The 108,945-nt window shown below is 43.0% G+C and overlaps 1 protein-coding gene across 4 annotated transcripts; it reads left to right on the forward strand.

The window, feature by feature from the left end:
* Window positions 1-23,218: 23,218 nt before the first annotated feature.
* Window positions 23,219-92,452, forward strand: TMC5 (transmembrane channel like 5). 4 transcript variants are annotated; one of them, XM_069983756.1, is made up of 22 exons: window positions 23,219-23,436; window positions 43,292-43,421; window positions 45,293-45,495; window positions 48,916-49,008; window positions 51,337-51,453; window positions 53,079-53,181; window positions 54,067-54,154; window positions 55,378-55,626; window positions 56,827-56,978; window positions 66,609-66,753; window positions 68,660-68,824; window positions 69,345-69,502; window positions 72,189-72,267; window positions 81,394-81,491; window positions 81,572-81,667; window positions 84,827-84,902; window positions 85,370-85,503; window positions 86,523-86,696; window positions 88,662-88,740; window positions 90,059-90,157; window positions 90,415-90,457; window positions 91,694-92,452. In XM_069983756.1, the coding sequence occupies exons 2-22, from the start codon at window positions 43,354-43,356 to the stop codon at window positions 92,134-92,136; spliced, it is 2,862 nt and encodes a 953-aa protein (XP_069839857.1). In that variant the 5' UTR covers window positions 23,219-23,436; window positions 43,292-43,353; the 3' UTR covers window positions 92,137-92,452. The 4 variants fall into 4 exon arrangements, with proteins under 4 accessions (XP_069839857.1, XP_069839858.1, XP_069839859.1 ...); XM_069983757.1 differs by lacking the exon at window positions 23,219-23,436 and adding an exon at window positions 34,421-34,441; XM_069983758.1 differs by lacking the exons at window positions 23,219-23,436; window positions 43,292-43,421 and adding an exon at window positions 44,172-44,206.
* The last annotated feature ends 16,493 nt before the right edge of the window (window positions 92,453-108,945 follow it).

The raw sequence follows: 108,945 nt of genomic DNA on the forward strand, positions 1-108,945 counted from the left end.
GTACATCAAGGATAACCTGCAAAAGGGCTTCTTCCGAAAGTCTTCCTCTTTAGCTGGAGCAGGGTTCTTATTTGTCCAGAAGGATGGATCTCTCTGCCCTTGCATCGACTATGTATCCTACTCATGCCAGGTGTACCTTGGACGGATAAGGTATTACCAATTGGTTTCTATTGTACAAACGCTCCTTGCTCTGTGCACTCCAGATATATGCTGTTCATTCCGGGTCTATCTTGCACGGGGAAAGAACTACACCTCTTTTTTTGATGGAATATTCCTTAATTTCACTACTTATCCTATTCATTCCAGGTGTACCTTGCACAGGTAGGGTATTACACATCAGTTTCTATGGTATATACACTCAGTCCACTGAGCACTACAGAAAAATGCTGTTCATTCCGGGTCTATCTTGCACGGGGAAAGAACTACACCTCTTTTTTTGATGGAATATGCCTTAATTTCACTACTTATCCTATTCATTCCAGGTGTACCTTGCACAGGTAAGGTAAAACACATCGGTTTCTACAGTACATACACTCAGTCCACTGAGCACTACAGAAAAATGCTGTTCATTCCTGGTCTATCTAACTAATTAAACCAATTAAAACCATATTTTAGATGTCTCCCTATAGGAAATAATGTTCATTCTTTTTCTTCATTCTTTTTGTTCATGGTTTTTAGTATGTCCCCCAATAAAGGGGTATTCCCATCTCAGCTAATATAATTGTAGGGTTCCTCAGGTTAAAGGGGGGGGGTCTATACTGATGCATTATGTTAAATGTAACATATTCCAAATGTACAAGCATTTCTTAAGGTGAATGTACCATCAGGCCTGGGCTGACCCACCCCCAGTGGGAGGAAACCCCCGCCCCTCTATGACACTGCTCCATTAGAATCAAAGGAGCCATATCATAGAGGCCTGCCTGGCCTGATGGTACATTCCCTTTAATGTAATGTTTGAGAGCTATAGACTTACTAACCCCCTATGTGCTGCTTAGTTTCATAACCTGTTGCCCTTGGCAGCGGCCCACCAGGCATCCACTTTCTTAGGACTCTTATGCTGTGTCCCAGCCCCATGATCTGTCTGTATAGTACTGGCAATTGGTTTTCACTTCGGCAATGGGGATTGTGGGAAAGTGTCTGCCACAGCAGGGTTAGGGTGCACAGGGAAAACCAGGAGCATAGGGAACAAAAATGGTACAGAGATGTACGCTTCTTTACTGAGAACAGCGCGGCGAACGCTGTAGTGTGGCCGCTCCTCGCCCTTTGTAGGAAAAAAGAGTCGGGCTCATAATGTAAGTCTATGGAGCTCAACTCTATTTTTCTTGTCTTTTTCTTCTTTTGCTCTCCTAGTCCAACCGTAAACCTAAGATGTCACATACAATGGATAATAGTGAATCATTGTCACAGTTTCCTCATATAGTATTGATCAATGTCTCTGTGTTCATAAATAGTTCACATGATCGTGATGACACGTTCTCTGCAACATATATTGTACATAGCAGAAACTGTGCCTGAAAACTGTTCACATTAGAACCTCCTGTTACATTTTGCTGAGTGTACCGCAATGGGGAAATAGATGACGGTAGTGCTGTGCGCCTCTGACCCAGTAGTGGATTATAACAGGGCCCTTTTCGGGCGGTAGCCGGGGGCCCTGAGCTCCTGGGGGGCCCATAGCCACCCAAACAGACTTTTCAGAGGAGTATTGTCCCTGGCTATAGTTCTGCCATGATTTGCAAAAAATAGATGCTTTTTACTGCAATTTTGCACAGAGCAGGGCAGCTTGACATCTATCCTGTACTACGAACACCACGCTAGTGCTACCATATATACAGTAGGGTGGAGGGGGGGCCCAGACTTGGTGAACAGCCCAGGGCCTATGGTAAAGTTAATCCGCCCCTGCTCTGACCAGTTTGGACGTTGCAGTCTCCCTAGGCTTGGTCCTGTGATATCATGGAATAAAAGTGCCAGTGGTATGTGATCGGCCTTAATGTCCGCAGCTGGTAGCCGGCAGCGCTGTCAGTGCATACAACTCTGTGGAAGTGGCCAGTTACCAGCTGCGGACATTAAGGCATTCTCATCGCTATCATGTGAACTATGTGAAAATGGAGACATTTATTGATGACAAAAAGGGTATGTTAGAAATGTGACTTTGCGCTCCTCGGTCTGTGTCGGGCAGTCGAGGAAGTGCTGAGTTTCTATGTGGTTTTTTCACTGTCTGAATTGTGTCTAATATTTCCAGCCACACCCGCCTTGCCTGTCAGACTTCTGGCAGTGCAGGGGTTACTGCACTGCTAGATTTGATCAGCTAATGGTACTTTTACACGGGACGATTGATCGTTCGTTTTTGCACGATAACGATCGAATTCGAACGATAATCGTATGTGTAAACGCATCGAACGATCCAACGACCAGCAAAAAAATCGTTCATTTTGATCTTTCAACATGTTCTTAAATCATCGTTGATCGTTTGCAAAAAATTCGCAGATCGTTCCGTGTAAACATTCTTTCAGCGATTTCACCTATGTGTGAGATAGGCTTAAACGATCGCAAAACGATCGCATAGCGAATTTTCAGTACGATGTATCGTTCCGTCTAAACGCTGATCGTTATAAAAGAAACATAGTTGATTCAAAATCTTTAATCGTGCGATCGGGCGAATTATCGCACCGTGTAAAAGTACCATAAGCTTTGTGCTGGGATCAGGGCTGCTCCAATCCGCTGCTGGACCCAGTCTCTGATTCTGGGTAAATAGCAGCAGACTCCTCATTTCCCTGCTATTAGAGTTTACTCGCCTTTCTATCACTTCTCTGTGTTTCTGACCTCTATCGCCTACCTCGACTTTGCTTATTGCTGACAGCCCTGACCTTTTATGATGTACCCCGACTATCCACCTGCTTATTGTTTTTGTACTGCGCCACCTGACTGTTGCTGACCTGGTTTGTCTAACTTCTTTTAATGCGTTTGTCTGTTTGTCTGTCTTGTGCTCCACAAATCAAGAGTTGGGAACTCCTTTGTCGTTGTCCGCGGCCGTTTAGGGCCGTTGAGCCAGGTAGGCAGGGACAGTTGGCGGGACTAGTCAGGGCTCACTGTCCTTGTTTGTGTATGCTATTTTGCCTCTCCTGACAGGGTAATAGTATATGAATAAATTGTGGCAACTATTCACCATTATTATATAAAAATATTTAACTTGACAGGAAGTTTAAAGTTATATTCTGCTCAAACATGACTTTTCATATGTTGTTGCCCATGGTAAGAATAACAATTCACCCCATACTTGTTATTATCTATTCACTCCCTATTCCCCAGTTCTGATCCTGCTGCTTTGTGCTGAAGACAAAGAAATCTCCTCCTCCCTTCTGAGACAGATCATGTAAACAGGTTCTTGGCAAGCTGTATCTGCAACTTTGTAATACTTAAAGAGGTTTTCCAGGATTTTTATGTTTTTTCAAAAATCATCTAGCATTATTGCCTAAGTCAAGACAAACCTCCCCATATACATTTTTCTTCTCTATCAGCTTCTCTTGAGATGAAAAAGCTCTTTTTATATCTTGTATTGTTTGTTTACAAGCTGCTCTGTCTGTTTACATATGCAGCACACCCAGTGGCCAGAGTTGGAATTGCAGTGTATAACAAGGTAATCAAATACTACATGTGCTGTAGCCTCAGGCCAGGTTCACACTATGTAAAAACAACGTCCGTATTTCATAACAATGGCTGTAGTTGTTATGAAATGCGAGCGTTGTTTTTACATAGTGTGAACCTGGCCTAGGCATAGAATTAGATCTATTTTTTTGGACTATTTTCCTCCTGCTTCCACAGCTTCTGCCTATGATGCAATGGTAAGTGTCAGGATTACTGTGCTCACTGAAGGGTTCGGGTCTGGTGACAGAGTTTGATTTTATTTTTTCCCCCCCGTCTTAGGGCCCGTTAACACAGAGTAAGAACGGCGGAATTGTCCTCCGCAGAATGCTGCCAGCCTCCGTGTCATAATGACGCTCTATGGGAGGCGCGCGCAGCTCCTCTCCCCGCGCTTAAGAATGAACATGTTCATTCTTCAGCCCCAAGAAATGCAGGGCGCACCTCCTATAGAGCGTCATTATGACACGGAGGCTGGCGGCATTCTGCGGAGGACAATTCCGCCGTTCTTACTCTGTGTTAACGGGCCCTTATTTTCCAGTGATGGCTTGTGCTAAGCATTATGGTGATTGTATTTTCTCTGCAAAGAAGCAACACTGAGGTATTATACAAACAAGATGAATTTTCAAAGAAAATAATGCTCCACTGACAATACCTATTGACTCTATACCTTCTAAAACTGCCCTGGATATACATGTATATATGTATTACCTAACCAAGTCTATAAATAAATAATAAAACCAAATCTATTTGTAATAATAATAATAATAATATTATTATTATTATTATTATTATTATTATAACAAATAGATTTGGTTTTATTATTTATTTATAGACTTGGTTAGGTAATACATGTATACAGATATCCAGGGCAGTTTGGTATAGAGTCAATAGGTATTGTCAGTAGAGCATTATTTTCTTTGAAAATTAATCTTGTTTGTATAACACCTCAGTGTTTGTTCTTTGCAGAGGAAATACAATCACCATAATGTTTAGCACAAGCCATCACTGGAAAATAAGATGGAAAAAAAAAATCAAACTGTAACAGGATGTGAACCCTGGTCAGTGAGCATGGTAATCCTGACACTTACCATTGCTCCACAGGCAGAGGCTGGAGAAGTAGGAGGAACATAGACCATAACAGTGTTCTGCCACACAGAGATCCTCTCCACCCCTGTCCCGACCTCTCCTCTCCACACAGACAAAGGAGGACACCAGCAGCAGCTCTATCTATAGGAAGGTTTACACTGACATCACATGAGTCCTGTGTGTGGAGGGGGAGGGGTGGCTTAGGACGGGGTGGAGATGAGCTCTGTGTTGTGACAGAGCTATCAGATCGGCAGCAGCACAGACACACAGCATCTCCCTCCCAGAGTGACTCTCACTGCTCCTGGTCAGGAAGGGATACAACCTGCTGCAGCATTGTGTGATTCACTCTGGGGACGGAGAGACTGTGGATGTCTGTGCTGCTGCTGAGAGCCAATCAGAAAGCATCAATACCCGAGTCCCTCCCCCTCTCCTCACACAGGACTCAGCAGCTTCCAGCTCTATCAGATGACACATGCAGAGACAGGAGTGACGTCACCGGACCGGAAACACTGTGTTTCTGGTCCGGGATGTGACAGGAACTCAGAAGCTCAGGAGCAGGCAACTCACGTGACCAGCTGGGGGATCTCCTAGAGCTGTCAAGTAATGTTAGGGAAGTATATTAGAAAAGGGTTAACCTTGGTTAAGCCTTTCCTAATACCAAAAATCTATTTTTCCTGGAAAACCCCTTTAAGGGTTAATCACACTGAGTTTAATAGCAACTTTACCTCAGGTGAAATAATACAGCCCTCCATGGACTTGTTTACATGAGCTACCTCAGAAGGGAGGAGGGGGTTCAGAGCAGAGACAACAACTCAGACACAGATTTCTTTGTCTTCAGCACAAAGCAGCAGGATTAGAACTGGGGGAAAGAGACTGAATAGATAATAACAAGTATAGAATGTATTGTTAGTCTCACCATTGACAGCAACATATGAAAAGTTATGTACAAGCGGAATACCCCTTTAGCTGAGATGAGAAGCGAACTTGTCATGCTGTGGATTGGGACAAAACCCTGTAATAAAGATTTGCATTTGCATACCTGCTCTCTTGGTCTCAGTGACGCTCTGGAAGCTGGTCATGTGGCCAAGAAATCTCTGCTTCTTTTCTTCATGTGCATTATGCTAATGCTTGAAGAAGGGGAGAAAGGATTTTTTGGAAACTTGACCAGTATTCAGAGCATCACCAGGAATGAGAAGGTAGTATTGCATCAACCATGGCAGTTGTTCACTGTGGCTGTACTAAATAATGATCATGTCTATTTTATATGGCCGTTGTTCGCACACAACCGCTGTAGAAAATAGACTGTTCACACACACGGCAGTCGGGTGAAAGTCAATGGTTAATTGATTTTCATTCACACCCGTGTGGGTGTAAAATAGTGTTCTTACGGCCAACACTGCATTATCAGCCGGAGGAACACATAATTTAGCGCCTGTTTGACGCTCAAACCAACGGTCGTTGTATTACAACGTGTGAACATAGCCTTAAAGTGTAGCAGTGTATCTCAACTCAAGTTCCCCCCAACAGGTTATGATTTGAGGATATCCTGTACAAAGAACATCTATAGTGATACCTGATGCACTGAACAGCAAAGAGGCAATGATCCTCAGCTCTGCTCACATCCAAAGCGGGCTACTCGAGGAGGGTTCAGCTAGTGAAAGTTGGATATACACTGTTCCCAGTGGTGCTCACCAGCCGTACTCACCAGCCGTACAAGTCCAGTAAAACAAAACGTCTTAATGAGAACGAATGAAGTTGCAGCACTCAGCAATGTCACCAATGTTCACATAATCGTATTAATATCAGTTTGGTCATTACGAATTAAAGGGGTTGTCCAGCCAAAATCTTTTTCTTTCAAATCAACTGATTTAAAAAAAAATGCTCTCTGCTGACATCTCTGACCGAGACAGGAACTCTGTCTCTGTTTTCTGTGAATCCCCATAGAAAACCTCTCCTGCTCTGGACAGTTCCTGTCTCGTCCAGAGATGTCAGCAGAGAGCACTGTGTCAGGCTGAAAATAAAACATTTTCTGCATGACATATAGTAGCTTATAAGTATGGGAAGGCTTGAGATTTTTTTAATAGAAGTAAATTACAAATCTATTTAACTTTCCGACACCAGTTGAAAGAAAGATTTTCGCTGGACAACCTCTTTAATGGGCCTGGTGGAGAGGATCACCTGCATTTCCCTATGTCTATCGCCTGTTGATACTGATCTATCGACATGCACAAGTCCCATAGATTTCACTTCCTTCACTTCTCTGCCATATTTCTGATTCATGTAATCAATCAACCAGGGACATCCTTTTCCACTTCTTATTGACTGTAGATGTTCTGCAAGCCTTTCGAACATAGGTCTAATTGTTTTACCTATGTAATAAAAGCCACAATAACAAATCACCCTGTATACTACGTATGATGTCCTGCAAATAATGAATTCATTCACAATTATTTCTTCATCACCTAACCTTATCCACCCCACATTTTTCAACCCCTGGTTATTCTTTTTGATTCAACCGTAGAGCAGGTCATCACAGAGATTCCATCTCTCAAAGGGAACCAATTACTTGTGACTCGGCCCATGTACTTTACAGCTTCAAGGCACAGCTCTTTGATGAGGTCTCTGGCAGGACTAGTGTTTCTAAATATCGATCCTTAAAGTGTACCTGTCGTTATAACTTAAAATCTAAATCAACAGTAGATGTTAAATAAAGCAAGTTTGCAATTTACATTCATTATTTTTTTGTTGCTGTTATCATGGTGTAAAACAAAGCTGAACTCACCAGAAATCCAGGTCCAGTCTCCTGAAGGCAGATTTTCTGATGGAAAAAACAGACTAAACACATGAATTCCAGCCAGTACAGAGAGTCACGGCTCAATGTGTCCGTCAGTCACATGACTGCCTTCTATCTGTGAGCGCTCAGATGACTTGGGAAACACGGGACTTCCTGTTTTCTGACTCTGAGAGAAAAAAAGAGTCAGAAAACAGGAAGTGCTGTGTTCTCCATGATAAGGAAAAAAAAAAACATGGAGGCAAAGCTGCAGCAGCATGTAGTCGCACTGCCTCCACCCTCTTCCCAGTCCATCACACTAGATTGGCATTGGGTTTTGTATTAGGCTCAAGTGGTGAGTGGTTAGGAAGAGGGCAGAGGCAGAGTGACTACATGCACTATGACTCCACCCCATGCCTAGTTACTGGGTGCGGAGATCAACATTTTTAAAATTGCCACCCGCTAAAAACTTCCTGGTACAGTGTCAGAGAGCTGTAACCGGCAGCTATAAGATAGTGGGGCCAAGGCACATTCTCTAAAGGAGGTGATTGGATCCCTTTAAATGCAATTAAAGGCGTTGTCTGGTAAGCAAAAGAAAGCTGAAGCCTTCTGCTCGCAAGCATTCACTTTCTCAGATCCCATGTCCCAGATATGGTAATATATTATATAGACACATTTATATAACTTTTCATATACTTTTAATAGAAAACAAGTTTTTCTTATCAGGAGTTCCCCTTTAACCCTTTCCTGCTAGACGAAGTAACTGTACTTCCTCGCGCGGGTGGGGGTGTTCGCGCAGCGACCCCGCTCTGAACCGCCGTGGTCCCGGGTGCCGCATGTAGCCCGGGGCCGCGGCTATTAGCGGGCACGGTCCGATCACTTTGCCCGCTAATTAAGTCTTCAGATGCAGCTGTCAAAGTTGACAGCTGCATCTGAAGACTTCAGAACAGCTCTTCCCTGGTGCCTAGTGGGGAGATCGCTCACCCGTGACGTTGTCACGGAGAAGCGATTTCCGTGACTGGTGCCGGCCAGGGTCTGCGCCATAATGGCGCTGATCCCGGCTCGGCATTCGGTTGCTTCCGGCTGCAGTAGCCGGAAGCAAACGAGTGCCGATCTCATCGATATATGCTGCATATCTATGCAGCATAGATCTAAATGAGAGATCAGTGCACTCATACTAGAAGTTCCCCAGGGGGGCTTCTAGTATAAGGGTAAAAGTTAAAAATAAAGTGTCATTATTAATAAAAAGCCCCCTTTCCTAATAAAAGTCAGAATCACCCCCCTTTTCCCATTTTATAAATAAAAATAAATAAATACACATGTTTAGTATTGCTGCGTGCCTAATCGCCCAAACTATTAATTTATCACATTCTTGATCTCGTACGGTAAATGGCGTAAGCGCAAAAAAATCCCAAAGTGCAAAATTGAGCACTTTTGGTTGCATCAAATCCAGAAAAATGGTAATAAAAAGCGATCAAAAAGTCGCATATGCGCATTCAAGGTACCGATAGAAAGAACACATCATGGAGCAAAAAAATGACACCTGACACAGCCCCATAGACCAGTGATCTCAACCAGTGTGACACATGGTCGGGTGTGCCGCGGGGAAAGTTCCCAAAACTATGGTGCCCCTGTGTTTTGTTCCCCGGCAATGCGCAGCGACCAGTGGCGGATTATAATGTGGGCGATTGCGTGATGCGCTGCGGCGGGCTGTGATGCACGCATCCAATCAACGTGTGCGCTACGGTCCGCCGCAGCGCACCACGCTCCCGATCTCCGCTGATTGGAGGAGCACGTCCGGGCCCTATGGGCTGCCAGCAGGTGAGGCGGACAGCAGTGGCGACCATCTCGGAGGAGGTGAGGAGGAAGGGGGGAGAGAAACCTGGGGATGGTTGGGGAGGGAAACAGCGGAGAGAAGTTTAGTGGAGAGAAGTATGGTGGAGAGAAGTATGGTGGAGAGAAGCATGGGGGAGAGAAGCACAGGAGAGAAGCATGGGGGAGAGAAGCACAGGAGAGAAGCAGGGGGGAGAAGTATGGTGGAGAGAAGCACGAGAGAAGCATGGGGGAGAGAAGCACAGGAGAGAAGCAGAGGGAGAAGTATGGTGGAGAGAAGCACAGGAGAGAAGCACAGGGGGGAGAAGTATAGTGGAGAGAAGCACAGGAGAGAAGCAGGGGGGAGAAGTATGGTGGAGAGAAACACAGGAGAGAAGCACAGGGGGGAAAAGAAAACAGGCCCAGGTTTCACACTGAGTGAGTATAAATACATTTAGAATCTATATTATTAACTATATGTATAATATGTACTGTTTTAGGGTATAAACCCACACACCGTATAAGCAGCGTATTTACTGCTGCGATACGCAGCAAACACGCAGCAAATACGCAGCAAAAACGCAGCAGATTATATCTAAATAACTGAACACAGTATCAAATCTGTACCAACAAATCTGCTGCGTATTTGTTGCGTATTTGTTGCGTATCTGCTGTGTATACGGTGTGTGGGTTTGTACCCTCAGTGTGATTTTGTGCCATTTTGGTTGGTGGTGTGCCCCAGGATTTTTTAAGTATAAAAATTGTGCCGCGGCTCAAAAAAGGTTGAAAATCACTGCCATAGACCAAAGAATAAAAGCGTTATAAGCCTGGGAATGGAGCGATTTTAAGGAACGTATATTTGTTAACAATGGTTTGAATTTTTTTTTTTTCAATTTCACCGCGCATATAATTTTTTTCTGATTTTGCAGCATATTTTATGCAAAAATTCAGCCTGTCATTGCAAATTACTATTAGTGACGCAAAAAATAAGGGCTCATATGGGTCTGTAGGTGTAAAAATGCAAGTGCTATGGCCTTTTAAGCACAAGGAGGATAAAACGAAAACGCAAAAAAAAAATTAGCCTGGTCCTGAAGGGGTTAAAGTATAAAGTGAAAAAAAAAGTGTTTTTATTAATAAAAAAAACCCTCCCCTAATAAAAATCTGAATCACCCCCCTTTTCCCATTTTATAAATAAAAATAAACAAATAAATAAATAAACAAACATGTTTGGTATCGTCGCGTGCGTACTGAGAAGCGAACTTGTCATGCTGTGGATTGGGACAAAACCCTGTAATAAAGATTTGCATTTGCATACCTGCTCTCTTGGTCTCAGTGACGCTCTGGAAGCTGGTCATGTGGCCAAGAAATCTCTGCTTCTTTTCTTCATGTGCATTATGCTATTGCTTGAAGAAGGGGAGAAAGGATTTTTTGGAAACTTGACCAGTATTCAGAGCATCACCAGGAATGAGAAGGTAGTATTGCATCAACCATGGCAGTTGTTCACTGTGGCTGTACTAAATAATGATCATGTCTATTTTATATGGCCGTTGTTCGCACACAACCGCTGTAGAAAATAGACTGTTCACACACACGGCAGTCGGGTGAAAGTCAATGGTTAATTGATTTTCATTCACACCCGTGTGGGTGTAAAATAATGTTCTTACGGCCAACACTGCATTATTAGCCGGAGGAACACATAATTTAGCGCCTGTTTGACGCTCAAACCAACGGTCGTTGTATTACAATGTGTGAACATAGCCTTAAAGTGTAGCAGTGTATCTCAACTCAAGTTCCCCCCAACAGGTTATGATTTGAGGATATCCTGTACAAAGAACATCTATAGTGATACCTGATGCACTGAACAGCAAAGAGGCAATGATCCTCAGCACTGCTCACATCCAAAGCGGCTACTCGAGGAGGGTTCAGCTAGTGAAAGTTGGATATACACTGTTCCCAGTGGTGCTCACCAGCCGTACAAGTCCAGTAAAACAAAACGTCTTAATGAGAACGAATGAAGTTGCAGCACTCAGCAATGTCACCAATGTTCATATAATTGTATTAACATCAGTTTGGTCATTACGAATTAAAGGGGTTGTCCAGCCAAAATCTTTTTCTTTCAAATCAACTGATTTAAAAAAAGTTATATAGATATGTAATTTACTTCTATTAAAAAATCTCAGTCTTCCCATACTTATCAGCTACTGTATGTCCTGCAGGAAATGTTTTATTTTCAGTCTGACATCTCTGCTGACATCTCTGTCCGAGACAGGAACTCTGTCTCTGTTTTCTATGAATCCCCATAGAAAACCTCTCCTGCTCTGGACAGTTCCTGTCTCGTCCAGAGATGTCAGCAGAGAGCACTGTGTCAGGCTGAAAATAAAGCATTTTCTGCATGACATATAGTAGCTTATAAGTATAGGAAGGCTTGAGATTTTTTTAATAGAAGTAAATTACAAATCTATTTAACTTTCCGACACCAGTTGAAAGAAAGATTTTCGCTGGACAACCTCTTTAATGGGCCTGGTGGAGAGGATCACCTGCATTTCCCTATGTCTATCGCCTGTTGATACTGATCTATCGACATGCACAAGTCCCATAGATTTCACGTCCTTCACTTCTCTGCCATATTTCTGATTCATGTAATCAATCAACCAGGGACATCCTTTTCCACTTCTTATTGACTGGAGATGTTCTGCAAGCCTTTTGAACATAGGTCTAATTGTTTTACCTATGTAATAAAAGCCACAATAACAAATCACCCTGTATACTACGTATGATGTCCTGCAAATAATGAATTCATTCACAATTATTTCTTCACCACCTAACCTTATCCACCCCACATTTTTCAAATAGCTATAATAATTGCAGTGTCCACATCTAAGGTTACCTTCGGGTACAACTCTCTCCAACCAATTTAACCCCTGGTTATTCTTTTTGATTCAACCGTAGAGCAGGTCACCACAGAGATTCCATCTCTCAAAGGGAACCAATTACTTGTGACTCGGCCCATGTACTTTACAGCTTCCAGGCACAGCTCTTTGATGAGGTCTCTGGCAGGACTAGTGTTTCTAAATATCGATCCTTAAAGTGTACCTGTCGTTATAACTTAAAGGAGAAGTCCGTCGAAAATTATTTTTTTATATGTTATTACTGATGGAAAGTTATACAATTTTCTAATGTACATTAATTATGGGAAATGCTCCTATACTGCTATTTCCCTTAATTTAGTGTACCAGGAAGTGTTAGAATTCTCTCAGAAGCAGTGACGTCACGACGAAAGGTGTAATTCCTATGGAGTGTCCAGCAGGGGGCGCACTATATATAGAAGTCAATGAGTACCATTGACTTCTATATATAGTGCGCCCCTGCTGGACACTCCATTGGAATTACAATGGATGTGTATGTAATGTAATATACAGTGTTTTTGATTGAATACATTTATGAAATACTTTGGGGAGCAAGTGTCCTTGCTCCCCAAAGTATTCCATAAATGTAAGCAATCAGTACATCACAGTAAGCCCGCCGCTGCCGCCACTGCCGCCGCTGTGGACTGCTCTCAACTACTACTCTCCCCACCTGCTCATAGCATGCACAGGTGATGGGAGAGTAGTAGCCGGGTTATATGGCTGACATCGCCGCTGTTGATGCTGCGCAGGGGGAGCCGCTCATCACTGCAGCTATCATCCCCCTCCGCTCCCCCCTCCTGCTGCTTCCTTACTCTATGTGATAGCTGACTTCCTGCCCAGCCGCCGCTCTCCGTTCACACGTGCCGGCGGCTGGGCGGGGAGTCAGCCATCAGATAGTGTAAGGAAGCAGCAGGAGGGGGGAGCGGAGGGGGATGATGGCTGCAGTGATGAGCGGCTCCCCCTGTGCGGCATCGCGGCAGCGATCTCAGCCATATAACCCGGCTACTACTCTCCCATCACCTGTGCATGCTATGAGCAGGTGGGGAGAGTAGTAGTTGAGAGCAGTCCACAGCGGTGGCAGCGGCGGGCGGCGGGCTTACTGTGATGTACTGATTGCTTACATTTATGGAATACTTTGGGGAGCAAGGACACTTGCTCCCCAAAGTATTTCATAAATGTATTCAATCAAAAACACTGTATATTACATTACATACACATCCATTGTAATTCCAATGGAGTGTCCAGCAGGGGCGCACTATATTTAGAAGTCAATGGTACTCATTGACTTCTATATGTAGTGCGCCCCCTGCTGGACACTCCATAGGAATTACACCTTTCGTCGTGACGTCACTGCTTCTGAGAGAATTCTAACACTTCCTGGTACACTAAATTAAGGGAAATAGCAGTATAGGAGCATTTCCCATAATTAATGTACATTAGAAAATTGTATAACTTTCCATCAGTAATAACATATAAAAAAATAATTTTCGCCGGACTTCTCCTTTAAAATCTAAATCAACAGTAGATGTTAAATAAAGCAAGTTTGCAATTTACATTCATTATTTTTTTGTTGCTGTTATCATGGTGTAAAACAAAGCTGAACTCACCAGAAATCCAGGTCCAGTCTCCTGAAGGCAGATTTTCTGATGGAAAAAACAGACTAAACACATGAATTCCAGCCAGTACAGAGAGTCACGGCTCAATGTGTCCGTCAGTCACATGACTGCCTTCTCTCTGTGAGCGCTCAGATGACTTGGGAAACACGGGACTTCCTGTTTTCTGACTATTTGAGAAAAAAAAAAGAGTCAGAAAACAGGAAGTGCTGTGTTCTCCATGATAAGGAAAAAAAAAGACATGGAGGCAAAGCTGCAGCAGCATGTAGTCGCACTGCCTCCGCCCTCTTCCCAGTCCATCACACTAGATTGGCATTGGGTTTTGTATTAGGCTCAAGTGGTGAGTGGTTAGGAAGAGGGCAGAGGCAGAGTGACTACATGCACTATGACTCCACCCCATGCCTAGTTACTGGGTGCGGAGATCAACATTTTTAAAATTGCCACCCGCTAAAAACTTCCTGGTACAGTGTCAGAGAGCTGTATCCGGCAGCTATAAGATAGTGGGGCCAAGGCACATTCTCTAAAGGAGGTGATTGGATCCCTTTAAATGCAATTAAAGGCGTTGTCTGGTAAGCAAAAGAAAGCTGAAGCCTTCTGCTCGCAAGCATTCACTTTCTCAGATCCCATGTCCCAGATATGGTAATATATTATATACTGTAGACACATTTATATAACTTTTCATGTACTTTTAATAGAAAACAATTTTTTCTTATCAGGAGTTCCCCTTTAACACTTTCCTGCTAGACGACGTAACTGTACTTCCTCGCGCGGGTGGGGGTGTTCGCGCGGCGACCCCGCTCTGAACCGCGTGGTCCCGGGTGCCGCATGTAGCCCGGGGCCGCGGCTATTAGCCGGCACGGTCCGATTGCTTTGCCCGCTAATTAAGTCTTCAGATGCAGCTGTCAAAATTGACAGCTGCATCTGAAGACTTCAGAACAGCTCTTCCCTGGTGCCTAGTGGGGAGATCGCTCACCCGTGACGTTGTCACGGAGAAGCGATTTCCGTGACTGGTGCCGGCCAGGGTCTTCGCCGTAATGGCGCTGATCCCGGCTCGGCATTCGGTTGCTTCCGGCTGCAGTAGCCGGAAGCAAACGAGTGCCGATCTCATCGATATATGCTGCATATCTATGCAGCATAGATCTAAATGAGAGATCAGTGCACTTATACTAGAAGTTCCCCAGGGGGGCTTCTAATATAAGGGTAAAAGTTAAAAATAAAGTGTCATTATTAATAAAAAGCCCCCTTTCCTAATAAAAGTCAGAATCACCCCCCTTTTCCCATTTTATAAATAAAAATAAATAAATACACATGTTTAGTATTGCTGCGTGCCTAATCGCCCAAACTATTAATTTATCGCATTCTTGATCTCGTACGGTAAATGGCATAAGCGCAAAAAAATCCCAACGTGCAAAATTGAGCATTTTTGGTCGCATCAAATCCAGAAAAATTGTAATAAAAAGCGATCAAAAAGTTGCATATGCGCATTCAAGGTACCGATAGAAAGAACACATCATGGAGCAAAAAAATGACACCTGACACAGCCCCATAGACCAGTGATCTCAACCAGTGTGACACATGGTTGGGTGTGCCGCGGGGAAAGTTCCCAAAACTATGGTGCCCCTGTGTTTTGTTCCCCGGCAATGCGCAGCGACCAGTGGCGGATTATAATGTGGGCGATTGCGTGATGCGCTGTGGCGGGCTGTGATGCACTCATCCAATCAACGTGTGCGCTACAGCCCGCCACAGAGCACCACGCTCCCGGTCTACGCTGATTGGAGGAGCACGTCCGGGCCCTACGGGCTGCCAGTAGGTGAGGCGGACAGCAGTGGCGACCATCTTGGGGGAGGTGAGGAGGAAGGGGGGGAGAGAAACCTGGGGATGGTTGGGGAGGGAAACAGTGGAGAGAAGCATGGGGGAGAGAAGTATGGTGGAGAGAAGCAAGGGGGAGATAAGTATGGTGGAGAGAAGCATGGGGGAGAGAAGCACAGGAGAGAAGCATGGGGGAGAGAAGCACAGGAGAGAAGCAGGGGGGAGAAGTATGGTGGAGAGAAGCACGAGAGAAGCATAGGGGAGAGAAGCACAGGAGAGAAGCAGAGGGAGAAGTATGGTGGAGAGAAGCACAGGAGAGAAGCAGGGGGGAGAAGTATGGTGGAGAGAAGCACAGGAGAGAAGCAGGGGGGAGAAGTATGGTGGAGAGAAGCAGGGGGGAGAAGTATGGTGGAGAGAAGCATGGGGGAGAAGTATGGTGGAGAGAAGCATGGGGGAGAGAAGCAGGGGGGAGAAGAAAACAGGCCCAGGTTTCACACTGAGTGAGTATAAATACATTTAGAATCTATATTATTAACTATATGTATAATATGTACTGTTTTAGTGTCATTTTGTGCCATTTTGGTTGGTGGTGTGCCCCGGGATTTTTTAAGTATAAAAAGTGTGCCGCGGCTCAAAAAAGGTTGAAAATCACTGCCATAGACCAAAGGATAAAAGCGCTATAAGCCTGGGAATGGAGCGATTTTAAGGAACGTATATTTGTTAACAATGGTTTGAATTTTTTACAGGCCATCAGATAAAAGAAAAGTTATACATGTTGTATATCGTTGTAATCGTAACGACTTGAGGATACATACATAACATGTCAGTTTTTCCATAGGACACACTGCGTAAAAACGAAGCCCCCCCCCAAAAAAAAGAATTGTGGTTTTTTTTTTCAATTTCACCGCGCATATAATTTTTTTCAGATTTTGCAGCATATTTTATGCAAAAATTCAGCCTGTCATTGCAAATTACAATTAGTGACGCAAAAAATAAGGGCTCATGTGGGTCTGTAGGTGTAAAAATGCAAGTGCTATGGCCTTTTAAGCACAAGGAGGATAAAACGAAAACGCAAAAAAAAAAATTAGCCCGGTCCTGAAGGGGTTAAAGTATAAAGTGAAAAAAAAAAAAGTGTTTTTATTAATAAAAAAAAAACCCTCCCCTAATAAAAATCTGAATCACCCCCCTTTTCCCATTTTATAAATAAAAATAAACAAATAAATAAATAAACAAACATGTTTGGTATCGTCGCGTGCGTACTTGCCCAAACTATTAAATTATCACATTCCTGATCTCGCACGGCAAATGGCGTAAGCGCAAAAACCCGCCAAAGTGCAAAATTGCACATTTTTTGTCACATCAAATCCATAAAAATTGAATGCATTTTCAGTTTCATCACACATTTAATTTTTGGGGGGGTTTTGCAGTATACTTTATGCAAAAATTAAGCCTGCCATTGCAAAGTACAATTAGTGGCTCAAAAAATTAGGGCTCATGTGGGTCTATAGGTGAAAAAATGGTGCTATGGCCTTTTAAACACGAGGAGGAAAATACTAAAATTTGCCCGGTCCTGAAGGGGTTAACCCCCTGCATGCCGCCGCCCGCAGCCCCTGGCCTGCAGCATACATTACCTGCTCAGCACTGCGGCTGTGTGTGAGGCTTCCGGCTCCTGTCAGCCCCATCAGCCAATCAGTGCACAGCAGCATGGAGGTTTGTTTGGGATTTCATAAAATGCTACTGACTTAGGGTACTATTACACGGAATGATAATCGAGCGATTATCCCTCCGTGTAATAAATACAACGATCAGCCGATGATCATTGTCATCGGCTGATCGTTTATATAGGTTAGAACCTATAATTGTCGGTGCGCGGACGGCGACTGACAATATACATTACCTATACACACTCAAGGGCTGCTCCTGTGGTCCGCTTCTCCTCGGGTCCCGCGCGCTCTAGCTTCAGAGCGGCCTGTCAGCTGACAGGGCGCTCAGCCAATCACAGGCCGGGACCGCCGCGGCCTGTGATTGGTTGAGTGGCCTGTCAGCTGACAGGCCGCTCTGAAGCTAGAGCTCGGGACTGGGGAGAAGCTGACCGCAGCAGCAGCCCTGGAGCGTGGATAGGTAATGTATACCGTTTAAGCAAGGGCTGCAAGGGCATCGGTAACGATTAAACGGTTATGTGTAATAGGCCGTGTAATAGGCCCAGTAAACGAGCGGTAATCTAGCAGATCGGCCCTCGTTTATAGTTGTTATCGGCCCCTATCCGCCCATCTAATAGTACCCTTACAGCTAACATCTGTTTGCGGGCATTTCCGCTCAAATAAACACCAATGGCTTTTTTTTAGCACTGTCCTTTTTACAAAACGCCACCCAGTTCCTGTGCTCATCGCTGTTCTTTTCCAGCACACCAGCCCGTCTCTTTGCACTGGTGGCAGGCTTGCGACCCCCAGTGTGACGAAATCCCCAGCCCTCTCTGACGTACCTCCATTAACCCCTTAACGACATAGGGCGTATATTTACGCCCTGATGCCGTTAGGGATGTTCAGAGCAGGGCCGCGCGGCGCCCCCGCTCTGAACCGCGGTGGTCCCAGGTGCCGCTTGTAGCCCGGGACCGTGCCCGCTAATACAGTAATCAGATGCAGCTGTCAAAGTTATTATCCCGGAAGAGCGATCTCCGTAACTGAAGCCAGCCGGGGAATGCTCCAAGATGGCGCCGTCCCCGACTCGGCACTCGTTTACTTCCGGCTGCAGCAGCCGGAAGTAAACGAGTGCCTATCTCATGGATCTCTGCAGCATATCTATGCTGCAGAGATCTCTATGAGAGATCAGAGCACTTATACTAGAAGTCCCCCAGGGGGGCTTCTAGTATAAGTGTAAAAGTAAAAAAAAAAGTGTTGGTAATAGTAAAAAGCCCCCTCCCCTAATAAAAGCCTGAATCACCCCCCTTTTCCCAGGTTATTAATAATAGTAAATAAATAAATAAATAAACATGTTTGCTATCGCCGCGTGCGTAATCGCCTGAACTATTAATTAATCACATTCCTGATCTCGCACGGTAAACTGCGTCAGCGCCAAAAAATCCCAAAGTGCAAAATTGCGCATTTTTGGTCGCATCAAATCCAGAAAAATTGTAATAAAAAGCGATCAAAAAGTCGTATATGCGCAATCAAGGTACCGATAGAAAGAACACATCATGGCGCAAACAATGACACCTGACACAGCCCCATAGACCAAAGGATAAAAGCGCTATAAGCCTGGGAATGGAGCGATTTTAAGTGACGTATATTTGTTGACAATGGTTTGAATTTTTTACAGGCCATCAGATACAATATAAGTTATACATGTTACATATCGTTGTAATCGTAACGACTTGAGGAACATGCATAACAAGTCAATTTTACCCCAGGGCGAATGGCGTAAAAACACATTTCCCCCAAATAAACAAAATGCGTTTTTTTTTTTCAATTTCACCACACTTTATGCAAAAACTCAGCCTGTCATTGCAAAGTACAATTAGTGACGCAAAAAATAAGGGCTCATGTGAGTTTCTAGGTGGAAAAATGCAAGTGCTATGGCCTTTTAAGCACAAGGAGGAAAAAACGAAAAACGCAAAAATCGAAATTGGCTCTGTCCTTAAGGGACCTCTAATGGAGGTGTATGGGAAAAGAACACAGCTAATCCATGAAATACAAAGGAGAAGAATGCTAGAAATTACAGATTAGGAATCAGCATCCTTTATCCTACTTACAGATGACTGTATATAAGGGTTTTGAGGAGGGTTGGTTGGAAGAGTCCATTTAAAGTGTACCCATCACTATGAATCTTCACCCGGGAAGTAGAACTTAAATTTTCAAACCATATACCTCTGTCCAAACAGGAGATTTGTGACCAATAACAGTGTATTTAATGACAGTCTTTCTGATCTCGCTGATCAGTGCTCATTTGCTGACATATTGCCCCCATAAAAAAGGAACCTAAAATGATCAGAAAATAAAACAAAGTGCTAAATACCATTTTCAAACTTTTATTTGGAAAGACAATTGGTCATAGAAAAGTACAAAAATACATTACAATTCAAAAGTTTTTTATGATTTCATTTTGGCCATGTGACCATTTCAATATAGATGCGCTTTTTTATGTTTACAGTTTTTATTTTGAATAATGGAAATTAAATGTTAAGAATAAGATGTAACAAAGTAAAACTTTTACTACAAACTTACTTTGGGCACCAAACCCAAAATGGTGGAGAACTTTGCAGTTTTTCTTATCAAAACTTTTGAACGTAGTTCAATGGCTTCAATGCTGCAAATAAAAAGATCACAAAGCTTAGCCGTCTACACTGATAGGCTAGGCTCACAGTGCGTTTTTGTTTAACATATATGTTAAAAAGGTAAAATACAGATGGTAGAACAGATGCAGCCATGTGCCATACTGCGGAATCCATTCCATTGAGTTACATAATAAAAAGAAAAAATGGATCCATTTTTTATGCGCACAAAACTGTGGTCAACCCCTTTTTTGATGTATGTTGAAATGAAAGCTACTGCAATGAAAACAGAAAAATGCAGTGCAAACTGTGCATGGATTTTCCTGTTAACTGTGAAGGGCTATGTTCCCATGCTGTATAAACAACGGCCGTTCTGCATAAACGGACATTGTTTAACAGTCACTATGGCTGGGATTAAGGAACATGATCATTAATTCTGGCTGTAGGTAGCGTTAAACAGGGAATGGCAATTGTTTGTACATTGTGTGAAAATAGGCTGCGGAATCTGTTGGCGCTATACAAATAAATATTATTATTATTATTATTATTATTATTAAACTTAATCTGCAACAAAATCTTATCTTTGTGGATTTTTCTGCATCTCATTAACCCCTTAAATGCTGCGATCTATAGCGATTGCGGCTTTTAAGGAACTCAGTGACAGAACAAGCTTCTGTCACTGAGTGATCGGGACCCCTGCAGCCATGCTGCGCGGGTGCCGATCGCTTGTGCCCACAGGCGGGGGTAAGCTTAACACCTCCGTCCTGTCTGATCGGCGATCCATGTATAGAGTCTGCTCTCAGGCAGGCTCTATACATAGATCGCCGATAACACTGATCTATGCTATGCTATGGCAGAAAGGGGGCTCTTGGCATCTGGACGTCGCGCTCAGCCAATTAGTGACTGAGGCGGGACAGTAAACTGATTCGTCAGGATGCTGGGAGCCCCCAAAGCAAACTGGAGGGTGGACTGGTATTGTATACACTGGGCCGCTGCAGGTTAAGGGGACCGGTGTTTCCATACTCTCAGCGGGATGAAAATTCTGCTACAAGTATGTAATCCTATTCAGAATGACAGTAAAGGCCCTATTCCACCAACAGATCTGACGACAGATTATCTGCCAAAGACTTGAAGCCAAACCCAGGAGTGGATTTGAAAAGAGGAGAAATCCAGTCTTTCCTTTATGACCTGTTCTCTGATTATAGTCTGTTCCTGGGTTTGGCTTCAAATTTTTGGCAGATAATCAGATAATCGTCAGATCTGTTGGTGGAATAGGGCCTTGGGATTTGCAGTGGATGTGGCTGCGAACTTGCAACATGAAATCCACCATTACGTGTGAACTTACCCTTAGTCAAATGGTTAGTCACCACTGGTGTTCATTGTGTGGCTTCTGATATCAGGATTATACCATCTGCTACTTTCACGCTGCAGTATTTTGGTCTGTATTTGTGAGTCAAAACACAATTGATACAAAATCCTTGTACTCTACTTTTCCCCCGTGTATTTGATCCACTTCTAGTTTTGGTTTGCAAATACTGATTCAGAATACGGTCATACTGAAGCACAGCCATATGAAAGCTGCGTTAGGTTGGTTTTACCTGTAGCTAGTGCCCCAAGTGGCCAAAAACTGCATTTACATATACACACACATACATGTATATGCATTTTAAATGTATATTTGTATAATACAGAGTAATGTGTGACAGACAAAATTTTTTAACCTGTCAAGGAGAAATGAGCATTTGCTTGATTCTAGTCTAATTGCTCATCCTATTACAAACAGTGTTTATCCAACATGTAATAGAAGTCTTAGGGCTTTATTCACATACAGTATTTTGCTCAGTATTTTTTTTAACCAAGACCATGAGTCGGTTGAAAATACAGAAACTGTGAAAATCTTTCCATTATAGTTTTTCTCTGTCGGTTCCACTCCTGATTTCCTCTGCTCAGTTCCTTTGAAGTGAATGAAGCTAAAATTAAATACCACACACAACCTGGGGAAAGAGGTAGTGCTGTTTTTGCAAGAAAGTAGGGGCATTTACAAATTCTGGTTAAGGCTGGGTTCACACAACATTTCCGTTTTCTTCATCTGTTTTTTGCAAAAAACGGATGCAATTGTGTGCATCCATATTGATCCGTTTTTCCAATGACTTCCATTATACAAATAGGGATCAAAATGCATCATATTTTTTAAGGCTGGGTTCACACTACGTTTTTGCAATCCGTTTTTTTTTCATCCTTTTTTTTTTTTTTTACAAAAAAACTGATGAAAAACGGATGGAAAAAACAGATGCATGCGTGCATCTGTTTTGATCCGTTTTTCCATTGAATTCAATTATAAAAAAAAACCCTATCAAAACGGATCGGTTTTTTAACATCTTATTTTTGTGCCCATTAAAAAAAACTGATCAGTTTTCATCCTTTTTTTAATAATTAAATTCAATGGAAAAACGAATCAAAACGGATGCCCACACATGAATCCGTTTTTTCCATCCGTTTTTTTTGCAAAAACATAGTGTGAACCCAGTCTGACATACTGTACACAAAAACATACTTGACCTTATTGTGTACGTTTAAAAAAAAGTGATGCATTTTGATCCCTTTTTTATATAATGGAAGTCAATGGAAAAACGGATGAAAAGAGATGCACACAATTGCATCCGTTTTTCTATCCATTTTTTTGCAAAAACAAATGGAAAAAATCGGATGCAAAAACTCAGTGTGAATCCAGCCTTATGCCTTTAGCTCACATCACGTTTACCTTTCCTGGTGTATACTCAAGCAAACTATTCCAAAATGAGACGCTGTAGTGTTTTGGATTGTGCCTCCACTCAGTTTAATGGGCTCAACATAACAAGTAACATAGTAACATAGTCAGCAAATTTTCCGGACATATACATTTATTTTGCAGGTGCAAAAAAAAAAAAACTGTGTTTCCTAATGCATTGGTGTGAATAGGATTTTTTTTTAACTTTTGGTAGCAAAACTGCAATTACATAACAAGTAATCTAGACTTACAAAAACATGTGAATTCTGCCCTCAGTCCCTACTACACCATTCTCCTACAGAGACACAGAAGAGTGGACTACTTACCTACAGGAGTCTGCTGTCCACCACCACCACCACTGTCTAGCAGGGAACTGCCAGCAGACAGAGATGGAGGGGCTGCACTGTGATGCCTGCTCAGGTTACTTCCCTGTCTGCTGGCAGTATTTGTGTACCTCCATGTGAGTGTGTGTGTGGCACTGAGCTGTTTTATTGGGTGTGATGACTGGGAGGTGAGTTTTGTGTCCAGGACATTCCTCCATAGGAGGCTGGGAGCTGCTGTCTCCCTGGACACGGCTTCCAGGGAAGATTTCCGGGACAAGCAGAGTGCAGGCAGCAGTGGGGACAGGAGGGAGCAGAGGGCTGCTGTCTGCACCTTGTGTGTGATCACACCTGCTGCTCCACCATAGGGAATTGGGGGGTGGATGTGCACTTGGAGACAGATCTGCAGGAACCTTGAAGGAGAAAGAGACCTGACTGTCATCACAGGTAATGTCACCTATCACAGGTGTAATACAGGGGGTCTGGCTCCTGTATACAGCTGTATACCTGTCTGCATAGAGAATATGTAATGTATGCCTTCTGTACTATATAAGGTTTGTGCTGAATTGTATGTGTGATCCATGCAGTATATGTGCAATATACTGTATACTATATGAGCATTACATGTCCATCATTTTTAAGATGTTTATTGATGTAGTATAATATGTACATACTGTATATTAGTGAGGTTGCTATACTAAACACTAGGTGGATCATACATTTGTAATGTACAAAGTAAGCTTATATATTGTACTATATAACAGTGTGTACTGCAGTATACAGTCTGTGTAAATAGTACTGTACAAGAGGAATATCATATTTACAGTCTGTCTAGTATATGTACCTAGAAACAGTGACTGTTTTATGGTTACTTGTACATGTGTGTATTAATATATACAGTGTATACTGTACTTGAGAGATATATATTAATGTATACAATATGGACTGAGTATACAGTAAAAAAAGAAATTGCCGCACTGTCCAGAGTTTGCTTCTGTCACCAAAGACTAATATCTAAAGAGTCCAGAAACAGCAGGGTGAGCAGATAAATAGCAGAGGACAGTGGCGGACTAGTTTAGGGGAGATAGGACTATGATAAGAACTGTCACACAACGCTGGCTGTACAAAGAGTGGTGCGACAGGTACAAACCATTGAGTCTTATGAAATGTGAATGTTAAACGACACGTATCAAGAAGAAATGTGTTATATAATAAAATGTAATGTAAGTCACATCTTCATATATGACTGCTACTGTCCTGTGGCAATGTCCCTATTGTTATAAAAAAAACAACAACAAACAAACTGATATGTCAAAAGTTTTGATCGGTCCAAACTATAAGTCTATAGAACTCAGTTATAAGTCTATAGAACTCATGCAGCTAGACAGAGATTGCAGTGAGAGAAGCGCTCAGTTCTATGCTTCCTCCACCTATTTCTAGACATTGGGGCATCTGAACACTCACTAAAGTTCCTAACTTTCACATGTCTTTGCAACATATCAAAGGTTTTTATAATGACAAAGACACTGACAAAGTCTGTGTGTGGCTTCATCTTTACAGGTAATGTAGACATATATAAATTTAAAAAATAATTCTAATAAAAATGATAATAAATGTGGGCCATTGCATAATCCCCTACCAAGTACCGTAGTATTATAGCCCCTTAATAACGCTACACTAAAAATTCTGCTAGTAACTGTTGGAAACAGCTCACTAATTTGATATCAGACAAATCACTAAAAGTTTAGCTGAGCTTAAAGGGGTACTCTGGCGATTGTTTTTTTTTTTCTTTTAAATCAACTAGTGTCAGAAAGTTATAAAGATTTGTAATTTACTTCTATTTAAAATCTCAAGTCTTCAAGTACTTATCAGCTGCTGTATGTCCTGCAGGAAGTGGTGTATTTATTCTAGGCTGACACAGTACCCTCTGCTGCCACCTCTGTCCATGACAGGAACTGTCCAATATCAGTAAAGTTTTCTATAGGGATTTGCTGCCAGTTCCTGCCATGGACAGAGGTGGCAGCAGAGAGCACTGTGTGAGATTGAAAAGAAAATACCAGTTCCTGCAGGACATACAGCAGCTGATAAGTACTGGAATACTTGAGATTTTTAAATAGATGTAGATTACAAAACTATATAACTTTTTGAAACCAGTTAATTCGGTAGAAAGCCATTTTCACCGGAGTACCACTTTAGTGCAAAAGGCAATAGGTTCTTCATGCATAAGATGTAGTACAGTGCCTGGTGTAAGGATTATACTTTACAAAACACAGATCACCAATACAAGTTTTAAGGTCCTATTACACGGGCTGTCAGGCAAATATCACAGTGTAATAGGGCCAGTGATCAGATGACAGCTGATGCTCAATTCTGATCTATCAACGTTTACACAGACAGATTATCTGACAATTTTTTTAAGCCAAAGCCAGGAATGGATTTGAAAAGAGGAGAAATCTCAGTCTTTCCTTTCTGACCTATTCTCTGTTTATGGTCTGTTCCTGGCGTTGCCTTAAAAAAAATCTGTCTGTGTAAACACACCATATGGCCGACAGCTGATTACATTAAAAATGTGACTTCTTTCTTCCAGACACAGCACCACTCATGTCCTCAGCTTCTTTGTAGTTTTGCAGCTCAGTTCCATTGAAGTGAAGAAGCTGAATTGTAATCTCACACACAACCTGAGGACAGGGGTGGAGCTGTTTCTGAAAAGAAAAGTATCTGAGTTGTTTCTAATCCTGGACAACCCCTTTAAAGCAAACAGCCACATAAACAATCTAGTGATTGTTCATGCAGCCCTGTCCACATTACCATCGAGCCATGCAATACATTCTGTACACGAGCGCTGATGAAGGAAATTGTCACTTGTTTAAAGTGCAGCTCGGGCAGTGTCACGCTTACCCAGAGAAGGGGAGAGATACACAAGTCGCACACATCTTTACACTTCTCTCCCTGCTCCGTCTACCGTTTGGAATCTGAAATAGTTTACATTGACAGGCCCAGTTTAGGGTGGTGTTTTATGGAATTCCACCCCACAGACAATGTTCAGACCGTGTATAAACATCTTTAATACATTTCTTCATTGTGATAGGCTATAATTTGGAATCCCTACATTATACGTAATGTAATGTACTTGCAAGGTTACTCAGATTCTTATGTAAATTTATTCAACTTCAAAAACTACAATAATGCTCAAAGGTGAATATCTACATCAAGGTTTATGTCGCATAACGCAAATACCAGGGTGGAGCTCACTATAGCGCTGAACCGAAACTAAGAAAAGCAGAGACATAAAATGCCCATGAATGTATCTCAATGACAAGTTTTATATTTATTACCTCCTTCTGCTAAATTATACAATCAACTAAAAAAAAAAAAAAAATGGCGTACAGAGCACAGAGTACAGAGCAACCAGTGCAACAACCAGACAGCACTTCCTAGGTCCTGAACCAAGCAATATACATAATGGGGGGGATTTATCAAACATGGTGTAAAGTGAAACTGGCTCAGTTGCCCCTAGCAACCAATCAGATTCCATCTTTTTATTTTCCAAAGAGTCTGTGAGGAATGAAAGGTGGAATCTGATTGGTTGCTAGAAGCAACTGAGCCAGTTTCACTTTACACCATGTTTGATAAATCTCCCCCATTATATACATAATAGCCAGAGCCAGCACTAAGGAGGGACAATAGCTCCAAAATAGCTGTCTAGGTATTCTTTCTTTTTCGGGAGATTCCTGGCTTGGTATACATAAGTCAAGACCTTGAATTGGAGTGAAGCACCCGGTAACTTCCTGGCTTGTGCTTGGTTTCACAGCCGCCTCCATGAGAACTACAGAGCTGGCCTCTGAAGTGACAGGCCGCTCAGTGAATTACTGTCAGCCAATGATTGGCTGAGAGGCCTGTCACTTCAGAAACCGGCTTTGAAATTCTTGCGCAGCTGCGGGACCGTGCAGAAGCCAGGTAGATACCGGGGAACGGGCAGAGACGGCAGTCAGGTATACATGAACCTAATTATTTTCTTCACACAGTCGTCAGCCGTCAGCCACACATCACTATTACATGTAGCAATGTGCAGTAGGCAGCCAATTATTTTAGATCCAGATCAAAAGACATGATCAGCAGATGATCAATGTCATCAGCTGATTGCTGTCTTTATTACACTGAGTGATTATCTGCTGAATCGGCCTGATTCGGCAGATTATTGCTCCATGTAATAGGACCATTAGTTTCCATATGTATTTATCATACCCTCTTTAAAGCGACTCTGTACCCACAATCTGTCCCCCCCAAACCGCTTATACCTTCAGATAGCTGCTTTTAACCCAAGATCTGTCCTGGGGTGCGTTCGGCAGGTGATGCAGTTATTGTCCTAAAAACAACAACTTTTAAACTTGCAGCCCTGTGCCCAACGGCTGGGCCTAGAGTGTGTGTGCATTAGGCTGGCACAACCTCTCTGTCCCTCCTCCCCACCTTCTTCATCATTAGGAATACTCCAGGCAGATTGTCTCCTATTAATGAGCTGTGTGAGCCCGACACATGGGTTGGATCGTTAAGGCACCTGTGCAGTGTTCACTGCAGAGGAATAGGAAAAATTCTGCCGGTGGCATTCCTAATGATGAAGAGGGCAAGGAGAAGGGACGGAGGGGTGGTCCAAATATAGGGCACAGATACTCTAGGCCACGGCTGATTGACACAGGGCTGCAAGTTTAAAAGTTGTTTTTTAGGAAAATAACTGCATCACCTGCCGAACGGACCCCAGGACAGATCTTGGATTAAAAGCAGCTATCCGAAAGTACAAGTGGTTTGGGGAGGACAGATTGTGGGTAGAGAGTCGCTTTAAGGAGAATTATTACCCAATGCTGGTAGAAACATTTAGAAATGTGACTAGAACCTATATTTTGGACATGGGTAATCACATCTGCTGCATTAGTTTATAGTGTCAGGGTGGGTTCACAATACGGAATACGGTGGAGAAGTTCAGGCGGATTCCGTCGCTTGTACCCGCTCGCGGCAGCGCATATCCGCCTGTGCCATAGACACCATTCAATGGCCAGGCCGATTCCGCCATCCACCGAAAGAACTGACATGTCAATTCTTTCGGCAGATGGCGGAATTCGCCCATGGATAGAATGCTGTCTATGTCACGGGCGGAGATGCGCGCCGCCATGAGTGGGTTCAAATGACGGAATCTGTTGGACTTTATCCGTGCGGATTCCGTATTGTGAACCCACCATTACTGGTCTTTTCCCCACTCTATCTCCTGATCAGTACTGGTCTGAGCACTTTGACCGGGACCTATCAAAACTTTTGAAATGTGTCTGTGACATATCAAAAGTTTTTGACAGGTACACTTTGACAGGTACACGACAGGTACACTTTAATGTACATTGTACGTAATATGATGTACGAACCTCAACGCAGTCCTGTGGCAGTTCCAGGCTCTTCTTTCTTCTCATGGTACAGACAGTGTCTCTTGGTTGTGATGGAGACTAGTTAGGCTTCTTCCACACATCCGCAATTTTGCGGACCTTACAGATGGGGAAGGCAAGTAATGGATTCGTTCTCCGCCTTCCATAATGTGTCAGTATCATCAATTTGACTTTGTGGTGACATTTCCTCTTTGCTCTGTCCTCGGCTTTGGTTACTATGATTTTGGTTTGGCTTTTTTAGACAGCTGACACTATCCTCAATGGTTGGGATTAGAGATACCGCCAATCACAGCCATTTAACTCTCTAGATTCTGTAGTCAATAACTATAATTACATGCCTGATAACACAGACTCTATACACAGTCATCAACTATTTTTTTTTAAACCTTTGTCCTTTAGATTCATAAATGAGAAAAATTATATTGAACTGTGAACTAAGAATAGCCTCAGTCATGGGGCGTTGGCCCTTAAAGCCATTAACATTTATTAGCAATACACTAGGTTTGTCACTATTTAAAGGGCATCTCTCAGCATCTGCAAAAAAATAAATAAATAAAATAATAGAACAAACAGATCATTTTGTCCGTCACTCCTCTGTTTGGTTGCCCATCAGGGCAATGACGGCTGTTGGCAGGGGCGTAGCTAGGATTCACGGGGCCCCTTAGCAAAAAACTGTAAGTTCCCCCCCTCCCCTATGCACAAGAAAAAGCACTGCATATATATATATATATATATATATATATATATATATATATATATACAGTATGTATCAGTGATGTGGCCAAAAAATAATATCTCCTGTGGCCAGAAGCAGAATCCTGCCTGCAGCCACAAAATTGACAGGCAGAGCAGAGAGCCAATGGCTGCTTGCTCTGTCAGTCCACTATACTTAACTATAAGGGACCATTAGGAGCCCTTATGGATATTTTTTGTCTTCCGTCTGTTAACCTTTTTTTTTTTGTGTTGCAGCATGTAAGTAAACATTGGGTCAATACACACTGCAGTACATAAGGGGTTATGCAGAAGATCTCAGGAGGCTCTTATATCTCCCCCAGGCCCCCCTCCTGCACAGGCCCCATAGCAACTTCCTACCCTGCCTCTATGGCAGCTACGCCATTGGCTGTTGGTACATTACTCTAGTTCAGGTGGACTAATTGGCCTCAGGGTGCCTTCACACCTACCGACTCGGCTAGGTCCTGGCAGATCACTGTCATTACATACACGCAGTGCTCTGAACGACCGCTGCGTGTATGTAAATCTGCCGGCCGCTTAACCCCTTCTGATGCCGGCCAATCAGTGTGTTGCCCAGCCGCAGCCACTGATTGGCCGGGCGGGAGAGCAGGACGCCGGGACCCCGTGGAGCGAGGACAGGTAATGTAAACAGAGCGGGAGGCGGGCGGGAGCTGAAGGGGTTAAGCGGCTGGCAGATTTACATACACGCAGCAGTCGTTCAGAGCACTGCGTGTATGTAATGACAGTGATCTGCCAAGACCTAGCTGACTTGCAGCGTTATTAACGCTGTGAGTCGGTAGGTGTGAAGGCACCCTCAAGGTGTGTCGTTAATTGAAAAGACCATTGAAGTTAATAGTAAAAACGGTGAAAGGGTGGTGAAAAAATAAAAACTGTTTATGAACAACAAAAAAATAACGTCCGCTGTTTGCAATAGACGTCTGAAAATAAATAACATGATCATTATTTTGACATCCGCACAGGCAACTTCCATCATTTTATACACTGTGTGCATTGGCCGGCCGTCATTCCATTCCCTTCAGTTCATTGCATTAAAGTAACTTAAATCACAGCAATAACTGACGTCTTTTTAAATAGAAAAAGTGGACGGCGTTTCTCTTTTTTTGACGTTGTGTGAACATAGCCACTTACTGTGGATTGAAATTGTCAAGAAGGGAAGAGAAAATCTTATTCACAAATATGGTAACAAAATACCCCGTGGATTTAAAGAGCCTGTAATTCTGCATTTATAGTAATATCTATACCAAACTTCCTTAAATATACTGCAGCTTTCTGCAGAAATGGAGCATTAAATTGTAGTTGTGCCTATTGTTTCTTAAGGCTAATTGTTATAAGTTACCTTTGTACACTACATATTCTATACCGGCAAGGCTCCGCTTGTACAAGTGCTGCGTGTCACCAAATAATCACGGGCTATTGAGTTTCCTAAATACTGGCCTGACTAGCAGGATTTGCTGGAGGCAATGAGAACTCTATGGTTACATGAGGGTAATGAGACTCTGTGGGGAATGAATACATGTGATATCTATCATGAGTATAAAGAATACCTCCACCAGAGCCACAATAGGGCAAATTTATATTAAAAAAAACAAAAAAACTAAACTTTTTGCTCATGCCTGTATTTTATGCGCACATTTACTAAGTAATTGTATGCATGCATGGGAAATAACATTGTTTTTAGATCCACTGGTTTCAGAAAGTTATAAAGATTTGTAAATTTCTTCTTTTAAAAACTGTAAAGTCTTCCAGTACTTATCAGCTGCTGTATGTCCTGCAGGAAGTGGTGTATTCTTTCTAGTCTGGAACTGTGCTCTCTGCTACCACCTCTGTCAATGTCAGGAACTCTGTCCAATAAAGTAGAGGTTTTCTATGGGGATTTGCTGCTGCTCTGGCCAGTTCATGTCATGGACAGAGGTGGCAGCAGAGAGCACTGTGTCACACTGGAAAAAATACACCACATTCTGCAGGACATACAGCAGATGATAAGTACTGGTAGACTTTTAAATAGAAGTTATTTACAAATTTGGATAACTTTCTGAAATCAGTTGATTTAAAACAAGTTTATTTATCTGGAGAATCCCTTTAAGGGTAGCTTCACACATAACATATCTGCAGCGGATTTCATGCTGCGAGTTTGCAGTGAAATCTGCTGAGGATACCTCTCTTGTCAGTGTCGATGTGATTACATATTTGTAGCAGGTTTGTCATCCCGCTGCGAGTATGTAAGTGCCAGCCCCATTAACCCCCCGTCGCCGGGAAGATACTTTTACCTGCTCCACTCTCTGGCCGCATCTGAGGCTCTCGGCTCCCAGAGGTCCCGCCACAGTCACTAATTGGCTGGGCAGGTGCTGGGAGCCTCAGATGCGGCCAGAGAGTGGAGCAGGTAAAGTAACTTCCCGGCAGCTAATGGGGCCGGCACTTACATACTCGCAGCGGGATGAAACTACTGCTGCACATATGTAATCACATTGACACTGACACTGAATATACCCTTAGGGCCACATGTATCATCCGGCGAACGGATGATTTTCGGCGGAAAGTGACGATTTGCGTATTTTTTTATACGCAAATGGCCGATCTGCGAATAAAATATTCGCAAATCGGCACTTTCCGCTGAGTACGCCAGGGGGGCGGAAAGGGGGCGTGTAGTGGGCGGAACGGAGGGCGCGGACTCTGAGTCCGCGCGATTTACCATCCGTTCCGCCCAAATGTACGTCGAAAACCTACTCCAGTCCTCAGCTGGCGTAGGTTTTCGGCGGTGCGCACCGGCGCGCACGGGATTTATGTAGAGGCAGTCCGCCTCTACATAAATCCCTGTAGCGCCGGAGCTGCGGGGGCATTTATAAGTCCGGCGTAAAAAACACGGGACTTAATAAATGCCCCCCTTAGGGTACAAACACACACCGTATACGCAGCAGATCTGCAGCAGATTTGATGCTGTGTTCAGTTATTTAGATCTAATCTACTGCGTATCGCAGCAGAAAATACGCTGCATATATGGTGTGTGAAGCAACCCTTAGGGTATAGTCACACCTACAGGATCTGCAGCAGATTTGATGTCACAGATTGCATTCTGCAGATATCAGTGCAACATCAAATCTACTGCAGATGCTGTATGTGTTAACAGACACTTCATTTATAGGTTATATTAACATGTTGTGGTGATTTCACATTTACCACTATAAGGGTATGTGCCCACTACGAAATCCCGACAGAAAATCCGTTGCGGATTCTGCAACTCGCACCTGCTCGCTGTCGTGATTCTGTAGTGTGTACATACCCTAAGGCTGGGTTTACACTATGTTTTTGCAGTCAGTTTTTTTCATGTTTTTGCAACAAAAAAAAGGATGGAAAAACGGACGCAATTGTGTGCAATCCGTTTTGATCAGTTTTTTCATTGATATTAAAAAAAAAGGGATCAAAACGGATGCATTTTTTTAGTGTACACAAAAACATGGTCAGCTGCATGTAAACTTTTTGTATACAGTAAAATACCTCCATTTGCTTTATAGGGTTCCAATATGTAAGTAATGTATGAGCGTCTAACTTTTTTGTGGCATTGGATCCAGCACATGTATAATTTATACTAGTTTCTGCTGCTTTAGCGGCAAACAATTGTGGAAATGGATACATCTCATTAAATTCTAACAACATGCAAAACCATAATTGAGATCAGATTTCCTACAAAGCAGACACTGGCACGTTAGTATGTCCCGTAGCCTGGCTGAATGATTGCGCATTATAAATCAGGTGTGATCAAACTTTTATACGTTTTATCAAACCCTGGTAAAGATGGTAATGTACAAGCAGCTATACCTGTAATGAAGTCTGGTCATCACGCTCCTCTTGGCCTGATTCAGAGCGCTGTATCTTACTGACATGTGAATTAAGCCCAAAGAGGTGTGTGATTACAGCACTGGCCATCCCGGGGAGCATGACTGCTGGGTAAGCAGGAAACTCCTAGATGACCAGTTGACTTGCATTTGCATAAAGTGCAGGACTAAATATTTTTTCCCAAATACATTGCTTTAATATAGTTATATTACAAAGTAATATAATTTTATTTAAAGTGTACCTGTCGGTTAATTTTTTTTGTTGTTGCAGAAATCAATAGTACAGGGAATTTAAAGAAACTTTGTAATTGGGTTTATTAGCCGAAAAATGCATTTTTATGATGAAAAAGCAGTTTGAAGCTCTCCCCCCTGTCTTCATTGTTCTCTATGGAGAGGGGAGGGGTGGAGGGAGATGAGGCACCAAAACAGAACAACAAAGAGTTAATTTACAGCTACATCACCAGGCTCTCTCCTCTGAAGTCAGCACTGACCTCTCTGACCTCTGAATAGGGGCTTTCACAAAGATCATGCTGTTTAATCCTTTGCTCTCTGTTCTCTGCTGCCGACTAATCTTGCTCCTTCCTCCCCCCCCCCCTTACCATAGAACAGACAGGGGCATGTCTGATGCGACAAGATAAGATTTTCTGATAATGAAGCAGTGAATGAGAGAAAGGAAAGGGGGGGCTGAGGAAAGTCTTTTTAAATGCAGATAATGGCATATTTGCCTAATAAACTTAATTACAAAGTTTCTTAAAATTGCCTGGACTATTGATTTCTGAAGGAAAAAAAAATGTCTTTATGTACGTCTGATGCCTGGCAGCAGTAAGGGGAAGGGGCAACATGGCCTCTCTGCTGCCACCACTGTTTGTGTTGGGAACTGCAGGGCTTTCAGCCTTGCTGTTCTCAATCTTCTGCTCTATTTTAGCACTGCCAAACAGGGCTATGCAGAGCAGGGTGACACCCTCCCCCACCCTCCCCCACCCCGATGACACTTGAGTCCAAATTTATCGATCATAGCCCATTCTGAGACGTAAAAGCTGTACTCTGGTTGTTATCTGAATTAAAAATATGTTGATAAGTCTGGGCCATGGACTTCCTTGCCCAAATCCCATGTATGCTCGAAAAGAGCAGCTCTCGCCTTGTCATACCCGCCCTGCCTAGTATTGGATGTGGCGATTGCCCTGTGTGTGGATGAATGGTGCCAAGTCTGGTTATTCTCATTCTGCAGTCACTGCACCCCTACATATTAGTCGCAATAATAATAAAAGAAAAAGATTACGATTTTATCACAAGTTCCATCCTTTTTAGCAGGTCAGGTATGTGTATGGTGATAATATATCAGTGTTCTCTGTACTGATATTTCTATGTTTCCCTAGGAATCCCCTCCATTGATGCACAGATGACTGCAGCGGCTTCTTGTAATCCGCCACATAATAACACTCCGTATGTAAATATGACCTCAGTATATTTCTTACAAGAAGGTTATGTTTGCTTAAGCAAACACTAATGCAGCATAAAAAGCCAGTGAACACATGCTTCCTTCCCAGGTCACTGGTGTTTGCCTTCTTATGATCAATCCAGAGTTACTAAAATTAACCTTATCTTTACAAACAGGTGGAATTTATAGTGCCCTATGGATCATGAAATGGTTTGTATTGAATTAGAAGAAGGGGTGCCTATGTACAAGAAAGAGCTCCAATCTTGTTGATGAAATATAAGTAGCCATGCTGTATGAATATATGGAAATATACAATACACTCTATACAACACCGGGGTTGCAGTCTTGGGGTACATCCACTGCAGCCGACGGGAAGCAGACCAAACTTAGAACAAACTTAGCTGGTTGTCAATGGAAACCAAAGTTTTCTAATACGTATGGTCCCCTGTGCTTGTATACACTCCCAACAATCTGATAATGATCTTAACAAGAAAGTGGATGGTGCCCTGGGGGATCTCTTCCCAAACCTGAATCAAAGCATCAATAAGCTCCTAATGTGAGTGCAGCTTCCAGAGGATCTCAGGCCCTTATGGGCCGGCGTATCGCGGAATACGCCGGCCCGTAGAATGGTGTCTATGGAGCCAGCGGAAAGGCGTGCGGCCGTGCGCGCAGACAGACAGCGGACTTCTGCGGACATTATCCGCGAGAATTCCTCAGTTTGAACCCACCCTTAGAGTAAACACACAGAGAGAAGCAGGCAGAGACAAGCTCAATATCCGCCAGTAAGAGGCAGGCTGGCACACACTATATAGGAGACCAGAGATTCAGTGCAGAAGCTGATTGGACCAGACCCTTAAAGGGGTACTCCAGCGTGGGGGCACTATCTGGGATCCCGCCTCCTTCACTGAGTGGCTGAGCGGACCTGAGACGTCACGTCTCGGGCCCGCGTCAGACACCGGGAAGCGGGCACCGGAGCGCCGCGATGCGGGACCCGCCTCTGGAGCCGGGGAGGTGAGTGGACGTCTTTTCCCTTGGCCACCTCGTCCCCAGTCCCAGCACAAAAGTGCCCCCACGCTGGAGTACCCCTTTAATCCCCTAACAACACCTGGGGAAAGAGCAACATGACTGGCAGAGAGAACAGTCTATCAGACAAGCTAAACAGCATCCGAGTTAACTCCTGAGTAGCCAGAAGTATCTCAGGCAAAGCGGGTGTGGCTGAACAAACCCAGAAGGAAAGAGCAGTGTTCAGACACTGCACCAACATACAAAAATACTTAATATCAGCGCCATCTCGGCCGCACAGCATGAACCGAGGGGCGCACAGAACTCAGCATAGGCACATTCATGACAGTTTGCAGTATATTTGTTGTAACTGTGGCTACAAGGTCAGGTTATAAACCCTGTGTGGTGAGTTTCTGTCTAGCTAAACAAGTTGTACTTTGGAGACCTGTAGCTTCCACCCAAACAGACCTTGTCCATTACAGCTGTCCCTTCACAATAGGAGGAGGAAGTACAAATTTAGAATTCCAATGCAGCATTTATTGACCCTGTAAGTACAACAACCTGCAATTAAGCCGCCATGATTTTGATCTCTAGCTGGTAATGACCCTCCCCGTAAAATGTGTATTGTAAGCCACTAGACGTCCTTCTTAGACAGTAAACCTGAAACTATGTAAAAGAAGACTAGGTGCCATAGAGCTTAACAAAACCTTTACTGTCTACTAGGGATGGTCCGAACCCTCCGAGGTTCGGGTTTGTATGAACCCGAACGCTCGGCATCAGATTCCCGCTGTCTGCCCGCTCCGTGGAGCGGGTGGATACAGCGGGAGGACCGCCTGGAAAACTGGGATACAGCCTATGGCTATGGCTGTATCCCAGTTTTCCAGTCGGTCCTCCCGCTGGATCCGCCCGCTGCACGGAGCGGGCAGACAGCGGGAATCATTACTGAGAGTTCGGGTTTGTACGAACCCGAACCGAACTCGGTTCGGACCATCCCTACTGTCTATGTTGTCTACGTTACGATTCACCACGAAACTGAAAGAAGAAGAAGATACACAGTGGCTGCAGGTGCTCTTAATAATGGGATGGGGAGGACACAAACCATCAAATTTAAAACGTCCAATCTCCCTACATGTTTTTGTCTCAAGTCACATGATATCATCAGGGGAGAAGCAGTTGGGCAGTAATATTACGCCAGCCAATATGAAATGACAGATATGTTTTGTATAAACTGAGTAGTATACAATCAATAGATGAGATTTATGTCAATAATTCTTTATCTTGACTGCTGTTCAGTACTGTATCTTAATAGATTCCATAGGTTAGAGCAAATATTTATTTAGGTCTCTGAATAGGATGCTAAGTACGACTTTTATTTACTTGTTAAATAGAATGCTGAGAGCTAACATCTAGCTGTATATATATTAATGCTATTTGTGGGAAATGTTTTCTGCCCTTTGGATGTTGCTTTATTCCAATTAACTGTTTACCTTCTGCACAATGCCATATTGTAACTGGCATCAGCCACTTTGCAAGAATCCTTTAATTGCTGAAGAATAATAATGATGCAATACACCAGCGACGTGCCATGGAGGGCGCTGAAACTTTTTTTTTTAGCCTTATGCTAGACCCACATGGATGATGTGGAATCATGGGGATTTATGTGTACTTGTTGTACATACGGCTTTAGGCAAGGTTTACACTATGTAAGACATCGGCCGTTCTGTGACCCAGCCGTGTCACAGAACGTCCGGTGTCAGTGAAGTTCATCCCAGCCAGTACTGCAGATGAACTTCATTTGTGCTAAATTGAGATGCCGCAGCCGCACTCTCCATTGTGTGAACTGGCATGCCTGTGTGGCTGCTATTCAATGAAATCAGTTTTTCATGCATCCGGTTGGAATCCTGGCCGGAGTGTATACTATGAGGGAGACTTATCAAACATGGTGTAAAGTGAAACTGGCTCAGTTGTCCCTAGCAACCAATCAGGGTGGAGCTCACTATAGCGCTGAACCGAAACTAAGAAAAGCAGAGACATAAAATGCCCATGAATGTATCTCAATGACAAGTTTTATATTTATTACCTCATACTGCTAAATTATACAATCAACTAAAAAAAAAAAAAAAAATGGCACTAGTGAGGGAGTACAGAGCAACCAGTGCATCAACCAGACAGCACTTCCTAGGTCCTGAACCAAGCAATATACATAATGGGGGAGATTTATCAAACGTGGTGTAAAGTGAAACTGGCTCAGTCGCCCCTAGCAACCAATCAGATTCCACCTTTTTATTTTCCAAAGAGTCTGTGAGGAATGAAAGGTGGAATCTGATTGGTTGCTTGAGGCAACTGAGCCAGTTTCACTGTACTCCATGTTTGATAAATCTCCACTTATGTGTATACACTCCGGACGGGATTCCATTCATTCAAATACAACATATGTTTTGCATAAATCACGGCCGTTTTTGCAAATTGCAACATTGGCCGTGATATATGCAAAACATACGTTGTGTGAACATGGCCTAATACTGATCAGCCTGAGGCAATTTTTTTATGGACTGCACACTTTGGACTCACAATATCTAGTAGGGGCATGAAACAGAAACGTTTTACAGAACCACCGGTTTTCCATGAAATAAAGAACAAATGTGATGAAAGAAAGAGTTGAAGAGTTTGACTTCTCTTTTCATATGTTACCAATAATGACAACATCTAAACAACCCCTTTAAGTAGGCCATATCAAACTAGAGCATGTCTTCTAAATAGATGCAGTTTCAGGATATTATTGGGTGTACCTGTGGTCGCACCCCTATGAGGTGATAAGTAGAGATGCCACTCATGCATGCTCAAGTTCGATTGTTCGGCATTTGAATACTAGTCTTGAACAAGTCTGGGAAAACATGATATTTCTGATATTTATAAGGAGGCGTGGGACGTCTGGGGGCGGATCTGTGCACTAGGGGGAAGGGGTAGTCACACCCCCAGTGCACTAAAACCACTTATTAGCATAGTTCTCGCTGTACACTATAGGGGCATATCAAGACATTAGATACTTCTAACCTGCTGATAGTTTCCCATTCAAGGGGTATTCTGCTGCTCTACTCAGGCTACTGTAAAATAGAAAAATAAAATAACGTACCTTCCACATTCTCCCACTGCCGGTATTGTAATGGAGCAAGGTCCTGCTGCGCAGCACTTCCTGGTTTTGCTTCAGTGGCTGATGCGGGGCGCTGCTGCTCCCACTGATTGGCCGAGCAGGCAGTTCCTTGTGACAGAACCAGGAAATACTGTGTATCAGACCCAAGCACAGGTACAAATAGAAATGATTAAAAAAAAGTTTTAAAAATGGGGCAGTATACTGTTTGGTATATTATGAGTGGTCAGCAGTAGTAATGAGCTCCCTTAAAATATTGAATCTAATGGATAACCACAAGTTGTTTGAGTGGTGAACTGGACTTGGCAGGGTGGTATCATACAAGTAAGAACCCTCTGGTTTGCTTTACCAGTAGCAGATGAAGCTTAAGGCTTTTGGTGACTGGTTTCCGCTTCTGTGGCTCCCCGTAAATGGCCTTAATGTCACTCAGGATAATAGGGTAAAACTTTTATCTACGTGTAATAATCTACTGAGAAAGTCCTTACTTTAGTTTAAGATTCCAAAAAGACACAACTTCAGGTAAATTTGCATTTCCTCACAATGTGCTCTTATGAAAATGCCACTGCCAACAGGAAGCGATAAGAAGGATAAAAGTATGTGGCAACAGAGCGACCAGCATTATGGTTTATCTCACAGTGGGTCATATTTCTGCCTTTCAGTAAAGTGTAAGGTGTGCCTTGGGCAGTGTATACTGTATATGGTTGTGCTGTGTTTTTCTTAGTAAGAGAAGTTCTGCTGCTTAATCTTTGTGCCTTGCATCTTGTACTAATGTGCACTCTAACGCTCATCTTGATGCTGTATATTAAAGGGGCTTGTGTATACATAGTTAGGCCATGCGTTCCCACATCGTGTGACACTGGCCATTCCGTGACCCGGCCGGTGTCAGAGAAGGTCATCCCAACCGATACTGCAGTACTGGCCGAAAGATCTTTATTGCCGCTGAATTCGGATGCGGGCCCTTCAGTGTGCGCTTGCATCCGAATTCCCTGCTGCTTACAATAGAGCGCGTGGCCGGAGCTGGAATGTGGATTGTGTGAACTGACATGTCAGTTCTTTGCGGCACCGCTAGGGATCCGGGCCGGAGTGTATACTATGGGGGACATTTATCATGGCAAAAAAATAGTATTTATTTTGGCGGAAATAAAATATTCGCATCTGGCCACTTTCCCCGTGGTACGCCAGCGGGGCGGGGAGGGGGTGTAGAGGGGGTGGAAGAGGGGGGCGTGGACTCAGAGTCCACTCTATTTATCATTTATTTTGCGAGAAAATAGTTAGGAAACCTACTCCAGCTCTAAGCTGGCGTAGATTTCCTGGCGCGCGAAGGAAATCTAAGCTGGCGTTGTTGCAAATCGGCAACAACGGCCGTGATTATTGATTTATGTAACTTACGTAGTGTAGTGTACGTAGTTTAGAGCTATAGGGGGCTATTTATCAATAATATAGACTGTTTGGCCGGAAAAGTCAAACATTTTGTGCAACCGCATAGTTGCACAAAATATTGCAACTATTTTTTAAATGTATGCTGCTCATGCTGGTGCCACTTATTGGCATCATTTACAGCCATGGTCATCCTATAGTTAAAACAGTGGCCGTTCTTTTCATCATGCAATTACTTGCATTGAAGTCAGTGCAAACAGCCGTCGAACTAATGTTCATGTTGTTTATTTCCAGCTGTTGTGAGTTGTTGTGAGTGCCAAATAATGGGAGTTGTTTATACGTAGTATGCACATAGCCTTAAAGAGGTATTTGAGGAAAAACAACTTTTTCCCTATCCACAGGACAGAAGAAAAGTAGGAGAATGTGTGTGTTGTGGAAGTCCAACCTCTGTAACCCCCGTCCCTCTGCGATGTGGCTCCATTAATTCAATTAGAGTTTCCTCCCACTGGGTGCTGGATGGGCTGCCTCCAGTGCGTCATCCCGGGTCTCTGCTTGGTAAAAGACTGGCTGTGCATGGGAACCGGGCGACGGTTCAAAAAAGGACAGCGGAACCGGCTTCCACTCGCCGGAGCTGTTCTATACATGTGAAAGACTTTAAACAAATGTACCTGATGGTACATTTGCTTCAAGTTGATGAGTCCTACAAGTATATTTATATTTTTTTGAGATGGGAATACCCCTTTAAGTATATTGCCATGTTGTTAACTTGTTAGGCAAACTGGTAAGTAGTGCAAAAAAAACCCAAAACCATGGCACTGGGGAAATCTTGCTGTGCTTCTTTCCTCAAGAACTGAGTTTGTTGTTATCGGCCATCAGCCTACGTGATCAGGTTGGGCACAAGCTCAATAGATTGCATTGTGGCAAAGCAGTCATTACAGGTGAATGTGACTAACTACAGGTATCAGTAACCTATTTACTGTGTAACCAAGATACTTATCCAAACAATATTATATCTTCCTGGTAAAGCACCGCATAGACATTGCGTGTATTTCCTGTTATGTGATAGAACAGAGCTTGTAAATATGTTTCTTGTCCTTGAATTGTTCTTAAATAGTAGTCAGATGTATGTGTACACGTTTATAAGGTATGCTTTACTTAGAATAGATGCAGGTAAATCCAGTGAGGAACGTGCAGCACTATATTTTACTGTAAAATGATGAGCACCTAAACCCAGTGGACCCCATTATAGGCAAAGCGGTCTCTTGGGTGCCATTGAGCGCTATCCTGTGATGCAACAGAGGGCTAGAAATGTTGCCCGTCACATCTAAACCTGTCACATCTGAAGTGACTGAACCTGGTCAGTGTGCTTCACCACAGCCGTGTGCCATGCAGCACAGTATTTTCCATTGACTTACATTATATTAAAAAAAAAATGCATTGCAACATATAAGTTTTAATTGACAAACATAAGTGTGGTTGACATTTTTCTGTACATCAAAATGAAACATACTCACAAGGAAACAGTGAAACGGACGGAAAAACAGTGTGAACCCAGCCTTACTGGCCCAGACATAGTCAACCAGTGATTACATTTGGGTCTTTTGGTGGGACCAAACGTATACATACGGTAAATGGCCCGAATGTACTCACTAACTGCCTACGTTTTGGCCATTTATCTGGGTTCACACTTTTTACACTCCATTGCATAGTCCATTCAGCACCAAAAAACTTATCTACAGTAGATGGTCTAGTCAACAATGGACATCAACAGAACCAGATAGATCCCGAGAAATCACACTTACTTTTATTTGAAAGAACAAAAAATTACTGTTTCAGGATTTTTTTTGTCTGCTTAGATCCTGCAGAGCAAATGGAACGGGCAACAAAGGTCCCCAAACAGAGCTCTGCAGGAGCGGTGTGAACCTAGGGGTCTTAAAATTTCCTTACGGTGCAGAAGCTAACAGGAGTTATGCAGAGGGTCAATGCCACTCGCACACAGTTAAACGCTTGCGTAGGTTTCACTGACATTTTCCTGCTGTAAAACTCTTAAATGTGGTGCAAACAGAGGCCGCGTTGCCTTTGCATGCGGCTGCACCCCCCCCCCATCCTGCCCCCTCCCAAGTGCCGCAAAGGGGCTTGATGCAAATAAAGTATTTGTAAAACAGGCGTTAGTGCCTAAATTTATTAACATTGGGTCCCTGTACACCCCACACAATGGGGGCTACTCCATAAAATAAATGTCCTCCATAGTCTTAGTTTGTGATCAGGTTTCTTTCACTTTAAGCTAAGTTGCAGAACAAGTTAGAAAATACCTTTAGGCCTTATTCACACACAGGATGAGCCGTGCTTTCACCACAGTTTTTGTGCTATAGATTTGCAAAAACAGAGACTTATCTGAAATGAGGGACAATGGGACAGAGGTTTTATAGGAGGCAGGAGAGGACAGAAGGTGAAGAGAAAGGTAAGTGGTAGGGTCTCTGTCTGGGCCTGGGGGGCACAATGATTCAGGCACGATCTACCTTTCTAAGCAGACTCCATCCAGTCTTAGCTGTATCGACAGGTTTCTGACTTTCAGAATTTATGCTGCTGAATTTCAGTTTTAGAATTTATGCTGCACTGTCTCAGAAACATGTCCACCTTCGCAAACACACCAGAAGAAAAAGTGGCCACCAAGTTTTTCTATTAAGTCATGTCACTGTTACTAGACCATATTGTGTTTTGGGGCTACATATGTGGTAAATGTTGGGATACTTTTAGTTTGGCATACTCCTAGTATAGTAAACTATGCCTTTGTGTCCTGTATACACACATGTGTATGAGTCACATTAGTAGTGTGAAAAGTTTTTGGAAGTTACCAAATGTATTTTGGTGACTGAGCCCTAAAATGTTTTTTTGAATGGGGGACGAGCACTGTTTTCTTAAGAAAAAAAAAAAGGCCCCCTTCATTGTAGATACTGCAAGAGCCTGGAAAAAGAGAAAATTCATAAAAACTTTATAAAAGTGTTAAATAAATAAGCTCTGAAATCATATTGTAAAATGTTCAGGACATTAAAAATACAAAAGAGAAAGATGGCGAAAAATCCATCAGCAAAATGCTAATGACTCAATAAAGCTGGGTATAATATTAAGTGAAAAGTTCTACTTCCTATAACTTGGTTCTATTTCCTATAACTTGGGCAGAGCATTCAGAAGCATTTGATTATTCATTCTGCAGTCTGCACCATGTCAATTGATTAAGTACAGACATAATACCGCTCTTTACATTACATTACATTAGTCCTTTAATGTTATTATATTAGTAACAATATTTTATCATACTTTTTTCCAGAATAACATGGAAGAGAATGTTCTAAGGTGATATAAGAGGCGAACATAAGAAGTGACTTTATCATGGCGTACAATGATGGGTTATACAACCCAGCTTACCATGACTCGGAGACTCTGGAGATTGACAGAGGGTATGGCGGAATTATTTAGTAAAACATTTTATTTGTTTTTTTATTATATGTCCAGGTCCTTATACTAATATATAGAGTCATAAAGAGGTTGTCATCACAGCCAATAATATCTGTCCTCAATGGAGGGCACAGTGGAATTTTCCTCACACACGCTAGATATAGGAAGCCTATTAACCAGTCAGTGTGTAATTGTGCAAGGCAACCAGTTCACCCATAAAAACTCAAAAAAACATAGAAATTGCTATAGTTAGGTAGTTATAGCCCTTAGACCATTTCAAACAGCTCTCCAGTGCTGTAAAGCAAGTGCACTATGCAGATGGGCAGTGGAGCAGTTGCCCATAGCAATTTATAAGTATTTAGCTTTTATTTTTCAGCAGCACAGTCCATGCTTTCAAAGGAAAGAAAAAAAACCCTAAACACCTGCTTATTTATGAATGGATCCATCCATATTCAATGAAATGATAAGCACAAAAAGCCGTATCCCCTGCGCCAGATTTATTTACGCTTGCAGGCTTAAATCATGATACCAATCTACACCTGCTCCCGAGCAGGTGTGTATTAGTGCAACAATGCCTGTGCCAGGCACAGGGCCGCCCGGCTTTACTAAGAGGTGCATGCCAAAGAAAAGGGGGCGGGGCTTTATGAGTTCGCCAGTCTTGATAAATGTCTCCGTTTAAGCATACTTGTTATGAGTAAAAACATTTGACATGTCACACAGACATAACAGAACAGTTTGGATCCAACAGCACCAAGTCTATTCTAGAGATGTGGATGCACACTGTATGGTTGGTATTCCCAAGTAAACATAACTATTTTTGATGTCACAGAGACATGTTAAAAGTTCTTATTAGTTGGGCCTGTGTGTTCAGACCGCGACCAAGCAGTAGAATGAGTGGTTAGAGATGTGCGCTATTGTGTGCCTCTATGCCCACTCTGTGTCGATGTAAGCAAGGTGATCCCATAGACATATATTATGCAGTCTTCTTGATCACATGACATGAAGCCTAGAGGGAATGCGCTATCCCGTTTTTTAGTTCGTTTTTCTGATTGAACACTCAGACCCTGACCGATTAAAATGATATGTCTCTATGACATACTGTATCACCCTGCCCCAAATTCAGGAGCTGGACTTTTTTTTTTTTAAAGGAGAATTGTACTGCCTTTTCTCTATAATTGTGCTGGGGGAGGTACTGCATGTGATATAATAAACAGCCTTACAGCTGTGGCGGTTGCTTAGCAACTTGTCCCCTCATCCGGCCCAAGATGGCTGCTTCTGGATGGTAGTGAAATCCTTCATTAAAGTTTTTGCTAAATTCTCAGGGTTAATAGAATAGTTTCCAGCTGATTTTCTTAAAGCGAATATAGCATCAGGTACATTTGCTTTAAGTATTACCCATGTATAGAACGGCGCCGGCGTGGGGAAGCCGGTGCTGCGGTCCTTTGTTTGAACCGCGGCCCGGTTCCCATGTACGGCGCCATTTTATTTACAGGTATCGGGCTGGGGGTGAAGCCCTGGAGGCAGGCCAACCCGCCCCCAGTGGGAGGAAACCCCTGCCCCACTATGACGGGGCTCCATTAAAATCAGGGGTAGACTTTTATATAATCATTTAAGCATGATGAGGCGTGGAGGAGGCCATGCCTCCTCCCTGCCTTGCCGCAGGTGTACACCAGACTTTAATAAATCTCCCTCAAAATGTTAATTCTTTATATATGAATATTTATATATTTTATATATGAGTGGCACAAGTGCCAGAGTATCCCTTTAAAGACCTGTAGCTATCTGTCTGATACGGAAGGCATGTTTATGTGTTGATTTAGAGGAATTTTAGTTTTTTTTTATGTGACATTAATTTTTTATGACCCACAAACAGGCCTTCCTTTAGACAGCACTCATCCTTCCAAAGCAACCCATATGACCAGGATGATGATGATGCCAGGGACCCGGTACAAAGGAGAGACTGGAGAGGAAATCAGAGTCATTTGCCAATGAATGCCGTACAGTTAGACATGGATTATAACCAACAGATGCCCAGATACCCTCCATCACAGGATGAGCCTTATAACATCGGGCACTGTAAGTACAAAACCTTTCCTATTCCTTCTATGATTGCCATTTGGCTTGAAGATTGTTACGCTCTTTTGGTGTATATGATGCTTACACACCTTTTTTTTAAAGTGAAAAATGTTTTTTTTTTTTTTTTTTTTTTTTTTCTTTTAATAAGTCCGTAAATAATGATCATGATCATTATTTATAGCCATCCTTATCAAATAATGCCTGTTATTAACTTAAAAAAAAATGGTGTGTGGCTGGTTCCCGGCCACTTCCTGGTGTCGTTTCCCTCAGCCACCTCCTCTCTGGTCCCAGGGAAAAAATGTCCCCTCCACTGGAGTACCCCTTTAAGCAAAGTCTTTTTGGAGGTAGTTACTTCATATTTTAGATAAGATTTGCAGACTAGGTGACAATGGGCTACTTTAAGGGGGATCTATTCAAATTACAGTTCTCAGCTGTAGGGGGCTGTAATCACTTTGGGCCGTTGTTGATATTCTTGAGAAGTACTTGTATCCAAGGCTATAATGACCTGCCTATTGCTGGTCAAGGGCACTGAGTGAGACAAATCCAGGAACACAAACCCCACCTTTTGGGTATGCTAAGTGTCGGAGCTCCCTTTTAGGTCCTAGCAGGGGCGTAGCTAATGTCTCCTGGGCCCTGGTGCGAGAGGCCAACTTGGGCCCCCCCCTCCTTTCACGACCAAGTGATGCTATTGTTGTGTGTGTGTGTGTGTATATATATATATATATATATATATATATATACACACACAGTGGTGCCTTGGATTATGAGCATAATTTGTTCCAGGACCGTGCTTGTAATCCAAATCCACTCTTAAACCAAAGCAAATTTTCCTATAAGAAATCATGTAAATGCAGACAATTGGTTCCACACCCCAAATATATTTATTATTCTGTACTGTACAGTAATGGAGAGGATGGGAAACACAAGGGCTGACAGAGACTGCAGGGAGCATGAAGGAATGAGCAGGGCAGATGTGGGCACATACATGCAGCGCTCTCTGTCCGGGGAGAGAGGGGTTACAGCTATGGAGAGATTACCCCCCCCCCCACAGTCCTGTCCCCTGATGTAAGCCCCAGCCTGAAGGGGATCTGCTATGATTTGGAAGGTGTTTAGAGTACAGTGCTGTAGACCCCGCTATGCAGGCCATGCCCCTTCTCCACTCGCGCTCCCACCCAATACAGGAAGTTCTTAAACCAAAGCAATGTTCTTAAACCAAGTCACAATTTTGAAAAACTGTGAGCTCTTAAACCAAAACGCTCTTAAACGAAGTTACTCTTAAACCAAGGTACCACTGTATGTATATATATATATATATATATATATATATATATATATATATATATACACACACACACACACCAAGACAGATATTACCTATTACCGCCATACTGTTACCGACCAAATCCTGTATACTGAGACCAATATTACCAGTAATACCAGTATATAGGAAGGAAACATTACCGCCACACCACAACCACTACCATCACCACCATATTGTTACTGACCAAATCCAGTATACTAAATCACCTCATCCAGTCATATAGAGGTGGATGCAGCTGTACACAGGTTCTATACACCATATACATTACTGTGCAGTTATATCAGGTGACTCACAGGAGACGTCTTTTCTGATCGGAGTTCTTTCCTTTTCATCATCTTCTCCATCCGTCCTGGGCCGTTATGAGAACTTCTCCGAGCCACGAATCCACAGAATCTGCCAGACAGACATATTAGTCTCCTCACTCTGACACCATCTCCATCTCTCTACACACTGCACATCTGTACTGTCCCCTTTACACCCTCATTTAGTGGGTAGCCCTGACTCTATGTGACCTCCTAATAATATATGCCCCCCTCTGTGTATTCCCTCTCCCCCTATGTTGCCCCCCCAAATAGATGGCCCCCTCTACCCCCTCCCTTATAGATGGCCCCCTCTCTCCTCACCCTCCCTTATGGATGGTCCCCTCTCCCCCCACCCTCCCTTATAGATGGTCCCCTTCCCCCCCCCCTCCCTTATAGATGGTCCCCTTCCCCCCCCCCCTCCCTTATAGATGGTCCCCTTCCCCCCCCCCTCCCTTATAGATGGTCCCCTTCCCCCCCCCCTCCCTTATAGATGGTCCCCTTCCCCCCCCCCTCCCTTATAGATGGTCCCCTTCCCCCCCCCTCCCTTATAGATGGTCCCCTTCCCCCCTCCCTTATAGATGGTCCCCTTCCCCCCCTCCCTTATAGATGGTCCCCTTTCCCCCCCTTTATAGATGGTCCCCTTCCTCCCTCCCTTATAGATGGTCCCCTTCCCCCCCCCCACCCTCATAGATGGCCCCCCTCTTTCCCCCCACCCTCATAGATGGCCCCCCTCTTTCCCCCCACCCTCATAGATGGCCCCCCTCTTTCCCCCCACCCTCATAGATGGCCCCCTCCTTCCCCCCACCCTCATAGATGGCCCCCTCCTTCCCCCCACCCTCATAGATGGCCCCCTCCTTTCCCCCCACCCTCATAGATGGCCCCCTCCTTTCCCCCCACCCGTACAGGCTGATAAAAAAAACAAAACTTAACTCACCTGACATCGCGCTCCCACGTTGATCCTCACTCCTCCTGGTCTGTCCCCGGCTGCTGCGCGGCTGCCGGGGGTGTCGCGTCTTATCCCCGGCAGCGCGCGCATCCCAGAACTCCCTGCGCGCCGGAAACCGGAAGTCAGGGCCCAAGGCGCGCAGGGAGTTCTGGGATGCGCGCGCTGCCGGGGGTAAGACGGAGCCAGACTCTTGTGACCGCAAGCAAAACAATGCTTGCGGTCACAAGAGTGATTGATCGGGGGGCCCCGCGGGCCCCCCTTGTGGCGGGCCCGGTCGCGGCGGCGACCCCCGCGACCACGGTGGCTACGCCACTGGGTCCTAGCAGGTTTGCAGCAGAGTTACTCAGCTTTATTTGCTCTTTCCCAAATGCTGACTTGTTTAAATCTTTTAGACTTTTGCAGGGCTTTTGTAGATAATCAGATAAGATAATCCCTTAGCATGGACAAGCCATGGTCCTGTCTATAGTAGCCTCACTGTAGACTTTCTAGCCCAGCTTGTCTAGCACAGAAACACTTGAGGTAAAATAACAAACCAGGAACAGCATAGAACAGGCTCTGAAAAGTCTCTCAGATTCTGCTTCTGTCTCTACTGAATCTGACTAAAAACTAACTAGAAAGACCCAGAATAATTGATACTACCACTATATATAGGCTTCAGGGAGCTAACTGATTGGTGTAAAGGGTTTAGCAGACCCTGAGTGTGGTGTCCCACTGTGGGTGTTGCTATTCTTTACACCCCTCGTAATAAACCTGCAACCAAATTACAAATGCAAACTCAAGCTTTTTTTTGTAATTGATCCATCTGCATAATGCCAGGCCGTTTTTAACAAGATCATACTCTTCTTTTCTAGATAATCATTCATTTCATCCTGACTTTGGTTCTAGACCTTCTTTTATTGATCCAGACCAGGATACAGATAGTGCAATTGATGTTTCAGAAGGAGGTATGTGTAGAGTCGCCTTATTAGAGTCTGTCACCAGCCTTCACCCTTCTTTGTTAGATTGAGTTAGTTGTATGGCAGGTTGAGCATATCACAATGTAAAGCCATGCTAGATGCAGTTTTAAATGGGCACTGTCGTTACCAATAAATAATTTTAAACCAGCAGTGGAGCTAATATACTACATGTTTTTAGTTGACTTCATTTATTTTTTTGTATTTGAAATACAATGCTATACATTTGGCCACTAGGTGTCTCACTTACTAGAAACCACAGTCCAGTCACTAATGCCATTTGGTCTTTATTAAAGGGGTTGGGCACTTTTTATTAAAATTGCTCAATGTACAATATTAGGCTATGTTCACACAACGGATATTTTCGTAAAATCACGACCGTGATTAATACGAAAATATACGTTGCATTCCTGTCTATGGCATCCCGACCGGAGCGTATACACATAGGGGGACATCAAGGGGCGAATTTTATTTTTTGTGGCCATTTACAAATGATTTTATTTGCAAATGGTCGTTTTGCAAATAAAATGTTCGCAAATTGGCACTTTACGCTGGGTACGCCGGGGGGTGGGGGGTGGTGGTGTACCAGGCGGAAAGGGGGGGGGGCGGGGACTCAGAGTCCACACGATTCATTATTATTTTCTCTTAAAGATACGCAGAAAACCTACTCCAGCTCTGAGCTGGCGTAGGTTTTCTGCCGTGCGCACCGGCGCGCACGGGATTTATGTAGAGGCAGTCCTCCTCTACATAAATCTCTGTAGTGCCGGAGCTGCGGGGACATGCGCGAATGCGCCTGCATCACAACGCTGCGGTGCTAAGGATCATCCAGCTGGGATGATCTTTTCAGAGACCGGCCGTTCCGTGACCCGGCCGGGTTACTGAATGGCCAGTCTCTTACATAGTATGAACATAGTCTTAGTAAGTGTACTCACTGCACTTACTGACAGCAGCTCCCTGTGTACCTCATAGAGCTTAAATCAGACTCCCCTCCTCCAGGCTGTGCGGCCCTGCGCTGTGGTAAGGCTGTCCATAAGATGGCTGACATGGAGCAGCATGTGACCATACACCACCCCCCAGTGTCCACCATAGGCATATACAGGCTCTTATCTCATGGACAGAGCAGGACAGCACAGCCTAAAGGAGGGGAGTCTGATTTGTAGCTCTAGTAGGTACATAGTAAGCTGCTGTAAGTAAGTGCAGGGAGCACACTTACTAATACTGTACACTGAACAATTTTACTATAAAGTGGCCAACCCCTGTAATAAAGACCAAATGCAGGAAGTGATGTTAGCCGACCCAGTAAATATAAATGCTGATTGGCCAGCAGCGGTGCACTTCTGCCACTCAATAAACTAACTGATAAAGATGGCTGCCCACCAGCTCAGAGTGAGATGCAGAAGCATGCGCAGCACAATGAGGTACCAAATTCAAAACAGACAGCAAACATAATGCAATCATTATATATATATTTGATGGGGTTTTTGTCATGACAGGTCTTAGGATATATTCACACTGAGCAATCGGCGATTAATTAGAGGCGGAATCCATGCCTAATTTCCTGCTGATTCTGCTTGAAATACTGTCTGTAAATTATTAACATAGCAATGTCCCATTGTCTTTAAAGGGATAACTGCTATGTTGTTCACACAGCGGAATTTACGTACATAATTTTCTGCCACGGATCCCTTTTCTGCCCAAACAATTGACATGCCAATTCTTTGGGCGGATTCCCCTAGAGAAATCCCATAGGAGTAATTGAATTTACACTTTCCGCTCCCATTCCACTCGAATTCTGCTTGAATTGTGCTTGCATTCCACACCTATTTCTCAGTGTGAACATATGCTAAATCCTTATGTTGAGATTGCAGGGGTCATTTGGCCTGTCCCTTCCTCTTCATCATCCCACCATCTCTACACTATATACTTCCCAACCCATCACTCTAATGGTCTGGATGGATGCCAGTGTTATAAATAATACAGTATGTAATGACCCTAATCTGGATTTTCAGTGTAGAGGAGAGGTGATCAGGCATTAGTACTTCCTCATTAAGATCTCCATTGATACTATTATCTATCATGGGAATAAACTTAATTATTCCTGTTAAATCTGAATCTAAATAATCTTGAACATGGAAACATTCAGAAATCCCATGAAGAATCTAGTTATCAGAATTTTACTTTATCGTAAAGTCTAAGTAGAAAATCACTTTTTTTTTTTTTTTTTTTTTTTTTACTTTGTATAGTTTAAACTGAAGATTAAAAAAAAACCAAAAAAACCCACTTTTTTAATTTAGTTTTTGTAAATTGTGTGTTATGCAGTGATTAGAAGACGATCTATACGACAGTCTGTAGCTCCAGCGCAGGTGCTGAGGCCTTCTACCATTGTAGGAGTAGACCCGTCCCTGGAGAAGCAAATAGAAGATGGCCACAAACAAGGTGAGTGGTTATGTCCACAAAGACTGAGTAATGGAAACACATCTGTGTCACTAGTACTGTGCATATACTTCATTACAGGTGTTATCTGGGATTTTTCCTTTGGATAGGCCATCAATTTTGGATTGTTGTAGGTCTGACTCCCAAATGAAGAGCTGAGTGAAGGTGCTGTAGAGCTCCATTGTGTTGTGTCACCTTTAATTGTTTACCACAGTGCCATATATTTTGCAGTGGCTGTGTCTGGTACTGATACAGCCACTATAGGATGTAGGGAGCTGTGCCTGATAAATGATAAAGGGGGAAACATTAGGGAATTGGACACTCCCACTGATCTGATATTGATGCCCTCTTCAAAGATAGTTTAAATTATTGAGATTAAACTCATGGAAAATTATTGTGACTGCACTTTAAGTCTGATCATCCTTGAGAGTGCACGAGATGACTTATGACAACTTATTACAACTCCAAATGAGCAGAAACCCGGGAATGTTCTCCCTTATCTGTTTTGTGACGTAAGCTGTGTAGATGTCATACGATGGTGATGCACTGTTTGCTGTGGAGACCTTTTGGATCAATACAGCCGATGTTATTAACCTTTTTTTATGACCTGTATGGTTTTTGGACTCGATGCCCTGAGCATAAATTCTTCTGTTGGAATGCTGTATTCTGAAGATGATGTCTTTTTCTGTATTTTCAAGACATGCAAAGATTTCTTATTTTTTTACTTTTGACAATGTCAAATATGTAATTTATTTCAACAATGTTATAGCACAGAGAACGAAAGCAGTTTTATATGTATCTCACTCCCTTAGGGTATGTGCACACTACAGAATTTGGGCGGAATTTTCAAGCGGAGTCCGTGCGGCGGTCTCTGCTTGAAGTTCTGCCAGTCCCATAGACTCAATGATGTTCTGAAGTTGTGCCTTTATCCTTTTCACACACACCTATAAGGATGAAAGGCAGTATGGCTTATTAGCCTATTTGGACAAGGGTACATGGGGCAGAATAGAATGGATTGCTGGCTTGTGTGTTTGGGGTAATGTAGATTCTGTGAAGTTATCACCTATATTGTAGTATAACTAAGTAGATTTGCCATTCAGGGGTGTAGGAAAGCAGGGTGAAATGTTGTATGGGAGCTGGAGCAGCAGGCATTTCATATTCAAAAATCTTTTATTACAGACACTAGCTTTTTTTTCTGTATAGTAAAATGTTTCCTAGTTGGATTCTTCCTGTTTTTGTCATTTTTAAGTTATGACAAGGAAAGAGCACGATCTTTATGTAGTTTTCATTGTTCTCAGTGTCAAAGTGCACTGAGATAGACACCTATACAGATAATGTAAAGGAAAACGGTGTTGTTACTAGTGATAATAAACAACCATGTGTTGGCCATTGTTTCAGCTAAGGCTTTGTTCACATCTGCTTTGGAGACTCCAGCCTAAATCCCATTGAAGATAAAACAATGCTGTGTGCGGTGCTGTTTTTCCTGTGAAATGACACATCTTCTTGGTCCCCAGCGCATTCTATTCTATGTTGCTTGTTGTTTTTCATCATTCATAAATTGGTGGTATTGTACATGTACTTTTTGCACTGATTTTTTTTTTTGTTTTGTTTTTTTGCTATTTAATTAGAACATGAAAAGTTGATAAAAAAGCTAGCGGAAATGTCTTCTACTGATATAGCTAAGGAAGTCCGGAAGATTCCTGTATGTCTAAATGAGAAACGGGACCTTAGGTAAGAGTCTAGCCTTAAGTAACAATGGAACCACATAATCCTTATACTGTCAGATTTATAGTATGCTTTTGTACATTAAGAGATGCTGTTCACTGGTATAGTACTGTATGTAGCATGTACAATATACACATGTAAATCTCACACAGTTTACTAGCAGTGATAGTACTTTTACTTTGTTCTGGCTATAAATTATGAAAAAATCCTTTTGTCCAGCTATGTGAAGAGTCAAGGAGGTGTGATCACTGAAGTACCCATGGCAGCATAACTTCTCCTACTCCCCTGTATGGCCGACTCTGCCCCACCCCCAAGTATTGCTGCCACAGACCCACAAAGTAAAAGTGCCATCAGTCTCTGTGCTATCATAGCAAATTTCCAGGTGACATCTTCCCTATAAGCTTCAAATTATACTTTTAGTTCCCCAGAGGCCGAAATAAAGAGTACCCATCCCATTCAAAGTAAAGCTGGACACATACATAAAATAGCAGTAGGACATGTGATAGTAGTTCCTGAAATGCTCATAGACATACACTCTTGGCTCAGCTGAGTATGCATGATTTATAATAGGGAAAGAGAAGAAAGCTATTCATACTACTTTAGCAGCAGCTTGTTTCCGTGAGACCAAAATGTTCTGGCCATCAAAATCTAACATCTTTTTGGAGAGGGTTGGACCAACACACAAATAAAAAAAGAAATGGACGTCTATGGTCCTCCAGAACAAATAGTGCCCCTTTTCAGTGGCTTTCTGTTTCATACATTTTTTATAATTTTTACAATTATTGTACTTCAACTTATGATAAAAGAAAAACAGTTGTTTACTATAGACAAGTTTACCGGCCTTTGCTTAGGATTATATATTGATTTGCTGTATTATATGACTCTCTATAGGTACAGAGTTATGAAGCTGAAGCTGAAATCTGTAAAAGGAGTCTCACAAGAGAACTGTTGCAGTGGATGTCTGCGTAGTATTAATTTAGTAAGTGGATTATTTATGTATGTGGGGAAATGGTCATTCTTTATGTGATTAGCAATAGGGTCAGTAGTCATACACTTGAAAACATCTCGACCATGGGCGGCTGCAGACAAGTGCTGATCAGCGAGATCAGCACTTATTTACTGTGACTTTACATGGCACAAGAAATCGAGCATCCGGGCTGCTCGAATGATCACTGTATTGTTCATGCAGCCATGGAAACATGGATACATATATCTGTGCTGTCAGTTTCCAGATCACACGACAGTGCATACTTACCTAGTGCATTGCTGCTGTGACCTGTCATCTTGTTCTTCCCCGTCACCTGCCCAAGCCATTGTGTCTTTAGGGCCACCCTCCTCTGGCTGTCAATCATTCTGGAGGAGATGGCGGCCTGAAGATGCAGCAGCACCTGGACGGGAGAGCCAGAGAAAGCGCACAGTTTTTTGTGTCTTCAACAGAAAGCAGTAGCGCAGAACTAGGAGAAGGAGACTGAATAGATAATAACAAATATGGAATGAATTGTTAGTCTCACCATGGGCAACAACATATGAAGTTATGTTTAAGTAGTATTTCCCTTTAATTTGTTATATAATCTGTATATGTTCTGTGTATTAAATGCATCTGTCCACCCCGTTTACCTGATGGAAGCCAAAGAGGTTTCATGTTTGCCTCTGTTTAGGTAGTATACATAGGGTTTTTTTTTTTGTAACTTTGGAGCCTATGGGTCACAGGTGCAACTAAGTGGCATCCAATAGGGTTAACTGTTGGCGGGTTGCATCAGAGGATCCCTCCGACATATACCTCTGATTGATAATGCAGGATGCATTTTGAAAATAAAACCTGTATGTACAACACTAGGAGTAAGGGTCATAGGACATGAGGTGATCATCAGATATCCAAGTAAATGCTTGTGCGTTGGCTAATTGTATTGTTTTGACAAAATCCTTGTTTATCATCTGCACATAACCCTGTGTAATAAGGGGTGTGTGGTCAATGAATGATGGGAGCAGAATTCCGCCAAATGATCCAGCAATCATTTGTGTGGCCCTGCCTGCAAGATAGTTGAGCCATGTAAAGACTCATTAAACTAGATCAGTGTTCGCTATCGTTTTGCATTTAGCCTGTCTAAAAAAGCTCAAATCACAAAGTGGTGACTAATAAATTACCAAAGCTTTTAGAATGGTGTTGTTTTATTCACTTTATACTCTTCTCCCTTCCCCCAGTCCTTCCGGAGATCCAAGCAGGTGATGTCAGAAGTATTAGAGGCACTTCAGCTTTGGCATGGCACCTTGAAAGTCATAGGAGGGAAATTTGGAACAAGTATTCTTTCTTATTTTAATTTCATTAAGTGGCTTCTGATGTTCAACATCTTCTCATTTATCGTGAACTTCAGTTTTATCACCGTTCCCCAGTTTGTTGATATGGCACCCAACAATTTAACATTCTCTGGTCTAGAGCTTCTTACAGGAGCAGTAAGTATTGAGAAATGTGGTTAATTTTCAGTAAACACACATGTTATGTAGGAAAAATTGTGCCCAATATGAAAAAGTATTTCAACAACCAACGCGTTTCAAACCTGAGACGCGGCATCACTTGCACATCGCCTCTACAGAGATGCTACCCCAGGGTTAAATCTATCCCTTTATGGATATTTTTCCCAGATTTATGCAGACCATGACTAAGAAACGGACAGGTTCAAAATGCGTCGGTTGTTGCTTTTAAAGATTTACAATAAAGTATGAAAGAATTTTAAGGAGCTGAAAGAATCTGGTTTCTTTCTTCAACGAATACCGCGGGATCCAGGGGCTTTACCTTCGTGCTCTGTATACCTGACATTGAGCACAAGCATACTGGCTGGGCGCTGGCCAATGTCTCTTCTCTATACAATTTACATTTTAAGTTCTGTAATACTCGAGCGAAACCAAAAGCCCCCACGTAAAAGTGTCAGTGATCAGCCGATGAGTGGGAAAATGCCCGCTCGTCGGCGGATCACATCTTTTGTGCGGCTTCAAAATTTATTGCTATCAACCACACATCTCAGTGTGTAAACAGGGAATGTGCACCCGATTGCGATATATTTAAATGACACAAACGATACATTGATTTTTCATGTGGTCTGGCCATGTAGTTATTTGTGCCTTTTAAAGGCACTGCATACTAAGGGCCCTATTCCACCGGACGATTATCGTTTAGATTATTTGACTCTAAACGATAATCGTTCGGTTGAAATGCAGTTAACGATTAACGACCGAACGAGAAATCGTTGATCGCTTTATAAGACCTGGACCTAATTTTATCGTTGCTCGTTCACAAAACGTTCGCAAATCGCTCGCGTTGAATAAGATGTTGTTTGGTCGTTCACAGTAGATACGAACGCAATAGCGAAGAAAAAACGATCGCAAATACCATCATAGATAACGATTATTGTTCCATGGAAATGAGTGAACATTTTCAGGTCTTTCGCAAGACCCTAACAAGACCCTTAAAGGGCAAAAAAAAATGACTGAGATTTACAGGACAATAAGAGTTGCTGTGGGTTTCTGACCCTGATATACCCTAACAATAAAGCATATATACCGTTACATGTTGGTTCTAGGAAACCTTTGGAATAATTTATTCATCGATTTTCATAAATTATTTTCTTAATTCTTTTCTTTTTTTTTCCTCTTTAGGGTTACTTTGAAAAAACAGTCCTGTATTATGGGTATTATACAAATAGTACCATCCAGAAAGATGCCAGTCTAGCGCCATATAATATGCAGTTAGCATATATATTTACAATTGGATTGTACTTCGCAACCTGTTTCCTCATCCTACTCTTCAGGTAATATGACCTGTCATTTCATTTATCCAGGAACTTGCATTATGTCAGGTTACAAACAGACACATACATGGTATTTCATTGATGTATGGTAATGAGCCAACTTCAAAGGTTATTTTAGCCAAAGCAAAAGTATCATTATCTTTATAGAATACTATTAAAAGTAGAAATTCTCTCTCCTTTGTGTAAAATAAAACCATGAAGCTCAGAACTGTACGGCTACTATTTCTTGTGAAGGAACTATGGAAGGTTAGGCTACAAGAGGTTCATGCTCCAACCCCTGTAACAATGTACATTGCCGTTATGAACTCTTTATGTCTATTTGCATCTACTTTCCCTTTATTCCACCTTATCTATACTGTAATAACAGGGCAACTAAATTCAGTCTATTGTGTACAGAAAACTCTGTTTCCTTTACACCCCAGGCCAAGGGGAAGCAGACTGTAGCTCTTTAATATATTCTACAATTAGTACTTGGCAAAGCCAGGCAGATGCCAGGGCCCACTGCAGAGAATGTATTCAGTTTAGCTACTTTATTACCCACTGAATATCGCCATAGGAGTGGGATAAGCATCTTAGTACTGATACAGCTGTGTGCATGAGACGTAAAATGATATTGTCACCTACTTTTCATATAGGGATTTCTCAGCACCATTCTTAAGCTTATGTTGTGGACATTTCATATCTTACCGTATAATATATTTCTTGGTGGTCTCTCCCCTCAAAAATGCATGTTATTGTTGGTGGACAGTGCCATAGGGGCGGGACAGCAGAGAACCCCATATCTTAGCCCCCTCCATGATGTCATTGGCATCTTGGCCCGGCCCCCTCTGCAGCATCATCAGAATAGACCGATCAAGAGGCATAGCCCCCGCCTTCTCTGTTACAGCCAGATTAGAGGGGGCCTAGGCCTCTAAAACGGCCCATAACAACGGCTGCAGAGGTGTGGGGCCTACACATAGATAATGTCGCTGGGCCTATGGCACCAATTTGGGGGGTTCCACAACTGTTATGGCGCTATCCACCAACAATAATAGCAATTTTAGCATTTTTGAGGGGAGAGACCACCAAGAAATTCTTTATATGGTAAGATATGAAATAAGGTGAAGTAAGGTGTGGAACTTTTAATGAAAATAGATTAAAACATGGTTCGCACAGAACGACCAACGTGTTTCACGCGATTGCGCTTAATCATGGTCTGACTGTGTTTAGAAAATGGACAGGTTAAGAACACAAGGCTACCAATGGAAGAATGCCACGTCTTGTTATGAGTTCAATCAGATCACGCAAATCTTATACAAAAACGTACAAATACTTAGACAGGATGATATCCTCTCTGAAATCTTAGAACAGGGCCATAGATGCGTAGCCAGAAAAGGCAAATCACTTGGTGACATTTTATCACCTAGTATGTATCATGGATCCTCCACACCCAACACCTTGAAGGTGAAAGACAACTTTAGGTGTGGCCACAATCGTTGTCAAGTATGTATTCACACTGATACAAAAAAACGCTACATGAATAGCTCTAACACAAAATCTTATGACGTAGCGGAGTTTATTAATTGTGAGGGCAATCACGTTATAAACATAATACAATGCAACAGTTGCAACCTTAAATATGTTGGCTGCAAAATTAGAAAATTAAAACACCGCATGAGCGAACATGTAGCAGGTATCCGTAGAAAACAAGTAGCCAATGCTTCTGGAGCTGTTAAACATTTTTTGGGAGCACATGACGGCAACCTTGACTCATTTAGCTTTTATGGTTTTATTAGTCAGCAAACCACATAGGGGAGGAGTTTGGCGAAAGTGTTTATTACACAATGAAGCAGAAGTTATCTTTCGCCTAGATACTTGCAGATATAGGGGTTTAAATTTCAAAAACGATTCATTATATCATTATTTATAAACAAACTATAATTTTTCCCCGATTTCCCCTTTAATTAGCACACATATATGCAGTGTAAGAAAAGTATATTAAGGGTTAGTGCAAGTATATTGTGTTCCTTAGTCATTCAACTTATTATCGTTACAAGACCTGGCATTCTTCCATTGGTAGCCTTGTGTTTTTAACCTATCCATTTTCTAAACACAGTCAGACCATGATTAAGCTCAACCTTGTGAAACACGTCGGTCGTTCTTTGCGAACCATGTTGTACTCTATTTTCATTAAAAGTTATGTTTTAATCACCACGTCTGGAGTGCAGGGATCCTCACCTTACTTCCGCTGAACTTCTATTGCTTTTATAAACATGCAATACATTGCCCACTGCTATATAGTCCAGATCTCCATCTACTTCCCACTGACTTATTTAGACCAACATAAATTTGATTTGAATGAATAGAGTATCAGAAGAAACATTATGGCGATTGATTGGCGTTATGCAGTTTACAGCCCTAAGGACTTTAAGACATCCAGTTAATTATTTATTGGTTGATAATTGTGAAAAGCAAAAAGGTGTGTATGACCTAAGACTTGTTACCGAGAGGTATCTCTGATCTAGGGGTGATAGTTCTGTGAGGGAATTGTAAAAGATGTAATTGCAGGTAATTGACATAAGTTCTTACTGGGTAATAAACAACCTGATGCCCTGAAAAGTATGTTTATTGATACATATTTTAGTAGACATTGCCTTTAAGGGGTTAAAGTGCATATGGCACCTAGATCTGGTAATCTGCTCTGGCACAATGTTCAGAAATCATGACCTATGACTGCCTGTTCAGCTATTTATAGCAATGTGTATAAGCCTATGCTCATAGTTACCAACAGTCCCAGTTTTGTCGGGACTGTCCCCATTCTGAGGAGACAGCCCCAGCAAATCCATGTCCCGGGTATGTTCCGGGAAGCCCCGCCCCCTGCCAACACGAGTTACATCCCTCATGCAGAACAGGAAGGGGAGAGGAGTGACTGGGGGGCCATACAGGTGAGTTTTTTTTTTTTTTTTTTAAATGCAGATACAGGGGGTAGTGGTATGATGATCAAGGGGGTAGTAGTATGATGATAAAGGGGGTAGTAGTATGATGATAAAGGGACAGGAGGATGCTGAAGGGAATAGTAGTAGTGATGGAGGGGCAGGAGGATGAAAGGGGTAGTAGTATGATGATGGAAGGGCAGGAGGATGAAGGGGTATTGTACTGTATGTTCAGGACCATTATCTCTTGGCCAAGGTTTTGCACATGGTTTGTAATAATTACTTTGAGAAACCCAATAAAAACTATTGAAAAAGAAAAAACATCTCTCACCCCAGAGGATCTATATTTTTCTGAATCATAGATTCTGTTTATTCCAATAGACACTGTACAGTACGTTGATATAGCAGGTAAACTGAACACTTACTGCCACGGATCACTAGTGGTCTCAGGAGGTGGGCACTTCATGCTCAGCCTATTAACAAAGAACTATTGACCAAAGGCCTAAGATGTTTAAAAACCATGCAATTGTTAACTTATTAAAGGGGTATTCCCCCCAAAATTATTTTTGCATTAATACGTTGCCCACCCGTAGCTTTCCATCTTTCCAATATAAAGTTATTAAGGATTCTGCTGTTATCCAGCTGCACTCACCCCCACAGATTGCAGAGAATCATCAGACCTCAGTTCAACCCGACACGCTCCCTGCTCCTGGCCCCCACCCTCCGAGACGGCATCACGTGTCCTCAGTCCCAGCACATTGAAGTGACTGAGAATACTGATGCGGTGGCTGCTGTTACAGAGGGAGACAGTGATCAGCGCAGCTGTGACTGCATCCCTCTCTAACAGCAGCCACCCGGTCACCCCCAGCCCAGAGCTCACCCTCTGTGTCCAGAGCCTCCCGTTGCACCGTCCAGCACTCACCCGCAGCACACAGCCCCCCGCCCTCCCCATCACCCGTGGCAACCCTCACTCACCCGCAACACCCCCCCCCCGCGATCGCCCGCGGCAAGCTCCGCCCCCGCAATCACCCGCATCAAGCTCGGCCCCCCGCAATCGCCAGCGGCAATCTCCGCCCCCGCGATCACCCGCGGCAATCTCGCCCCCGCGGCAAGCTCCGCCCCCGAGATCGCCAGCGACAAGCTCCGCCCCTCGCAATCGCCGCGTCACCGCAAACTCAGCTCTGCTACACCTTCTCCCCAACTCAGCTCTGCTACGCCCTCACCGCCAACTCAGCTCTGCTACGCCCTCACCGCCAACTCAGCTCTGCTACACCGTCACGCCAACTCAGCTCTGCTACACCGTCCCCACCAACTCAGCTCTGCTACACCGTCCCCGCCAACTCAGCTCTGCTACATCGTCACCGCCAACTCAGCTCTGCTACACCGTCACCGCCATCTCAGCTCTGCTACACCTTCCCCTCAGCTCTGCTACACCTTCCCCCCAACTCAGCTCTGCTACACCGTCAACGCCAACTCAGCTCTGCTACACCGTCACCGCCATCTCAGCTCTGCTACACTGTCACCGCCATCTCAGCTCTGCTACACAGTCACCGCCATCTCAGCTCTGCTACACAGTCCTCCCAACTCAGCTCTGCTACACCTTCCTCCCAACTCAGCTCTGCTACACCTTCCTCCCAACTCAGCTCTGCTACACGTTCACCCCAACTCAGCTCTGCTACACCGGGATCCCCAACTCAGCTCTGCTATGCCCTCACCGCCAACTCAGCTCTGCTACGCCCTCACCGCCAACTCAGCTTTGCTACACCGTCCCCGCCAACTCAGCTCTGCTACACCGTCACCGCAGCTCTGCTACACCGTCACCGCCATCTCAGCTACACCGTTACCGCCATCTCAGCTCTGCTACACCGTCACCGCCATCTCAGCTCTGCTACACCTTACCCTCAGCTCTGCTACACCTTCCCCCCAACTCAGCTCTGCTATACCGTCACCGCCAACTCAGCTCTGCTACACCGTCACCGCCATCTCAGCTCTGCTACACCGTCACCGCCATCTCAGCTCTGCTACACCGTCCCCCCAACTCAGCTCTGCTACACCTTCCTCCCAACTCAGCTCTGCTACACCGTCCCCCCAACTCAGCTCTGCTACACGTTCACCCCAACTCAGCTCTGCTACACCGGGATCCCCAACTCAGCTCTGCTACACCGTCACCGCCAATTCAGCTCTGCTACACCGTCACCGCCAACTTAGCTCTGCTACACCGTCACCGCCAACTCAGCTCTGCTACACCGTCACTTCCAACTCAGCTTTGCTACACCGACACCGCCATCTCAGCTCTGCTACACTGTCATCATCTCCTTCATTGTCTCAGCTCTGCTACTTCACCATCATCAGGCAGAAGCATTGCATGATGGGTAATGTAGTTTCCTATCTTGGATATAGATAGGCTTTTAGAAAAACTTGTAACTCAGGAACGACAGCAGCTAGAAAGATGGGAGACGGCTCAAAATACTCAGGGGGACTTGGTGAGTAAGAACAGCTAGGTTTGGGAGCATTTTATTTTTTTAGTTCTTGGGGGGAATACCCCTTTAAGTACATGTTAGGGCTGCGTTCACACTACGTATATTTCAGTCAGTATATTTCAGTCAGTATTACAACCAAAACCAGGAGTGGATTAAAAACACAGAAAGGCTCTGTTCACACAATGTTGAAATTGAGTGGATGGCCGCCATATAACAGTAAATAACGGCCATTATTTCAATATAACAGCCGTTGTTCTAAAATAACAGAAAATATTTGCCATTAAATGGCGGCCATCCACTCAATTTCCCCATTGTGTGAACAGATCCTTTCTGTGTTTTTAATCCACTCCTGGTTTTGGTTGCAATATGAGGACCACAATACTGACTGAAATATACTGACTGAAATATACGTAGTGTGAACGCAGCCTAGAGCTGCAAGGTCCATAAGAAAGCTGTATCTGTACATCCTATAGCAATTTACATTGCATGCTTATTGTGGCTTTTGTCAAAGGGTATCTACACATAATATGTTCTATGAACATGACCATGACCATCTGTCCTGTTTAGCCCGGCAGACATCTTTTATGTAAATTCCTATTCTTGTTCCTGTTATACAAGTGTAGAATTTATCACTCTAGAGGTCAATGCTTATCACAGTAGCTGTATCTAAAATAGATATAACTCGAACTGTGTCAGGGAACTAAGATAGTGAAAAAAGCCACCATGTGTTTAAACAAAGATGTCCTTGCGTGACTGTAAACATGTCTAATGAAGAAGCATGATAGGGATTACAGCTACTGTGTGGCCCTAAGGGTGGCCATATACATTAGATAAGGGACCTTTATGGCTTTTTTTTTATGACAGATCAGATAGAACATTACAATTATTATTGTGTAGGTTCCCTTTAACAGAACAGCTTTGACCTATTGAGGACCTCTAAAAGTGTCCTTGCATTAAGACATTACCAGTAGGTCCTTTATCCTTTTACTGCCCGTGATTGATAGATTTCTTCCTATATAAATATAGGGTACGCAAAAAAAAAAAAGTTACCCAAGTCAGGGGGATCCAAGTGAGCAGCAAATCAGCCAACGGGCACTTCAGGCTATGTAATTGTCGTTTAATAAACTTATAGAAGTAGCTATGCAGATCACACTACAAATGTTCAATATGTCCCCCTCAGTTTTAAAAATGCTCAAACATGCTGTCATTCAGATCTGTCTCTCTCGGTAGACCTGGTCCCTTAAGAAACCCCATAACCAGGAGTCACACAGGATGAGATTGAGTGAGCGAGGAGCTTGGAAATAATGGCTTATAACCCATACATCTGTGAAAGCTTCAATTTATACAAATAAAACACCATTACTGCTATAGCCCCACCTATCAGTGACTTTTGTTTGTTTTTCATATAATTTGGAGCAGCAGAACGCCATTCAGGACCCTCTGATTTGGGACTGTTTCATTTCTCTTGTACTGATGATCATGCATAGGCCTTTAATCTACAGAGTTAAGTATAATGCAGCATGTCCTTTAAAGGAGTACTCCAGTGAAAATCTTTTTCTTATAGATCAACTGGTTTCAGAAAGTTATATAGATTTGTAATTAACTTCTTTTTAAAAATCTCCAGTCTTCCAGTACTTATGAGCCGTAGTGTATTCTTTCCAATCTGACACAGTGCTCTCTGCTGCGACCTCTGTCCGAGACAGGAACTGTACAGAACAGTAAAAAAAAAACCCATAGAAAACAGCAGCAGATTTTCCCCGTATTAACCCTTTAATAAAAATACTGTTTTGGATATGGTCTGACCCAATCATCTAGCAATCACAATATGACCCATGTCACAGTCATTTAGTCGTCTGTCACAGTCCCTTTAGTTGTTTAGGGACTGTTCACTTCCTGCCTATATCCCACCCCATCTTAGGTATCAATGTCACAAGATATCCTATGTTGTTGTTGTCACCTCTTACTGGTTTTAGAGGAAAATACAAGGAAATGCTAAATAGCAGTTTACTGAAAGAGGGCCAGGTGTTTTGTGTGACTGCTTTTACGGCAATGATAATGGAAACTGTAGCAATAGAGAAAGTTTCAAGTAATAAAAAACAAAGGTCAATTTATGTATCTTATGGTTTAAAAATAGAACAACAGGATACATCTTAAAGTGTCATTTGGAAAAACTGTTGACATATCATAGAGACATGTCAAAAGTTTTGATTGGTCAGGGTCTTAAGGCCCTATTCCACCAACAGATCTGATGACAGAATATCTACCAAAGATTTGAAGCCAAACCCAGGAGTGGATTTGAAAAGAGGAGAAATCCAGTCTTTCCTTTATGACCTGTTCTCTGTTTAAAGTCTGTTCCGGGTCGGGCTTTACATCTTTGGCAGATAATCTGTCGTCAGATCTGTTGGTGGAATAGGGCCGTTAGTGTGCAAGTCTCTTCCCGGTCTGGGTCACGTGATATCAGTTGGGCTCCATAGACTTACATAGGCAATCAGTCGGATCCCGAACCGAAAGATTATCGCGATTAGCTCGTTCTCTGAACACTGAACACTCAGACTTGGACTGATCAAAACTTTTGACATGTCTCTAGGACATGTCAGAAGTTTTTCCAAACGACAGTGACACTTTAAGGGCATGTTCAGCGTAGAATTCGTAGCAAAATCTGAGGCTTAAGGCCGTATTACATGGAACGACACTGAGGAGCAAACGATTGCTGTCAGCGCTCGTTTGCTCCTCGTTCCCCGCTCACTGCCGCCTCTATTACACGCAGAAGCGCCGAGTGGGTGAGTCCAGGGAGGGCCGGGGGAGCTGCAGGGGGGGGCTGCCCTGGTGATCGCTGTTCGTCCGGGCAACCCATAGGATATAGCGGCGCTCTGCTGCTGCCGCTCCTGTTCCACGGAGCGACGGCAGCAGATCGCCGCTACATAAGTCGTTTGTCTTTCAACATGTTGAAAGACAAACGACTTCAACGATCAGCCGACATGAACGATGTCGGCTGAATGTCTCCTCTTATTCCACGGGACGATTATCGGCTGTAACGTCTGATATCGGCCGGATACGGGCAATAATCGTTCCATGGAATAGGGCCTTTAGTCTCAGATTCTTGCCATAGATTTTCACTCACTATACCATGGATTTTGTTATGGTTTATATGTAGATTTACCCTCATGTAAAGAGGCTAATTCGTGTCCAGGCTACCTGATATGGTTTCTGCATTAAAAAAAATTACCCTGTGACTGAGGCCTAACAGGTGAAATGGTGACAAATAAAATATAGCATTTCAATTTAAATAATTTACCTAATGCCTAGTACAGGGTCACAAGGATACAAAGATCATTGGCCATTGGGCTCTACAATCCTAGACTAGACAGGACTTGAAAGGGTAAATACACACATAATGTAATGCTGCAGAAAATACATGTATGATCCGCAGTAGTGCTCCGTTTTACAAATCTCATCCACATGTTATGGAAACTTTTCACATAGGAACTGAACCTCCAGTAGATCTTTGAATCTGCAGTATGCATGCAGTAATACACATGGAAAAAGTCCTTCCATGTGGACCTACTCTAACAGAGTTGGCTCACCCACAGAACCCACCCACAGATTCATAACTTGTCTAGTCTAAGTTTAGTCCAACTGTTAGTTGGCTTAAACTGTGCAAGAATCTTTAGCATTTTTGGTACAGTGTCACATCCTAAGCTACACCCCTATTGCCCAGGCCATGTGCCTTTTGGCAGACACTGTGAGCAAGAGTTTAAAAAGTAAATCTGTTTAAATAAGTATTGTGTTGTGTTACAGCTAACTTTGCCTATAGGCTGAGAATGTTCTTTAGAATAAAAGGACGGCAGCACTTGTCCATTTGGTTTACACATAGGTGATAATAAATAATAATAAGTACTGTATATTTAAAAATAATTAATTATTTTAATTAGTTTATATATAGTCTGTCTTTAGCAGGAACACCATCATTGTAAGCTTAAAATACAGAGTTCTTCAGGTAAAACCAATGGGAACAACACTCATGGCCATTGGCCCTCTTTTCCCTTCCAATTTGTCCATCCACTACTCCAGCCATCGTCTAATGTTTTTGCATAAGGTTAGGTTATACTGTTATCTGTAAGTGGTTAACCTCTGTGATTCAACAATCCATGGAACCAGAGCCGCTGGCAATCAGTAAGTGGTAGCATTTCATACAGTATGGGTGATACTCATTCCCTTCCTTTGTTGTGTGTTCTCAGCATGGCAAAATCCTTTCGAAATAACTTTATTAACCCGGCTTCGTTTTCGGGCAATGCTGCTAAACTTCTGTGCAGTTGGGATTTCAGTATCAACAATGAAAAGGCTGTGAAATTAAAGAGAAGACATCTAAGCACGCAAATAAAGGTAAGAAACGTCCCAGAATCTATTGACTTTATGGGTGTCAGATAAATAATTGTCTGGCAGTCATAGCATTCACTACTTGTGTGAAGTCTTTCCAGAATAAACAAGAAAAACTGGTTTATTCCTTACAAAAGTCAATTTAAAGGAGGGACGCCAATGTAATCCACAGTCATTTATTTACAGTTTATAAATTAATAAATTATTAACAAGTTGTAATTTCCTTAAAGCTAAAATTATGGTATAATTCTGATTAGCTAAATGATTCTGTAGTGGCACCCAGGACCTTGTTTCTGTGGGTGCCCCTTTGCCATCTAAGAGGTGTTTTGAAGACTTATTTATTTTGCTAATACATTGCTTAAAAGGAATCTGTCAGCACCCTGGCCCTGCCGGAGATGCTGACAGTGTTCTGTAGCTAGCAGTTCCCTAGTGAGCATGTTACCATTTGGTAATTTGTCTGTGGAGTGGATTATGTGTAATCTTGGGTCTACTACTGTACTGAAGAGTCAAAGAGGAGTTGTCACTCAGCGTTTGTGCATCACTCTTCTCACCACTCCTTCTTCCCCCCTCTACTTCATGAATAAATAATGCTGCCTGGCCTCCTGCTCTCTCACACTGTCAGTATCTGCCAACAGAGTACTGATCTGTAATCAGATATAGTTGAATCTTCTAGTCTGTGTTGGAGCTGGGGTCTAGGTAAATCATGTGTCTAAAGACCAGTAACATTTCTTTCTTCGGTACTATTCCTCTGATGGAAATTAAATGTAGTTTTTTTCTCATTATTATTATATTATTTTTATAAGTGCAAAAAATTCCCAATCAGGTGCAAATTAGTTTCGTTTTTTTTCCTCATCATTGTATTAAAAAAGGCTGATTTGATTAGGAAAGCTTTGCACTTTTAAAAATGATACACTAATGAGAAAAAAATAAATAACTATATTTCATTTCTATCAGGGGAATTGAACCAAAGAATACAAACTGCTGCTGGTCTATAGTCAGGTGATTTACCCCTAGACCACAGTTGCAACACAGGCTAGCAGATGCAACTATATCTGATTGCAAATCAGTCCTCAGTTGGCAGATACTGGCTGATAGCTGAGTGAACAGGAGGCCAGGCAGCAGATTATTCATGACAAAGAAGGATGAGGAAGCAGTGGTGAGGTGTGCCAGAGTGCAGCACAAATGCTGAGCCACGACTTCTCATTGACTCTTCATTACATTAGGAGACCCAGGAATGTGCATAATCTACTCCACAGACAAATTACCAAAATGTAAAATGCTCACTAGGGGACTGCCAACTACAGCACTCTGTCAGCACTTTACACTGCTGCCACCAATGTTTGTATTTGGAACTGCAGGGCTATCTAACACCTGGTCCTCGCTTCCCGGCTCTGATCAAGTACTGTGCACAGTGCTATACAAAGCAGGGTCCTGTTCCCCCTGTATTGCATATTCTTATATACAGTACTTGGAGGGTTGAGAGGGAGGCTGCCCGGCATGATCTGCACTGGCCTGCCTGCACTCCAGACCATTCACTAATAGAAAACATTTGGCACATAAAACAAATATCATAAAACAAAAAGTCCAATAAATAAGACTCAGGACTGTTGAGGTTGTTGAGGTACTAGAATCCTACATTAGACAACATTGGGGCAACATTACTCTCCCCCCAAAAAAACCTGGTCTCCTCACTTCCCAGACGTCTACAGAGTGTTGTTAAAAAAAGATTGGATACTGCCCAATGGTAGACATGGCCCCGTCCTAACTTTTTTTAAATGCATTGCTGCCATTGTTCTAAATGAGGTTTCTTTTTTCATAACTTAGTGATAAGTCTTACTTTTTATCATCTGATGCTATCTCAGATCATTGTATTGTATTTTGATTTACATTTTCCCTTTTTTTTTTTGCTTAGGAAATTTTGGCAGAAAAACTAATGGAAGCTTTAAAACTCTCTTTGAGTCAGAAGCTAGCTCGCCTTAGTATTCACATGGCTGCCTGGATCCTCTCCTCAGGGTTGGCAGCTGCCTGCTGTGCTGCAGTATACTACCTTTGCCTAAAAGTTGCGGATTCTGCAGAGGTAACCCACAAACATCTGTGTGCTTTGTCAACCGGTAGAGGGAACTTAATAAACACTACTCACCTCTTCCCATGCCCCTGAAGTGCTATGTCACAGGCTGCGGGACCCTGCCAGAAGACATTTTTCCCCTGTCTCTGTGCAAATACAGGACCCAGTTGATGGATTGCCCCATCCCCCAATCAGTGACAGCTGCAGTGTCCCGCCCCAGTCACTGTCTGGCTGGGTTGTAACATTGTAGCCAAAGAAGATCCCGGAGCCCAACGAGGGTGGCAAACCTTTGCTGCAGAGGCACGGGAGAGCTAAGTAGTGATTGTTTATTATGTTCCCCCCTGCCCCTGCTGGCTGACAAATTTTAAAAAATAGCCGGACTTCTCCTTTAAGGATTTGGATGCATGAGGCAGCATGGGGTTGAGCATGTGAGCCTCTGTATGGAAGTACATAATGATTTTCTGAGTATTTAAAACCAATAATACATATTTCTTATAGCATGTAATTCTGTATCCCTTATTTATCTCAACAGGATGAAGGGTTAAGTGAACTGACTAAGCAGGCGGCCACCTTACTGGTCCCTGTGGTGGTTAGCCTCATCAACCTTATCATGCCTCTGGTCTACTCTATGTTTGGACTAGTTGAGAAATTCAAGTATCCGCAGCATCAAGTCTACGTAGTGATTATAAGGTAAGACTAAGTACTCTATAATGTACTGTAAGAATAATGTATGAGGACATGTTTACATTTTGGAAATGTATGGAGTACAAAGCAGCATCACTACCATATACAAAGCCAAAAACATGTAGTTTTACTGATATTTTGTCAAAGTAAGTTCTAGGAAATAATAATAATAATAATAATAATAATAATGCTTTTATTTGTATAAAATGCAGCTGCTTTTAAATACATAGATTTGTTTGGTTCGGACACACTGTACAGCAATCTGAAATCTGATCTGCAACATTATGGAAAAAACGTACATGGAATCTGTGTAGAAACTGACTTATGGTACAGAGTTAAGCACAGTAGAAGAAGTGGTGGTCTCAGCACAACAAAAAGTCCATATCAAAAGTAGAAAACTTTAATTCAAATCCAAGGCATAAAAAAGTGTATGAGTGTTACAAAAAACAGATTTAGGCCGGGTTCACACACTGTAAAACACCGGCCGTTCTGTTACCCGGCCGTGTCACAGAACGGCCGGTATCTGTTAAAATAATCCCGGCTGGATGAACTTCAATTCTATTAAACTGGAATGCGGACGCATTAGTGTGCTCCCACATGCCAATTCACCATAGCACACAATGGAAAGTGCAGCCGGAGCTGCACTTTTCCATGTGTGAGCTGTCAGTGTTTTGCAGCCGCTATTCAATGAATAGTGCCCGCACAAAACTGACATGTCAGTTTTTACTGTGGCCTCTAGGGATCCCAGACGGAGTGTATACTATATGTTTACACTCTGGCCAGGATTCTCTCTAACTGCAATGCAACGTGGAATTTCTATTAATCACGGCCGTTGTTACAACAGCCATGATTAATAGACATTTTACGTTGTGTGAACATAGCCTTAAACAGCGATATGTCAGTTCATGTTCCAGATTTTCCCTAAAAAGGAGAAGTCCAACAAAAATAAAAAATCACAGGCAGGCGGTGCAGGAACATAATACGGAAAGTATACTTATCTGTCCCTGTGCCCCCACAACGCCACTCTCACCGTTCTTGAAAACAGCCACGGATGTCATTTTTGGCTGCCACGCATGTCACGGTGCGGGTCCAGCTTCTGCTACTGCAATGTCACGGCTTTGCTGGTTGATTACCCACTCAGCCAGTCAGTGACTGCAGCGGTGTTCTGTCCCACTTATTGGCTGAGCTGGCAATCTATCAGCTGGGTATGTGATGTTTTAGCAGCAGGAGTTGCAGTAGGCAGAGCTCGAGGCATGGGGATGGGTAAGTATCCTTTTTTTTATTATGTTCCCACACATCCCTGTTTTTTTTTTGTTTTTTTTTCGTGAGACTTTTCCTTTAAATTGGTAAGTCAAAATCCACAATAAGATGGTACAGTCTTCAACTGTGGATTTTTTTCACATTGATTTTTTTTTTGCTTTCAGTTTACATATTCTACAACAGTGCCAAATCAACAGTGCCAAATCCAAAATATGTCTGCAATATTCTGCATATTTTCCACTGCAAATTTAAAAGTGGTAATTTGATAATTTTGCATTTCTGATCAATATTAAAGCATACTAAGGATAGTATATTTTGATATTAAAGTGGTACCCCAGGCAAACTTAAAAAAATACCAGGAAGGACAGGGGAACATAAACGCAGTGCCACCTTTCAGGTTCATGCAATTGTATCCTTTATTTCCCGGTCCTGGGATGTCACTTCCCCGTTTAAAAATGCCTGCTCAGCCAATCAGTGACTGAGGCTTGTCCCGCAGTCACTGACTGGTTGAGCCGATAGTTCCTCTGATGTCAAGACAACACAGGAATAATATAAGAAATACCAGAGTGCACAGCTTGTATATAAATACAGTAGGGTGCACAGTCACTATATATAAAGAACACCAGTACTCTACTAAAGAAAACAAGATATATAGAAACAAGACTGGCACATCAAAATAATTACTTATATATACACATCTTTTATTAGAAATCACCAAATAAATTTGAAAGCACAAAATGCACGATCTTTACAATTAAAAACAATTAAAAACAATTAAAAACTCGCTCCCCTTCCTCCCTCATGGGAAAGACAATCCCTGGTATAAGATAATCTCCAAAATCAATGGCAGTGTGTAAAAACCAGCCGTACTTGATTACTAAAGTCCCTGTGCATGACTATACATGAGTATACAAAAAATACCATCCGTGATACAACAAATGAAACAAGCTAATAAAGGAAGAAATGAATATACCAGTGCACAACATAAGTACTCAAATAATGAGTAAAGACACAAACTATAGCCAAACCGGGGTGGACCAGGGGGTCTCAGGGAGGGGTGACCGAAACCCCACGCGTTCCGTCCACTAATTGGACTTTCTTAAGCATGACAACACAGGAACGGGGAGAGATAGGAGACCAGGGGGTGACCGGTAGCCCTGTCTGAGCATTGAGACAGGTAAGTATAACTTGATTGTTTTTTTTGCTGCAAGATAAATGAGAATGAGCCTACAGTTCCCAGTCACAGGGCCCCCTGCCAGGATTAGCTAGTCACTAAGGGACATAATACATTTAAAGCATGTTTAGCACACAGCGGAAAGTAAGGTTTTTTTTTTTTTTGTAATGGAAATATCATATTTTTGACAATTATTAGGTATATTTGAATGTCCTCAATATAATATCAATACAATATCAATGTATTATGTCTTTACAGAAATGTCCTGCTGAAATTTTCAGTTATTGGAATCTTGTGTTACTACTGGCTGGAAAAAATTGCAGAGAGCAGTCGACAGGTAAATCTTTATTAGATATGATATTCTGATGTTATGTACTTGTGTTATGTGTATGTTCTGATGTTATGCGCTGCATTCGCTCTCTATTGGCTGTGTCTTGTAGGGTGTTTAAAGGCTTGGACAATAGCTTTCTCTGATCCTGGTTTCTAACAGACGTCTCAGCTATTAACATCCAGCCCTTACTGTTCTTGAGCCTACTCCACATTCCCTTCCCAATATGTACATTTTAACACTTTTAAGATATATTAGATAACAATTAATCAGTGCAAAATTCAGTGTTTGGCATTTACTGTAAGACAACCAAAGATGTTAAAATCTTAGCAGATCTGTTCAAACTTAGCTAAATCTGGGCACAAACAAATAATTGTTATGGCCGATGTTACTTGCCTTTGAGTATTACGAGCAGCTTGTTATATCTCAATGGAGTATGAAAATGCTGAAACTATCTGCACATCCAGCAGTATGAATTTTATTACAGAATAGCTTTGTTTCTTTAATGTGTCTATTAAAGGTTCTTATGTTTCCATTGTTTTCAACAATGCTTATGTGACCTAAAATTTCTGTGGGTCAAGATGATCTCTGTGATAAAGTAATGTACTAAGTAAATATATTGTGTATGCAGCCATTAACATGAATCATTTCATGCCTATCTCCATTCATGCTGGTAACTAAGAACTATTCCTAAAGAGATTCTTCACTTTTAGGCAGCCTATGAGCTGTAAACAGAAGGGGTGGGGGTAATTGGTTTGGATTAGTTTCTAAAACTAATACTTTAGTCCTCTAATGTTTTGTATAGCTTTCGTATAGTATGTAATGATTTTTTTTTTCTCTTAAAGTGACTCTGTACCCACAATCTGCCCCCCCGCCAAACCGCTTGTACCTTCGGATAGCTGCTTTTAATCTAAGATCTATCCTGGGGTCAGTTAAGCAAGTTGTCAGGAACTCACCTGACCTGGCTCCAGCGGCGTCTTCTTCGGGCTCGGCTCCGGCGGCCTGCTCGAGAGCCCGCCGGTGCTCCGCCCGCCGGATCCGTGTGACGTCACAGAGAACCAACGGCGTCACTAGTAACTGGGGGCGCCGCAGTTTCACGTGACAGTCAGCCGGCCGGCCAGCACAGCTGATGCGGCCGTGCAGGCTGAGTGACAGATCGCTCTGCCACTCGGCCTGCAGCGCCGCAGCTGTATTGTTGCTGGAATCAGGAGACCGGACCAATCAGTGTCTGGTCCGGGCTCCTGATCCAGTATAAAGTAAAGTTAAAGCCAGTTGGTCATCGCTGGCTATTGGTTCATTCTGATCCCAGCTCCCCCTGTCCTATTCCTGCGAACCCCGTCCTAATTCCTTCTGCCTGACTTACTTGTGTTCTGACCTCCGCCTGACTTTTTGACTATCCCTTGTGTTCCTGACTTTGTACTGCGTTGTCCGTGTGGTTTGACCCGGATTGTTCTACTATTCTCTTTAAACTGTTTTTATTGAACTTCGGCACATAGTGAAGACATAGATCATGCTTGTCTAGGCAGGTAGTGGCATAATAACATAAATACAATGTTAACACAGTAAGTACACACTATAGCATAAACCTCCAGGAAAAGAACATGTCATCAGGGACTGTGTAAAAAGACAGTAACAGTCTTGAGTGGTATACCATCATAGAAACATAAATATGACATCTGTGGTGTAATTGGAAGATATGCCATTGCAAGGTCCTGTCCCTATTAATGGACCCAGAAGGTCTAAGCGAGCTATCCGAAGCTCTATTTTTTAAACGAACATATAACAAGAGGGGGAACAGGGAAAAAGGGGGGGGGGAAGAAGTGAGGGGAAGCTTAGAAAAAAAAAAAAAAAGGTGGGGGGAGGGGGTTGCCCGTGGGTCTCCGCGTGCCACAGGAGGTGCCCAAAAAAACAGTCATATTCCATGTAATGTCGCATTTTGTGCTTCTAAATTGGCGGGTCGTCTGCAAGTTGTCTGGTGAGGTACCACGTAGTGTCTTGAAATGTGTGTTTTTATCCTGAATTCGGAGGGGTAGTGTAGGGATAAAAGTTTCCCATACAGTGAAGAATTTCTCCACTCTATGTTCTTTAAGAATAGAAGCCTCCATCCTGTCCATTTTGAATAGGAATAGTAATTTATCCAGGAACAGCCGGCAAGAGGATGGGGAGATTTCCAGACTTGCAGAATGGCCTTACGTGCAGCAGCAGCCAAAAAGTGTAGAAGTCTCCTGGCTCCCCAGTCACATTTGTATTTAATAGGGTCCGTCCAGCCAAAAATTCCCCATAGGGCCTCATAGGGTACAAAAGTTACTAGATACGACCCCGCGAATCTCTCCACTATTTTCCAAAAGGATTGTATCACCGGACAATGCCAGAGACAGTAGGCTATATCCGCCCCAGGTTCCCCACATTTGAAACAGGCATCAGACTCTAAGATACCCATTTTAAATCCTCGTGTAGGAGAGATATAAGTCCTGTGGAAGACCCGCAACGTCATCTCCATGTAACGAGCAGAGGGTAATGTTTTTACCGAGTAGTCTAAAATGGATAGCATATCAGGGATGTCTAAATTCAACCCAGCTTGGGTCCAGCGGGCCAAACCTGTTGTTGTGTTGCTATAGTCTATAGAAGAGGCAAGATAGCGGTAAGACAGGGATATTTGGTGTCTAGTGGAAGTAGAAAGGTGTAGGGCCTTATGAAATGTGATATCCCATTCACTGGATGGCAGGGTACGAATGTATTTAGTTATGTAACTACGGGCCTGTAGGTATGCGAAAAATGGAAATTGAAGTGTGGGGTAAGGTTCTTTCAAAGTCTGTAAGGTCCAGGGTTGTTTAGTGGTGGCGTCGATAAAATGTGTGAGTAAGCGAAGGCCCCCATCATACCAGGTTTTAAGATCCTTTTGAAAGGTTGGGTTCCCTATCAAGGTGGTGAATAGGGAGGAGTGGGGGTCGAGGCTGGTGACTTTGCAAATCTTATTCCATGACTTCCAGGTAGAAAGAAGAAGAGGGTTTTCTTTCACCCACGGGGGTAAAGAAGTGTAGGGGGTGTGTAGTAAGTTGGGCAGGGATAAGGCAGAGGCCATATGGTGGTCCAGTGCTATGTCTGTGTGTATTTCAGTATGTTGAACCCAGTCCCGTATGACCCGGAATTGCGCAGCTAGATTTAGGGAACGAATGTCTGGAAAATTAAGGCCTCCATGTTGTCTGGTCTGCTGTAAAATTTTATAGGAGATTTTCGATTTTTTTATTACCCCAGATGAAAGATCTATAAAGGAAATTAATCCGCTGCTCGTCTTTTGGGCGTAGATAAATTGGTAGCGTTTGTAGCAGGTATAATAGTTTTGGCACTTCGATCATTTTTAATAAGCTAGCTCGGCCCATGAATGTTAGGGGGAGACGTTTCCAAAGTGTGAGGGAGTGGTCTAGGGTTTTAATGTTTTTCTCCATATTAAAGGAATACAGTTTGGCCGGTGATTTGGTGACTCCGATCCCCAAGTACGTTATGTGGGACGTGTTCCACTGAAGTGGGATGGACGTCGACCACAAGGGGCGACTTGGGCCTTTGAGGAGTAGTGCTTCACAAGTGGACAAGTTAAGGGTGAAGCCTGAAAGATCCTCGAGCACTAAAGAAAGTGAAGATCTCGGGGACGACAATGCCAATAAAAGATCATCAGCGAACGCCATGATCCTAAGATCGGAGTCACCAATGTTTACACCAGTATATGTAGGGGAGGTTTCAATGTGTCGCAGGAGGGGGTCTATAGAGATATTAAAAAGAAGGGGAGAAAGAGGGCAGCCCTGACGTACCACGGAATAGATCTATAGAGGGGGGTATTTTTGCCATTTATGGTAAGGGTCTTTGCAGCTTGGCTATTAATGTGTTGTAAGAATGACAGAAAAATATGTCCAAAATTACGTTCGGAGAGGGTGGCATAAAGGAACGGCCAGGAGACCTTATCAACGGCCTTCTCTGCGTCCAGGCTAAGCAACACAGTAGGCTGGTTATTTTTATTTAATGTGTGTACTGTAACAGCCACCGCTCTACGAACATTCTTGACAGAATGTCTGTTTAAGAGGAAGCAGGATTTTTGTTAGTATTTTATAGTCCTGATTGAGAAGAGCTATCGGACGTTAAAATTGAGGAAGAGTTGGATCTTTCTAAGGTTTAAGTAATAAAATTGTGCGAGAGTGTGCGAAGTCAGCTAGCGGGGCCTCTTCTTTGTAGATACTGTTAAGAAGGCGGGTAAGGTATGGAGCAATTTCTGCAGTTTATAGTACTCCCCTGAGAAACCGTCGGGGCCTGGGGTTTTATTGTTGGAAAGGGATTGTATAGTGTGTGAAGGGAGTCAAGAAAAGAATGTATGGTTGCTTGGTCTGAAGGTTCTGCCCTGTAGAGATGTTCATAATAGTCAGAATTTTTTCCATTTGTTCACTATTCCGGGTTAGTACATGGGAGTGGGGATCACGGAGTGATAAGAGCGTATGTTTCGTATTAGGCTGGCGGGTCAATTTAGCCAGAAGTGGACCTATTTTATTTCCCCATCTGTAGTATTTATTCTGTATAGCTGTGACATGCCAACTAGTGTGGGCCTGTATGAAATTATCCAGGAGTGATTTTGCGTCCTCCAATGCTTGTTTGGTCGCACCAGAAGGTTGGCGCGAATGTGCTAGTTGAGCATTTCTGAGATCAGCATGTAATTGTTGGAATTAGGAGGTGTACTTATGTTTCTGATGACGAACATAACTAATTATATGACCCCTCATCACTGCCTTGGAAGCCGCCCATAAAAGTGGCACGTCTGCTACATGTTCGACATTGTCGTCAATGTAATTAGCCCAACTAGTTTTTAAGTAGGCTTGAAAATCAGGAGAGGTTGCCAGATAATTTGGGAATTTCCAGATTCTGGTTTTTTGAATAGCAGGGGCCAATTCCATAGACAGTGACACTGGGGCATGATCTGAAATAAGGATGGGGTGAATATGTGGATCAGATGCCAGGGTGAAGAGAGAGGAGTGGAGTAAGATGTAATCAATGCGAGAAAAAGTGTCATGAACATGAGAGTGATGAGTGTATTCTCTTGCTGACGGGTAGTGCAGCCTCCATGGGTCGCAGATGTCTAAGTGTGTGAGGAGGGCCAGAAGTGTGGGCGTGGGAGGGGCAAGACGATCATTTTGGGCAGATTTATCCAGTAAGGACTGAAGAGGGGAGTTAAGGTCACCCTCGAGAATAAGTGGCTGGAGGGTCCTGGAGAGCAAGAAATTAAGTAAGGAGGAGTAAAAAGTCTGGTTTGGTGTTGGAGGAGTGTAGACATTTAGGAGAGTGTAAGGCTTATGTGCAATGTGGACATCAACACAAAGAAAATGTCCCTCAGGGTCGGCATAATGATTGTCGATTGTGTATGGGAGACGTTTACTAAACAAAATGGCGACCCCTCTCCGTTTCGTGGTAAAGGAGGCTTCAAGATAGTCTGCCAGCCACGGGGCTTTGAGAGTGGGGTGGTCATTATGTCTCCAATGTGTCTCCTGCAAAAACACAATGTCTGATTTTAATCGTTTGAGATGGGAGAGGGCTTTGGTTCTCTTGATGGGAGTGTTAAGTCCCGCTACATTCCAAGAAACAATGTTAAAATGAGTGGGAGTGGTATATGTGTGGACATGTGGTGCAAGGTGGGTACTCATCCTATTCCGCTAGGATCCTGACACGGACGTTGGATGAGAGCAGCAGGGCACGGGCCAATCCCATCCCAGCGAGCAGGTGGCACCATGCAATGAACGGAGCACTGGTTGCGGAGAGACCCACGGGCAGGTTCAGGGTAGAAACTGTAGGGGAAGAACAGATGGATATTGTAAATTAAATCCCATGTCAGTAGTAAAAGGAAAAAGAGTAAACAAAAACAGTTAACCATCATAACAAACAGTAGGGAAAGTAACACAGCATGGCTGTAGAGTCCCGGGAGTCCTTGATGGGAAGGCTTCAGCAGTGGGGGAGGGTCCTGCACTACTCCGAGGAGAACTTGCTTAGTCGGGGGGAATGGCAAAGTGTAGTGATGCCTGTTCTGGGTCTTCAAAAAGGAAGGTTCTGTTGTCCACGGTGACTCGCAGTCTGGCTGGATATTGCAGTTGAAATTTGTGGTTGTGATCTAGTAGGAACTTGCAGATCAGCGTGAAGGCTCTGCGTCTCTGAGTCACCGTTGCAGAGTAGTCTTGGAAGATGAGAATAGTGTGACCTTGTACTTTAAGTGTGTGTGTGTGTGTGGGGGGGGGTTTGTACACTCTGAGGATGGTTTCTTTAATCTGAAAATAAAAGAAGCGTGCAAGGACTTGTCGAGGACGGGCAGGACGATCTTTTTTCTCAGGGCCGATCCGGTGGACCCGTTCTGTCATTAAAGATGGAAGCTCCAGGGAGAGGTCAAGTGCGGCTGGTATGGCTGTACATACAAAGTTGGTGAGATCCTCTCCCTTGATTGTCTCCGGGATCCCCAAGAACCTAAGATTGTTTCTTCTGCCCCTATTCTCCAGATCGTCCAGTTTGTCCTGCAGGGCTTTAATAGTGTCAGCTTGAGTGCGGGTTTGTTCTTGGACAGAGGCGATGGAAGTCTTGTGTTCCTGAACTCTGGTTTCCAGATCGTTCACCTTTTGCATATTGGCGCTTATTTGTGTTAAGGCATTTGTAATAGAGGTATGAAGAAGGTCCAGTTTTTTATCAAGCAGTGGCATGATGAGTCTGGTAACCTCTTGGGCAACTGACATGGCCTGTGACTCTGGCTCGTCGCGATCTGAACGAGTGGGTTGAGATGACGGCATTGCCTCGTCCAATGAATCTTCAGTGTCTATGGCCCACGTTGGTGGTAGTTGGGTGATTCGGGATTTAGTTTTTTTTATTTCCTTGCGTAGGAGATGGATGAGGAGTGTCACTCAATTTAAAGCTCCTTAGTGTTTCGTGCATGCCCCCAGTGGAAGTGGTAACAAATTTGTCCATGACATGAATGGTGAAGCAGGCAGACCCCAATGAAATAAGATGGGACTCCGGGAGATAGCCACGCTGTGTTCACATCAGGGAGGTAACATATACGATATGAGACAACAGGTTTTTGCGAGCCTCAGATTGATCTCAAACGACCAGGCTGCAGTAAGGATTCAGATGGTTGAAATCTCAGACTCGCAGCACAATGTAATTCAGAGTTTTGACTGGTATAATGAGTATGCTGCCCTCCAGTGGCAGAACAGGAAAGCAACCACAATAAGGGCTCAGAGAAGATATACGTTGTTAGGCTGAAGAGAGCGCTGCTGCCCTCTAGTGGTGAAACAGGGAACCAGTCAAATGAGAATAGCAATGGAGAGCGGAACAAGCAGTCGGCAAGGAAGATGACGAGCAGGCTGGACCTCTCCCCCTCAAGTATAGACCACAGGTACAGTTCTCTTACTATTGGGGCTTAACTCTGGTTGCACAGGAGTACTGATGGGTCACTGTGTCTAGTCTCAGGTACAGTGGGGAGTACAGTTTATGCATAAAATGGCGGCTGCTCCTCTCCCTGTGATCTGCACCACGCAATTGCTGGCGTTTAAGTGGTGTCTTGGGTACTGGGACGTCAGGTGAGCCCTGAGATGTGAGGCCGCACTGAGATGTGGTAGAGACAGCATGTGGGCAAGATGGCGGCCGTCTTCCACACTGTGTTCCTGCCGTGCCTCAGAGGGGGGATCCAACGGCACTTATGGGATCTCAGGGAGGCAGTGTGCGCGGGTCGCACATATAAATAGCGGCGTACCGGGCCGCTTTGCTAAACAGCCAGGGGCTCGTTGGTGGTACCTGTGGGCCTAAGCAAGATGGCGTCGGCTGGCGCTGCGGCACCCGCTCCTGCAGCAGCCCGCGCTTGCGGCAATGCCCTTACTTTGGGCCGGACTCCGGTGAAGAGACCGAGGTCTCTGATGGCAGATGGCGTCCCAGGTGGCTCTTGTGCTTTGGGGGTCATCGGCTAGGGCTAGTATGTGAGCCCGGGGCGCGGAGCCAGGATAAAAAGCGGCCACTCTGATGTCCCGCCCACCGGAAGTCCCTGTTCTACTATTCTATATTGTGTTTGTCTGTCTTGTTCTGTGTTTCATTTACGCAGCATTGGGAACGCCTTTGTGGTTGTCCGCGACCGTTTAGGGTCGACCGAGGCAAGTAGGTAGGGTCAGTGGGTGGGTTGAGATCCAGGGCCCACTGTCTCTGTCCTGTCTGTGCTTGCCAGTCCTGACAAAAGTGATACAGGTATTGCGCTAGAGTGTCTTTGGCCTAGGCCTGCATTGCCTCTCCTCCCCGCCCTCCTTACCATTAAGAATGCCCCAGGCAAGATCTCTCCTAGTCACGACTTGTCCGAGCACTGCAGATGTGCTGGATCTTTAAGGCACATGTGCATTGTTCAGACAAGTGATGAATAGAAGAAATCCTTCTAGGGGCATTCCTAATGTTGAAAATGGCGTGGAGGACGGACGAAAAGGAGGTGCAAGCCTATGGCATAGACAGTCTAGACCACGCTTATTTGACACAGGGCTGCTGCTTTTTAGGACAATAACTGCATCACCTGTTGAAAGGACCCCAGGACAGATCTAGGGTCAAAAGCAGCTATCTGACTGTACAAGCGGTTTGGGGGGGGGGGGCAGATTGTGAGTACAGAGGCGCTTTGTTTATTATTATTTCATAATACATCTATTTAGAGGGTCGAACTCCATTTTTTTGTTATTGTGGTCTCCATCCTCTGCTTCTTACACAACCTTAAGTTAAAGGATAAGATTCTGCCTGTAGTTGCCACTAAGGGGAACTTACTGTAGGGGCTTATTAAAATTACATTTATTAATTTTTTATTTTAAATGATCAAAAATCCTCCTTAACGTGCAGTAAGCACACAATTTGGAAATCTTTGTCAGAAAATTGAGCTTTTATTTGTACAGACAGATGTCACAAGATAGATGAATACATAGATAAAATCAGTCAGTAAATAAATGTTACACCAAAATCATCATAAAAAAAATTGTGGTAGCAACTTGGAGATTAAAAATTTGAGGACTTTTTGTTGTTTTATCCCGAATGTTTTCTGCTATTGATATACGGAATGTTTAGCCAGTGACATTTGCAATGATTGTGAAATCCATTCCATAGTGCTGGGAATCCTACATCGGACAAGACATCTATCGCTTGGTTGTGATTGACTTTCTCTTTGTGCTGGTTGGTTCCTTCTTTGGAGAATTTCTGAGAAAGTAAGTTATGTGATCATACTATGTCGGGTTATGGTTTACATTTGTATCGTCAGCTAACCTTTGGATATATTATTTTGTAGGATTATTGGGACATACTGTTGTAAAACATTAGGAATTCCAGAATTCGATATTGCACGAAATGTCTTGGATCTTATCTATGCACAGACATTGGCCTGGTACGTAGTGAAGTTCTTTATATTATATTCTATATTTGTATAGTGTGCATTTCTGAATGTGATCTCCACCAAGCAAAATAGGGGTTTTACTTGTGATCACCTTTCTATGAAATGTCTATGAAAAATCCCACAAATAACAGCAAATTATTTAGCAAATATTGGGCATACATCTGTTAGCCAAAAGGTAAGGTGCTGCAAAGAAAATCTCACTTTTCTAAACAGTGTTGAATTCAGCCACCACAACTAGTTATAACTGTCTATTGTGGTCTAACATACCCTGTTAGAAAGGGAGGTTTTCTAGACGAAACAACCCCTTTATCTTGAAAGGTTTTTTTAGATTAACATCAGAGATGAAACCCTGGCCCAGTCGGCCCTGTAAAATGGAAGGGAACAGGTATAGAGGATGTTTTTAGCTGCCTGGAGCCATATCTAGCCAGCGCTCCAGTTATTTCCCTTTCTTTTTTTACCCTATCCCCCCCCACACACACACACACACAAACACCAATCCACTAGAATTGTTACTATATTTTTCAGCTCCTGAAATACACATCAGGGCTAGTACTGTCAACTGGATGGTCACTACTATTCAGATCTCATGAAGGGTGCTCATGTTCATGCCTTGTTGACAGGGGCATACAGTAGCTAGGATTTACAACCCACACCCCCATACTCATACTCGCCTCGCCCGGCACAGTCTCATGGCATTCCTTTTATCTCCCTGCTCTGAAGCACATGAGTGATGGCATAGAATTTAGCCTTACAATACAATGCTGGCACGTTATGTAGGCTTAGACTATTGACATAGAATGTGGGCACAGAAAATTGTATAGAATGCTGACATACAATTTAACCTTAAAATGTTAAAATAGAATGTTGACGTAGAATATTGACACTGAATGTAGGCTCGAAATATTGATATTAGGGATGGTCCGAACCTGCCGAGGTTCGGGTTCGTACGAACCCAAACTCTCTGCAATGATTCCCACTGTCTTCCTCCTCCGTGGAGATGGTGGTACAGCGGGAGGACCACCTGGAAAACTGGGATACAGCCATAGCCATAGGCTGTATCCCAGTTTTCCTGCTGGTCCTCCTGCTGTATCCACCCGCTGCACTGAGCGGCCAGACAGCGGGAATCTGATGCCGAGCGTTCGGGTTCATACGAACCCGAACCTTGGCAGGTTCGGACCATCCTTAATTGATATACAATGATGGCATAGCATGTAGGTTTATAATGTTGGAATAAAATGTTGAATTAGAATGTTGGCATAGTATGTTGACAAAAGATTGGCATAGAATGTAGAAATGGAATGTTAACACAGAATGTAGACCTAGAATATTGACATAAAATGTTGACATAGAATGTGGGCACATAATGTAGAGACAAAATTTGAAACCTTCATTCATAGCCAACATTCAATGTCAATATTTTGACAGACTGTTTACATAGAATGTTGATTTAGAATGTTGGCATGGATTGTAGGCTTAGAATGTTGACATAAAATGTTTACATAAATGTTGACATAGAGTGTTGGCATAAAATGTTGACATAAAAGATTGTCATAGACTATATCCATATAGTGTTGGCATAGACTGTTGGAATAGAATATTGACATACACAATGTATGCTTATAATATTGGCATAGAATGTAGGCTTAGATTGCTGGCATTAAATGTATGCATAGAATGTTGACCTGAAATGTAGGCATAAATGGGAAGATTTATCGCAACCTGTGTACTCGTATGCCAGTCTTAAAACGTAACTGTCATATTTTTTTTTATTGCAGAAATCAGTAGTATAAGCGATTTTAAGAAACTCTGTAATAGGTTTCATCAGCCAAAAAAGCCTCTTTCTGTACTCAAAAAGCAATTTCCCAGCCTCCCCCCCTGACTTCTTATCTGTGCATTATCAGGCAAACACGTCTTCATTACAGAGAAGCCAGTGAAGACGGGTTCTGCTCTCTCCATTCTATCCTTATGGAGGGGGGAGGGGCCGAGGGAGATGAGGGAGCAGGAAGAGGTGACATGAAGGTCAGCTGTTTGTACAATGTCTGGGCACCTAAAACGCAGGATTCTGGGCTCAGAAAGGTCAGTGCTTATCTATGAACTTACTGAGAGAAGATTGCAGGGTGTTGTGCTTTGCAAGACTGCTCCGTGCTCAGTCACTCCTAACAGCCCCTCCCCTCTCCATAGCCACATAATGGAGACAGAAATCCTGCTTCTTCTGCAGTGAGGGGGGAGGCTGGGAGATTGCTTTTTCAGTCCAGAAGGAAACTCTTTTGGTTTATAAAACCTATTACAGAGTTTCTTAAAATCGCTTGTACTGTTGATATTTAATTTAAAAAAAAAAAATGACCCTGAAATGACAGTTACGCTTTAAATGTGCCCCAGAAGGTTGACATATTATGTTGGTATATTATGCATATTATGTTGGGATGGAACCTTGATATAGAATGGTGGCACTGGAGATTTGTTGGCATTTGTCTGTCTTATGTACATGTCCATTTTTAGTTTATCTATATTTTGAAAACATTCATATCTGGTCAAGAATGTTCTTATAATGTCTGATAAGGGGATTCATGGAGTAAAGATTAATATGAATTTCAATTAACACAAAAAATAGCATAAAGAATAATATCACTGCTATTGAATGAACATAAATTCATTATGATGAATGATGAATTAAAGTGATGCTGTATCTAACAACCCACCTCCCCCAAACCACTAGTACCGTCCGTTTGATAATAGTAAATCCTTCCCATTGTTTTTTTTTTAAATGTTCCTGGTGCTTTGGTTAGGGTAAAAACATTTTTTTAATCTGCAGCAGCCTAGACAATAAGGAGTGTCATACACACTTTTTAGACAAGTGGAGAATTGGAGAGATCCTGCCCACGGGTGTTCCTAATAATGAGGAGGATGGGAAGGGAGAAAGGAGAATCGGCGCAGGTCTAGGGCTAGACATTCTAGGCCACGCCACATTGCTTGGCTGCTGCAGATTAAAATATAATTTTTTACCCTAACCAAGGCACAATGGCACATTTTAAGAGACATGACCGGGAAGGACCAGGGGTTTGGATAGGTGGTTTGGTGGATACATTATCACTTTGAGTAAACTGCAAATACAGTAAGACCTAATATCTTTAATTTTTTTCTCTTTCACAGGATTGGAATCTTTTTCTCCCCTTTGCTACCAATAATCCAGATGATCAAACTTTTTATAATATTTTATGTTAAAAAGGTAATACATTAAAATACAATGGGACTTAACCTATGTGAAGTTAAAGAATATTGTGACATCATAAAAAATAACAGCGTGAATGCTAAGACAAACACTATTGTGATAACAATACAATAAAACATAGTCTAGGGGGAATACAAAAACACTGTTGTTATGTTCCCACAGAAGAACACAGCCTGTAAACAAATTCAGTAAAAATCTTGACCACAGCAAAAAGAAACAGGCAGGGAAATAAAAATGATAACACCAACTAAACATATATTAAAACAGGAACTCTTTATTTCCAGACAGTACTGGAGGCCAGTCTATTTTATTTAGCTATTGAAATCAATGTACCTGTCCATGCACCGATATATCAGCCATTTTGACATTTTGGTAACATATAAGGCACAAATGTAATGTGAACTTAGCCTTGGAGGTTAATTTCTAGAGGCCCAGACATATTTTCTTCCCTTTTCACTATCTAGGTGAGCCTAATGATGAACTGTATTCCTCCTCGGAGAGCCTGGAGAGCATCACAGATGACCACAGTCTTCATTTTCCTTTTGTTTTTCCCATCACTTGCTGGAGTCCTGTGTGTTGTTGGAGTCACTTGGTGGAGGTGAAAAGATAACTGAAAGCATGTCTATTAAAGTAGTATCCTTATATTTTTTTCCAAGAAAATACATACAATCATCCAGTGTGAAACTTCTTCCAGATTTTGGGCCATTGTGTGCTCTACTTGGCATCTGATTGATTTTGGGGAGCTTGCAAGTATGAGATCTTAGCACCTAATAGAACCCTAGAGCACATGTGGAACAGAGTCAAGCAAGCCTGTGGATTAGTTGTGCAGTCCTCACACCAGTCATATTATGTGTCTCACTGGTTGCAATGGCCTGGGACTTTCAGATGGACTCTTTATACTTAATAGGCTGGCTGATATAAGTGTCAGAGGTTTTGGTGTGCCAGACCCCCTGGTAATGAAAAACAACTTATAGCTAGTCTTACTAAAGTTAGCAAATTCATCCAACATAGAGATCCAATTCTTGAACAACAAAGTTAGACAGGCTTTAGGCTAAAGCAAGGTAACCCAAGGCATTGGCATCTGTAGGGTCTCTGGAGCTGGTCCGCTTTATTTCAGCCCTCTTTGTTGCTAGTCCTATGGTTTTCTTCCTGAAGCACTGAATGATGTTAGAGTTTAGAGGTAGAAAAACAATTTGTCTTCTCAGTACCACATGTCCCATCATCGGGGTGCAAATTGGATTTACAGATCCAGACTAGGTAGTAAGACGCCTTGGATCGAATTCCTAGATGGAATAACCCACAAACACCGGAAAAAAAAAACTACTTTTGCCAACTGCAGAATTTACAGACAGTTAACAATTCTGATTCTCAGACTGGCCTGGTACATTACAGGAAACATAGAATAAAATATAATAATCAGAACAAATGATAAGAAAATGACACAGTTTTCACATTTGTAATAAGGCATTGGGGAGACAACATCCAACCACAGGCATTACATAGCCTTTAAATGTCCACAGGAAATCTACTGCGTGGGAAATGACCCTTACGGTGTACAGTTAATTTTGTTTTGCTTTCCCAAATGGTATCTTTAAAGCTTCTTTTTTCTTATGTTAGACGGAAGCCTTCGGAGTTGTGTGGGCCTTTCCGGACACTGAATACTCCCTATGACTCAATTGATAAATGGATCACTTCTATCAAATTATTTGACAATACAAAATGGGTTGCATGGATTTACAACAACCTGGTTGAAAGTGTGCTCTTCTTTTACATTCTCACCCTGATTGTTTTGTAAGTATAATGTAGGTACTGTATAGATGTTGTTGCATCAAAATTGAGCAGCAGTCTGGTCTTATTTATATTATACCTCACCACATTCAATACCATTGTGTCCTTTGTGTTTCATGTTACTGTGTGGTTAGTGTGTGATTGTACTGAAATTAAGGATGAATCTGATTAAAAGGGGCACCACTACTGTTAAATAAGATGATTACTAAGATTCACAGTGATCGACAGGGCAGGGAGCCAATAGTTCTTCGCTCTGTCAATTAGAGGGCTGTATTTAACTGTAAATGCTCAATAAGAGTGCTTACCGTTAAAGGGCCAGGCACAGCAACCCGCATCTGCTGGGTGCTGACATAGACCCTCGTAACAAGCCCAGGATTTGTTGCACGGTCAGCGAAAAGGCCTGGGTGGGATTCCTTTGCCCCCTCCCTTTTGACAGCAGGTGGTACCACCTGTAGCTACCACTTTAACAGGTCTCAAGGCAGAATCCCCCCTTTGCTGTAGCTGTATAAAGGATGAGGAATGGAGTAAATAAAATGGAGTAGATTAGTGTTAGGCCTTATTCACACGTCCCGTAATTTACGGATCCGTATTTCCGTATTCGAGTTAGTGCACATTGTTGTCTTTTGGGCTATTCACACTCAGTAGATTAAAAGGAAGGAAACCAATGCTGACATGTCCTAGTGCGGACCTAGATTTGGTTTACGCATGCTCTAATAGAAATAAATGGGATCCGCTAATTTTTACGGATTGTAACTAGAGATGAGCGAAGTCGAGCATGCTCGAGACGATCCGAACCCGAACTTTCGCATTTGATTAGCGGTGGCTGCTGAACTTGGATAAAGCCCTAAGGCTATGTGGAAAACATGGATATAGTCATTGGCTGTATCCATGTTTTCCAGACAACCTTAGAGCTTTATCCAAGTTCAGCAGCCCCAGCTAATCAAATGCCGATCGTTCTGGTTCGGATCGACTCGAACCCGAACCCGGTTCGCTCATCTCTAATTGTAACCTGTTTGGCATCCGCATTTCCGTAAAGAGTACGGAAGAGTTATAATTGACATGTTGAAAAAAAAAAGGATTTACAGAAATACTGATGCACTACATATGCCCAATCTGTAATTTTTAGTGGATTGTACAGGTGGATAGCAGGAGAAAGCTACGGACTTGAAAAAAATACTGAATGTGTGCATAAGGCCTTAATGTGTAGAAAGAAACTGGATTCCTTCAGCTCATGTAAAAAGTTCCATTTTTATTATAGCAAATCTTTAAAACAATACCCAACGCGTTTCGAGCATGCCTGGCTCTTAATCATGGCATCTATACAACATTTACAGAACAAACGAAGTGTTAGTGCACAATCACACAAACGTGGTTAAAAATACATACATCCACATATTTGTCACAGGGGAAAATGTGAATATCATGATGAGTTGTATACACATCGTTATCATATGCCCTTATAAATCCATGGATTACTTAGTATATTTATTGAGCATATTCCAGTCAATTGCAGTACATCATAACTATGTGTATATAACTCATCATGATATTCACATTTTACCCTCTGACAAATATGTGGATGTATGTATTTTTAACCACGTTTGTGTGATTGTGCCCTAACACTTTGTTTGTTCTGTAAATGTTGTATAGATGCCATGATGAAAAGCCAGGCAGGCTCGAAACGTGTCGGCTGTTGTTTGAAAGATTTGCAGTATTAAAATTGGAACTTTTTACATGAGCTGAAGGAATCCAGTTTCTTTCTTTGTCATGGACACCCCGGAATCCAGGGGCCCTACCTTCGTGCTCAACAGTTACATATGATGCAAGGAAGCATAAATTCTTAATACTGGGAGCTGACCACTCTTGCTTTCTTTGTCTTAATGTGTAGATATAAGAGGCACAGTTTATGCATATGGAATGTGCATATCGCAGGTGACAGCTCACTAATCATTTTCTGTTTTGCTGCAGAATTATCTCATATCTTTACTGGCAGATTGTCCAAGGGCGGAAGATAATGGTGAATCTGCTGCTCACACATATAGCTAATGTAAGTGCATGCATCAGTTAACAGATCTGCAATTCATTACAAATATAGGTTTATACAAACTATACCATTTAAATTATTTTGCACAAGGTTTGCTAAGTATTATTGGAAAAACAATTTTATATCATTTATATGCACAAAAATTGCGTCGTTTCTGCCACATCACACAGCTTTAGAACACAGCTGACACCTGTGTGAGGCAGCAAAACGTTACCATTAGAGATAAGCGCTATTCGAGCACGCTCGAGCCCCATAGTTTGGCATTTGAATACTGCCTCATAGGCTGTATCAATGTTTTCCTGGACTCCTTAGAGCTGCATCTAAATTCTACAGCCACCGGTATTCAAATGCTGAACGATTGTTCTTGAGTATGTGTAACGCCCGGAGTAGTGGATCCACTGGACCGGCACCAGCGATGGCACAAACCTCACCAGGGAGCGGAGTCTAAGGGGCCGCTGGTTTTCACCAGAGCCCGCCGCAAGGCGGGATGGACTTGCTGCGGCAGGCGACCCCCAGGTCGCTACCCCTGGCTTGGTTGCTGGTGTCGGCAGGCGAGGCGTGGCAGGAGATGGCACAGGCAATAGTCTGCAGATGAGAGAGCACGTGACAGGCTGGACACGGGAACAGGTGGAGTGACAGGGGAACAGGAACCAGGAATGGGGACTTGGGACCAGGTAACGGACAGGACTCAGGAACAGGGACTTGGGACCAGGTAACGGACAGGACACAGGAACAACAGGGAGCTGGGCCAAACGCTATGGGAAGCATGTAGAGGCTCCAACACTAAGGACAGGGCATGCTGGGATTTATAGGGGAGTGATTGGTGCCACTAACCAATTAGGAGCGCACTGCCCCTTTAAATCTGAGACAGCCGGCGCGCGCGCGCCCTAGGAGGCGGGGACGCGCGCGCCGGCCGGCACAGACCGCGACATGCACGGAGGAGAGGTGAGGCGCCCCAGGGGCCGAAGCAGCAGCAGCGCCGGGTCCCTACACAAGGACCCCGGCGGCTGCACGGGACAGGAGGCGGTCGCGGCGGCAACCCGGGACACGGGAAGCCGCCGCGGCCGTGACAGTATGTTCGAGTAATGCTGAGCTCTAGTTACCATGTTTGTGTATATGATGCAATAAACCAACTATTTTTTTTTTTCATTGTCGCTTGATTTCAGCGCTATGGTTTTTCCAACAATATCTATCTATCTATCTATCTATCTATCTATCTATCTATCTATCTTGTATCTATCATTTCTCATGTCTGTCTGTCGGTCTAACTATTTATCTACCTTTTAGTTGTAAGATATCTTTTATATTATTACATTTTCAGGAAGGCAAAGATAAGTCATTTTTGCTTGAAGAACTCAGAAAATCACAGAAACCAAGTGGAGGAAGTCGCAGTGCACCTCATCAGATAGCACAAAGACAGGTAAGAACCTTACAATATAAGGCCATGTTCACATTCTGTAAAACACCGGCCTTTCTGTGACCCGGCTGGATGTTCTTTTTTTCTTCTGAACTCGGATGCGGCTGAGTTGCCTGGCAGCTAGCGATCCCAGACGGAGTGTATACTATATTTTATTTACAGTACTTGATATTTTGTCGCGGTTAATACTTAATATAATTTTTATCCTTTTTGGATTTATAATTTTGCCATTTTATGTTGTTTTGCTTTATATATTTTAGGATAAGTCATCACAAAGTAGTGAAGATCAGCGGACCGGTTATGGTAAGTTACAAGTTCTCTGTTCAGTAATGCACATGTCTGTCTATGAATATTTATTTGTAAGCATAGACTGGTCCAGAAAGAGTTTTCATTGGTGACCTTTACAAAAGGAGCAAATCAGCTTGTGGTTTCAGGAGGCTTTGGGGATATAGAAACATAGAAGATTGTCGGCATAAAAAGACCACTCAGTCCATCTAGTTTGTCCCACTAATGGAGGTTATCCCGATCTATGTACAGAAATGGTGAATAACTGCCTGATCGTTGGAAGCAATCTCAAGAATAGGTACCCTAAGCTCCAAACAGAAAGGATCTGCAGTCTACAATGTGCACTTGTAAACACCACTCCGTTCTGATGAGAAGTTCAGGTCCCTACTCGTGTGATCACAGATGGGTCCCAGAGGTCAGGCCTCCTGTGATCAGACAGTTGCGGTGGGAAAAAGCCTTTAACTGTATTACTACACGCTGATCAGGTCGTGATAAAAACTTGATTTAAGCAATCTGATGTAGATTTACTTTAAATGGAATTGATAAACTAGGATGGCCCTCCTATTCCTTTCTGTGGGTGGTAGGTTTATAAAAGGTGCTTCCCATCCTGGAATTAACACACAGGAAAAGGAAGTAAAATACCCGCCTTGCCAATTACTGGCTGCAGTAAAGAACCCCAGTCAGTGATTGATTGAGTGGGCTTTCCTGTGTGTTGAGATGTATTGTCTGGGGAGCATAAAACGTTTTGTGTCCTCTGCTTTCCTCTTCTACTCTTCCCACGTCCCAGAAGGATATCTTCCAAAATTAAGAGGGGGACTTACACCTGCCCATCTCATCTTGGAAGGTATAATTCATAGGCATGGTAAGAGCTGAAGTGGGTGTTGTGGAACAGATGACTAGAGATGATCGAACCTCAGGATTTAGCAGGTTCGATCGAACTCGAATGTTCTCGAACCTGCAGCAATTTGATTCCCAATGCCTTCCCGATCCGTGGGGAAGGATGAGACAGCCCGAGTACCGTCTAGAATTCCGGGATACAGCGTAGGTAATAGGACCAGGAAGGCATCGGGAATGAAATGCTGCAGGTTTGAGAACGTTCTCTTTAGATAACATATTCTTCTCCCCCGATAACCTCTTTATGTTGGTGGCCACTATAGGGTCAGCTTCAGAAGATCTTGGTAATCAGCTGTTATCTACTAGTTCTGCAGCTTTCATAATGCCGTCCTTCAGGAGTTTGTATATTTGTCCTTACAGAGTCCAGACCACAAAGTAGTCGTGGATCCAATGTCTTGGAACCTGCTGTAAAGGATAGCGAGCAAATAGAAGAAAGTTCTCCTATGGCAAACAGAAGAGCATTTAATGATAATTCTGGCCCTTCAGATACAATGGCAATGATTATGAGGGCCAGGCAACAGGCTGAATATGAGGAACAGCAAGAGAAGTATGGAGAAGCAAATAGAGATGCCATAGAGATGGAGGTAAGAGCAAGGCAACAGGATGAATATGCACAGGAGCAACCACAGTACAACGGACAGCAGCCTCAAGACTATGAGAGACGACCGTCATGGAATCGTCCAGGTCAGTCAGATGAAAGACAAACGGACGGTCATGAAGCACAACAGCCTCGAAGTTCCTCAAGAACAGATGCCTTGGCAATGGCAATGAGAGCCCGACAACAGGCAGAAATGGAGCAATAGATCTATATTGTGAGAATACATTAACCTTCTCAGACTGATCCAAAAGACTTTAGATTCAATGTAATATAAGTAGACATCAAATCATCAAACTCTGTACATATGTGATCCTTTTACCAGTTTACAATGGAGGACAACATGTTCTATGAAGTTGACAATTATCTGAACTTGAGAATATTTGACACACATATTTTGTGCTACAATGTTGATGTGCAAGAACAGTGTATGATAAAAATATTCTGTATGACAAAAATATTCTAGATAATTAATAATATAATTTATTAAATTTTAATGGTCTGAATGACCTGGTTCATCCATATTTTCTCTCTCGTATTTATTCGTGTGATTTATCACATTTTCTTCCTTCTCTATATGTCTTGGTTAACATACTGTTTCTATTTTACTTCCAAATTGTGGCAACATTTTGAAGTAAAATACAAATTTAAGCAAACTGGGACACCTAGTAGGGGAGGGTGTGGGCTACTCATATCAGGTGGAACTGAGTTACTAGCTTGTATGATGCCATAGAACTAGCACCACAAAGTGGACCAAGTTTCCCATTTCATTTCCTATTCATTCCTATGGGGAAAGTTGATCCACTTTGCGGTGCTAGTTCTTTGGCACCATACAAGCTAGTAACTCAGTTCCACCAGCTCATCTACTGACCCTGAAAGTTTCGTATTTATGACCTTAAATATCGCTGTTTGGTGCTACTTAAAGTCTGGGCAACCTTTGCCCATAATAATGATCGGAAAAGCAGCGCTATAGGAATGAGCAGGACTGAGAGAGGCACCACATAGCGATCTTTTAGGTCATAAATGTGAAACTTTTAGGGTGAGTAAATGAGGGTCTGGGCTACCCAGAGCTGGAGGAACTGAGTTGCTAGCTTGTATGTTGCCCTAGAGCTAGCACCGCAAAATGGATCAACTTTCCCCATAGAAATGAATGGGAAATGAAACTGGAAACTTGATCCACTTTGCAGCGCTGGTTCTACTGCTCCATACAAGCTAGTAACTCAGTTCCACCAGCCTTGTGTAGCCCAAACCCTTCTCTACTCACCCTGAAAGGCATTAGTTGTAACAACTTGTACTGTACTTCTTAGCGTGGTCCTGGCTACAATCTTCTAGTAATTCATTGTAACTATTATACTGCCACCTACTGGCCAATCTGGAATTACACTTAGCCACACTTCGTTAAGAATACCCTGACACATTAAATCTGACTACTGGCACGTCAGGGATCTTGTTAAAGGTGGCTACATCTGTAAATAGTAATAAAGAGTGTGCAGCCTAATACCCCAACCAAAGCAATACATAAAGAGGGGGTGAAAATGAAAGACATTGCACATGCAGTATTATTCATGTAATAAAAAGCCATCTTTAGTAAATTAAATGTACATTTTCCTTTATGGATTAGAGACAGAAGCTTAAACATTCTTTACTATTCTATTGTATTTTCTGATGTACATTGATATTGGGGTCGCCATCTTGTTTTCAACAACATTTAGTGACTTGTGTTTGAAGTGACAGATTAAAAATACACCCAGCACAGGGGTGTATCTACAACCATAGGAGAAATAGCTACGGAGAACGCTACATCAGTGGACCACTCCAGCAACACACTGGGCCCCTTGGGTGTCATCATATGCACCACTTGGTTACCAAGCACTTGCAGTTTAATGTTAAAGTTTATGACTACAATTGATGAGTTACACACTTGATCCAGCACACCAGTTGGAATAGGTATTGGTTTGGCTTATATTTTGCAGCCAACTACCAAGGCTAACTGCCAACCTGTACACTACAGTAGCTGCAGACTAGGTGCTAAAAATATTGGTGACTGGATACGTAACTAAAATATACAGCCAGGCTGCCTATCAACTAGATTCAAGGAGGAGTGCAAATGACCAGGCATGCAGCAGAGCTGTGTATGTGTGGGTATGTAACATTATGAGGATTGTTAAAAAATTTGTTTCTCAAAATCCTAAAAAAAAAAAAAAACATTTGGAGAAATATGTAAATCAGGAACTACAGAACAGTATTTCTTATAAGCATAATATTGGTGCATTTCAGTGTCTGCATTATGGTTGCAAGTCCCAGCACAGCTGTCGGACTAATCAATGGAGATGGGTGGATGCAGCTTGATGTGCATCCATGTTTTCCAGGCAGTCATCAGGCTGCATCCACCACTCGAAGACTGTCTGAAAAACAAGAATACAGATTGAGCTGCATCCGCCTTCTCCAGGTAGCAGAATTCAAATGCTGATCGTTCATGTTTGTGCAAACCTGAGTTACTTGTTACCTTCTGCAGCCCCCTTTTGAAAATAATTGGAGTAGCAGTGTACATGCCTGACTCATTGCTCCATTCATAACAAAGGCTTAGGCTTTATTCACACGTCCCGTGAAATTATCCATAGTCACAGACAATTTTAGGGCCCATTAAATCCTATAAGTCTATGAGTCCATCCGTATGAAAAACAGGGATCCCATGTCACTTTTACTGGTTTAGGTGTATATGTGTATACTGACTCCATGCCTCTTGACCTGACAGCCCTGACTACCTCCTTTCCTGCTGGTGCAGACAGAAGGGAGGGCAATACAGAAGGGAGCACTCCTGTGCACAGAATGGGGAACACTGGGGTAATATACACACCTACTTTGTATACATGTGACAGGGAGTGGGGGTTGGGGGTCAGGCAGGGGCGTAGCTAGGGGTTCAGCCTAGGGGGGGCGAGTGAGGCTGAGTGGGCCCCCAACCATTGTTACCCATAGGAAACCTCAGCAGGTGACACGGATTTCTGAATAATAAAGGGAATATTCTTTTACATTACTTATAGTGAATAAGGATAAAGAGCAGTGTAAGAGGCTTCTACATCTGAAATATAGAACCACAAAAAAAGTAAAAGGGCTTAACATTAGAAAAATATAGCTGCCTTCTTCCACAGACAGCACCACTCTTGTCCTCAGTTTGTGTGTGGTATTCGACTAAAGTGAATGGAGCCAAGTTGTGATACCACACACAGCCTAATAGCAGGGGTGGCGCTGTTTTTGGAAGAAAACAATTATGCTGTTTTACTTTTAATTCTGGAGAACCCTTTTAACCAGATTATCTTTGCCTAAAAATAATAGTGGTATAGATAATACGCTTGTAGACATTAAAAGGGGTGAGTTGGTTGTGATCATCCATGTATGTACAATCCAAGATATGTGATGAGCTGCTAGATATCCATCTCCTATCTGTCTATCTATCTATCTATCTATCTATCTATCTATCTATCTATCTATCTATCTATCTATCTATCTATCTCCTGTCTGTCTGTCTGTCTGTCTGTCTGTCTGTCTGTCTATCTATCTATCTGATAAGTATGGGAAGGATTGAGATTTTTAAACAGAGGTAATTTACAAATCTATATACGTTTCTGAAACAAATTAATTTAAAAAATAAAAATTGCCAGGGTACCCCTTTAACTTACTTTAGCATAAGGTGTATAGATACCTGCATTTGCAACTACATGATGGTGCAGGTACAGCAAGGGGGTCAAATGTGTTTGGGGCGCTTGTGAAAATGTGCAAGGGCTAAGCAGTAGAGGGAAGGATAGTGTTCACCATGGTAGGAGCTCTATAAAGGGACACAAGTTAGCCTGGCCTCTGAGAGTGTGGGTGCTGCATGAGGAAGACGGCTAGGGATCAGAGTGGATGTGGTGGCGGGCCTTTGGCCCCCGGACCTTACTCAGTTCAGCACTGGGGAAGGAAGGGGGGCTTTCATCAAGATTGGGGTTACTAGGAAGAAGCAGTGTGTGTATTACGGCATAGAGCAGTGTTCTACCGAATACAAAAACATCATTCAGTCACTCACAGAAGGCGGCTTCTCTGCATGAATTGTGATGTTTATGATATTCAAGGTTGTTCACTTTCCCTTTGGTCTCCGCCTGGCTCCGGCCATCATGAAGACTTCTCCAACCATGACTCGTTTTCACAGGATCTGCTAGAGAGACATTTTAGGCTCCTCGCTCCAGCATTCTCCTCATCTCTATACAAACTCTCCTGTAGTGTAGCCCCCTCTATGCAGCCTCTGTGTAGTATAGGCTTCTCTATTGTATTGCCCCCTGTGTGTAGTACACTCCTCCCTCCTCTGTTTAGTACAGACCCATGTGCAGTCTCCATCATACTGAGTACAAATGCTGGAAAAGCTGGGTGACCTCCATTATACTGACTACAGGATACTGGAAAAGCTAGGTGACCTCCATTACACTGACTACAGGATACTGAAAAAGCTGGGTGACCTCCATTATACTGACTACAGGATACTGGAAAAGCTGGGTGACCTCCATTGTACGATGATGGGAAAGCTGGGTGACCTCCATTATACTGAATAGAAGATTCTGGAAAGCTGTGTGACCTCCATCATACTGATTACAAGATGCTGGAAAGCTGTGTGACCTCCATTACACTGACATACAGGATGCTGGGAAAGCTGGGTGACCTCCATTACACTGACATACAGGATACTGGGAAAACTGGGTGACCTCCATTATGCTGACTACAGGATACTGGGAAGCTGGGTGACCTTCATTATGCTGACTACAGGATACTGGGAAAGCTGGGTGACCTCCATTACACACTGAGTACAGCAAGGATGTCACACTCAGTCCCTCCAGCTGTTGCAAGTCAGAGCTGTGTGTATGTATGTATATATATATATATATATATGATAAAATTATTATGTTAATTTGTTTTCCTTGAGACCCATTGGCATCACAACATATGGGGTAAATTCGCCCCTGCGAGCCCCTGGGACGAAGGAATATTTAATGAAAAAATAACAATCAAATTTTAATCCCCTCCTCCATGAGGTATAAATAGGCTCCACCTCCCCCTAGAACTCAGTCTAATTATAAAGAAACATAAAACACAGGGAGGGAGTCTTGTGATGCCAATGGGTCTCAGGGAAAACAAATTAACATAATAATTTTATCTTCCCTTACGTCCCATTGGCATCACAACATATGGGGAATTAGCAAGCATTATCCCCAATGGGCGGGTTAGTTATTACGTCCGCATTAAGAACATATCTTGCAAAGGTTGTTCTTGACAAGAAAGAAGTATGCAGCCTGAAATATCTCACAAAGGTAGTCAAAGACAACCAGGTAGCTGCCTGGCATATGTCCTCAAGTGGCGCAGCGGCATGCTCTGCCCAAGTGGAGGCCACAGCTCTAGTAGAGTGAGCCCTGGTAAATTCTGGTGGATCCAGATCTGCAGAGGAGTAACATAAGGCAATGGAGTCACAGATCCATCTGGATATTGAAGGTTTTGAAGCCTTTCTCCCATTATTCTTTCCTGCAAAAGGGATAAAAAAATACTCTATGTAGATAGATCTTGATAGCTCTGGATACGTCCAATAAAGAAAGATCCAAGTCTTCTTCAGATGATCGAGTAGGAGAAAATACAGGCAATACTATAGGCTGGTTGATGTTGGCAAATGAAGCCACCATAGGCAGGAATCCTGGAAGGAACCTAAGGATAACCTTGTCTTGGGAAAAAATCACGTATGGAGGTGCAGAGCCAAAGGCTTGAAGTTCTCCAACTCTCTTAGCAGAGGTAATGGCTAGTAAAAGAGAAACTTTCAATGTTAACTTGAAGTCTACTTCCTCCCAAGGCTTAAAGGGAGGAAAACACAGGAGTCTCAACACAAAGGATAAGTCCCATGGGTCTACCTGCTTTACCAGGTTAGGCCTAGTCTAGCCTTAACAAAATTCTTTACCTCCAAGATCTGAAAAAAAGGTGAGTTTAGGTGTGCAGAGAGGGCTGCTATCTGCACCTTGATGGAACTAGGTTTTAATCCTTTATAGAAGCCTTCCTGTAAAAACTCCAATGACTGTGGAGTAGAAGGTTTAAGTCCATCAATACTCCTGCTTGCACACCAATCTTGAAAAATCTTCCAAATACGTGCATAAGATTTATTTGTAGTGCTACTACGAGCGTGAGAAAGGGTATACTATACCTTCTCAGAAAAACTAGAGTCTAATACGGTCCTCTCAGTCTCCAAGCTGTCAAGCTGAGGCTGGAAAGATTCCTGCACAGGTGCTGACCCTGGAATATTAGATCCGCCAGCTGGTATGTCCATGGTATTGTCATTGAGTCCACTACCGTGGGATTGTCTGCCCTGTAAAGGGAGCAGAAATTCCTCAGTTTGGCATTGCTTACTGATGCCATGAGGTCTCTCTGAGGAAGCCCCCACCTCTCGGTTAACTGAATGAACACTCTCCTTGAGAGAGACCATTCCCCCGGTAATGTCAGGCCTCGACTCAGTCGATCCGCCAATGTATTGTCGACACCCCTGATATGAATCGCAGAGAGTCTGGTTATTCTGGTTTCTGCCCAACAGAATATCTTCTCTACTTCCCTGAGGAGAGAAGGGGATCTGGTACCTCCCTGTTTAGGTACGCCACACAGGCCATGTCGTTTATCCGGATTCTGACTGCTCTCTGTAAAATAAGAGGAGGAAAATGAAGAAGAGATAGGTAAATCGCTCTGAGCTCCCTCACGTTGGAGGGCAGAGCGGATTCCTATTGACTCCAAGATCCTGCAGTCAGATGAGCTCCCCAACCTGTTCCTGAAGCATCTGTCGTGATGGTTATCCAGTGTGGTTCTGAAATTAAAACTCCATGTTTGACTTGTCTCCACCACATTAGAGAATGCCTTGTTTGAGTCGATAGAACATGCATCGCATCCAAGTCCTTCAGGCCTCGGTTCCATACTGTTAGTGCTTCTCTCTGAAGAAATCTCATGTGCCATAACGCCCATGGCACTGCGTCCGCAGCTGAGGCAAGGAGCCCTAGAAAGCGCATTAATGTTCTTATGGATACCTGACGAGGAGGAATAAGGAATTAAGTCTGATTTCTCTATGTTGATGAGCCGACCTAATTGTTGAAGTATGTCCTGGACATAGTTCAACTGAACTCTCAGAAGATCCTGAGTATGAGTCATAATCAACCAATCGTCCAGGTAAGGGATAACTTTATCCCCTGTAAACGGAAGCGAACCATCAGGGTGACACTACCTTTGTGAAAACAAAGGGTACAGGATATGCATCCTGTAGATCTATGGTGACCATAAAATCTCCCTCCTGGAGGATAGATTTTACCGATCTTATGTTCTCCATGTGGAACATCTTCTTTACGATGCACCTGTTGAGATATCGCAAATCTATAATAAGCCTCCACTTTCCGGATGGCTTCAGCACTAGAAACACTGGGGAGTAAACTCCATGACCGATCTCAGATAGAGGAACATCCTCTAGAGCCTCAATGGAAAGGAGGTGAAGAATTTCTGTCTCTAGGACTAAGTGTCTTTCTGGTTTAAGATTTCTTGACAGAAGAAATCTTGGAGGAGGAAGAGATGATAAATGAAGGACATAACCATTTTGAATAATATTTAACACCCAGTGATCTTTCCTTAATTCTTCCCAGGCAGGGAGAAACAAACTCAGACGTCCCCCCACTGGACTGCTTCTGGCATCAGAAGTCTGGTTTCTTGTTGGTGTCCTTCTTCTGCTGCTTCCCGGAACCTCTTCTGGAATAGTTTCTTCCTCGACCTCTGTACTGGTATCTCCCTTTGCCTCGCTGAGGAGATTTTGCTCTGCGAAAGGAATTACGGCTTTTATAGGACAATGGTAGGGACTTCCCCTCCTTGTCAGACAATTCCTCCATTAATTTATCTAGCTCAGAGCCAAACAGCCTACCTGGCTGGAACTCAATATTACAGAGCTGAATTTTGGAGTTAGCATCTGCAACCCAGGGTTTTAACCATAGCACCCTTTGGCAGCGGTCGAGAGCGTACTAGTTTTTTTACGCTAACCTGGTTCCCTGAGATGCATCATCGCAGAGGAAGTCAATGGCCATAATGACCTTTTTTAAGGAGCGAAGGACCTTGTCCCTGCTAGCTCTACCTTCCAAATTTTCCTGGACCTTGGCCAGCCATCTTCTTAGGCTTCTAGAAACCTCAAAAGAAGAAATGGAGACTGCCCTTTGGGCTGCCGCTGCCGTATATGATCTCTTGAGGGCTACCTCCACCCTTCTATCAATCAGATCCTTAAGATTGGATCCGTCCTCCGCAGGCAGCACAGTACTTTTCGACAGTTTGGCTATGGCCGGGTCCACCTTTGGAGGCTTAATCCAGTCCTTACATTGTTCTTCCTTGAGAACATATAAGGTCTTAAACCTCTTGCTCAAACCCGGAGCCTTTTCCGGTTCTTTCCATTGCGCCTGTAACATAGACAATGAAGTCTTACCCACAGAAAAAGCCCTAGGCTTTTTTGAGGAGGACGAGTCCTTATCCTCTTCTATTTCCTCAGGGTGTATTTCAGCTTGCACAGCTTAGCAGAGCTTGTGAATTCTATCAGCTGTGAAATACCCCCTTAATAATTTTTTCTCATCTTCAGAAGTAGAAGAGGTTTAGAAGAAGATGATGAGTTAACTTCATCAATCACAGTAAAACTGAAAATGACCATAATCCTACAGCCATAAACTCAAAGGCTGGGAGTAGAGAGAGAGAAATACTCCGTTTGGTCTTTATCTTAGGACACGGGCGGCGATTCTTATTAGCCGCTAAAGTCTTTTGCACATAGTCCTAGACGCATACAACTACATCCTGAACATCAGGCTCCTCATAGGTTTAGGTCTGCATGAAGGACAGCGTACTGAAACACATAGGCATTCATAAATATTTTTATGAAAGAAAGGATGAATCTTATCTGGAAAAAATGATCCTCCTACGGTATCCATAGCCGTCAGGTAGAGGAGTCTCACACTCGGCACATGAAGTGCTTCCTTAGAAGGTCTTTTGCCAGCAGCAGGACTGGTCTCCATTTCAGACATCTGCAAATAATCAATGGATTACAATACATATAAACCACTAGCCTGGCTAGAGTGATACCGGAAAGAGACACTAGGTGGCAGCAACACTTACTTTTAAGCATATAGAAGAGAGATCACAGCACTTTGCACTCAGATGTTTTCTATTAGATCCAAATGAGCCACAGAAAATCCTTCCAGAGGAAGACAGCCAGACCTAGAGGTAGCAACAGCTTACCTTCTGCCTTGAACACACAGCTAATCCGGCATGCAGAGAGCGCGCCGCTGCCGGCCCCTGGAATTAACATCACGCCGACGCCGCAGTGCTGAGACGCACGCAGCGCCGATGTGTTCCACAGTCTAACGCGACTGGAAGAAAAGCCAGCGGCTCGGGTGACACGCAGAGTGCGTTCCAAGACGCACTAGGTAAGAAAAACTTAAAAGCTAAGACCTGCAGAAGCAAATATCAGGATACTACCTGGACACCGGCTACAGCGGCATCCCAGCAATCATTACCTGGAGACAACCTGAATGCAACAGGTAAACAAAGCATAAAAACGGAGGAGGGACAAAGTCTCCTAGGGCTAACAGCAACGAAGTAAAAAAAGACTGAGTTCTAGGGGGAGGTGGAGCTTATTTATACCTCATGGAGGAGGGGATTAAAATGTAATTGTTATTTTTTCATTATCGTCCCAGGGGCTCGCAGGGGTGAATTTACCCCATATGTTGTGATGCCAATGGGACGTAAGGGAAATATATATATATCCTGCTGGTCACTTGGTCACTTATCACTTATATACCCTGCTGCTCACTTGGTCACATATATACACACACACACACTGTGTATATATATGTGTATCTGGTCAGTGGTGTGGGTGGTTGTGTATCTGTGTCTGTCTGTGTGTTGTCACTCCTCTCACAGTACCTGACACCTTCCAGCGCTCGGCAGCCTCACTCACTGTCAGCTGCTGCTGGACGTCTTCAGTCCCTCCCTGGCCGCCATGGACGGCAGGATCCCTCCAGCTGCTGGTCCCTCCCCACACATGTCTGTAGTGGCTGGGGCCCCCAAGAAGCCAACAGCACCTGGCAATAGCGGGCCCCCTCAGCTGTCGGATGCTGCCCGGCCAGGGCTGGATCTTCTCCCTGCTTCTTCCTCACACGCTGCTGCTTCTCCCCTCCCCCTCACTGTCCTACAGAGTGTGGTATGAGAGGGAGGGGCCAGCAGCAGCATGTGAGGAAGAAGCAGGGAGAAGATTCAGCCCTGGCCGGGCAGCATCCGACAGCTGAGGGGGCCCGCTATTGCCAGGTGCTGTTGGCTTCTTGGGGGCCCTGGCCACTACAGACATGTGTTAAGGCTGTCTGCAAAAGAAATGGATTTTGCAGACAGCATTAACTGTCTGAGACCTCAGTGGGCCCGGGAGCGACCGCCCCCTTTGCCCCCACCTATTTTCGCTACTGGGGTCAGGAGGTGCTGGTGCTTTCCTTAGCATGGGGGTGGTTGAAGTTCTGCCTTAGTCTGGGGGGGGGGTTGTTTAGGCTTGCCAGATGCACTGCCAGTAGCTGTCAGTTGGAGGCTCAGCATGCATGGTGCCTACACATGGTGGAATACATACTGGGGTAATGTGATGAACATCAGTGGGAAACACGGACACGGATGTAAAAATGGATGCAGTCACAGATGGTTTTCCACAGATCTAGCTAGCAGAACTACAGATCTAGCTAGGACAACTGTAAGACAAGCCATCACACCACAGCTCCCATTGAGATCAATGGGAAGATTTATTAAGTATTATACCCATCACCAAGGATCCCTATTGACAAAAAAAGCCTTGCTATTCAGAACCATAAAATATGACATTCATTAACTGCACTTGATTTGCAGTCAGTGCATAGAGAGAATGACGGGAGTAGTAGTTAGTTTTAAATCATTTCCTCCAGAGAAGAACATCACTGCATATAAACCATATTGAGCGCAAACATTGTGCAAAACGATCTGCAACTCTGAAGAAATTAAGAATAATTAAGAACTAACTACTACTCCCACCATCCTCCCTACGCACAGACTGCAAATCAATTGCAGTTAATGAATGTCATTTTCCATGGTTCTCAATAGCAAAACTGATACACAATTTGCATGTGCATAGTGAAGGAGTTGTAGTACTGACTGAGTACATTTCTGAGTAAACATCACATGTAAAAACCTAGAATTTTCTTTATCGCGTTGAAGTATCTTTGATGGGGAAAGGTTAAGGCCCTATTCGACCAACAGATCTGACGACAGATTATCTGTCAAAGATTTGAAGCCAAACCCAGGAGTGGATTTGAAAAGAGGAGAAACCCAGTCTTTCCTTTATGACCTGTTCTCTGATTATAATCTGTTCCTGGGTTTGGCTTCAAATCTTTGGCAGATAATCTGTTGTCAGATCTGTTGGTGGAATAGGGCCTTTACAGTGACGCGCCGATGCGTTAACGCAATCATGGTTAGGATGGCTACATCTGTAAATCATGGTCCTTAAAAATCACTGAACGTGTGAATAAGGCCTTAGGGCCCTGTTCTGGAGTTCACAGTGGTTCCCAGTCATCGACCTTCCTGCGATCTGACACTTGTTGCCTATTCTGTGTATAAAGACTATAGGACAAGAAGGGTGCTAAATGCATAGCAGCAATGGCAAGCATGTAAATGCAGCATCAAATTGAAAGAATCCAAAAGAAGTTAATTTAGAAAAGAATAATAACATACCCATATCAACCTTTTGGTAAAATCAGGATAAAATGTTCACAGCAGTACCATACTCTAACCACTAGATGGCAGGCAAGAGACGCATCATTCACAGAGACATATGTCGGCCGCTTTATTACAGATAAGCAGTTATTAGCTTTCTCTACCTTTTTTGTCATTCAAAACTGGAGAAATTCATTGTGATATAAATTCCACAAGCTGTTAATATTGTTCTGCAGGAATAATTGCTCATGAGACAGGAAAGCTGCTCGCACTTACTGCATATGGAAGGAACAATACAGCAATATTAGGTAGATGGGTTACTTTTATCCCCTTAACCAAATGCCCCCTTTGTATTTAAAATTAAAAAATAGGGGAAAAGCAATTGATCCCCCAGTTTTGATCTGTTTTTTTTTTTTTTTTATCAAGGAAGTGAATGAAAAAACGGATCAAAACGGATGCACACAAATGCATCCGTTTTTTTTCATCCGTTTTTTGCAAAAAATGGATGAAAAAAAAACAGATTGCAAAAAAACAGTGTGAACCTAGAAGTTAGAGTAGCAGAGGAAGCAGTGTTAGATGGTTGTAAGCAAGTTTCAATAAGAGCCAGCAAGAGATTTTGTAATGAACAGATCATGAATCTTGGTGATATATGCACAGAAGGGCAATTGAATCCATTTTTAGAAAGAAAAACAAAAAGCAACTTGCTGCACATCGTTTGTTCCTATTCTTTAGTCCTTTTCTTTTAGACTCCTCCCAGGCATGTGACTGATCTCATGCTCGGGACGTCATCAACGTATCTGCACATGTCAAGCACAATCACCTCTCATGTTCGTAACTTCAGTTTTGTTTATTTCCATGGAAACAAAAAGTAAATCTTTACACAGACAAAATGTACAAACGTTTTTCTTTTTTTCTTTCTGCTTCTACCACCCTTTTATTTTCATTTAATGCCCTTCATTTGCACCAAAGGCTACTATATTCTCCTGACTCATCCCAGCACCCCCAGGGGGCAGCATGTTCCACTTTGGTGAACACTATAGGATTTAAAGCTATAGACTTTCTAGAACTAATGTATGACTATATGAGCCAAATGGAAAGGTGCAATGTCCTGCTGACAGTGTTCTCATGCCATTGGGTAAACAGAAGTTTTGAAGGGATTATATTGGCCTGGCATAACTCTTAGAGACCCCCTACTGTGCCCTACTGTGTGTGCCCTAAGTGTTGATGCCTGGGAGGAAGTACTCCTCAATTTATGAGGCTTGTGCCAATTTCTAACTCTCCCATAAGCCAGAAGTCTTGCCTTTCTGTTCCTCTTAGACAGCAATGGCACTGGAAGTGGTCTACTGTTGTTATAGCCTTTATGTGCTAAGGTAGGATGAGTAGTGTGTGCAGACATACAGTAATATTTGGACAATTATTCACATCCTCTTCTAGTCACTGTAGTGGATGAGTAGTTTTCTGTACGTCTTCAGGATCCCCATTCACTAGATTTTTTTGCCTTGTTCATGCCATTCTTTGTATATTTGACTCCTGCAAGGATAAAACCCTGCAAGGTGGGTGTTTTTATTAAACCTGGTCCTTTTACTTTTTGGGATGTTGTAGGGCTTAGAAGTTTAGCAGCAATTTTTTAAATATATGCCAACCTCTGAGCTCTATCCTTTGTAGTTTGTAAGACTTTTAGTCTGTACTTTCCAACAGTGGGGCTGAGAAATGTGGACAAAATCCCTCCCAGAATACAGTGACTAATGGCTGCACAGTGTTTTTAGAATTACTCCTAATAGCTCCTGACAAAGCTTTGGGTAGCGAAACACGTGTTGGGCGTTCCAGGGACCCTGCTGGTAGCGGTGAAGTAAGTAATCTCTGATGATTTTTTTGTACATGTGATTTTTGGTTCTTTTATGTGCCGTTTGTCTTGTCTCTTGTTAGGTCGCTCAGTCAGACAAGACTGTCCCTGCCTACTTGCCTCAATCTGTCCTAGGTGACAGCGAGCAACTAGGCGGCAACCCCTGCACTGGCTAGGCGGAAAACAAAACAAGACAAACAAACAAACACAATAAAGAATAGTCGACAGTCGGGTCACAACAATCCACAGGGGTTCCTGTGGATAGGGGAAAAGTAAAATTTAATACACTCTAAAAAAAGATAAACGTCCATCCAGTTCAGCCTATCATCCAACAATGCTGAGGGAGACAAAAATCTCCATGAGGTAAAAGCCAGATTTTCCTCACGTTATTGAAAACCTCCCTTTTCATAATAAAGATATCCATCAGAATAGGTCCCGACCTAGTGTCAGCAAATTGTATCAAAACTCAGTGATGTAAACTTGTAGAAAACATGTATTTACTGCATAAAGATATAACTGCAAATAATAAAACTTTGGGTTTCATTAATATTTAGGTATAACTCTTATATATAATATTCTACATCCCCAGTGATTACAAGATGACAGATTAATCGCTGACACAAAATCTGAACCATAAATTGAGAATTTTGCATTCAAAATGTTTTTTTTTTTTTAATGAAAATCCAGTAAACATGAGTTCATAGGATTGTGTGCTTACTCATATTACAAACCAAATACCCTTTTTTCTTCTGATTCAATAGGTTTTATTACTGCACAGGTAATTGAAGGGTAGACTGTGAAAGCAATAAGGAAATGGTATGTATTGTAAGGAGCTATGCATTACACAGCAGTCACACATACATTGTACGAATTGCACGTGAACACCCTAATGTTTTTGCATATTTTAGTATGGGAAAGTGGCCTCCTCCTCACCTCGAGCAGGCTGTAGTTTCCCTTTCCTGTCTGCCCGCTATCTGTAAGTGGCCATAAGTCCATCTAGTGTAAAACAAAAGACAGGAAGCACTTTGCAATAATTCAAGAATGCCACTGGACTAAAGGCCCTATTACACGAAGCGAAGAGGGGGTGCAGGCGTAGGGCACAGATGCTATAGAACCTAACTTTTTGATACTATGCCCCTAGAATAAAAAGATTTTTTTTTTTTACGAAAACAAAGGCATCAGCAGCCAAATGAACTATGGGACAGAGCTTGGATTAAACGGGCTCTCCAAGCCCAAAAACAAAACACAAAACCCCCCAAAAACATTGCAAGCAGTTACTGGGATGTCATTATCCATTGATTTCCTTTGTGCAGCAGACCAGATAATAGATACGGACATGGAGAGAAAGGAGGGCTGCACCTTACACCTATGGCTGACACGAATGCCTCTCGGCTACATTTAAAACCAACGCCAGGATGTTGGTATATATTTTGAGTCCCTACACTAACTCAATACTGTGTCAGTCAGTGACCCCCAACCCCGCAAAGCGAGTGCAAGCAGGGAAGGGAGGCCACAGAATGGCCCTGCAACCCCAATGTCACAGGACCAAACCCCAAGTGTGAACATGTTCTTCCTACCTACCATTGCTCCAGCAGGTAGAATGGGAAAACTAGGAGGTACTTGCCATGTGTGCACAGGAGCTTCCTACTAGTTGGGGTGACATGGGTCTTACCAGAAGAGTGCTAGCACTCAGAAAAGGGAGACAAGTAAGATATGGATATGGAGAGAAAGGAGCGCTGCACCTCACACCTATGGCTGGCACTAATAGTATTTGAGTGTAAGTTTTGAAAATTAGCTTCTGCACAGTGACATAAAGTGCACCTCCGGAAATAGGGCCCTGCTTGCTCTCCACAATTTAGCGTAAAGCGATGCAGCTCACACTAGGCATTAGCATTGCTGAGGTTACCATCCAACATCCAGCAAGTTCCATCAATGAGCCCTGTTAGGGTATTTTTACACTGAGCGAATACGGTGGAATTCCACTGCGGCACTCCCGCCGTGCTCAGTGCCCTGTAGTGAGTAAATAGGAGGGCGCGCATGTGTCCGCTTCCTCCCCTCTCCGCTTAAAGAAGGGATATGTTACTTCTTTGAGCGGAGTCAGCGGAGGAGCGTGCACTCTCCCATAGAGATGCTATGACACACTGAGGCAGGCGGAGAATTCCGCCGCGGAACTCAGTGTTAACATACCCTAAACTAGAAAGGGGCTTGTGTTTGGCACTTTGTCTCAGCAGATGAGTCTCTCCGCACTGAACTCAGGAGGTTGAACTTGAATCAACTGATGTTGCCAATATGAGGTGAGTTATGTTTTATATTACTATTTGAAAAGGCAATAAAATAATATATGCTATTTTTAAATAACCAATTTACAAAATGAAAGGTTCAGACTAAGTTAAAATTTTATTGCTTGAGCTCTGTCCAGGAAACAGGACTGTGTTTAACAGGTGTCAGATCAAATGTCAATGTAAAACTAGCAGCAAAACATTCCAGAAATAATATACTGCATGTATAGCTGGCTTATAATCCATATAAAAGAAAATATAAGCTAACTATACAATTGTCACAAACCAGGATGTAAACTCTCTAAATTTTAGTGTATAAGCCAAATAGGGTTATGGAGTCGAACAATACTTGCATTTTTTTATTCCTAAGAGCCACAAGGATGCCTACAGTAGCTTGCTATATATCTGTCAAAGACTCCAGAGGTAAGTTACATGTGACAGATACCAGAGCAGCTTGGATCTGCTGGAGCGTACCTGTCTTTAGGCAGCTTTACCTGGTTGGCATGCCGACAATCCTGTGCACGGAACTCACGGGTGGTTGTATCCATAGTTACCTGATCTGCTGGTGGCAGGTAAAGATGCCTAGTCACAGTTATGCTTTGGAGGTACGCTTTTTCATTTAACAAAATATGTGACATATTTCACGTACGTGTCAAAAGTCTTCACCTCCCCCCCCCCCTGGGCAACCATAAGAGCAAGCCAGGAGAAGCCTATTATTGAGGACTTCAATATCCAGCTCACTGTGAACTCTGTCTAGTTGCCCTAGACAGATCCATAGGCCTAAGGAGCCCATGCATCATCTGGGGGATGTAAAATAATTGAGTCTTTCCTTCCTATATTCTGATCTTATCACCTGCAGGAATTTGGTTTCATATAGAATAGTTGTTAATATCTTCCAGGAGTCATTGGAGCACAGCTTAAATAAGGCAAAAGACTTAAGGTGACCACTAGAGATGAGCGAACCTGGAGCATGCTCGAGTCCATCCGAACCCGAACTTTCGGCATTTGATTAGCGGTGGCTGCTGAAGTTGGAATAAGCCCTAAGGCTATGTGGAAAACATGGAAATAGTCATTGGCTGTATCCATGTTTTCCAGACAACCTTACAGCTTTATCCAA

Source organism: Dendropsophus ebraccatus, chromosome 9 (genome assembly GCF_027789765.1).
Source record: "Dendropsophus ebraccatus isolate aDenEbr1 chromosome 9, aDenEbr1.pat, whole genome shotgun sequence".
Taxonomy (NCBI): domain Eukaryota; kingdom Metazoa; phylum Chordata; class Amphibia; order Anura; family Hylidae; genus Dendropsophus; species Dendropsophus ebraccatus.

What these genes read in the sequence shown, in the direction of transcription:
- TMC5 (XM_069983756.1), top strand. Translation starts at nt 43,354, where the DNA reads ATGGCGTACAATGATGGGTTATACAACCCAGCTTACCATGACTCGGAG. An exon ending in AATTGATGTTTCAGAAGGAG is followed by an intron (nt 49,009 to 51,336) that starts GTATGTGTAGAG and finishes TGTGTTATGCAG; the next exon opens with TGATTAGAAGACGATCTATA. An exon ending in GTCTACGTAGTGATTATAAG is followed by an intron (nt 69,503 to 72,188) that starts GTAAGACTAAGT and finishes ATGTCTTTACAG; the next exon opens with AAATGTCCTGCTGAAATTTT.